General features: G+C 38.8%; 7 protein-coding genes and 2 pseudogenes across 9 annotated transcripts in view; 4 read left to right on the plus strand and 5 right to left on the minus strand.

Annotated features, from left to right (window-relative positions):
• Window positions 1–1,178: 1,178 nt before the first annotated feature.
• LOC140952179 (uncharacterized) lies at window positions 1,179–2,918 on the plus strand. The gene has a single exon (XM_073401601.1). The coding sequence runs from the start codon at window positions 1,539–1,541 to the stop codon at window positions 2,367–2,369; it is 831 nt and encodes a 276-aa protein (XP_073257702.1). The 5' UTR covers window positions 1,179–1,538; the 3' UTR covers window positions 2,370–2,918.
• Window positions 2,919–2,945: 27 nt separating this feature from the next.
• LOC140952180 (pre-rRNA 2'-O-ribose RNA methyltransferase FTSJ3-like) lies at window positions 2,946–39,823 on the minus strand. Its single transcript, XM_073401602.1, has 23 exons — window positions 39,699–39,823; window positions 39,408–39,513; window positions 38,707–38,753; window positions 36,154–36,233; window positions 35,787–35,886; window positions 35,117–35,187; window positions 34,822–34,944; window positions 34,594–34,701; window positions 34,071–34,193; window positions 33,160–33,260; window positions 32,818–32,883; window positions 32,679–32,715; window positions 32,137–32,195; window positions 31,409–31,544; window positions 30,992–31,200; window positions 30,348–30,423; window positions 30,120–30,213; window positions 7,577–7,819; window positions 6,247–6,349; window positions 5,340–5,517; window positions 4,622–4,716; window positions 3,954–4,024; window positions 2,946–3,241 (listed from the first exon to the last, which is right to left on the minus strand). Exons 1-23 carry the CDS (start codon window positions 39,763–39,765, stop codon window positions 3,108–3,110), a joined length of 2,427 nt encoding a protein of 808 aa, XP_073257703.1. The 5' UTR covers window positions 39,766–39,823; the 3' UTR covers window positions 2,946–3,107.
• Window positions 39,824–39,971: 148 nt separating this feature from the next.
• Window positions 39,972–67,628, plus strand: LOC140951400 (eukaryotic translation initiation factor 3 subunit C-like). Of its 2 annotated transcripts, XM_073400639.1 has the most exons (29): window positions 39,972–40,124; window positions 41,539–41,604; window positions 42,133–42,209; window positions 43,106–43,218; window positions 43,963–44,013; window positions 44,316–44,390; window positions 44,869–44,908; window positions 46,872–46,978; window positions 47,538–47,674; window positions 48,976–49,105; window positions 49,200–49,295; window positions 49,718–49,787; window positions 54,042–54,141; window positions 54,782–54,881; window positions 55,308–55,426; window positions 55,865–55,988; window positions 56,431–56,473; window positions 57,026–57,273; window positions 59,438–59,563; window positions 60,051–60,116; window positions 60,681–60,768; window positions 61,944–62,027; window positions 62,368–62,465; window positions 63,023–63,072; window positions 63,904–63,969; window positions 64,677–64,764; window positions 65,418–65,510; window positions 66,740–66,818; window positions 67,434–67,628. In XM_073400639.1, exons 1-29 carry the CDS (start codon window positions 40,021–40,023, stop codon window positions 67,586–67,588), a joined length of 2,793 nt encoding a protein of 930 aa, XP_073256740.1. In that variant the 5' UTR covers window positions 39,972–40,020; the 3' UTR covers window positions 67,589–67,628. The 2 variants fall into 2 exon arrangements, with proteins under 2 accessions (XP_073256740.1, XP_073256742.1); XM_073400641.1 differs by lacking the exon at window positions 63,904–63,969.
• A 1,855-nt stretch (window positions 67,629–69,483) lies between these two features.
• On the minus strand, window positions 69,484–74,320 carry LOC140953294 (uncharacterized; annotated as a pseudogene).
• Window positions 74,321–79,453: 5,133 nt separating this feature from the next.
• Window positions 79,454–90,996, minus strand: LOC140952409 (serine/threonine-protein kinase NLK-like). Its single transcript, XM_073401836.1, has 14 exons — window positions 90,672–90,996; window positions 90,463–90,592; window positions 90,230–90,285; window positions 87,176–87,282; window positions 85,858–85,943; window positions 84,214–84,276; window positions 83,965–84,028; window positions 83,358–83,440; window positions 82,995–83,102; window positions 81,705–81,791; window positions 81,338–81,461; window positions 80,838–80,912; window positions 80,649–80,739; window positions 79,454–79,592 (listed from the first exon to the last, which is right to left on the minus strand). The coding sequence occupies exons 1-14, from the start codon at window positions 90,824–90,826 to the stop codon at window positions 79,541–79,543; spliced, it is 1,281 nt and encodes a 426-aa protein (XP_073257937.1). The 5' UTR covers window positions 90,827–90,996; the 3' UTR covers window positions 79,454–79,540.
• Window positions 90,997–98,731: 7,735 nt separating this feature from the next.
• On the plus strand, window positions 98,732–108,870 carry LOC140952021 (L-gulonolactone oxidase-like). Its single transcript, XM_073401418.1, has 7 exons — window positions 98,732–98,812; window positions 102,481–102,731; window positions 103,199–103,551; window positions 104,234–104,607; window positions 104,978–105,265; window positions 106,747–106,999; window positions 107,956–108,870. Exons 2-7 carry the CDS (start codon window positions 102,491–102,493, stop codon window positions 108,223–108,225), a joined length of 1,779 nt encoding a protein of 592 aa, XP_073257519.1. The 5' UTR covers window positions 98,732–98,812; window positions 102,481–102,490; the 3' UTR covers window positions 108,226–108,870.
• A 2,890-nt stretch (window positions 108,871–111,760) lies between these two features.
• Window positions 111,761–116,302, plus strand: LOC140953295 (L-gulonolactone oxidase-like; annotated as a pseudogene).
• Window positions 116,303–117,465: 1,163 nt separating this feature from the next.
• Window positions 117,466–132,811, minus strand: LOC140951573 (uncharacterized). Of its 2 annotated transcripts, XM_073400852.1 has the most exons (14): window positions 132,600–132,811; window positions 132,232–132,326; window positions 131,882–131,955; window positions 129,373–129,465; window positions 128,937–129,159; window positions 128,079–128,226; window positions 126,972–127,094; window positions 126,043–126,093; window positions 124,814–125,022; window positions 123,570–123,651; window positions 122,359–122,768; window positions 121,832–122,075; window positions 119,650–121,410; window positions 117,466–118,589 (listed from the first exon to the last, which is right to left on the minus strand). In XM_073400852.1, the coding sequence occupies exons 1-14, from the start codon at window positions 132,661–132,663 to the stop codon at window positions 118,396–118,398; spliced, it is 3,771 nt and encodes a 1,256-aa protein (XP_073256953.1). In that variant the 5' UTR covers window positions 132,664–132,811; the 3' UTR covers window positions 117,466–118,395. The 2 variants fall into 2 exon arrangements, with proteins under 2 accessions (XP_073256953.1, XP_073256954.1); XM_073400853.1 differs by lacking the exon at window positions 126,972–127,094.
• Window positions 132,812–134,672: 1,861 nt separating this feature from the next.
• The window catches only part of LOC140951695 (malate dehydrogenase, mitochondrial-like), a 10,955-nt gene continuing 2,096 nt past the window's right edge, over window positions 134,673–143,531 (minus strand). Inside the window, exons 3-14 of the mRNA XM_073401007.1 lie at window positions 142,272–142,312; window positions 142,025–142,115; window positions 141,455–141,524; window positions 141,301–141,340; window positions 141,013–141,077; window positions 140,466–140,526; window positions 139,463–139,540; window positions 138,705–138,803; window positions 138,307–138,357; window positions 136,967–137,068; window positions 136,462–136,530; window positions 134,673–134,880 (exon numbers count right to left, since the gene is read on the minus strand). Of these exons, the coding sequence (XP_073257108.1) occupies window positions 134,821–134,880; window positions 136,462–136,530; window positions 136,967–137,068; window positions 138,307–138,357; window positions 138,705–138,803; window positions 139,463–139,540; window positions 140,466–140,526; window positions 141,013–141,077; window positions 141,301–141,340; window positions 141,455–141,524; window positions 142,025–142,115; window positions 142,272–142,312 (827 nt within the window). The 3' untranslated portion in view covers window positions 134,673–134,820. The remainder of the gene's footprint in view (window positions 134,881–136,461; window positions 136,531–136,966; window positions 137,069–138,306; window positions 138,358–138,704; window positions 138,804–139,462; window positions 139,541–140,465; window positions 140,527–141,012; window positions 141,078–141,300; window positions 141,341–141,454; window positions 141,525–142,024; window positions 142,116–142,271; window positions 142,313–143,531) is intronic.

A 143,531-nucleotide genomic window follows, 5' to 3' on the forward strand; every position in this document is an offset into this window, starting at 1 on the left:
TCAAGGAAAAAACAAAATTATTAATAGCATGAAAAGGAAAACTTTATTTCTTCTCTGTAACATTCGAGGTATAGCATCAAGCATAAAATACTAGAATAAGCCTAGTTTAAAAAAAATGTTCGTTTAGGCGGGCGTTTTCACACTCCAGTTTTAGATAATACAATTAAGCTACCCTATCTAAGGACTACACCAGGGACACAGAAACATAAGGGTCAAAAAAGATACCCTATTTAAGGACCGATAACCTCAAAAATCATGTGGTATTGCGCGACACGTACCTTTATAGCCCATATATAGGAGTACCCCCCCCCCCCCCCCGGGAGGTGGCTATGCGATTTACCGCCGAAATCGCGAGTACTTGAAATGCAAAATTTCACCCCGGCGTACATGAAGGGGTGGACGTTCGTACGGACGTACGGACGATTTTCTCAGAACTAAAATTTCTTGGATACATAGATAACCAAATTTTCTTACCTATGGTGCTCCGCTTCGCGCGCCCCAGAGCTCCGCTAAAAGCAAATAGATTCCATGTAGACAGCGTAGCAGGCGCAGGTTTTTTTAAGGCGGAGGAAGAAAAGACAACAGCGAGATAAAGTTGGCCTTCATACGCATAATTACACCTTATGTTTGATTAAGAGTTTTCAAGGGGCGTAGGAGTTACCGATTATGATTCATCAGGTCCGTTTCAAACGTGGCGCTACTTCCGTGTCGAACTCAAATGAATTTGACCCGGCAGTTGCACGGCAATAGCACTGCAGTGGTTTCAAACGTCGAATTTAATTCAGTCGCACCAAATTCAAAATAAAGAAAACGTCGCAGTCAGGCACAGGAGAGTCAAAACACTTAAAATATACATTTCATATTTTATGAATTGAGTTCGGCACGGCAATAGGGGGACGTTTGAAACTGAGCCGTGCCACTGCCGTGTAGCACGGCAGACCCTGTCGAATTTAATAACCGTGTCGAACTTAATGTAAGTTGCTGAACTAAATGGTTTCAAACGTCGTGCCACTGCCGTGCCAAATTCTATCAATTGAGTTCGACACGGCAGTGGCACGACGTTTGACACAGGTCTTAGTGGCATGAAAAGGCGGAAAAGAAAAAAGCATATTTTCTCGTCATTAATGTTTTTATTGTACAAGTTAAAATTCTATTTTAATAAAAAAAGTGAGGGCATCTTCACAATGTTAAAAAATGTTTCGACCTCCCTCTGTTTCAGAGCGTCGTTTTTCGTTAGGGATATCTGAGGTTGCTATTACATTTGTCTCGTTAATTGGTTACTTGTGGTCGAAAGATCGAAATTTTGATTCTCTCTAGTACCAATGGTAAAGTTATGGCTATAGCAGCTATGAGAATTTGGTAATAAATCAAGGCCATCGGTGCTTAGTTTTGGACACCTGTCTCACTTGACAATGTAACGATCAGATATTGTCGCGGTTAAGTGAAATTATCGCTGTTGGTGTTCTTAAAAGAATAATGATGGCTCATTGGTCATTGAAGCCGTTGTTTTTATTCCCCTATTTGCAGTAGTATTTCCAATGAGGACATTATTATGTTCTTGTTTTGTTAAGATTCAGGCCTTGAATTCAAGCGGAATTTATGAGAAGACGCTGGAAAGAGAACCGGTTATGGGCGAAAACATTCAGAGGTTGAAGTCGTGTATAACCGACTTTAGGAATAAAATCGAGTTTGCAGAGGAAAGAAGTCGAAGAGCTGAGAAGGTTTTGAAAGTGAAGGAACAGAGACGCGATATTCTTTTGGAAGACATGGCACTGATTCATGAAAAAGTGACGCTGAAAAAAGACAAGTTACAGAAAACTCACCTGCTTTTGGAGGGTAAACATCATCGACTAGAAAAGTTAGACGAAGTTCTGCGTAAAAAAACAGAAATCTGCAAAGAACTTACACGTAATGACACCCAAAATTTTCGAAAAACTCTGGAGATGGAGATTGCAATGAACAAAGCGCGCGCTAAAGCTATGGATTATGAAAATAAGACCATAGAACTGAAAACCCGAGCTAAGTTGTGTGAAAGAGAGATTCAAATGGCAAAAATCGCAGAGATGAAGGCGAAGCGTAAGACTGCCGACCTAACCAGCCGGCTCATCACTAGGAAAGGGCTTTTCGAAAGACTGAAAATCAAGGAGGAGCAGTTTCACAAACGTGAAGAAATTTTCGTCGATAAAATACACAATTTAGAAGAGAGTATTCAAGAAGCAACCACACAGGCCGAGGCTGCTGAAAGAAGAATAAGTCTACTGAAAACTAAAGTTTCACAACTTCGCCAAGAACTACTCCAGCAGAGGAGTAGACGCAAGAGAATATTCCGACTGAAGAATGAACTTGAACATCTGCCGCTGGAATATTGATTTAATGAAGTTAAAATATTCAGTTGCCTTCAGAAACTTTTTTTGGAACTTTGCGTCCCCTGGCTACAGTTTGAAAAACTATATTTTACCTGATCTCGCACGAGATTCATGCACTTGTAGAAAATGAAGACAACGTTTGCTCAACTTTCTCAACCTACTCCCAACGAAAAATATCTCCCCAAGTTCATTCTTAGTACCATTAGTAAAAACAACACTAAGTCTGGCTCTTCTATGAATATACTTAAAAAACGTACCCTTAATCAAAGGACAAGGCTTGTGTAAGACAATATTATCCAGAAAATAAACTGAAAGGTTAGCGCACGGGATTTTTATAACTGATAAAGAGATAAGTAAAACTACCAAAACTTTCCAACTTTATAAGGTCATTAATTGTTTTATTATAACCTTTGGTCAATCTTGACATAGACTATTTCAAGGTGTGTATCATTGTATTTATTTTCAAAATATAGCAAACGTTATAACTTTTAAAGTTTAGCGTAAAACTTTCGAACTTCGACCACCTTGTAGCTGCGCATGCTCCGGCCGCGCGTAGATTTACATTGTATTCATCATTAGAAAAAATACATCAGTCTCCTTAATCATACGATGAATTGCCAGTGTTTCTTGACCTTTTTGCCGAATGAAGAATTACTTTGGTCATCAAATTGTACTATTATACACATACTTGCAACATATGAATGAGGAAATAAATATCTAGAATTTTGTTATGGTTATGTATCATCTGCTTTTCTTTCCACTCCGTTTGTTTCTTTTATCTTTCGCCCTTTGGCTTCTTAAATCTTTCTTCATCCGTTGGTCAACAATCTTATAAGGGCCTTTCACTCCCGCGGGTCTCTTCATTCGTTTTGCAGCTGAACAAAGAAACAAAAAGCTTAGTTAAAGTTCAGATTTTATGTAAAGTTTTTACAGGTAACATTGCTGTTCTGCGTTCTGAATTTGCCACGTGGAAGTGTGGCCAGGAGTATCACACAAGTTCGTGCGTTAAAAATTCTTTCTTTTCGCGTTAAGTCGGTGTCGAAATTGTCAAGTAAATGTGGAGTCAAAAGTTGTCTTCATTTAGTTCGGCGCAACAAAGACGCTGCCCTTGTTTCAGTTACCCTAAGACCCACTTCGAAAAGATCAGTGTTCGTTTTTATTTTAGTACATGTTGCTGCTGATTGTTGAACGCAGTAAAACAAGCGTAAAGTGCACTAAAAAAACCAAGGGAGTTTTGTGTTATCTTTCCAATCAGGAGTACACTGTCCTGTGTTTACCGAAGGCATGCAAACACTTAGATCGTGTCACGATCCACAGCCCTCTTCCTATATCTCTTTCCCTCCCCTCCCCTAATAAAATAAAATTAAATAAAAAAGGAGCGTAGCGCGGGTAGAAAAGTTCAAGTCCAGTGCTTCGAAGGACAGATTTAACGATGGAGTTCGACCACAACACGGCTATATTTTTTGTGCTACCGGTACATAAAATAAGTCTAACAAACCAAACTACACTTAAAACTAAATAATGTCACCAAAAGTTGCAAACAAAATATAGCCGTTCATACTTAGGAAATAGAAAAAAACTTCTTACCCTGGCTTTTCTTGGCGACAACGTACTTTACTTCCTTGGGTTTGCCTTTTAGAGCAGCCTTTTTATACAAACTGAAAAGAGAACAGGATAAAACTACAATTACCTACAGGACCAGACAATGGTCCATTAAAATAGAGATAAAGGGCTCTATTGCTGGTTTACAGCTGTCTTCACGGTGACCATGTTGGTTGTCAAGAACACAAGCTATTCCCCCTACTGGAAACTCAAATCTTTTTTCAAAGAAAAAAAAGGTCTATTGTTCTGTCAACCAACATGAAAGCCATGTTACATGGTTGCGAACCAAGAATATAATGAGCTTTTTTCATTCATGCCAGGCCCGTTGCAACACGTTTGAAAGTGACAGGCCACGAAGGCCATCAGTGCTGGTGGCGTACTCATGCAGACGTTTTGCTAGAGGCCCACTCCTGTGGGGGGGGGGACATCGGCGGGTATCCTTCCTTCAAAATTAAGCCACACTCTTCTATTAAGTAAACTTTCCCAAACAATTTGGGGTAGCGGGCCACGAAAAATCTGATATCATAACGTCAATAGTCAAAAGAAATTTTCAACCATAAAATCTTATAACCTTAACTGTAGCTGGATGTTTGATCGTAATCTGCAGCAACTGAAAAGAGAAGGCTTATTATTTTTTTTATCTTAATACATACCTTCTTATTTGATTCATTTTTTCTTTTTCTGACACATCAACTGTATCGCAAATAGCCTCCGCTTTTTTACGTGCCTTTTCAAGTCGTTTCATCTCCTAACAAAAGAGGTTTATCGCAATAAGGTCAGTAACAAATCCCCAAAACCGCCATAATAAGCGGTTTCTTGCAAATAAGTGTATTTTGAGGGTTTGTGCTGCCGTGATGAACATAGTCAGTCAAGTAATCTACAACACGACTACTGACTCGTTCAGTCTCTTAACATTGCAGCTGTTGAATCGTCAATTAAGGATTACCTTTCCATTTATCACCCAACCAGGTGTAGTATTCCTAAAAATTTCCTCATAATTTATCTAGCTCATAATTGGTGGAAGGAGGTCCCCCTTCTATCTTCCTTGCTTCAACGCCCCAAGTTCCCACAACTTGAGCGTTTCTTTTATGGCACCGATAACTTTTTCGAACCCGTAAACACACTTTAAAATATGTTAAGCAGGTTTAGAGCCAGAAAACAAGAACTTGTTTCGTTTAATGATCTCATTATCAAAACAATCTGAATCATGTTAAATTCAAATTGTTGAAAGTATCATGCTCACAAAAGAGGCTTTTTGGTTCCAAAAAGTGGAGAGTTTCAAGAAACTGCCCCCTAGTCAGGTTTCCCGCACACTCGTTTTCGTGTCGCGCTGGACTTAGCCCGTTTCGTCACAAACGGTACCTTTTTTACCTTTCGTTTTTTCCTTGCTTTTGCTTCTGCGATCTTTTTCACTGGTCTGGCGTTTATTTCTTTCATTCTTGCTCTGTATTCCGCAACCATCTCTTTGGAAACCGGAAGCTGCCTCTGGTAATGTTTCGCTTCGTCTTCCACGAACCAATCGGGAAGATTTGCATCATTAAATGCCCATCTAAAGACAAAATAAGTCATTGGCAATTCGTAGTAATTCAGTAGCGGATCCAGGGGGAAGGTCGAGGGGAGGGGGGGGGGGTGTCCGGAACCCCGCCTCCCCCCTAACAAGCCTGTGGTTGTTTTTTACTACTTGTTTGACACTGAAATTCTTGCATCGACTACCCTGCGAGCAGAGCTTTCTCTCCTGCATGGCTTTTAGCGTTTACGAAGTCGTTCGCGCGACTGACAAGCGTCGCAAACGACTTCGTAAACGCTAAAAGCTATGCAAGAGACAAACCTGTGCTCTCAGGGTATGCATCGATAAGATCGCTTATCACACGATTCAACAGGTTGACTTTTTTTAATTGTTAAGACACGCGTTATATTTTGGAACAATTAAATTTCAGGCATATTCAAACGTAATTTTGGGAGGGTATCCTCTAATGGACTGCTCGTTTCAGCTCGCAAAGCCGTAATACCCGACCGGCGTTAACAGAAAAACAACTCGACCTATAACCTCGTTCTTTCAACCGATAAAAACTAGTCAGCTGGGAGACCGTAGTATGGGGGTTGAGTTAATTTGCCGTAAAAAACGGTTCAACAGTGCTTTCGAATTCAAAGACTAGTCCCCTTACCCCCCAATCAAAAAAAATTCCTAGATCCGCCCCTGTAATTCGTGGTTTGCGACCGACGATAGAAAATTTAGAGGATTCAAGTTTCCACTGTACTCTGTTATTAACTAAATCACCTGTGATAACCACTGTCGATGATATCCCTTTTGTTTTTTCGCGAAAAAGCTATCTTGTGTCCCAGTGCCAAAGTTTCAGGTGTCAAGTTCTTTAAATATTTACCTGTTAAACGAAACAAAATAAGTAAATGATCGCCACTTAATTTAAAGGCATTTCTGTCCTATATACGTAGGACACACACCCTTGATATTCAAACCAAAACCTGACCTGGTGGCTACCACTTATGTCCCGGATTGAACGCAGTCGCAAAAATTTGCTAGTAAATTGTTTCTGCAATATTGGCAAAAAAGATTTAATGGAAACTGCTGTCAGAAATGTCTAGAAGAAATAGCAAATATAGCAAGAATAACAAATTCAACAAGGATTGCAAGCTGTAGCAAAATGGTCCGCAAATGCTATCTTAAGAAGACTGAGCAACAAATATGGCAAGAATAACAAATTTAACAAAATTCTAGACTTAGAAAGAGAAAAGGCCTTCGCTGATTTCCTTGTTGGACAGTCACGCCCTCTCAACTTCTAGCGTTTTACGGGAAAATTACACCCATTCTCCAATGCTCAGAGATAGTTAGCCAGGAAGTGACAACAAAGGTTCTCTACCATTTACATGGGCAAACTGCTTGGTTCACGGTTTGGGTAAATGGTAAGCAAAATTCAGGACTGGTGAATTTCATTCTGGAATCGCGTTTACCATTTGTACAAATCAGTTCCATTCACGGCCACGAAAGCCTGAACGTGGTATCAAAGATGGCTTTGAAGAAACAGAACACGGATTTCCGTTTGGAACATTCCGACCAGGAAAACAGGACTACTTTTTCAGATGTTCTATTGCTTCCAGGAATTTTCCACTGATACGACCCTATAAATCATGTTCCATTTACTTTCCAACCGGATTTTCTGGCAACGGTTTCAACAACAAGTGATCAAATTCTCCAGTTACTCGAAATCTTCCGACATAGTGATTTTTGACGGTTTTAAGTTTCGCCGTTCCGGCTAGACAAACTGCCCTAGGATGATTTTCAACTGAAATGATTACCGTAATATTTCGCCCCATGTAAGGCAATCTAAGACAGTCTTGGATTCTGGAATCCACAGCCAGGTACTGAATTCCAGTCTTTGTCAGTGGAACTTGGATTCTGGATTCCAATTGTTAGTGGAATTCCGGATTCCTTGAGCTGTCTTCAGGATTCCAAAGTCCAGGATTTGGGATGCCACAAGAAAATTTTCCCTGATTCCGAATTCCACAAGCAAAAATTTCCCGGATTCCGGAATCCTAATTCCCTTACATGGGGTAAAACATTGTGGCTCATTTACTCAAAAAAATATACTTACTGTTGTCCTCTATTGGAACGACCTCAAAATCCTTTTGTTTGGTGTTTTGAGTTTCTTTTTTCTCTTGTTTTGCTTTATTTAGCGAGATTTCATCTTCACTATCCACAGTGCTATCGCTTTCTTCGCCACTGCTCTCTTCATCGTCTTTCCAGCGCAATTTTTTCGCATCTTTGGTTGTTTTATTGCTTCCTCCCCGTTTTGTTCCTCTTTGTTGATCAGCAGGAGTCGATTCCGATTTCCTTTCTGTGGCAAAACAATAATAAAAAAAAATAAACAAGTAAATATGTTGGGTAATGAGGAGAGGTTAAAGCCTTAGCACCTACTGGGCCCAGTTGTTTGAAAGACGATAAGCGCTAACCCGGGGTTAAATTTTAATCCGAGATTCTTTTTCTTTTGTTTAAAAGCATTTTCTCGGACAAGTTTCCCAATTCTTTTTAGAGCATCCAGTCACTAAAATGCAGACCTAAAGAATTAAACTGAATTTGCTTTTTAAGCATTTATTTCTGAATTCAAAATTCGCACTAACCCGGGTTATCTTAACCCAGCTTTGAACAACCTGGCCAGGAGGAAAACCTCTTGGAGCAAGTATGGGAGTCAACAACAAACTCAACACATATATGGTGTTGAAACACACTAAACTTTCACTGGGATAAAGCAATTTATACTACTACATGAGAAATTTCCGCAATTTGATTGGCTGAGAGCAGCGGTATTTCAGCTTAATTTGAAATACCTACATGTGAAAATTACAAACCTTTTGCGAGTAATAGTATAAACAAATAATAGCATAATTTGGGTAATAAGTTCATGATAACCGTCACGAATATAGAGACATTAAGTGACCACTAAGCCCACTATGAGAATGCTGATGTAATTGCTGTAGTTACTGTAGTTGGTGTAGTAGCTGTAGTCGGTGTAGTAGCAGTAGTTGGTGTAGTAGTCGTAGTTGGTGTAGTAACTGTAGTTGGTGTAGTAGCTGTAGTTGGTGTAGTTAGTGTAGTTGGTGTAGTAGCTGTAGTTGCTGTAGTTGGTGTAGTAGCTATAGTTGGTGTAGTAGCTGTAGTTGGTGTAGTAGCTGTAGTTGCTGTAGTTGGTGTAGTTGGTGTAGTTGGTGTAGTAGCTGTAGTTGCTGTAGTTAATGTAGTTGCTGTAGTTAGTGTAGTTGGTGTAGTAGCTGTAGTAGCTATAGTTGGTGAAGTTGCTGTAGTAGCTGTAGTAGCTGTAGTTGGAGTAGTAGCTGTAGTTGCTGTAGTTGGTGTAGTTGGTGTAGTAGCTGTAGTTAGTGTAGTTGCTGTAGTTAGTGTAGTTAGTGTAGTTGGTGTAGTAGCTGTAGTTGCTGTAGTAGCTGTAGTTGCTGTAGTTAATGTAGTTAGTATAGTTAGTGTAGTTGGTGTAGTTAGTGTAGTTGGTGTAGTAGCTGTAGTTGGTGTAGTAGCTGTAGTTGCTGTAGTTGGTGTAGTTGGTGTAGTAGCTGTAGTTAGTGTAGTAGCTGTAGTTGGTGTAGTTAGTGTAGTTGGTGTAGTAGCTGTAGTTGGTGTAGTAGCTGTAGTTGCTGTAGTTGGTGTAGTTGGTGTAGTTGGTGTAGTAGCTGTAGTTGCTGTAGTTAATGTAGTTGGTGTAGTTAGTGTAGTTGGTGTAGTTAGTGTAGTTGGTGTAGTAGGTGTAGTAGCTATAGTTGGTGTAGTAGCTATAGTTGGTGTAGTAGCTGTAGTTGGTGTAGTAGCTGTAGTTGGTGTAGTAGCTGTAGTTGGTGTAGTTGGTGTAGTTGGTGTAGTAGCTCTAGTCGGTGTAGTAGCAGTAGTTGGTGTAGTAGTCGTAGTTGGTGTAGTAACTGTAGTTGGTGTAGTAGCTGTAGTTGGTGTAGTTAGTGTAGTTGGTGTAGTAGCTGTAGTTGCTGTAGTTGGTGTAGTAGCTATAGTTGGTGTAGTAGCTGTAGTTGGTGTAGTAGCTGTAGTTACTGTAGTTGGTGTAGTTGGTGTAGTAGCTGTAGTTGCTGTAGTTAATGTAGTTGTGTAGTTAGTGTAGTTGGTGTAGTAGCTGTAGGAGCTATAGTTGGTGTAGTAGCTGTAGTAGGTGTAGTAGCTATAGTTGGAGTAGTAGCTGTAGTTGCTGTAGTTGGTGTAGTTGGTGTAGTAGCTGTAGTTAGTGTAGTTGCTGTAGTTAGTGTAGTTGGTGTAGTAGCTGTAGTTGCTGTAGTAGCTGTAGTTGCTGTAGTTAATGTAGTTGGTATAGTTAGTGTAGTTGGTGTAGTTAGTGTAGTTGGTGTAGTAGCTGTAGTTGGTGTAGTAGCTGTAGTTGCTGTAGTTGCTGTAGTTGGTGTAGTAGCTGTAGTTAGTGTAGTAGCTGTAGTTGGTGTAGTTAGTGTAGTTGGTGTAGTAGCTGTAGTTGGTGTAGTAGCTGTAGTTGGTGTAGTAGCTGTAGTTGGTGTAGTAGCTGTAGTTGCTGTAGTTGGTGTAGTTGGTGTAGTTGGTGTAGTAGCTGTAGTTGCTGTAGTTAATGTAGTTGGTGTAGTTAGTGTAGTTGGTGTAGTTAGTGTAGTTGGTGTAGTTAGTGTAGTTGGTGTAGTAGCTGTAGTAGCTATAGTTGGTGTAGTAGCTATAGTTGGTGTAGTAGCTGAAGTTGGTGTAGTAGCTGTAGTCGGTGTAGTAGCAGTAGTTGGTGTAGTAGTCGTAGTTGGTGTAGTAACTGTAGTTGGTGTAGTAGCTGTAGTTGGTGTAGTTAGTGTAGTTGGTGTAGTAGCTGTAGTTGCTGTAGTTGGTGTAGTAGCTATAGTTGGTGTAGTAGCTGTAGTTGGTGTAGTTAGTGTAGTTGGTGTAGTAGCTGTAGGTGCTGTAGTTGGTGTAGTAGCTATAGTTGGTGTAGTAGCTGTAGTTGGTGTAGTAGCTGTAGTTGCTGTAGTTGGTGTAGTTGGTGTAGTTGGTGTAGTAGCTGTAGTTGCTGTAGTTAATGTAGTTGCTGTAGTTAGTGTAGTTGGTGTAGTAGCTGTAGTAGCTATAGTTGGTGAAGTTGCTGTAGTAGCTGTAGTAGCTGTAGTTGGAGTAGTAGCTGTAGTTGCTGTAGTTGGTGTAGTTGGTGTAGTAGCTGTAGTTAGTGTAGTTGCTGTAGTTAGTGTAGTTAGTGTAGTTGGTGTAGTAGCTGTAGTTGCTGTAGTAGCTGTAGTTGCTGTAGTTAATGTAGTTAGTATAGTTAGTGTAGTTGGTGTAGTTAGTGTAGTTGGTGTAGTAGCTGTAGTTGGTGTAGTAGCTGTAGTTGCTGTAGTTGGTGTAGTTGGTGTAGTAGCTGTAGTTAGTGTAGTAGCTGTAGTTGGTGTAGTTAGTGTAGTTGGTGTAGTAGCTGTAGTTGCTGTAGTAGCTGTAGTTGCTGTAGTTGGTGTAGTTGGTGTAGTAGCTGTAGTTGCTGTAGTTAATGTAGTTGGTGTAGTTAGTGTAGTTGGTGTAGTTAGTGTAGTTGGTGTAGTAGGTGTAGTAGCTATAGTTGGTGTAGTAGCTATAGTTGGTGTAGTAGCTATAGTTGGTGTAGTAGCTGTAGTTGGTGTAGTAGCTGTAGTTGGTGTAGTAGCTGTAGTTGGTGTAGTTGGTGTAGTTGGTGTAGTAGCTCTAGTCGGTGTAGTAGCAGTAGTTGGTGTAGTAGTCGTAGTTGGTGTAGTAACTGTAGTTGGTGTAGTAGCTGTAGTTGGTGTAGTTAGTGTAGTTGGTGTAGTAGCTGTAGTTGCTGTAGTTGGTGTAGTAGCTATAGTTGGTGTAGTAGCTGTAGTTGGTGTAGTAGCTGTAGTTGCTGTAGTTGGTGTAGTTGGTGTAGTTGGTGTAGTAGCTGTAGTTGCTGTAGTTAATGTAGTTGTGTAGTTAGTGTAGTTGGTGTAGTAGCTGTAGGAGCTATAGTTGGTGTAGTAGCTGTAGTAGGTGTAGTAGCTATAGTTGGAGTAGTAGCTGTAGTTGCTGTAGTTGGTGTAGTTGGTGTAGTAGCTGTAGTTAGTGTAGTTGCTGTAGTTAGTGTAGTTGGTGTAGTAGCTGTAGTTGCTGTAGTAGCTGTAGTTGCTGTAGTTAATGTAGTTGGTATAGTTAGCGTAGTTGGTGTAGTTAGTGTAGTTGGTGTAGTAGCTGTAGTTGGTGTAGTAGCTGTAGTTGCTGTAGTTGCTGTAGTTGGTGTAGTAGCTGTAGTTAGTGTAGTAGCTGTAGTTGGTGTAGTTAGTGTAGTTGGTGTAGTAGCTGTAGTTGGTGTAGTAGCTGTAGTTGGTGTAGTAGCTGTAGTTGGTGTAGTAGCTGTAGTTGCTGTAGTTGGTGTAGTTGGTGTAGTTGGTGTAGTAGCTGTAGTTGCTGTAGTTAATGTAGTTGGTGTAGTTAGTGTAGTTGGTGTAGTTAGTGTAGTTGGTGTAGTTAGTGTAGTTGGTGTAGTAGCTGTAGTAGCTATAGTTGGTGTAGTAGCTATAGTTGGTGTAGTAGCTGTAGTTGGTGTAGTAGCTGTAGTTGGTGTAGTAGCTGTAGTTGCTGTAGTTGGTGTAGTTGGTGTAGTAGCTGTAGTTAGTGTAGTAGCTTTAGTTATTGTAGTTAGTGTAGTTGGTGTAGTAGCTGTAGTTGGTGTAGTAGCTGAGTTGCTGTAGTTAATGTAGTTGGTGTAGTTAGTGTAGTTAATGTAGTTGGTGTAGTTGCTGTAGTTGGTGTAGTTGCTGTAGTTAATGTAGTTGGTGTAGTTGGTGTAGTAGCCGTAGTTAGTGTAGTAGCTGTAGTTGGGGTAGTTAGTGTAGTTGGTGTAGTAGCTGTAGTTGGGGTAGTAGCTGTAGTTGCTGTAGTTAATGTAGTTGGTGTAGTTAGTGTAGTTGGTGTAGTTAGTGTAGTTGGTGTAGTAGCTGTAGTTGGTTTAGTAGCTGTAGTTGGTGTAGTAGCTGTAGTTCCTGTAGTTGGTGTAGTAGCTGTAGTTCCTGTAGTTGGTGTAGTTGGTGTAGTTGGTGTAGGTGGTGTAGTAGCTGTAGTTAGTGTAGTAGCTGTAGTTGGTGTAGTCAGTGTAGTTGGTGTAGTAGCTGTAGTTGGTGTAGTAGCTGTAGCTGGTGTAGTTGCTGTAGTAGCTGTAGTTGGTGTAGTTGGTGTAGTTGCTGTAGATGGTGTAGTTGCTGTAGTTGCTGTAGTTGGTGTAGTTAATGTAGTTGGTGTAGTTAATGTAGTTAATGTAGTTGGTGTAGTTGCTGTAGTTGGTGTAGTTGCTGTAGTTGGTGTAGTTGGTGTAGTTGCCGTAGTTGGTGTAGTAGCTGTAGTTGGTGTAGTAGCTGTAGTTTCTGTAGTTGCTGTAGTTGCTGTAGTCGGTGTAGTTGGTGTAGTTGTTGTAGTTAATGTAGTTGGTGTAGTTAGTGTAGTTGCTGTAGTTGCTGTAGTTTGTTTAGTAGCTGTAGTTGGTGTAGTTGCTGTAGTTGGTGTAGTTAGTGTAGTAGGTGTAGTAAGTGTAGTTGGTGTAGTATAATTAGTAATTTTTTTTCCTGCGGTATTTTCGCACATGTTTCATCACTCACACACAATCATAAAAGCTAATTGTGATGGGCTGTACCTGGTGTAAGACTTTATATAATGTCCTAAGCCTATTAGGGACTGGATGGAATTGTGCTTATGGGGAGGGGGGGAGCGGGGGGGTTGATCATTGATAGTCGGGGAGTAATGCAAAAGAAAGAGTCTCCAGAATGCAGATTTCCAGAGTTTGGCATCTCTGCTGTAGGTCGATGTAGTTTGGTGTAGTTTCGATGTAGTTACTTTTTTTAGTTGGTATAGTTGTAGGAATAGGATGACGAGATTGTAAAGTACATTCGATCACTTTTTTCCCCCTTTTTAAAGTTTTTTTTTACGTTCTCGCTAAAGAACGTAGTAGATTGACGACGGCCAACTAGTTTTCTCGCCAAAATGACACTTGTTTATGTACTTAGTAATTGGGAGGATCTCCAAAACGTTCTGGTGATTCTTGAAACTTATTCTCTCTAACGGGTAATTAATCTTATATAATGATGATATTTGATATAATTTCATTGAAATTATATGATGTCTTCACCTTTATTTCCTTTCTCTTAATATTTATGTAATTACGCTACACAACGTCTGACTGCATCTAGCACTTGAAATTTACGTATTATCTTCATTTTAGCGCCGTTTTCCCTATTTCCCTAAAATCTATGGTCATTAAACCTCAAATAGTGACCTCACCGTAAATACTTTAAAGCATTGTCATTATGTGAAAGTTTTGGTGAATCGAGAGTGCGATTTAGTATTCGTCTATTTTTGCCCGCATAAATAAAGAGCCCCTGGATCACATATATTAAATGACCATTGCGACTTACACGATTAACCCTTGTTTGTTACTTCATTGTTACATGTAAGTAAAGATTTGAAATAAAACTATCTTTTGTTGTTCTTGCTACTTTTGTGTTTGTTCATTTCCTTTTTTATTTCAATAATCGACCTCTGAGTTAATTTGTGTGCTGTAGAGCGGTTATAAAAATCAATACATGAGTTGTAGAGCTTTGCGACTTTTTCTGGTTTCTTTTTACAAGATTTGATTCCCAACGACAGTAGGCAAAATTCCAAAATCATAAGTTCCAACACAGAAAAACTGCTACGTGTGTAATCCGCGCCTTCCCTTTGTAAGGTAATGGGTTCATGATAACCGTCACGAATATAGAGGCATTAAGTGACCACTAAGCCCACTATGAGAATGTTGATGTAATTGCTGTAGTTACTGTAGTTGGTGTAGTAGCTGTAGTTGGTGTAGTAGCAGTAGTTGGTGTAGTAGTTGTAGTTGGTGTAGTAACTGTAGTTGGTGTAGTAGCTGTAGTTGGTGTAGTTAGTGTAGTTGGTGTAGTAGCTGTAGTTGGTGTAGTAGCTGTAGTTGGTGTAGTTGGTGTAGTTGGTGTAGTTGGTGTAGTTGCTGTAGTTGCTGTAGTTGGTGTAGTTGGTGTAGTAGCTGTAGTTAGTGTAGTAGCTGTAGTTGGTGTAGTTGGTGTAGTTAATGTAGTTGGTGTAGTTGGTCTAGTTGGTGTAGTAGCAGTAGTTGGTGTAGTAGCTGTAGTTGGTGTAGTTAGTGTAGTTGGTGTAGTACCTGTAGTTAGTGTAGTAGCTGTAGTTGATGTAGTTAGTGTAGTTGGTGTAGTACCTGTAGTTGCTGTAGTTAGTGTAGTAGCTATAGTTGGTGTAGTAACTGTAGTTAGTGTAGTAGGTGTAGTTAGTGTAGTTAGTGTAGTTGGTGTAGTAGCTGTAGTTGGTGTAGTAGCTGTAGTTGCTGTAGTTGGTGTAGTTGGTGTAGTTAATGTAGTTGGTGTAGTTGGTGTAGTAGCTGTAGTTAGTGTAGTAGCTGTAGTTGGTGTAGTTAGTGTAGTTGGTGTAGTAGCTGTAGTTGCTGTAGTTGGTGTAGTTAATGTAGTTGGTGTAGTTAGTGTAGTTGGTGTAGTAGCTGTAGTTGGTGTAGTTGGTGTAGTTGGTGTAGTTGGTGTAGTTGCTGTAGTTGCTGTAGTTGGTGTAGTTGGTGTAGTAGCTGTAGTTAGTGTAGTAGCTGTAGTTGGTGTAGTTGGTGTAGTTAATGTAGTTGGTGTAGTTGGTCTAGTTGGTGTAGTAGCAGTAGTTGGTGTAGTAGCTGTAGTTGGTGTAGTTAGTGTAGTTGGTGTAGTACCTGTAGTTAGTGTAGTAGCTGTAGTTGGTGTAGTTAGTGTAGTTGGTGTAGTACCTGTAGTTGCTGTAGTTAGTGTAGTAGCTATAGTTGGTGTAGTAGCTGTAGTTAGTGTAGTAGGTGTAGTTAGTGTAGTTAGTGTAGTTGGTGTAGTAGCTGTAGTTGGTGTAGTAGCTGTAGTTGCTGTAGTTGGTGTAGTTGGTGTAGTTAATGTAGTTGGTGTAGTTGGTGTAGTAGCTGTAGTTAGTGTAGTAGCTGTAGTTGGTGTAGTTAGTGTAGTTGGTGTAGTAGCTGTAGTTGCTGTAGTTGGTGTAGTTAATGTAGTTGGTGTAGTTGGTGTAGTAGCTGTAGTTAGTGTAGTAGCTGTAGTTGGTGTAGTTAGTGTAGTTGGTGTAGTAGCTGTAGTTGGTGTAGTAGCAGTAGTTGGTGTAGTAGCTGTAGTTGGTGTAGTTGGTGTAGTTGGTGTAGTAACTGTAGTTGGTGTAGTTAGTGTAGTTGGTGTAGTAGCTGTAGTTGGTGTAGTAGCAGTAGTTGGTGTAGTAGCTGTAGTTGCTGTAGTTGGTGTAGTTGGTGTAGTAGCTGTAGTTAGTGTAGTTGGTGTAGTTAGTGTAGTTGGTGTAGTAGCTGTAGTTGGTGTAGTTGGTGTAGTAACTGTAGTTGGTGTAGTAGCTGTAGTTGGTGTAGTTGGTGTAGTTGGTGTAGTAACTGTAGTTGGTGTAGTAGCTGTAGTTGGTGTAGTTAGTGTAGTTGGTGTAGTAGCTGTAGTTGGTGTAGTAGCAGTAGTTGGTGTAGTAGCTGTAGTTGCTGTAGTTGGTGTAGTTGGTGTAGTAGCTGTAGTTAGTGTAGTAGCTGTAGTTGGTGTAGTTAGTGTAGTTGGTGTAGTAGCTGTAGTTGGTGTAGTTGGTGTAGTTAATGTAGTTGGTGTAGTTGGTGTAGTTGGTGTAGTGGGTGTAGTTGGTGTAGTAGCTGTAGTTAGTGTAGTAGCTGTAGTTGGTGTAGTTAGTGTAGTTGGTGTAGTAGCTGTAGTTGCTGTAGTTGGTGTAGTTAATGTAGTTAGTGTAGTTGGTGTAGTTGGTGTAGTAGCTGTAGTTGGTGTAGTTGGTGTAGTTAATGTAGTTGGTGTAGTTGGTGTAGTTGGTGTAGTTGCTGTAGTTGGTGTAGTTGGTGTAGTAGCTGTAGTTGCTGTAGTTGGTGTAGTTAATGTAGTTAGTGTAGTTGGTGTAGTTGGTGTAGTAGCTGTAGTTGCTGTAGTTGGTGTAGTTGGTGTAGTAGCTGTAGTTAGTGTAGTAGCTGTAGTTGGTGTAGTTAGTGTAGTTGGTGTAGTAGCTGTAGTTGGTGTAGTAGCTGTAGTTGGTGTAGTTGGTGTAGTTAATGTAGTTGGTGTAGTTGGTGTAGTTGGTGTAGTTGCTGTAGTTGGTGTAGTTGGTGTAGTAGCTGTAGTTAGTGTAGTAGCTGTAGTTGGTGTAGTTAGTGTAGTTGCTGTAGTAGCTGTAGTTGGTGTAGTAGCAGTAGTTGGTGTAGTAGCTGTAGTTGCTGTAGTTGGTGTAGTTGGTGTAGTAGCTGTAGTTAGTGTAGTTGGTGTAGTTAGTGTAGTTGGTGTAGTAGCAGTAGTTGGTGTAGTTGGTGTAGTAGCTGTAGTTAGTGTAGTAGCTGTAGTTGGTGTAGTTAGTGTAGTTGGTGTAGTAGCTGTAGTTGCTGTAGTTGGTGTAGTTGGTGTAGTTGGTGTAGTAGCTGTAGTTAGTGTAGTAGGTGTAGTTGGTGTAGTTAGTGTAGTTGGTGTAGTAGCTGTAGTTTGTGTAGTAGCTGTAGTTGCTGTAGTTAATGTAGTTGGTGTAGTTAGTGTAGTTGCTGTAGTTGGTGTAGTTGCTGTAGTTGGTGTAGTAGCTGTAGTTGGTGTAGTTGCTGTAGTTGCTGTACTTAATGTAGTTGGTGTAGTTGGTGTAGTTGGTGTAATAGCTGTAGTTAGTGTAGTAGCTGTAGTTGGTGTAGTTAGTGTAGTTGGTGTAGTAGCTGTAGTTGGTGTAGTAGCTGTAGTTGGTGTAGTTGGTGTAGTTAATGTAGTTGGTGTAGTTGGTGTAGTTGGTGTAGTGGGTGTAGTAGCTGTAGTTGGAGTAGTTAGTGTAGTTGGTGTAGTAGCTGTAGTTGCTGTAGTTGGTGTAGTTAATGTAGTTGGTGTAGTTGGTGTAGTTGGTGTAGTAGCTGTAGTTAGTGTAGTAGCTATAGTTGGTGTAGTTAGTGTAGTTGGTGTAGTAGCTGTAGTTAGTGTAGTAGCTGTAGTTGCTGTGGTTGGTGTAGTTGCTGTAGTTGGTGTAGTAGCTGTAGTTAGTGTAGTAGGTGTAGTTGGTGTAGTTAGTGTAGTTGGTGTAGTAGCTGTAGTTGGTGTTGTAGCTGTAGTTGCTGTAGTTAATGTAGTTGGTGTAGTTAGTGTAGTTGCTGTAGTTGGTGTAGTTGCTGTAGTTGGTGTAGTAGCTGTAGTTGGTGTAGTTGCTGTAGTTGCTGTAGTTAATGTAGTTGGTGTAGTTGGTGTAGTAGCTGTAGTTAGTGTAGTAGCTGTAGTTTGTGTAGTTAGTGTAGTTGGTGTAGTAGCTGTAGTAGCTGTAGTTAATGTAGTTGGTGTAGTTAGTGTAGTTGCTGTAGTTGCTGTAGTAGCTGTAGTTGGTGTAGTTGCTGTAGTTAATTTAGTTGGTGTAGTTAGTGTAGTTGCTGTAGTTGCTGTAGTTGCTGTAGTAACTGTAGTTGGTGTAGTTGCTGTAGTTGCTGTAGTTGCTGTAGTTAATGTAGTTGGTGTAGTTGGTGTAGTAGCTGTAGTTGCTTTAGTAAATGTAGTTGGTGTAGTTAGTGTAGTTGGTGTAGTTAGTGTAGTTGGTGTAGTAGCTGTAGTTGGTGTAGTAGCTGTAGTTGCTGTAGTTAATGTAGTTGGTGTAGTTAGTGTAGTTGTTGTAGTTGCTGTAGTTGCTGTAGTTGGTGTAGTTGCTGTAGTTGCTGTAGTTGGTGTAGTTAATGTAGTTGGTGTAGTTGGTGTAGTAGCTGTAGTTAGTGTAGTAGCTGTAGTTGGTGTAGTTAGGTAGTTGGTGTAGTTAATGTAGTTGGTGTAGTTGCTGTAGTTGCTGTAGTTAATGTAGTTGGTGTAGTTGCTGTAGTTGCTGTAGTTGCTGTAGTTGCTGTAGTTGGTGTAGTTAATGTAATTGGTGTAGTTAGTGTAGTTGGTGTAGTTGGTGTAGTTGGTGTAGTTGGTGTAGTTGGTGTAGTTGGTGTAGTTGATGTAGTTGATGTAGTTGCTGTAGTTGCTGTAGTTGCTGTAGTTGGTGTAGTTGGTGTATAGTTAATGTAGTTGGTGTAGTTAGTGTAGTTGGCTGTAGTTGCTGTAGTTTGTTTAGTAGCTGTAGTTGGTGTAGTTGCTGTAGTTGGTGTAGTTAGTGTAGTTGGTGTAGTAAGTGTAGTTGGTGTAGTATAATTAGTAATTTTTTTTTCTGCGGTATTTTCGCACATGTTTCATCACTCACAAACAATCATAAAAGCTAATTGTGATGGTCTGTACCTCGTGTAAAACTTTATATAATGTGCTAAGCCTATTAGGGACTGGATGGAATTGTGCTTATGGGGAGGGGGGGGAGCGGGGGGGTTGATCATTGATAGTCGGGGAGTAATGCAAAAGAAAGAGTCTCCAGAATTCAGATTTCCAGAGTTTGGCATCTCTGCTGTAGTTCGATGTAGTTTGGTGTAGTTTCGATGTAGTTACTTTTTTTCAGTGAATTTTGAGGCCCATAACAGTGGGTGTAAGCTATAGAATTGTGCAAATCGAGGATGAGGGTTTTCCCGGATAAAAGTTCGAGATCTGCAGAATTGTTCATGTAATGCTTAAATAGACGAGCAGTAGTGTTTTATCAAGTTGAAAGTCACAAATCGAAGGCAATTAATTTTATTTCAACGGATTCAAAATCTTTCGGTGTTCTAGTTCTTGCACTGTAATATTTAGATTTGGGGTTATTTTGGTCTAAAAAAATGGACGTAAAGTTAAGCCTATCAAATATAAAGACATTATATTTTTCTTGATGAATTATCAACAAGCTTTAGAATCATACGAAATTTTGACATTGAATTAAATTTTTAAGTTCTAAACATTCGTTCAGTAAAGCCCCTTTTTACCGCTCGTAGACTTTCTGCAGCGAATGCCTGATGGGTGTTGTTATTTTTTATAAACGAAAACGCAATAGAGTGAGAAAAAAAATTCTGAAGTCTGGAACTATATGTATTTCTCTCTTTGTCTTACAACGCTAGCGTTAACTCCTTCAAAGGACGGAACTTGTGAACAGTCTTTGCCGGAAAAATCCAATTCAGGTACGATTGTTTACTTTTTAGTTTACATGGAGGGACACTGAATTTCGTGAAGCAAATCAGTTAATTTTTGGATTCTGAAAAATCTAAAGTGTATGGAACTAACTAAATCATTTGTAGGTACAGTAAATCCTAACTTACCTTATCATTATTATCATATCATCATCACTGTTAATATTACTTATATAATGTTGCAAATATTTTAAAATTGAGAATACTGAGGTAACGAACAATTTGGTCTTCATTTCTAGATGGGATAACGGTGACTAAAGAAATCCAAGAGTCAACTCAGAAGCGTAAGTCATTAAACTGAAACATTTCTTGTGTAAAAAAAAAAATTGGGAAAAGGAGAAGAAAATTCCAATAACTTCCATTGGCAGTGGCTATTTAATAAAAACAAGACAAATTTTTGCATTCCTTCAGTTTTTAAAGTCCTTACTTAATATTTGACTTTTTTGGACGAAAACATGACCGTATAGATATGTATAAAAAGCAAGCTGATCGTCTTTGTCAGAAAACATTTGTTTAGACTTTCATTTGGCAGTCTCATTTGTTTTTGCTGAGAAACAAATGTTTGTGGTGATGCAAACTGCTAACGGCGTGTAGCAACGTCTTCTCCCTCTGATTACATTTTTTTCTCCCTGATAGGTCTCTTTAATAATTTTAAGTGTTACGTAAGATAAAGAGAGCGTCTTAGTCGTTAATAATGTACTAGCAAAAAAACTAACGCCGAACAGGAAAATAATGTCTCGGTCATTTGGTCAGTTATCAACCATTCTAAAATAGCTTATTTCATTTTTATTTTTACCTTCAGTTGTGGATGACGAAGATGTAGTAGATGCCCGCCGCCCAGGAGATAATTTAGCTAATTCTCCTAAAGGTAATTTAGCAAGTGATATGATTGAGGCGTTTTCTTTTTTTTTCTTCCATCAGTGGTCAGGAACTATTTTCATTGACCGAGAATATATATCATATACATTTTTATATAAAACTTTCAATATTATTGAAAAAAACCAACCGACTGCTTTCCATTGTTATGTCAATGATGAAACTTTTAAAACTCACTTTGGTTTAAAATGTGAACAAGTCTTCGAAAATTGTTTGCCGACTTAGTTGCGTCTTATGATTCACAAAAAAGAAAGTCATGATGAATCCGTCAAACAACGACCGTGCGCCAAACTTAATTCGAAACCTTTAATCCCTTCAGTAAGATTGATTCAAACTCTCCTTTGCTCATAGATACGATTTTTGCTGATACTGCATCAAAAATGAAGGTAGTGGAAGGAGAGGTCAAAGAGCCAACACTATTTCGTACGTTTCAATTTTTCTTTTTTTTAAGATGACATTCTCATTTGTTATTCACGTAAATGTAAATTTAAGGCTCGCCTATAAACGCGCCTAGCAAGGTGCTAACCCTGATAATGGACTTCAACTGATAGTTTAATTTTAAGGGAATTTTCAAAAACAGCAAAAGGTCTACAACGTTTTGCTTCATCGCGACGGCTGTCAAGTATATCTACTGATTATAATACACAAAGCAATCTCAACCTGTCATTTATTTCAGGTGTGAAGAAGGATTTACACGCATGGAAAAGAAAACGTTCAATGGGAGGCTTCCCAAAAAGAGCAAAAACTGGCGTTTCAGGTAAATTATACATTGAACTGAATAGTTCTTGTACTTGAATTGCATAAATCACTCGAAAATATTTTAGTCATTGAAAAATAAACCCTCTCTTAAAATGAACTCTAGAATCTTAGGTATATTTTCAGTTTCAACTGTATGATCCTTTTTCACTGGAAGTCGGAACAAGTACCTAATAAAAAGCATAATAGAATCAGCAGAAAAAAGTATAACACATAACAGCGACTACAACAGGAATTTGATTTGTTTCGTGCCAAATTAAGAATGGGCAGACTTGATTAAAAAATGATAACGTGGTTGAAATAAATAAATCGACAGGGAGCAAAAGCAGGTTAATGTCGTATTGCTTGATCAGAAATTAATAAATAGACAATATAAATTGACCATGGATTTATTACCAGCTCGTACCTTATCTTTGCACTGGGGTCAATCTGTAGCTTATCAAATGCTTCTGATTTTTCCTCATTTAGGCAAGAAGTCTAAAAAGGCACGTCTACTATTTTCATACGACGACAATTGGTGAAGCGTGCAAGTGTTACAATTGTAATTCTTAATAGAACAAATATGGCTAACTTTGTGCCAACTTCAAAACCCTCGTGACAAGAGTAAAAAAAAAATGGAACTATGATGAAGAATATCTGTTTGCGAGGAAACCAGATACTGATGGTTCCTACTCGTGGCTAATATAGTTGTAATTAATTTGTATTTGTCATAAACGTATCACCACTTTGGTGATTAAGAGGCCAAAGAATATGTAGCAGCCCTGGGCCCCTTTAAAAACTGCAAACAAACGACGTGATTGGTATCATATAATAATTAATAACTTAGATTACGAAATAAGGCATGGTTGCAATTAAATAATTGTTGAATCAATGGTACAAAAACCTGTACCGTACACATACACAGATAGGCTTAAGTTCTATTTTTCAGTTAATTGTGAGCATATGCATATGTAAAGACTAGTTGCCTTAAATATATCGTTTACTAGTTTTGTTCTTGGAAAAAGGATTTATTACGGTTTCCCTCTAATTATGTACGGATATCTAGGAAAGAACAAGAAAACACTTTCGGGAAAAAATGCAATGTACAATCAGTTTATGATAGTTACATGTATGTATTTTCCTTTGAAATGGAAAATCAAAAACCAATATAGTCATAAAAATAAAACACGAATCAGTTAAATATAGCTTGTGGTGTCAAACTTTTTTCGTCATTTCTGGCATAAAGGGAAAATTAATTTTGAGGTCGCTACTTTTGGGGCTCGTTAATTTCCGGCAGTGGGGGTTTCCTAACATCTGTGAAATCTTAACGCAACTTTCTGGGGGTTGCTTCTTTGGGAGGCTCGTTACTTTCCGAAACTTTAAGGTAATATACCAATGAAGTGTTTATTGCTGCGATCATCTAACCAAAACAATGCAAAACAAATCTACGAAATAATTTTACCGGTTGAAAGCTTTATAAGAAAGTTAATCAATTATGATAATATTCAAAATAAGCGAGATAACAAAGAGACATTATTTCATTAAACAAACAAAAACAACAATAACAAAAATAAAAATCTGTATTAACCAGGCAAGAACAACCGAAGAACACCAAACAATTTTTTTTGGTGTTCACGTAAGTTACGATTTACGTATTTTTGGTTAATATCTGTCAAAATAAAATCTTGTATACCTACAAAAACTACAGGAACTATGACAAACTACACCAACTACACCAAAATACAGCAACTACACCGAAATACACCAACCACAACAACTACAACATGCCAACTACAGCAACTAACCCAAACTACAGTAACTACACCAACTACAGCTACCACACTAACTACTCCAACTACAGCAACTACAGCAACTACAGCAACTACACCAACTACAGCTACTACACCAACTACACTAACTACACCAACTACAGCTACTACACCAACTACACCAACTACACCAACTACAGCAACTACACTAACTACACCAACTACATTAACTACAGCAACTACAGCTACTACACCAACTACAGCTACTACACCAACTACACTAACTACACCAACTACAGCTACTACACTAACTACAGCTACTACACCAACTACACCAACTACAGCAACTACACCTGCTACACCAACTACAGCTACTACACCAACTACAGCTACTACACCAACTACAGCTACTACACCAACTATAGCTACTACACCAACTACACTAACTACACCAACTACAGCTACTACACCAACTACACCAACTACACCAACTACAGCAACTACACTAACTACACCAACTACATTAACTACAGCAACTACAGCTACTACACCAACTACAGCTACTACACCAACTACACTAACTACACCAACTACAGCTACTACACTAACTACAGCTACTACACCAACTACACCAACTACAGCAACTACACCTACTACACCAACTACAGCTACTACACCAACTACAGCTACTACACCAACTACAGCTACTACACCAACTATAGCTACTACACCGACTACAGCAACTACAGCTACTACACCAACTACACTAACTACACCAACTACAGCTACTACACTAACTACAGCTACTACAACAACTACACCAACTACACCAACTACATTAACTACACCAACTACAGCAACTACAGCAACTACAGCTACTACACCAACTACACTAACTACACCAACTATAGCTACTACACCAACTACACTAACTACACCAACTACAGCTACTACACCAACTACACCAACTACACCAACTACAGCAACTACACTAACTACACCAACTACATTAACTACAGCAACTACAGCTACTACACCAACTACAGCTACTACACCAACTACACTAACTACACCAACTACAGCTACTACACTAACTACAGCTACTACACCAACTACACCAACTACAGCAACTACACCTGCTACACCAACTACAGCTACTACACCAACTACAGCTACTACACCAACTACAGCTACTACACCAACTATAGCTACTACACCAACTACACTAACTACACCAACTACAGCTACTACACCAACTACACCAACTACACCAACTACAGCAACTACACTAACTACACCAACTACATTAACTACAGCAACTACAGCTACTACACCAACTACAGCTACTACACCAACTACACTAACTACACCAACTACAGCTACTACACTAACTACAGCTACTACACCAACTACACCAACTACAGCAACTACACCTACTACACCAACTACAGCTACTACACCAACTACAGCTACTACACCAACTACAGCTACTACACCAACTATAGCTACTACACCGACTACAGCAACTACAGCTACTACACCAACTACACTAACTACACCAACTACAGCTACTACACTAACTACAGCTACTACACCAACTACACCAACTACAGCAACTACACCTACTACACCAACTACAGCTACTACACTAACTACAGCTACTACACCAACTACAGCAACTACAGCTACTACACCAACTACAGCAACTACAGCTACTACACCAACTACACTAACTACACCAACTACAGCTACTACACCAACTACACCAACTACAGCAACTACACCAACTACAGCTACTACACCAACTACACCAACTACATCAACTACACTAACTACAGCAACTGCAGCAACTACAGCAACTACACCAACTACAGCTACTACACCAACTACAGCAACTACACCAACTACAGCAACTACACTAACTACATTAACTACATTAACTACAGCAACTACAGCCACTACACCAACTACAGCTACTACACCAACTACACTAACTACACCAACTACAGCTACTACACTAACTAGAGCTACTACACTAACTACAGCAACTACAGCTACTACACCAACTACACTAACTACACCAACTACAGCTACTACACTAACTACAGCTACTACACCAACTACACCAACTACATTAACTACACCAACTACAGCAACTACACCACTACACCAACTACAGCTACTACACCAACTACAGCTACTACACCAACTACACTAACTACACCAACTACAGCTACTACACCAACTACTGCTACTACACCAAGTAGACCAACTACACCAACTACATTAACTACACCAACTACAGCAACTACAGCTACTACACCAACTACACTAACTACACCAACTACAGCTACTACACTAACTACAGCTACTACACCAACTACACCCACTACACCAACTACACCAACTACACCAACTACATTAACTACACCAACTACATCAACTATAGCTACTACACCAACTACACTAACTACACCAACTACAGCTACTACACTAATTACAGCTACTACACCAACTACACCAACTACAGCAACTACAGCTACTACACCAACTACTGCTACTACACCAACTACAGCTACTACACCAACTACAGCTACTACACCAACTACACTAACTACACCAACTACAGCTACTACACCAACTACAGTTACTACACCAACTACAACTAATGCACTAACTACTGCTACTACACCAACTACAGCTACTACAACATTCTCATAGTGGGCTTAGTGGTCACTTAATATCTCTATATTCGTGACGGTTATCATGAACCCATTACCCTTTGTAATACAAATGGTTTTTCTGTTATTCTTTTAGTGAAAGATGTTTTAATAAACTTGCTTTTGTAGTTCTTTCTTTGCTTTGCTTTAGGTGAGTTTCTTCCGTTTCCACAGCTTTTGCATTTGCACTTATCCCCACATTTTATCCCCGCTTTCAAACATTTGCATCTACTTGAGTACTTTCTTTTTCTCCCAATACTTTGTTTTGGTACCTCGCAACAGTTTAAAGTATTTGCATTTTTGTTGTTGACACCACAACGGCACTTTATTCGGATTTCCCGCATTGTCCTACATTTTCCTACAAATTGGGGTCTTGAAAGTTCAATCAATGAATCATAATGACCACTTTCCTCTTGTGTAAATGCGAGATACAGCGGCACATTGGAAATAGCCTGAACTTGTAATAATAACTTAGATTACGAAATAAGGCATGGTTGCAATTAAATAATTGTTGAATCAATGGTACATCAGTAACATCTTTGATGATTAAACGTTATTACATCGAAGTCTTAAAAAGGAAGGTTTTTTAATTTGGTACTGCGCGCATCATGTATCTTAGCGTGTGTCACCATTCAAACAAATATTTGGTTTTTGAGCATTATGCAAAAAGAAAATTCATACACATATACATATATGAATACATTTTTTAAGTCGTTCGAATCTTGACCTCGACCGCTTCTCAGGTTTTTGAAAAGGTTAAAATCGCATCTGATGCTGCTGTTGCTCTCAGTGCGATAATATGGCGGGAACAAAAGATGAAGTCGGCCGCCACAGAGTAAGATCACGTGATTTAACTTCCAAGACCTATCACAACAATAGGTGAAAATACAGTACAGGAGAAGGAGTTACAGTGAGGTTCTTGGAATTAACAACTTATCCTATCATTGCCGTCAGACAGTTGCTAATTTCAGACAGCTAAAACCCTAACCGTACACATACACAGATAGGCTTAAGTTGTATTTTTCAGTTAATTGTGAGCATATGCATATGTAAAGACTAGTTGCCTTAAATATATCGTTTACTAGTTTTGTTCTTGGAAAAAGGATTTATTACGGTATCCCTCTAATTATGTACGGATATCTAGGAAAGAACAAGAAAACACTTTCGGGAAAAAATGCAATGTACAATCAGTTTATGATAGTTACATGTATGTATTTTCCTTTGAAATGGAAAATCAAAAACCAATATAGTCATAAAAATAAAACACGAATCAGTTAAATATAGCTTGTGGTGTCAAACTTTGTTCGTCATTTCTGGCATAAAGGGAAAATTAATTTTGAGGTCGCTACTTTTGGGGCTCGTTAATTTCCGGCAGTGGGGGTTTGCTAACACCTGTGAAATCTTAACGCAACTTTCTGGGGGTTGTTTCTTTGGGAGGCTCGTTACTTTCCGAAACTTTACGGTAATATACCAATGAAGTGTTTATTGCTGCGATCATCTAACCAAAACAATGCAAAACAAATCTACGAAATAATTTTACCGGTTGAAAGCTTTATAAGAAAGTTAATCAATTATGATAATATTCAAAATAAGCGAGATAACAAAGAGACATTATTTCATTAAACAAACAAAAACAACAATAACAAACATAAAAATCTGTATTAACCAGGCAAGAACAACCCAAGAACACCGAACAATTTTTTTTGGTGTTCACGTAAGTTACGATTTACGTATTTTTGGTTAATATCTGTCAGAATAAAATCTTGTATAACTACAAAAACTACAGGAACTGTGACAAACTACACCAACTACACCAAAATACAGCAACTACACCGAATTACACCAACCACAACAACTACAACATGCCAACTACAGCAACTCCCCCAAACTACAGTAACTACACCAACTAAAGCTACCACACTAACTACTCCAACTACAGCAACTACACCAACTACACCAACTACACTAACTACACCAACTACAGCAACTACAGCAACTACAGCAACTTCACCAACTAAAGCTACTACAGCAACTACAGCAACTACAGCAACTACACCAACTACACCAACTACACTAACTACAGCAACTACACCAACTATAGCTACAACACCAACTACAGCAACTACCGTAACTACACGAACTACACGAACTACACTAACTACACCAACTACACCAACTACAGCTACTACACCAGCTACAGCAACTACAGTAACTACAGCAACTACAGTAACTACATCAACTACAGCAACTACACTAACTACACCAACTACAGCAACTACACTAACTACACCAACTACAGCTACTACACTAACTACAGCAACTACAGCAACTACAGCTACTACACCAACTACAGCAACTACATCAACTACAGCAACTACAGCAACTACGCTAACTACACCAACAACAGCTACTACACCAACTACACTAACTACACTAACCACAGCTGCTACACTAACTACAGCTACTACAGCAACTACAGCAACTACAGCAACTACATCAACTACACCAACTACACTAACTACAGCAACTACGGCAACTACAGCAATTACATCAACTACACCAACTACACCAACTACACTAACTACAGCAACTACAGAAACTACACCTACTACACCAACTACACCAACTACAGCAACTACAGAAACTACAGCTACTACACCAACTACAGCAACTACACCAACTACACCAACTACAGCAACTACACCAACTACACCAACTACATTAACTACACCAACTACACTAACTACACCAACTACACCAACTACAGCAACTACAGCAACTACACTAACTACACCAACTACATTAACTACACCAACTACACCAACTACAGCAACTACATCAACTACAGCAACTACAGCAACTACGCTAACTACACCAACTACAGCTACTACACCAACTACACTAACTACACTCACTACAGCTGCTACACTAACTACAGCTACTTCAGCAACTACACTAACTACAGCAACTACAGAAACTACAGCTACTACACCAACTACACCAACTACACCAACTACACCAACTACAGCAACTACACCAACTACAGCTACTACACCAACTACACTAACTTCACCAACTACAGCTACTACACTAACTACAGCTACTACACCAACTACACCAACTACACCAACTACAGCAACTACAGCTACTACACCAACTACAGCTACTACACCAACTACACTAACTACACCAACTACACTAACTACACCAACTACATTAACTACAGCAACTACAGCTACTACACCAACTACACCAACTACACCAACTACACCAACTACAGCAACTACAGCTACTACACCAACTACAGCTACTACACCAACTACAGCTACTACACCAACTACAGCTACTACACCAACTACATCAACTACAGCAACTACAGCAACTACAACAACTACAGCAACTACACCAACTACAGCTACTAAACAAACTACATCAACTACACCAACTACAGCAACTACAGCAACTACACCAACTACACCAACTACAGCTGCTACACCAACTACACGTACTACACCAACTACAGCTACTACACTAACTACAACTACAGCAACTACAGCTACTACACCAACTACAGCTACTACACCAACTACACTAACTACACCAACTACACTAACTACACCAACTACATTAACTACAGCAACTACAGCTACTACACCAACTACACCAACTACAGCAACTACAGCTACTACACCAACTACAGCTACTACACCAACTACAGCTACTACACCAACTACACTAACTACACCAACTACACTAACTACACCAACTACGTTAACTACAGCAACTACAGCTACTACACCAACTACACCAACTACACCAACTACAGCAACTACAGCTACTACACCAACTACAGCTACTACACCAACTACAGCTACTACACCAACTATAGCTACTACACCAACTACAGCAACTACAGCTACTACACCAACTACACTAACTACACCAACTACAGCTACTACACCAACTACACTAACTACACCAACTACAGGTACTACACCAACTACAGTTACTACACCAACTACAGCTACTACACCAACTACAGTAACTACAGCAATTACATCAGCATTCTCATAGTGGGCTTAGTGGTCACTTAATGTCTCTATATTCGTGACGGTTATCATGAACCCATTACCATAATTTGTACGTGATATTTGGTATAAATACTACTCGTGATATTTCAAAATTCTCTCAAATTTCACTCGCCTAACGGCTCGTGAAATTACGTATAACAATTTCGAAATATCACCCGTGGTATTTATGCCAAATATCGCGTACAAATCATGCTATTACCTATACTAATATTTAGGCCCACATAAAGGATGAAGTCTATGCAAGATTCCTTTTCTCTGGCTAGCGACACAAGCGAAACGCCTTTTTTCTTAAGTCAGATGGTAACTTTTTTTCTACCGGTACTTCGTTTAGAAAGATTACAATGTACAGAAGAAAAAAACGGTAGTAACCAACCTAGAATGGTTCCTCCTTTCTTTTTGTATTCTTCTACCATCTGAGAAATCTCCAGGTCTTCATCCGCTTCGTCTTCTAAACCTTTGAACACATCCTGAAAAATACCGTATCATATGACTAGCGCTAAAAAGAAACTTCTTCTCGAGTTGGACCGCGGGGCACCCACACAATCCGTGGTTTTAGTTGCAATGGTTATAAAAACTAAGATACTGTAGAACAATAACTTACTTTTTCAAACCACATGTTTGCTTTGGTTGTGAGAGGAACCTCAGGTTCCAGATCTACCAAGAGTGGATTCTTCTCCCTGTCGATGAAAAAGAACTGACGATCACGTCAAGTTAAGGAGAGATCTTAATATAGGGATAACCTCATGATCCTCGTTCGGTGTCGTAATGGCTACCTGCAAAGAGTGCATGTACATATGCATGTCAATCTGTCTGCCTTCTACCAACTGCAACTTCATAACTTATTACGTTTTGTTTCAATGTTTTCTTCCAGCTTTTTACACGGCCATTAAGCTATAAATACTGCTGAGTTTAAGGAAGATCATTTTTCATTTCTGTAACTACAGTCTAACCTCTCCTTACGGACACCTCTATAATACGGACACCTCCCTATTACGGACAGTTCGTTTGGTCCCAGAAATGCCAAAAATCATACGTTCCCTACCTCTATAACATGGACACCTCTGTAAAGCGAACAATTGGTTCTGTCCCTTTGGTGTCCGTATCAAAGAGGTTTGACTGTATGTGACTGGGGTCACATGTAGTGCTTGAGTGGGTCAGATTAGTAGAGCTATATTCTGGTCTACCCTGGAACTACAAGGGCTTAAATACAGTGTATATATAATATAAGTGATCAGATAATAAAACCTTTGTTGGTTTTCACTGTTTGATTTTGTTCCAACTTCATCAAATTCGAATTCTTCATTGTCCTCACTGTCACCGTGGTTGCCAGGCTCTTCCTCGCTATTGTCATCTTCTTCTGAGCCAGACTGCATCTCCAATTCTTCACCGCTTTCTTCTTTATCATCTTCAAAGTACAGTTCATCAGTTTTTGCCTCATCCACGTTCTCAAGATGCTAGGAGATTGCAAAATTTTGCATGTAAGGAAATTTCTGTCATTCGAAAGTGACTACACGAAATAACACAAGGTAAAAAAAGCCCTTCAGTTTAGACAGTTGTGCCTTTTGGTAATGGTGTACATGACATTTGTTGTAAAACACGAGGAACATCACTGCGCATTTTGTTATTAAAGCACACATACATTGTTACTTTTGCAGTTAATACCTGTTTACTTTTGATATTTGCAAGAGAAAACACTTCCATATCAGTCTCCACTTCTCTTGTATCTCCTGGCAAAATCATTTTAAGTCTCATTTTCTCCTGCAATTTTTGCCTTTGTTGCTGAACTTTCCTCTTTTGTCTGGAAACAAGTAATACAAACGATTACGATATGACAAATTAAAATCTGGACAAGGCATAGCATCCACAAGGTTAAATTTACGTCAGGGTAAGGGAACTTGATGTTAATTATCACCAAGATTTGTTCAAGAAATAGTGATTATTTGGGAAGCTATATCAGATATCTCAAATATTGCTTAAAAAACACCGACTTGTTAAAGAGCATTTTTCAGTTCATAAATATCTATTGATATCCTGGAGGTTTGTGTGACTGATAAATAACTCACACTATTCTTTTGGTCCATCTCTTTACTGTCCAGAAACCTCAAACAATAGTTGCCTTAATCTTCTGCATTAATTTCTTCTTGAAAATACACTCCTCAGTGTTTGGATGTCAGTTCAGACACTTCTCCTTACAGTAAGGTGAACAGATTTCTTGTCTTTTCTCTTCTGGTTATTTTTCTTATTTTTATTTCCATCTTTTTCAAGGTCGCTCAAAATATGCTCTTAGAGACTGATATACCCATTTCTATACAAAACAATGTGTCAGAATTACTATTCACTTCCGCACAAAACACGAAACAAAAATTAACAAAATCTACATATGCTAGTACCTTTTAATAAGTGCGGCTTCTTCTTCTTTTAGCCCTTGAATGGTCTTCTCAAGACTTTCCTAAAAAGCAATGATAGTATTTGTTATTGTCAACATTCAAGGGAGACTGTTCAGGAAATGTTTGGAGCAATCTAAGGTCAAAGCCAAAGTATAATGGATTTTTTTTTCTAGTGAAAGCCTAACTTGATTCCAGTTAGGCACTAATTCAATCAGCTTAATAACTATAATTTGCTTTACAGTTTCATTTTATCATGATCACAATTGGACCTCCTTAAATCTCTCACAAAAAGGCCAATGTAAAACAAAACTCGCAAACATCCCAAATTTCTTGTTGTAAAGTCCTAAGAAATACATGTAAATAGAACCGTGCAAAAGTTCTGCCAAAGAAGTGGCACTGAAGGGTCAGCAACCAGTGTCCACAATACAGAGATGTCCACTAAGTAGGGGTAACATGAAATTTGTTATCTTTGGGACCAATGCAACTGTTTGTAATAAAAATTTGTCCATACAGAAGTGGTCCAGTGGTAATTCATTACATCTAACCTCCTCAGTCTCTTTGGATTCTTTAATGTCTTGGTTCCTGTTGATAAAGGTTAAGAGGGAAACAATAAGCAGATAACTTCACAAAATAAACCAGATACACATAAATATAAAGAATTTTCTTAGCAATTTGTCTACAAACCTGTCAGCCTTAGAGTCATCTCCAAAAAATTCTTTCTGCAAAGCTTTGTGCCAACTTAAAAGATTCCTGTATATGATTAAACAAGGTACAGTGTAAATGTTATACCTCTGATCTCTCTATTACATTACATTAAAATAACCAAACAAGTTTCACAATGTTTCAAACTGAGAACAGTACCAGTACCTGCAAGATAATACAGTGTATTCATTATGTAGTCAATTAAGTAGCTTGAGATGTCACATTTTTTATGAAAAAAAATAAATTACCTTTTATCCTTAAGCTCTCTTTGGACATTATATGTGCCAAAACTATTGAAATGCACAACAATTTTGTTAAACTCACTTTATATCTGATTTGCCTAGAACTTTTATGTCTTTGCAAGCTTCTTTGACCTCCACTGTTGTCAGATTGTGTTCTGTATACTTCTTGTCATCAAATATAATCTAAGGTTATGAAAATGAAGAAGCAAATTATCAAGACAAAAAAAATCTTACACCAGGTAAAAGACATAAGTAGATGGAATATGATTGTCTGAGTGAGTGTAGTACTGAATAGGACTGTTGTTGACTGTGACTGACATTTCGACTACTTGTGTGGTAGTCATCTTGAGAGCCAAAGGGATTGTATCACATGAGTTGATGGTTAATAAATATTAAGGTCTGGTTATTGACTTGATTGGCCTATTAAGTTGTGACATCATTGGCCATTTGTCAGTTAGGTCATGATGCTATTGACTAGAAATACAGTCAGCTAAAGGACACTTTCAACTAATGAGGAACAATTAAATCATACGTGGACACCTTCATCAAAGGAATACAAGTACCATCACCACTACCTGCACTATACAGGCAACTACAGTAAGGGAACGGATACCTTGTGTAAGGGTACTGTAATCACTGTGTACATATAACTAAACAGACACCTCTAGAAAAGTACACTGCTCATACCACCTTCAATAAAGGGTACCACCACCACTACCATTATCTCCTTAGTGAGGGGAGTACCTGCACTGTACACTAACCAGGCACCTTTAGCAAGGGAACATAAGTGCCACAGTTTATCAAAAAGATTGTGTTTCTGCTCTGGACATTGTCAAGAAAATTTTCTTCCTCAGAATAAAATATATATAAAAATAGCAATAAAGAAATAAAATATTTACATGCCAAGAGGTGTACATGCAAACATACATGTTACTACACCCATGACTGCTTGCAAAACTAATATTATTGTAAACACATGCACAAAAAACCTACCTCATTCACTGCACTCAGCACCTCTAAAGGATGCTGCGTTTGAAGAAACTCAGAAACTGTGGCTGATCTGAAGAGAGTGTAGTCACCTTCCTCATAACCCTCAGCACGTGCTTTTTTCTGTTTCTGAAAAATAATTTATAAATAAAAAAGAAATGAAACATTCACATGTAACAGTTCAAGTGAACGAATGTAAAATTAATACAACTTTTTCCCCCTTTTTCGAAAAAAATTTTTAAAGTTGGATTTTTTAATGGAAAATTTATAACAAACTTTTTTTTGAAAAAAAGTTTCTTTTGTACAGGTGGTTAGATATCAGCCTCATCCTGGTTTAATTTGTGGACTAAGACAAAAATGCAGAAAGACCAAAATAATTCAGCCAAGAAATATTTTATATACTTACAGTTTAAAATACATGTACTATAAAGTAAAATAGTTAAACTGAGCTAGAATACCAACACGTACAAGTTATGTAACTAAAGGGATGGGCAGTTTGGTACAACTGCATTGACAAATGTATATTTACTTCTACTTGCAAAATGCTGATTTTCTTCTTTCCTTCAGCTTCAACGTCTTTAAAGATGTGTCTTGGATCCAACAATTTCGGATCAATCTTGGCTGGAGCTATATAACCCTTTTAAAAATCAAAGCAATATATTGTAAGGGGGCTGACACCAACTTTACTGTGCTTTTCAAAAACATGCAAACACGCTGTTATCATTTTTCTTTTACAAATTTTGTTAAGGTACCATACCTGGCAAACAACAAAAATCTCCGCAGATTCTGATCTTGATGCTTGTGGCTTTGTAGAGTGGACTTTCTTGAACAGTTGCTGAAACACCCACAGCAGTGGCTGATAATCTTTAGATCGAAATACCTATTGACAGACCATACATGTACAGCTGAATGTTTTGTACCAGCAGTTATTTACACCTGAAACTGAGATTTAGGAAGGGTAATACTTGCCATCAGTGACTATTACAGTACTGTACACATGGACAAACTTAATGTAGCTTTAAATATTTGGTGATACATTTAAATTAGCTCACCTTGGTAATAAACCATCCCCCTTCTTGCAGGAAATCACAAGCCAACTTGAGAGCACTGAGGGTCAGTTGAGCTGGGTAAAATTACACCACAACACAAAACATTGTTACCACACACGTGTAAAAATTTGTCAGTTTTTATTCATACATTACAACCTACATATAATGTACATACATGTAGGACCATGTAGCCTCCCATACAGACATTTACGTTCTTAGGGCTTCGTCACATGTAGCCTCCCATACAGACATGTACGTTCTTAGGGCTTCATCACATGTTACTCCTGTGGGGGAGGAATGCATGACAAAGTCCTGGGGAGGGGGGTACTCCAGATTTCAAGTGATGGGGATGATCCCTGGACCATTTCTGAGCCTTAAAATTTCCAGATGCAATAATGTAATGCATTGAATATTAAAACAGCCGCCAAACAAGTTTGTTTGTACTTTATTTGTTCTCATCTAATCCTGTGCCCTGAGTCACCTATAGCTCAGTGGTGAGACTGTGCATGTCCAGTCAGTAACTGGGAGGTCATGGGTTTGATTCCTGCTATGAGGAGGGGGGGGGGGGGGGTGGATTACATGTTTATATTTCGAGTATTTCTTCATGAAATATATATGTACATGTACTTCAATTTTTTTTTTTTTAAAAAAAAATGCTTTTTAATAAACATACCTTGGGTGAAAGCATCTTGTATCCATGCCGAGCCAACATTTGGAGCACCATCATTAAGCACACAGTCTGCTTTCCAAGTATGAAGTTCTTTATTTATCAACTGGAAATGGAAAGAGACTTAATTAATTTCAAAGTATGTCAGTAAATAAGTTCAGAAATACTACTTGCTTGATAGATACAACATCATCTTCCCCTTTAATTACTCCTGCATTACTTTACTGCCTCCGACCAAAATCATTTACTGAAGTAGAAGAACATCAATTTTTATGGTAAGATCGCCCAAACTGCCATGATGGATTTGTATGGTACCAGCAGCTTACAATTACACAATAAAGTTAGATTTACAATATTATATGCATTTTAATACCTGTCTGCATCTGTCTGTTGTAATATCCTCTTGAAGAGTGATGACATTATGGATAGGTTTAATCGAAACCAAGTCAACACCTTTAAATGAATATAAAATCACATTTATAATTAGTTATAGAACAATAAATGCATAGTGCATAAAGAATCCTTTTTGTTTGTTTTGTTTAATAGTATATTTACTGTGAAAGGTTTGAACCCAGGAGTCATTTCAGAAGGTCGAGTTTGATCGTCCAGCTGAACGTAGTCCTGAATAGGACTGTTGTTGTTGACAGTGACTGACGTTTTGACAACCTGTGGGGTAGTCATCTTCAGAGTCAAAGTGAGTTGTATCACGTCAGTTGATGGTATTATACTCTGGTTATTGATCTGATTGGTCAATTATGTCGCGATGTTATTGGTCGTCTGTCAGTTAAGCCTTGATGTTATTGGCTATGAAGACTCGTAATCAGTGATTGGTGCGTTTCGATCCGTCATTGTCACAGTTAAACAGTCGTCTATTGTTAGCCAATTTGGTCATTTCTCCAGTTGTTCTCTCATAGTTAGTTTTGCTTGATCTCGTCAATAAGTCGTTTGTACGGTGCTGGTAACTGTTGGCTACGATTCAGTGGCGTTTGTTCTAAGTTAGTAAACCAGCTTTCTAAAGTAAGACATTGATAGTAGTCTGTAGAATACGTTATACATGTCGCAGAGTCCCAGTCAATTTGATGTTTCGTCTTTAAATGGTGCTCAGCAATGTGATTATTGACGTCACCATTCCTCGTTGCACATTTGTGTTCGGTCAGTCACGTGCTTAGGTTTCTGCCGGTTTCACCAATGTAAGAAGCCTGGCAGTCGCAGCATTTGATCTTGTATACTGCTCCCTGTCTGTCCTCCGGTTTGTCTTTGTCCTTGACATTAGTAAGCAGTCGCCGTAAAGTGGTTATCGGTTTGTGCCCAACACGTATATTGTAAGGTTGTAATATCCGTGCAATAGTTTCAGAGGTGCCTCTGATGTACGGTATAGTCCCTGTCGTAACAGGGCCTGAGTTGGTCTGAGAGTTGGAATCAGTGTTACTGTGAGTGTTCTGTCTAACAAAGTCCATGTTGTAATTGTTCTTACTAAAAACGTTGTTAAGATAATCAGTCTCGTCTTGTAGGCTGTTAGGTGAGTTGCAAACTAGTTGCACTCGTCTCGTCAGAGTCTGGATAGTAGTAGCCTTGTGAGAGGTCGGGTTGTACGAAGACTGGTCTAGTAATCGGTCGGTATGTGTCGGTTTTCTGTAAATAGTCATTTTTAGTTTGTTGTTGTCGCGAGTGACCAAGTAGTCTAGAAAAGGTATCTTACCATTTTCTTCGATCTCCTTGGTGAACTGTGTGTCCGCGTTCTGTCTGTTAAGGTGTTCGTGAAAATCGTCAATTCCGTCTTTGTGTACGGCGGTACATGTGTCGTCAACGTAACATAACCAAAGAGGTACAGTTCACGTGTAGGTAGCTAGGGCTTGTTCCTCGATGTTTTGCATGACAATTTCTGCTACAACAACAGAAACTGGAGAGCCCATAGCTGTACCGTGTAACTGTTTGTAGTGTTTGCCGTTGTATTGAAAGCACGTCGAAGTCAAACAGAGGCTGAGTAGGTCCATAATGTTGTCTGTAGGTAGTGGTAGTTCAACAGTAGAGTTCTTAATAGCGTTCTCAGTACAGTCTAGAGCCAGTTGAAGTGGAATACTGGTGAACAGCGATTTCACGTCAAAGGACACTAGTTTGTGGTCGTCCAGTATCTGTATAGAGTGTTTTCACATGACGTCACGGCAGCCATATTGGTGTCCCAAAACAATGAAACGGCGGCCATGTTGGTGTCCCAAACTAGTCCTGTGGGAGTTGAACTCCTTTCTTATGCAAACGCTTTCTTTTGTTCCAATAAATTTGCATAGATGCTGGCCACGTGAGTGAAAACACTCTATTGTCTTAATGGCGTCAATAAAGTTCTCAGTAGACTCCCCGCAGGCACCAAAAATACACTTTTTGGCCAGCATATCACTAGATACACGGAATGGATGATGCTCCTTTCAACTAACAAACCTCTAGCCTAGTATAATAAGAAATAACTTAACTTAATAACTTAACTCAATAACTTAAATTTTAAGTATATATATAGAAAAAGGTAGTATGACAATTAATTTCCTTGACCTTTAAGTAGTACAAGCAACTCAAAAAAAAGAAAAAGAGTTTTTCCAACAAAGGTCAAACCTTTGACCTTAGTCCTTATAGTCTACTATGACCTATTATGACCAGAAAATATTTAACTTCATTTAATCCAGCTCCACCCAAATTATAGCAATTAACATATCTGTAATGCAAACACTTGTCTCCATGTTGTTGAATTGACCATTTTCGATATATTTAAGTTCATACTTGGCTCCAAGGCTTGACGGAATAAAACAAAAGAAATGTTCATTTTTGAGTCTCAAGATGATTTTTTTTGTTTTATTCTCCCAAGCCTCGCAGCCAAGTATGAATTTCAATATATTGGAATTGGTCTATTAAGAGAGATTACTGCAGTTCAGCTGCTTACCTACTATTACACTTGACACAGGCATAAATTTTGAAGCAACTTGGAGCCTCAAGGAAAAAGTGGAAGAAAATCAGTAAAAACGTCATTTTATTTAACCAAAATTAATTATCTTTAATAAGACAATGATAAGACGAAGTGTCAAGATATCTATCAGCTGACAGTATTCAATAGGGAAAAAAATCAACAATCATCTGATAAAAACTGATGGCAAGCCTTCTAGTATTATTGCATGTGTTCTACTTGTATTCTACTGCAATTTTTAAATTTGCAATAGTTTTTTTTCAAATATATTTTTAAAACAGCACTGTCTGGTGATTTTATACCAATAAACAAGGACTTTTCACTTCTCACCATCTGTGAGCTGATGGATAGCCGTACCAAGATCATCAGGCCCTACATGCATGTAGTTGTTCAAAAGATTGATGGCGCTATCCACCGGATAAATCACTATCCAGTGGATCAGTATTAGGGAAACTAATCCAGTGAATAGCCTTATCCAGCTTTAAACAACTGGCGCCAGCTGATCAGGTGGTACAGTTGGGTGGAGAAATGGTGGTCAAAATATACTAGACTTCGTACAAACTGTACCTTTTTCACTAAAGCTATTGTAGCTATAGTGTTAATCAAATTTCCCTATGTATATTTAGAATATCGGGACGGTTAAAGAGTAAAATTTTGCCTTGAAGTTTTAAGCTTATTACCATCCTCCAGGTGCAGCACACAGGTCGATCAAACATCTTGAAGTCTGTAAGAAGTTAAATTTTCTATTCAACTGGATGAGCTTGAAAGCTGACCGAGAACGATAACCTGCATTAAAATCAAAAAGAAAATGTGAGGAATTTGGCTCAAATTCGAAATACACCTCAGCAATTTAAAATCTGAATATTAGTTTTGTGAATTCAACTTCTGAACATACATTTCGATTTCTGAACATAAACGAACTGATTTTAGATGTATGTATTGGCAATAGAACCAAAGATGACATCTAGTACCTGTTTCTTTGGCAAGATGGTAAAATTTATCCTTTCTTTGCTTTCCAACCTTGGTTTTTTTTCCCATGGTTTACGATGTTGTAACTTTCAATTCCACGATCCACGTGAGTTTGTTATACTTCATAGAGAAGGCTGGCACTAAGCACCGGTAGGTACATCATATATGATTCCTATACTGTACCGCGATCTCAATACACTATAGGAATGATATATGAGCTGTCTCTCTGCGCCAATCTTTTTCCGCTGGCCTTGTTACATCAAGGGCTCAACACGAGACACGTGGGCCGCCATTTCTTGAGGTCTTTCTTGTGACTGTGATAAAATGGCGGAGTCAAAGTTTTTCGCCGCCGGAAGCTCAGAGAGTGAGTCCTCGGCTAGTGAAGATGAACAGCCAGTGGTTCAAAAACCAGCGGCTATTATTACCAAGTAAGTGAAAGAGGAAATAAACAATAGCCTTAGAGGGGCCTTAGATATCATCGAGATCGAGACAATCCGACTGGCCTCGTACCATGGATCATTATTTATAAGCAAGTCTTTACTCTGAAGTGTTATAAACAGTTACGACTTCATTTGAAGACGCCACAGGTTATATCTTATTGGCGAGTAGAACATTTTGCGGCCTCTAAGTCTTTTTTGTAGTTTAAAAAGGCCAAGCTAGAACAACTTAAAGGGGTAAAGTCTGTCTACCATTCACAAACTTATAAATAAGCGACGTTTGATCCGGAAATTTAGACTAACATCACAGTCATCACACATGCTCCCATTATGTCAAAACTTCAGAATACCTGGTCACTGAATGTTTCCCAATAACTCCTGCTACTACTCTTACTGGCTCAGTCAATTTCAAGCGTGCCCATCCCCCCCCCCCCCCCCCCGGGCATAATGCAGGACAGAGGAGATCTTGAAATAACTATAGCAAAGATATTGGCATTATGTTAGATGAAATGAAGTATGGGATAGCATGAGTTCAAAATTTGGCAAAGTTCATCAGACGAACTACTCCAACCGCAGTAGCAGTACATTTATGTATTTAGTTAATTTCAAATTCACCGACTATGGGACTATGGACCACGGTAGCAGTAATTTACCCCGCTTAGTCAATTTCAAATTCACTGACGTGTCTACAGACTGTGGTCACAATAGGTTTACATACTTAGTCAATTTTAAATTCATCGACTACGGACTATATGGACCTCAGTAGCAGTACATTTGCACACCAATTTCCTTTTCACCCACTGCAGACCATGGTAGCAGTACATTAAACACAAACATTTATGGCTAGGTATTCTGAAGTTGCTCCCACATTATAACTGTAAATTTTGATGTGCAAATTCCTTTTCTACCAAAATAAAGTATATCATTCTATATGGTTAATAGAGTTCTAAAGTGATGATGTCATAAAAATTAAATTTGTGAAATTATGGGATTTGTCAAGATATTCTGAAAGAACAACGTCCAAGATGCCTACTTGCCAAAAATTAGCATTTCGGAGCAAATTGCCTCTGAGATATTAGCCCATTCATGCTCTGATGACTCCATACAAATCCTTCTAAATTTGACTTGGGTCTAAACTTCTTCTTCTTCTTCTCAGTCCCTGCCGCCATTCTTGATCAGTCTTATTGTCTGATTTTATCTCTAGCTGTAATTGGACACTCAAATAGTGTGGATCCAGTATTGCTTTTCTTAGAGAAAGTTGACTATGTTGCAGTTCTCAGTGGTTTTGGCTTGGAAATATAATGTATTAGTTTGTAAACCTTGCGTGCATACCTTTTAATAAACAGAGTAATGGTTTATGAAAGCTCAATAGGAATTGTAATTTTTGCTTTAACTCTTTTTCCAGGGCCTTTGTCTTCAGTGATGATGAAGAAGAGACCAAGAGGGTTGTAAGAAGCCAAAAGGATAAACGGTAACAGCCCATTCTTTTTTTTTAACATTTTTAACATTCATGGTTTAACTTAGGCCAGGTAAATTTATAAGAAATACATGAAAATAGTTTTGTTATAAATTATGTTGATGGAAGAAATGGTACTAGTGCCACAAAATAGTTATGACACCTCATGGGCGTGGTAAAGGAATATATTAGTATGACAGTGTAGGAAATGTGAGTAAGGGGCTTTTGAAAAAAATTGTCTGTAATAAATAAATAAATTCTCTTACTGACGGCATGAATAAAGTTACATTGTAATTCTTGATTGTAAAAAAAGGGTTTATTTTGTGTACAACACGTACATAATTATGTTCAAAATAAAATTTCTCTTCACCACTGTACACAGGTGTTGCTTTTTCATATTAGTTTTATTCTATTATTAATCCTTAGTTTGATTTATATTTTTTTTAATCATTAAAATGTTGTCAGAGTGCAGAGTGCAAATAATATGATTTATGTCATGACAGCTTAGCTTTTGTTAAGACTCGGATTGAAATTAAATTGCAGATTTGAAGAGTTAACTAACTCCATCAAACAGCTGAAGAATCATAAAAAAATAAAGGATATTTCTAAAGTCCTGACAGGTTTGTGTGACTTTTTTTTCCAGTATAAACAGTTGAAAAAATACCGTGAGTTTCATTCTTGAACTTGGAATTGAATACTACCTGTATGTGTAGTCTAAAACTCCACAAAAATAATAGCATTGAAGCTTTTGGGCTGTGGAGATGGAGCTCATGAAGTGCCCACCATCACTTGTTGTAATGTCACTGAATACTCATGAGTCACATGACCGTGAGATGCAGTTGAAAGCTTCAGAGTTGAACTGTCGAGACTAGAGTTAGTACTTAATGTACACTGTACATATACTGTTGTTGTTGTGATCTCTGTGTGAGATGCATGCATAAACCTAAATGTCATCATCTATCAACTTCCATTGTAATATTACTAGAGGGTTTATACATTATTTATATGAAAAGTCACCAAATAGATTGTATGTATAATAAAGCTTTCAGTATATTATGGTGCAAATCTTTTTGCCTTGAAAATTTCACAGTAGTTCTTTTGACCCCCACTCCCAGCCATGGGCAAGAATAATTTTTTCCACTTCGTTCACTTCCCAGTGAGTAGAAGAGCACACTTTCCATGGGTATAGACTCTGTCAGACTGCGATGGGATATTTGATCTGGTGATTTGCCACTTTTCATGCCTCCTTAACTGACAGTTGCCTCCTTCTGACAAGTGACACCATTTCACATGCTTTTTCCTGTAAACAAACAGCTAGCGTATTCACTGCTGTTTGAACACTAATTGACAAGGAAGAAATTAAGCTTGAGGCACATTTGTAATTAGTCTGAATTTATCATTTGAAGTACATTGTAAAAAGTTCAAAGAACCAAGATTTATCCAAAAATGTCATCTTTAGTGGTCATTCTATTACATTTATGGAAGTATTAATTATTTGTTCTTTTCTCTTTCAAAGAATTCGAGAATCTTGGAAAAGCATTTTCCAAAGCAAAAGCTGTGGTTGATAAGGAAGGTATTCCACAGTTTTATATTCGTGGTTTGGCCGAGCTGGAAGATTTTGTAAAAGAGGTAATGTAACAAAAAATGATGCCATTTAAACTTCCAAAGCTTAATAGCCCTTTCCCCTTTGTAAGGGTCATTCACAGGATCCATTTCTCACATGGTAAGAGCAGTGACTTTTGTGGCTTTACCAGAAAGGTTACAGCTGTACATATTTATTAGTGTTCATGATCAAATGTGGAAGACAGAATTAATTTTGAAGTTATCATTTTCAAGCAAAATTGACACAAAGTTACCCTAAATTTCAAAGCACATTCCTGTTGATTTTTGCCTTCAATTTGATGTTCAGGTGCTCTTACATGTAAATGACTATAGTAAAAATGAACAGGGAAAAAAAGCTCATGAACAAAAAACAGAAACAGAGATTCAGGGTTAGTGACAATAAGCCTTTGAACAACTAGGCCCAGAGTATAATTTTCTTGGTACATCTGTATGGGTTAATCATAATTTTAGGAACTTGGTATGAAGTACTGTACACCTCAACAACATTACAGTGGTTTAATCTCAAATCCCTGCAATCCCTAACTGTGACTTACGTGATTTTCAAGTTAAAATGTTAACATTGTTTATTTTGTATAAAAAAGTTTAAGGGTTGGTTTATTTGCAGCATGCATTGGCATGGCCATTGCATTGGCTTGTTGGAGGTTTTATTGTTTTATTAGTTTTAATTTTAAAAAAATTCTAACAACAACAATGTTATTAGTGTTTTCAGTTGGAATGAAAATTAGTATTTCGGTTTCATTTTTTCACCAGAACTGGGAGGATACTGAAGGTCGTAAGAAGCTGACCAAAATAAATGCCAGGGTGAGTATGTGCAGTACAACTTATACCTTCAGCTTGAAGATCAAGATTCTAACAAGCCTTTCATTTTTATGTAGTGGTTTTTAAATCGGCGGCTTTCTTATAGAATGAAATTGTACTGTTTTGCAACACTACCTTAAAGTTTTCCTCCCTACACCTTAATTTCTTTCTGCAAGAGGCTTTATTAAGATATGGCTGTGCCCTGACCATTCCTGCCCCAGTTCTTTTTAGTGGGAATATTGCTAAAACTATTTTTTGTACTTGATTGACTCGCTAAACATAACATGACTTGTCATCTGAAACAGGCTTTGGCTACGTTGAGACAGAAGTTGAGGAAATACAATAAGGATTTTGAAGGAGAAATCTTGAAGTATCGAGAGGTAAGCTTTGTAAATTATTGCCACTGTCCTATCCAATAGCAGCATTATTAATTTAGATAACCAACACATAAGCACAACGTTCTATCCATTTGCAATCTGACCTCACTTTTAGGCATATCACCCTTAGAAAGCTACCGTAAAATTCCAAAAATAAGCCCCTCCAAATATAAGCCCCCCAATCCGGTAACACAAAAACACTCCGTTAAATCGCCCTCCAACTAAAGCAAAAACGGTAAATTTACTTCCAACTATAAGGCTAGCCCAATCGATTTTGAAACGCAACTTTCCATCGGTAGATAAGCCCCTCCGAATATAAGCCACTTCAAAAATAAGCCCCTAAAAAAGGGCCTTTGAAAAAATATAAGCCTCAGGGCTTATTTTCGGAATTTTACGGTATGTTATGTACTGCACTGTATTGTATTAAGGTAAAATTCAATATTATTGTTGTCTGTGATTATACTTTTTTTTTTCATAACAGAATCCTGTAGCATCAGGGGAGTCAGACCAAGGAGAGTCAGGTGAGATTTTGGAGACATGTGAATGACATGATTTTAGTAAAATAATCAGTCATTTTATGGATGAATTACATCAATCAACAATAGATGACGTTGGGTGTACAGTAGATGCTCTAGTGGATTGTAAGAGATGAATATAATATATCCATGGCAACCAGTGAGCGGCAACCACCACCGTCACATTGACCAAATAGATCAGTGGATTATTAAACACAGTATAAACTTTAATACTTGAGTGGGGTGGGGGGGGAGGAATGGGGAAGTAAATAAGTAACTTAGATGCGAAACAGTTAATTGCAACTTGATCTGTAAAGTCCTCAAGCCCTTCAACTTACCTGGGCTTCCCCCACAGAATGAGAGCTGGTGCCAACATTGTTTTGAGTTTAACTTCGCCTTAATTACATTTAGCCTCATTTTATTCTCAGAAGAGTTTAAAAGCAGGTTATTCACAGAGAATTTCGTTGTATCATGCTGCACGTATTGCAAACTTCAAAGGGATTTTGGTTTTTTTTGTTCTGTCAATCATTGTAGTGAAGGCGGGACTAACGCAAATCACAATGTAATGTGCTCACCCAACCTGGCTGAGAATGACTCTAGACTGCTCAAGTATAGTGAAGGAAATCGTGATAGTGAGTGGATTTTTCGTCACAGGAAGGAGGCAGACGTTGCTTTATTATTGCAAATGACAAGAATAAGAAAGATCAGAAAAATCTGTGAAGCCAACTTAACTAGTCGATTATTGCCTGAAACAGGACGATCACAACCTTGAAACACAAAACAAACTTGAAACATGAAACAAACAAAACGGATCGAAATCTACCAAACACGAATCACAAACCAAGACCTTGAACTCATGCAAACAAACATGTGTTTCCTAAGAGGTCTGTTAAGATGATTGACGGAACAGAAAAACTGCAAATTCCTTTGAAGTTTGCAAAACGCACAACAGGATACAAAGAATTTCACTGCAATACTCTAACAGTCAATAGTTTTTCGTATTTACTTTTTTTAAAGTAAAGAATAAGAATAATATAGCAACTAGATAAAGAGCGAGTGTGTGCATTTTGTCACCATGTGTGAATTCCAATATTTAATCCTACGGATGATTCAAAAATATTCTTTACCACTAATGCAACTCAAATAACGCACAAAGGAAGTATGAACTGATGGAATAGCAAACACAAAATCTAGCCATGTCATTTCCATACATTTTTAGAATAACTGACCATATTAAATATCCTGTTTAACGTTTTTGAAAAGCCCTTAGAACAATCAGCATCAAATTCCTCCTTGTCATAACAACTCTTTATAAAACAGAGTGGTCACAAGAATAAAGTAGACGTTCATGAATTAAATCAATACTGTAACAACTCTTTACTGCTTGTGTACGAAATGTATTGAGGCATCATATGAGAATTTATACTTTTATTTTAAGGTTACGCATTAGTGCACGCACAAAAATGATTGAAATGTCCTTATGGACAGACATACATACAGACAGGCATACAGACGGACACACGGACGGACACTGTAGCAAGGACTCTGACATAGTGCTTTACCTGCTTAAAGCCAGGAAGCACAAAAAGTTTATGCTATATTGTGTGCCTTAAACACCAGTAGGTCTAACAGGAAAAGGCCGTTCAGAGTGCAAAAAAAGTCAGTTTTACAGCTTGCCATTCGGGAAAGCTGTAGCTAGCAAGCACTAGTCCACAAGTCATTTCAACTAGCCCCCAAACCCTTTTTGATTAGCAGGATTGACTACAATCCTTCTGTAATTTGAATTTCCCAAAAAACAGCACTTGCCTGTCAGGCAAGTTAAGAACAAAAATCACTCGCCCGATAGCAAAATCCACTAGCCCTGGGCTATTGGACACAACGTTCTTTGCACACTGCCTTTATTAAAGTGACTGTGTACTTGTTCAGACTTTGTCATAAGTTTTGATCTTAATTTTAATTACTCTTTTAGATGATGACAATGATGATGATGATGACGATGATGATCTTAGGAGATCCAGTGACCTGTCAAGAAAGAAGATTTCAACAGATAAAAGCAAAGCTCCTAAGCCAACTGATGTAAGTACTCGTACTCATAAGTAGTTATAAGTTTTTACATCTCAGCATGTCATACACAGCACCAAAAAATTATAGCCTGAACCACTGAAGGAACTAAACTTCTGGTTAGTCCATCTGCGAAACCGCACCAAAATCTGTGTTCTGGGACTCTACCTGTGTACCCAGATTTGAGTATGTTCCATGATTGGCCTGTTAAAAAACCTTTTGTTGATTTGCAAATCAGGTTGAAGAAAAAAATTCAAAATACATTTTTGGTAATTTGTTGAGTCTGTTGGGGCCCAGAACAAGGATGTGGGCACGTCTTCACAGATCACTAACCAGGATTAGATTAGGTCTGTGACACAGGCTACAAAAATGAGTACTACACTAGAAGTTCTCATTGATGTTGGGGAGAGAGTATGCTAGATTTGTCTCTTAACGGCTTTGGCAACCTTGCCTAACCTATAGATTCACTTTTTGTGATGTGTTGCCTACAGTTGTTCACTCTTCCTTCCTACTGCAGCTACAACAATATTGAAGAGGACTAGTCCACCCAATGTTATTATTGGAACTTTTTTAGGTTGCAGATGACGATGATGATGATGATGATGACAGTATTGACTGGGAGAGCAGCGATACTGAGTCATCTTCAAGTGACAGTGATATTGGTGGTGAAGGGGGTCCCCAGCAACTCAAAGCCTGGATGTTTCTTAAAAAGTAAGTCTGTCTCCTCTCTGAACATCAGCATTACTGTCAGTAAGTACTCTTTAGGAGATTTTTAACTACAATGGGTGACAAAATTAGTTGCGACACTTCGCCCTGAAGGGGCATTCTGACGCTTTACTGACTTCCAGAAGGAAAAGTAAAGGTTTTCCTCCCCCATCTCCTCCATGCAATGTTGTGCCGCTGTTCGAGCTACCTATAGAAAATAACAAACACCCTGACTTTGAAAGGAAGGAAGGGGGTAGGGGTGTGGATTCTTTTCTTCCCTGTAGTTACCCTATATGAGTACAATGTCTCAACAGTTTTGTCGCTAATTGTAGGTATTAGAGATAGGGTTAGGATGAGTGTAGGACTTGAATCTAATATTGGCTGTAGGCTGTAGCATACATGTAGACCCTGCAAGAGCATAACTTTGTCTTTCAGGGGGGATGTTAGTATGCAACAGAAATTCTGAAACAAATGTTGTTAATGTCAGAAATATTTTTCTTGGCAGTGATGTTTTGTTTGTTTCATACAATTTTGTGTGTTTGTGTGTTTTTTTCCTCCTACAAATGTCATGTTTTAGTAATTCAATTCCTCTTTTTGAATCCTGATTTTTTTGTCGTGTTTGTTTTTTTCTTATGGTTTCCCTGTTTAAAAAGCAAGACACCCATAATAGGGGTACATTGGTCTGCCAGCTTGCTTGACAATTTGTCATGCTGCACCAAAATTATCCTAGCCTACCACACAGATGTTCTTAGGGCTTCGTCAAGCATTCCTTGCTGATTGTGTGACAAGCCAAAAGAGGGTCTCCCAAGCAAAACTCCCAGCATGAATGTTGTTTTCATTCCAGGAAATGACCCGTCTGCTCCTGTCAAAAACAAAACGAGTGTACTGAGCGGATGGGCAACAAGACAACAATTTTCCTGTGGCGATTGTGGGAGGGCGTTGTTTTGCAGCTCCCTCACAGGCTAACTACATCATCGAATACTGTATAAAGATAGTCATTCCGAGAAGATATAGGGCCAATAGCTCCAGGCAATAAGTTTGTGTTTGTTTCAAACCGCTTTCCAAATCTGTCGGCAGAAGACCTGAAATGACCCGCCTATCCCTGCAAAAATTGCCCTATTGAAGTGGGAATGGGATGGGAGTTTTCTTTTCTGTTTTTAAGCCCCCTTGAATAAAAGCCCCTCCATAATAAACCCTTCTAAAGCTCCTTATGAAGAATAAATTCAGGGCTTATCAATGGCAGTTTTCAGTATAGCACTTAAAATGACCTACTTTTTGTTCTTATTTTTTACATTTTTTTGATAAAGGGAGAAAACCGGTGATGAAAAAGTGAGACAAAAGAAAAAAGTCAAAGAAAAAAAGACCACTAAAGTGAAAGTCAAGGATATCGCAGATGATGGTGGTGGCTGGACTGAAGTGAAAGGTTCATCTTCTACTGTAAGTAAAAAGACTTGCCCCTTTGCAGTGTCATTCTTAACATAGGTTCTCATTAAAGTTATACCTTTCTGTATTCAAATGATGCTTTAATTAGGAAAAAGCCAAGCAGCTCTTCTCAAAGGATACAGAAATTACCCATGAAGTTGTGCTGAAAAAACTACATGAGATTCTGGCTGCCAGGGGCAAAAAGGTTAGTGTTTTTTTTTTTCTTTTTGTTCCATTCCTTACCTCTTCCATTCTAGAAGCAATGTTAATTGAGATATTCCTACATGGATTAGACTGTCGTAAGTATTTTTAATAATGGTTGACGGATTGAGTGTTTTAATGCCCGAATAGCTTGGTTCCTAACAAGGATTGGCATCTCACTCTATTGATTGTCCTATAAGACCAAGCAGTGATGTTTCTTCATTATTTGCATACCCTTTCAACACCATCACATTGATGTTTGGCGTTGGCCATGATTGTTCTCTGGTATCCCAAGCCAATAATCATTGTTTATATTGTTTACCATTCCTTAATGATCTCAGAACTCTTCACACTGAAAAGCTTTACCTATTCTGCCTGTAAGTTATGAAGAGTGCATGTACCATTATTAAATTTGTTTTTTATCAGGGTACAGATCGTACAGACCAGATAGATTTCCTTAAGCAACTGAGGGTGATTTCAGACAATGCAAAGCTGGGTAGGTAGACTCTTGGCAGATGTGTTAGTTTCATTTAAGTTATCACTCTGCTAAAACAGCTTCTTTTCCACAAAGAAAGGATTAACCCTTGCACGAGTAACTCCTCAGTTCCTCTGGCATTCTGGCATTTTGTGAGCAGGGGCCTGTTTCTCAAAAGGCCCGGTAACTATGTTTTCTATTGTAGCATAGTTCTGTTAGTCAGGTCTCTTAAGGTCAGGATCGTTACAGAGTTGACAAAAGCACCAAACTTTGCACAGCGATAGCTTATTGTAGTCTCATGAATATTAGAGGGGGTGCCCAATGCAAATATGCCACTGAAGCGTGCTTAACAGGATTTAATTATTGTAAATTTCACCTACTGGGGTCCCTGTGGTGTTTTGATTGAAAATTGTTATTTAATACCTTAAATCACTCAGAATGCTCTTCTCATGTTGTGAACAACAATTTCACTCGAACATCTAGCATTCCCATTCATTATTAGCTTATTGATTGCATAATTAAGTTGATTATTACTGTGCCCTTAAAGCAAGTCCACAGTCCGCCCACATTTTCATAAGTCATTTCTAAGATGGCCTCGTCTTTGCTTCAAAACTTGCAAGTACTCAGCTTCTGGGGTTCTCTTCTCCTTTTCTATTGTATTTCAATTAAAGGAGGCCTTATTGTGTGGCTTAAGCCTTATTTATCAAGTATTACTTGTCATTACACGTCACTTTAAGCCAAAGAAAGCGTATGGCATAGCGATTCACAAACAAAATTTCAGAAAAAAGAAATTGTCAAAAAGTCTGTTGTATCACATATTATCAGGGATTTATGACAGCTGTTCTTGAAGAGCAAATAACGAAATGACGGAACCCAAAATAGTTCTTTCCTAGGGAGGTAATTAATTTTTCAGCTTAACATAGGCCTGGATGCCTTTCAGTCTCTCTTTATCTGCTGGACGCACGTGCATGTTTTGACAGAGAAGCAAGCATCGTGGCACAAGTCATATCATTTACAATTCCAGAAGTTTGTCTACGCTTTACAAAGCAAAAACAAACAAAAAAGAATCTGGTCTCATAAACGAAAAAAAGAAACAAATTAGCCCAAGCTTGAAAAAACAGCACAGTTTATTATGAAGCCTCTACATTTGGCACTGAAGCTTTCATGTCCAAAAATAATAACAGCTTATCAAGTCGCAAAAGTGAGACTCAAGTGGTACAAGATTGACTCAAATGATAAATGGTGAATGGTTTAACTGCTGAAACTGTAGAAAGGGAGCCGGGCTAACTTTTAGGGCCTGTTTACATGGAGGAGAGACACCCCAGGTAGGCATGGTAACCCACTTAGGTGGGGTAACCCGCCTGCCCATATAATCTCTCATTTTAATTTGATCACGTTTACATGATAGGTGGGGTGACCCTTCAAGGTGGGTAGCCCGGTCTACCACACCAGGAAACCCTCTCAGCTGAGGTCAAATTTTGCCATGTCAACGTTTCAAAGTGAGGTAACCCAGGCTAGTCGGGCTTGGATTCGTGATACATCAAATTCGCGCAAAATTCACTTTTGCGCTGGGTGGCTTCACATAATTATTAAAGGTAAAAATAGAAAGCCACAACACTGAAGGTTGCAGCAAAAGCAGCAAGTGAACGTAGACGTAGTTTGCCAGCAGTTTTTTGTTTCCTTGCTTAGTGACCATTCAATAATCTTGAGAAACTGCACCCCAGGATGGCGGGGTTGTAAGATTGCATGTAAAGGAGGGTTATTTTTTACCCCACCTAGGCAGGTTACCTCACCTACCTGGGGTCTCCCACCTTTGTCTTTGGAACCGTGAAACTGGTAATAAACGGTATACCTAACCCGGGACTAGCTGTGATACTACTTCAATCTTCAAGAACGTCAGCATGGCAGCCAAAGGAGCCATTATATCAGTGTAACACAAGTATTAGATTGCAGTTGTTTCATGCGTCTCGTTTTGTGACTTTTTTTGTGTTCGTTTTTGTTACCATCTCTAAATTTCAATCATGTTCAAAACACCTCTACTAACAAAATATTTCGTAAACCTCTTTAAAATGATATTCAGCAATAAAAGCAAGGTGTGACCAGGAGCCGATTTCAAGGCTCCTGGTGTGGCAACATAGGCATGAGTGAATGCAAAGTTTTGCGGTATTTAATCTGTCAGAGATCCGTTTGAGTGGTCGAAGTTGGGGCTGATGGGCTTCTTTATCATGACCACTCCATCATTATAAGGGACCAGGCCATAATTATTGTTGACCCTTGCCTTTTTTTGGTATTTTCTTTAATTTTCCACAGCATTATTTTGTGAAAAGTTGGTGACTGAATTGCTCTTGAGGAATTCATGATCGTAAGATTTCGTAACCACAAGGTATTCGCCTAATTGCATCAAACAAATTGCATTCATTTTCATAAATGATGCATCATTGGTTGGCTAAAAGAGGCCTTGTTCCTGTAAATTTCAGCTCTTCTGAAGTTAGTTTGTTTGTAAAATGTAACGCAAACTTTCCTTTTTTTGAAAGATCGTATAGACCTCTGGTGCAAGGACTCTGAACTGAATGAGCCGCTTACAGGTGTCTAGGCATGCAGGGACCTCATACACTTCTTTTTAAATGCAAATGTGTAAAAAATAAAGAGTGTTAAAAATTCCTGGAGAGGCATGTTTTACAACCTCATCCCCAGGGCTTAATAACAAGGTAGAAAAAGGTAAAGCGACCATATTTTACGTCAATAAGTCATGACAGTAATAATAACTGATAAGCTTGAGGTCGACGGTGTGCTCCTTTTACCCCCTCCCTCATTAATGTTCCGTTTTAAGGGTATTTAAAGCTAGTCAAAGCTACACAGAAAGGAGAGAAGTTGAAATAAGGATGTGTTGACACCGGGGATCGAACTCAGGACCTCGCTCACTGAAGGCTGCGCCTTAACCAACTGTGCTACCCTTGCTCCCCCTTTTTCCCCCTGAGGACAAGGTTGACATGTTTTAATCATTATCTCAAGGAAAGGGTTACCAACGAAGCGAATTATAATCTAATCTTAGCTGCACAATTACAAAGTGGGCACATTGTCAGTTACTGTTCATGAGGTCGTTCATGTGGCATGTTAAAATTTAACGATTCTGTCGTTTAGGATGTTATGCATTTGGGTTTTATGTTATTGTATGACATCTTTGAAAGCTGGCTTTGTGATGCGTTTAAATTGATATGTAATGATGTTATCACTGACAAGTCTTAGTAGAAATGCCGTGTCCAAACTCGACGAAATACCGATACCAAATTTTATGATTGGTCACGTTTTACTTAAAGCTGTATCCATCTCGCGAGTTTGCCACCTCAAGCATGTATGCACCAGAAATCAACTTTAGACATCGGGAGAAAACATGAGAAGACCTTTTATTGATCGGTAGACCGATTGAAAAGCCCGGTCATTACCATTAAGTCTAAAGTCTAACTTTTATTAACCTGTTTAGCTTACTATGGTTCGTGCTGCACATTGTATTAACCTGTATTAGACTGGAGAGTGAAATTGAATGGTACTGCAATACCGTGAACGATCTTATTTTACCGAATACCGTAAACGAAAAGGATGAAAAACCGCATACCGCAGGGCTAGATGATACCGCAATACCTCATATTAAAATCAAAATTACCGAAATACCGCTTGAAAAAAAGCTCAATACCACAATACCGTAAACCCGCATGTCCCCCTCCGCACAGTGAACAAGGCCACACTTACCATGTGGAGACTGGGCACTAGTCAGTATTATGTACATGTAAAACTATTTTGAATAGTGTAACAACAACTAAACATTACCAAATTAAAAACTTAAAAATTTGGAACAAATGTTTTTTAGCCAAATCAAACAAGAAGAGTACTTGCCACAGGGGACCCAATCTGCTATTATAGGTGAAAGTTAACCCCCCTTTTATCTGTAATTAGGACCATTTGTAACGGGCACCCCCTCCAGTATTAATCGGTAGGTGCTAAGGAAGCTCTGTGCCAAATTTGACACTTTTGTCACGTCTGTAACGATCCGGCCTATATTTTGTACCAAGAGACTTGACTATGTAGCTCACACACCAATCAATTTTCTTGGTTTTAAACTGATAGTTTCATTGTATTATTTTCAAAATTATTTAAACTTTGATCTTGAATACCAGCATGGCAAACATAGCACAGCTGTCCAGGCCCAAAAAGTTATAGGACTTCGATAAATGCACAACAAGAGAAGTCAGATTCATATTTTGGTGCTCATCTTTTTAGGTGCTGGCATGACAGTGAAACTGCTTTTCAATATCAATTCATCGATCTTTGACTACAATCCTAATGTGGCAACCTGTATGAAAGCAGAGATGTGGCAAGAGTGAGTAGAAGCAACTTTCCTTGGCTCCATTTGTCTTTCCTTGTACTCCTCTCACAGTAATCTGTTCATGTTGTCCTTCAGCAGCATAATTAAAAATATAAAACTGTTCTAGTGAGGCCTTAAACTGCTGTTTAGAAAAACTAGAATCCAAAATCCAAGAACGTCATCATCAGGGATGAGAAAATATTCAGCGTGCACTATGTATATGCAAAGAAGGTGTAGGGTGACATGTGTAAAAGATGTGATGTATGTTTGAAAGCTACAGAAATAAACTGTGAATGGAATACAACGTTCTAGTGAAGGAATTTCTCCAGACAAAGGACCTCTAGTTCCACCCCCCACCCCCCCCCCCCCCCCCCACCTATGATGTGTATTGTTCGTTACATCTATATTTGTACAGTGGTACAGTGGAACGTCAATTTGACCAGAGGACTGGGAAAATTTGGTCACAACAACATGGTTTTTAAATATCCAGGTTCCGTTTTCTTAAAGTTATTACTATTACTGGGGTAAGGAAATTCATTCATTACTCCAAGGCCTTCAATATGTAGAGGTTCATCATATCAAAGCTCCACTGTACCTGGGCATTATTTACCCTAGGCCAGTAGTATGATTATCAACTTGTCATCTTCTATTGCAGGTGTTTGAATCAAATTGAGGAATTGTTGGACATCCTGATTGAAAATCAAGATCAGTTGACTGTGGGTGAAAACATCTCCGAAGAATCTGAGAATGTTGAAGTAAGTTGAACAACTGTGTTACTGTAGTATTTAGGAGGAGCCATCTCTTAGATCAAAAAACACCCTCATATCTGGCACAACTGTGCAACCCACAAAAGCCACCACAAAAAAAGGGAAAAAAAAGAAACAGGCACGTGTCTCTCACACTGAAAATTTCAGAAGAAAAGAAACAAATGGAAAGGGAGGGGGAGAAGAAAAACTGGCTGAATGAAACCTTGTAGCAAAAATGCTACACAAAGAAAGCTCAAACCACCAGCGTCTTATGTCACATAAACTGCACTGTATCATCCACTTTTCTGTAGCACAATTTTCGGGATACCTACATGTGTATCTGTTCTTTGTTTGTTTGTTGTGCTTTGTATTGTTAAACTTGGACTGTTGCTAATAAGTTGTATATATTTTTTATTTTTGTCCTTTCAAAATTAGAATGCAGATCAACCAATCAAAGTGCGAGGGTGCCCTCTGGTCATTGTAGAACGTATGGATGATGAGTTTACAAAGATGCTTCAAGGCTGTGATTGCCATTCCACTGAATATGTCACAAGGTACGTACCATTGCTTGAAATATTTGGCAAAATATTGAGACGCTGCTCAATAATTGCTTATTATTTAAAAGAGGCTGGACAGAGCAAAAAGGAGAGCTCCCTCCCCTCATCCCAATTTTTGTGAAGAGGCCTCTTTGAAGAAGAGGTCTGAGTGTGTGTGTAAGGGGGAGGGGGGGGGGGGGGGGAAGGACCTAAATTGAATCATTCTGGACTGATGCTAGAGATGTGTTTGCTGTATGCAGGGATGTCACTGGCTGAAAAAGAGCTTACCATTGGCTCAAGTTGCTCTGGAAAACAGAAAGACATATGGGAATTTTTGAAGGTGCAGTTGAGTGAAATAGCCAGCTTGACTGATACTGATAGAAAAATGCCTTCTCAGTCTTTCCTTAGCTACATCCCTGTGTATGTATACATTTTTTTTCACTTTGATCGTGTTAGATTGAGAGATGAAGAAAAAGTTTGTGCTATCATTACTAAGTTACAAGGATACGTGGAGTTAAATGGCTCAAGATCCGAAATTTGCAGAGTGTATTTGCGACATATTGAGCATCTGTACTACAAGGTAAATAACAATGTGTTTAATAAATATCAAGACACCTTAATTTGTTAAAAAAAGACAATGATTACAGTGTTTGTTTTCAGGAAACACCAACAGCAAACAACTCTTGCATTTAATACATGTAGAGTAGTTTAGTTAAAATACAAAAACTTTCTACCTTCAACTTGTGTTATTTTTTCCATTCATCTCAATTTTTACTAAGTGGCAGAAGTAACATTTTAGTAAAAAGCCATAACTTACCAGAAGAAAAATAAGGTTACCTTGGAAGTTCAGTGTCAGACCCACCCCACCCATCAAGACAAATGGCAAGCTCAAACTTGAATCGTGGATTATCAATAGACAAAATTGATCCCTTTAGAGGGGCAAGTCAGTGGCTCTAACACCTTGTGAGTGAATGGACTCTGTTGAAAGAAACTGTTATGAATAATGATTGTTTTTGTTTGAGGTTGACTCTGATACAAAGGAAGAGAAAGAAAAAGAGTCTGCAGGTTAGTACCTATTGGTATTAATTCCAGTATTGTGATCATATAAGAGGTGATCTTTTCACAATATAGAGTATCACAGGGGCAAGAGCACTCACCTCCCAACAGTTTGGCCTGGGTTTGAATCCCAGAGGAAAGGCCTCAATGCGAGCATTAAGTTTGTTGGTGGAAATTGTTGACTCTCCAGGAAGTTTCTCTCTGGTCACTCTGGTTTTTGCTTCTTTAAAGCTAGCGTCTTCCTGATTTCAGTTTGGTTAGGAAAATGCTTGATGAAGAGCCAAACTATGACAAGGCATTTCCAAAGTTGATTCCTTGGGAATTTAAGAATTTGATACATGTAGCAAAAGCAGGTGTTGTAGTGATGTTCAAATTTTCCTCTATTCCCACAGTTTAGTGGATTGAAGTACTACCACCAACTTGCGTCTTGGCTTAGTCCTCTCTCATCATATATGTATAGTACAAAAGACTAGTTTACTGATATACCTTACTATTGTGCACCAGTGGAATGGTTGATTGATTGACTGATTCATTGATTTTCTTTCCTTTAAATGACATTAGATGATGAAGAAAAGTGTACAGAGAAAAGTGAACTTAAAGAAAAGCAAGAAAGTCAAAGGTCATCAGAAAAGGTTGATCAAATGTGCAAGTTCATATACTCACGTGATACATCTGACCGCATTCGAACCAGAGCCATGCTTTGCCATGTATATCATTATGCTTTACATGATCGCTGGTTTGAGGCACGTGATCTGATGCTGATGTCACATCTTCAGGAAACTATACAACATTCTGATATCCCAACACAGGTTTGCTTGGCATATTGTCTGTTTTCCTTATAATCATGTGGAAATGATAGAAATAGAATAGAAAGGCTTATCTTCTGCCACTACCTTCTACATGATCAGTGATAAGTGTTAATAGAGAAATGTACTGCAGTAATATTCTTGTGTAGGAAAATTGGCTATCCTAAAGGAATTGTAAGAAAGAATATGCAGTTAATCATAATGCCAGTTTGTAGATACACCCAATTGCAAAAATGTTGTCATAGAAAAATGAAAAAAGGAAAAAGCTAAATAGCAATTAATTAGGCTAAAAAGCCTAGTGAATTCTTTTGCAGCATCCGCACATGGACACTGTATTTACCTGTTAAAAATTGGTATTGTTTTGAAGCTGAAAAGTGATTTTTCAGTGGGGAAATGCAACATGTGTAAATGAATCCACGCTGAGAATGAGGCTTAATTAGCCTAATTAATTCCTATGAGGCTTTTTCCTTTTTTAATTTTTCTAAGACAACGTTATTACAATTAGGTGTATGTTTCTTGAGGCCAGTTATCTCACATCAACTAACAGTCAGTTGATTAATCCAAATGTAATTTTTTCAATGCAACCCGACAGTTTTTAACCCTTTCTTTAAAGCAAATCCACTGAGCTATCTGACCTAAAAGAGAGCTCTACATCTAAAACCCATTGTAAACTTTTAAGCATACCAGTTATAGAGTGTTTTCACGTGACGTCACCTCGGCCATATTGGTGTCCCAAAACAATGAAACGGCGGCCATGTTGGTGTCCCAAACCAATCCCAAACCAATCCTCTGGGAGTTAATTAGCCTTTCTGACGTCCTCATTAGCATGTGCAAAATACAAAAGAATTCTTACTTTCAAGCAAGGTCAGAAAGGCTAATTAGCGTACATATAAAAGAATAGGCCATTTCCGAGTTCCAAAAAAATCTCACTTTCAAAGTGAGGCTAAGTGCGAAGCCGTTGATTTGAAAATGATTTTTAATTATGATGCAAATAAAACTCATTTTCACAACAAAAGTTTCACACTTAGCATCGTTTTGAAAGTGAGATTTTTTGGAATTCGGAAATGGCCCATTTGTTAATAGGCTGCCATTATGAAAAAGGTCTATAAAGCCTTTTGTGCTTTTGTCTTTACCCTACTTGGCTTGAACAAACTACAATCAGGAATAGCTAACATTTTTACTGCTGCCCTTTTAATAAGGGTTTTACATTGTATTATAACAATGGATAAACTTTTTCTGAGGCAGAGGTATATGTCCACATGTTTCTAAAAAGCTCAGTTTGTGTAGTTCTGAGCTTAGTGTTATACATGTGGTAGATAAAGCAGCAGATCAAATGGCACTGGCTAATCTTGTGTTGAGGTTACTTAGTTGTCAAACTGTTGCATGTTTCAAGAGAGTTGGCCACAGATCTCTCACATATCTGTAGCCTTAGTAGAGAAGCATACATTACACTAGTATGTAATAAGCTCTGAAGCTCAAAGACTGAATCCGTTTGCATCTGAACCTTTTTGCTTGAAAAGAAACAGGGTTTGAGGCTATTCAAACCAGTTTTGGGAAGCATTTAGACCAAAAATAGCCAAATTGTCCTAAACTGCATGCAAATGAAGTTAAATTCAAGAGAAACAATAATTGTCTTCTTCCAGCTGCAAAAATGCTGCCATGTGGGTTTTAGCATGCCAGATACAAAAATTTAGCATTTTGAGAAAAAAACATAGAGCAAGCTTGATCAATGTCTTTGTTTGTTTGCTTTTTTTTCTGTCCATTCATTTCATTTCTCTTCCTAATCCCCACAACCTTTTTAACTAGGTTTCTTTCCTGTAGGAACAAATTTGGCAATAATTCCTTAGAACGTGGAATTGCCAATGGAATGTCCATTCAAATTCACCAGTCATTATTATGAATTTTTTGTTTTGACTGCATCTCTCAGTAAAATTTGGATTTGTTGTGAAATCTCTCTTTGTCCAGTTGTGCTTCAAAGTTGAAAGTCGATGACATCACAAGTGGTACAAGAACTATTCAAATTAAGTTACCGGTATTTTATTAAATGCTCAAACTAAGTGGCAGAAAAAATTATGGTGTGCCATTTTTTTTATGGGGCTGTGATATTTAATAATTGTTACTTTCAATAGAAACCTAAGTAATTCCAACTGCATTATTCTCTCATTAGATTCTGTACAACAGAACCATGGTTCAACTGGGCCTGTGTGCCTTTAGGCATGGCATGATCAAAGATGCCCACAATGCTTTGCACGATGTGCAGTCTAGTGGAAGAGCAAAGGAACTTCTCGCACAGGTATCTAGTTCAAGCCTTGTCTTTTGACCAGTAGAATGTCAATAACATTATTAGTAATCAGAACACAGTTAAGTGGTGGTTGACTTTCTTAGTGGTAATGGTAACGCTGCAGATGAGAGGACAATACTGTATTCACTTTGCATGATACTTTAATGTATGTAGTAAGCTTGATTGTCAACATACAAGGATGCCAGTACTGCTTGTCACTATGAGTCTATTGTGTAATGTGATTTACATTAACTGATTTTCTCCACACTCAAAAACTCTATCGTAGTGAACTTTGTCACTGCAGATTTTTGCTAAATTGGCCTTTTCTTTAAATAATGATGGTGACAAGGTCTTTTATGTCATGGACAATTATTAATCCAGATACACAGAAGAATGCAGTGTGGTAGGGTAAATTTATATTTAGGGTCTTTCATGAAGAAGAAAACCTGTCTTAATGGCATGAAAAATTGTACCAATGTACATTCCTTTTCCCTTTAAGGGTCTGATGCAGCAAAGGCAGTATGAAAGAACTCCAGAACAAGAAAAGATTGAGAAGAGAAGACAGGTATTTGAAACACCAAAAATTGTCTTTTATGTTCTCTTCTTTTGAAAATTATTTTTATATTAATATTGTTTAGTCACTCATCTTGTCAACAAAGTCCTTTATTTCATAAACGTTTTATACCAAAAACTAGCCTCCGTGCTTTTTGTTCATCCTTAAATTACGTTATCAGTGAAATCACTTTATTATGAATTGAGCAGCTCTCTGTGAATCAGCTTCAGGGCATGCATTATTTCAACTTATACAATATCTTTTCTTCCTGTGAGTTTGAGACCTGGCAAGAAGCAGTAACTCCATTCTGATGAAGTGAATTCCCCATAGGTTACAGTCAACTCTCCCTTAAAGGACACCTCTATAAGATGGACACCTCACTAAAATGGACACCGAGAGTTGGTCCCTGAATTTCTTTACTGCCTTTATTTGACTCTCTTTAAGACAGACACCTCTCTAATAAGTACACATATTGCCAGTCCCAAAGGTGTCAGTCTTATAGGAAGTTGGCTGTACTTGTACTTCAACACAGTCAAAAAGTTAAAGCTCAAATGATTTCTCTTTTCTCAATACCAGGTGCCATTCCACATGCACATAAACCTGGAGCTTCTGGAGTGTGTTTACTTGACTTCAGCAATGTTAATAGAAATCCCATGGATGGCTGGTAAGTCTGTAGCATAAGGATCCTGCTCAATTTTGGCTCGGCTATCAGCTACCTAGCCGGAATTTCATCCGATTACTTAGGGTCTTTATTACTCCCTCAGTAACGCCTGAATCGACCGGCCGTTGATGCCGTCCAGTGACGTCACTCATTACCCGAAAACTGGGTAGTGATTTTGATTGGTTGATTGTCTAAACATTCGCATAATTATGATTAACTATCAAAAAGTTTACCGGGATTGTTGCTTGATATTCAGCGGATGGCATCCCTGGCATTCTTTCTTGTAGTTCAAACATTTCAATAAGCTTTATCTTTATCTTAAATAGCAAAATTGCCCTTGTCTTGGAAACTGAAATGCTAAATTGAACTGCGAATGAAGAATCATTTCGGAGAGTCGGTAGGTTTTTCATTTAGAGCCGCTATGTGGTTTCGACGGCCGGTGATTTTGTTTACGTGAAGTTTTCTGAGATCAATGTTATAATTCGACCTTCTTGCTATTTTCACCGTCAAGTGTAATGATTCTGGTAGCTTTTCTTTCTTGTTTCCTTGTTTTTTTTCTTCGTTAAGGACCAAATAGCTTCTTTTCAATTAAAGCACATCTTTGTGTTTTTGAACTAAGTGTTCCGTGTGTGTGTTTATTTCATTGCGTGATTGCGACCGAGTTTGATTATAGAATTCAGTACAACCGGTTCAGAGTTGTACTGCATGCAGTTGATAGTTTGAACGTTAAACATGAATTACGATCGAAAAAAATAAAGCAGTTCTGTATCATGCAGACATTTCCAAACGATATTTATCGGTTTGCCACTTGAAAATCGTGTTTTACTTTTTGCATGAATTAAAGCAAAGGTCAAGGAGTAGTGATGTCACTGGACGGCATTAATGGCCGGTCGATTCAGACGTTACTAAGGGAGTAATAACGACTCGAAGTAATCGGATGAAATTCAGGCTATCAGCTGCCGACAAATTCCACCAAGCACTGTGGCCTAGCTGGGAATTGTTTTCACCTGTGCAAAGCACTCGTTCACAGTCAGTGCCATTGACCCAGTATTCACTTACTGTCCAATAATCAAAAGGGTGCTTGGACGTAAGACTGGGATTTGAGCACTCGGGCTTTAATTCAGTCACCTCTTGAAAAAATGTGACTCTACTTATTAACCGTCCTATTTTCTTTTTAGCTCATGCCTATGATTACAGACCTCGTATTTTCAGCAAGAGCTTCCACTACCAGTTACGGCAAAGTGAAAAGCAAACTCTAGTTGGTTAGTAAAATGATAATTTATCTATAGCTTGCATTTGTTTGTGAAAAAATAGAGTTGAGATGAAGTCACCTTGTGAAAAATAAGGTCATTATTTTTATTTTTACACCGTCTAGTTTATTTTATGCAAAATTTGAGGCCTGTTTTTGTTATTGGCTGATTTAGCAACAGAGCGGGAACGTCAGTTGACGACGGCGCGCGCAAATTAAACAACTGGCTTGACCAATGGCAGAGCGGCAAATTGGGCAGCGGAAGTCGTGTTTAGTCCTTTCCGCGCGCTTTCCCATCGTCAACTGACGTTCCCGTCCTGTTGCTAAATCAGCCTATTGTTTTGGTAATATAGGTCCTCCAGAGAGCATGCGTGAACACGTAGTAGCTGCATCCAAAGCTATGAAGAAAGGAGACTGGAAACAGTGCAGTGAATACATCTTAGCTGTTAAGGTAACTGAAGTAAACATGACACAAATATTCACAGACAGACAGACATGTAACATTATGTTTGTTGCAGAAAGCAACACTGTCGTGTGAAGTCTTGTCCACATGTCTGTTGTCTGTTTATAGGTAGCCATTATGACATCTGAAGGGGGATTTTGAAGTTATCGCTATAGTCTCTCCTTACAGATAACCCACCCAACCCAGGAAAGGTTGGCCACACCACCCGGATGTACATCCCCTACTCTTTTCAACCAGAGGTGTGGGTTTTTTTACATCCCACAAAAACCATATAAGTGAAAGTGCTTTGAGACAGGACCTACGGTTTTTCGTCCTTGTCCGAGAAGATTAGAAAGTCTAAGTGTTTGCAGATGTCATTAAAAAGGCAGCACTTTCTTGTCAGTTATTTAAAGACCCTGAGTGTTGGTCCAGCCGGGCTTTAAACCCCCAATTTCCTGCTCAGGAGACTAGGGCTTTCCCAGCTGAACTAGCCAGGCAGTGGTTAGGTAGACAGGCAGATTCTGGTTTTAAATTCTGTTACATGTGTTTTATTCTATCTCTGTCAGGTGTGGAAGTTATTCCGGAATACTGAACAAGTTCAAGAGATGTTAACAAGGTATTAAACACCTCCCCCGCTACTTCGTTTGTACCAAATAAGCTACATAACTTAGTTGCTGGAATATTTCCTTCCTCTCACTGCCTGTTGGCTGCATTTAGTGCTCTTTTAATCGGAGCCAGAATTGGTATGAAGCAGGGTTCGCAAATACGCCATATTTGGCGTATTTTACGCCAAAATTGTTCAGATGACTCCACTGAGGTTACGGAAGGAGTCACTTCGACTCGCTCCCTGTTTGTTACCGAAAATTTCTGGACTTCGACTCCAGAAATTTTCGGTAACAAACACAGTTTTTTCCTTATCTTTTTCGCAACAAATACGATTTACGTTAATTGTAAACGTTGTAAACCTTAATTAAATCATCAAAATTAAAGAATTATACTGCACGACAAAACAGGAAGAGGGTAAATTACGATCAAAGTTTACTCGATGACCGCCATCATGGATTTGAGCTTTCCAGGTCAGCGGACCGCCACAGCTACTTTGTGTATCCCTAACGATAGTGTATACATGCCATGACCACGTGCTGGAAAGTCTGAAAATGGCTTTTTTCGTTGTGATACTTGACTCCAAATATTCCAAAATGACTCCAAAATTTGTGAAGCAGAAGTCACAGTGACTCTGCTCATCAATAAAATTTGCAAACCCTGGTATGAAGTTACCGGTGTAACTCTTTGATATTTGGGTTCTAACAGAAGAGGAATCAGTGACTCAGAGACATGGAGGTTAAAAAGACCTAACCAACAGTTGGTTGGTTACGAAAAGCAGCAAACCTGTTTTATAGACTGTAGCAGCTCTTTAATCCCTTTTTTTTTAACTATTAAAATATAGGAAAATTCAAGAGGAAAGCCTGAGAACATACCTGTTCACCTACAACAGTGTCTATGATTCATTGAGGTAAATGCTTTATCTTAACTTTTTTGTCAATTCTACAGTATGTTGATGAAAAAGATATATTTTTTATTTATAAAAACAGACCTAATTGCTGACTTTGAAAAATAAAAGAAAAAATTTGTTCAAAAAATTCCCCCCCGCCACCTCCTTCTAGGGCCAGACTTGTTTAACACATGTATACGTGCCACACTTGAAGGTTGAAATGCCCTGACAAAAAAAGTGAGAAAAACATTCCTCCCGTATTATTGTAGACATACGAGAGGATTTGTACAAAACTCCACTTTTAATAAAGAAAACGACTCGACTCGATTACATTTTTGTGCTCGCACGAAATCACGTAATCATGTTTCCCAAAGTTCCACTACAGAATATTGGGCCATCTTGGTACTTCAGTGTGCCATTGAATTATACATTGAATGGTGAAGCACAACACAAGAGACGCAGTTAGGTTTCAATTGGAACGTAAATATAAAGTGGGCCTGTGTTCTTTAATATAAATGATGTCTGTTCTAGGTATAGTATGACTTTCCGTGGCTTTGGAGATCGTTGAATAGTTTCACCTTATCTTAAAAATGACTGTGTGATATGGGCTTTAAAACTGTATTTATCACTCAAACAGTTTTACATCTCTCATCAGTTATTGCATGTTAGGGAATTTACGTCTGACTTGCGTGTTAATTAAACCTTTTGTTGCTTTTATCATTTTGCAGTTTGTTTACATTGGCCGAGATGTTCGGTTTACCTCCTGCCGTTGTACACAGCACCATCAGCAAGATGATCATCAATGAGGAATTACAGGTTTGTATGGATTATTGCTTGCTTGGAAGGACATTGTTCTACCAAAACGTGTCTATGTATTTCTTGTATTATTGGTGACATTATCAAGTGCCGTGGTGTTACAGAATACTAAATGCTACTAGATATCTATTTTGGCAAGTACACCGTTGGAGCCGGAACAGAGTGTACATCTCAGAAATATTCAATAGTATAGACAGTCGCAGAAAATTACTGAAGACAGCAGCGACAATTTCGGGTGTCTGTTGTTAAGAGATAAAAGAGGCTCATCTGTACCACTGCACGAAAAATTTGATTTACACCACATTTACTCAGTGCAAATATGGTGCTAAAAAGTGCAAACTACACAAAGGGTAAAGAAGGTAAATATCTCCTTTGCCCTCGAATTTATAACCCCATGTAAGCTGGTATGCAATTGCGGTATTTACCATCTTTGCCTTTGATTTCCTACTCGCTTGCACTTTCTGTACCATATTTGCCCCGAGCAAATCTGTGTAAATCTATTTTTAGTGCAGTGTCCATTCTTTTGGTTGTACCGGTTGTTCCTCGTCACTTCCAAGATGGACCTTGAAACTTGTTCGTTATTATAATTATAATGATTGGTCACTCTTTTAAAGAGTGAATCGTTTATCAAGGGTTACACCTTCCTCTTGCAGGCCTCCTGGGATGAGCCAACACAAACAGTTATAATGCACAGAGGAGCGGAACCTTCTCTTCTCCAGAGTATGGCACTACAGCTAGCTGATAAGGTAACTAATTTACATTCTGTAAAGTGGAGTTACGGTCAAGTCTCCCGAAACCAGAGTTATCTCGCCCGAAATTTTTATCTTGCTAAACAGCATCCTATAACAACTTGGTCACGTTGTTTCACCTCGTCAAGGCTAAAAGAACAAGATATATATGCCTCATTTATCGCGCTTCTTTCGTCTCATCAAGGCTTAAAGATCGAGATATACTGCACACTTATCGCGCTTTTTTTAGTTTTTGAGGTCTGTGGTTACATTCACCGTTTTCACGTAGACTTAAGGGTCTGTTTACATGGAGTGGGGAACCCCGGTCTAGTGGGGTTAGTTTCTTTTGTTTCGCTCTGGGGACATAAAACAAGAGAAACCTACCCACTAGACCGGGGTCCCCCACTCCATGTAAACAGGGTCTTAAATGCATCTTGTTTACCCCCACAATTTTGTATAACCATTGTTACCAATTTCTCCTGGGTATTACAGCTGTCCCAAGAGAAATCGAAGACGATGGTTATGCAAAATTTTGGGGGACGAACAAGGTGCATTATGGTGTATGGGAAAATAGTGAATTGTATCATTTGTGTTTATTACTCAACAACGCTATTTAGGGATTTTAGGTAGTTACTTGGTGTTTGCGGACGAGTGCAATCACCAAATGACGTCATACAAAAGATTGAAAAGACAGTGAACAGTACCCACACCACAACACAAAAGCCAACCAGCAACAGATCCCACAACACCAACTTTGGGTTTTAAGCCCCGTGCAAACGGACGCAACGTTGTTGGCCAACAACTCCCAACATTTTTGGATGTTACATGTTGCGTCCGTTTGCACATTCTGTTGCATGTTGTTGAATGTTGTTGCGCAAAGTTTGAAACCGGTCAAACTATTCAGCCAACAACTCCCGTACCTGTACTCCTGTACCGTGATCGCCGAAGCGTGGCGCAACAATGTTGGATCCGTTTGCACAGCTCTTCCAACATTGTTGGGGCCACGCACGCTCATTACGCATGAGTTACAAAGACTTATAGGTTGTATCCTTCCCACGATGCACTGCAGGTCCCAACATTGTTGGGAGTTGTTGCATCCGTATGCACACCACTGCCAACACGTACGAAACAACTCCCAACATTGTTGGCGCAACAATGTTGGGAGTTGTTGCGTCCGTTTGCACTCAGCCTTACGCTGATTAAAGAAGGGTTCAGGGTGATTTGATACTTGGTTCCTTTTCATGTAGGTCAGCACACTGGTAGAAAACAATGAACGTATTTACGACACAAGGCACGGAGGATTTGTTCAATTCAAGGATAGGCAAGGTACGGACCTAATTAGGCTTGTCTTTGTACGGAAAATACTGGCTTTAAAACACATCTCTAGAAACCAACTTGCACACTATCTCGAATTCTGTTGCCTGATTGGCTAATGTACCCCATTATTCATTTCAGTAGCGAGGAGTGATCCGGCCTTTTAAGTAAAAACAAACAATGGCAAATTTCTTCAACAATTTATTTTTGCGATGTTTCTGATGATGAAGCGGATAAACTAATCAATAATGCTATCTCTAAAAATAACTAAAGCTGTTACAAACGACGGAATGAAAATTCTTAATGGTACAAAGTGCATATATTACTAATTTCTTTGTGAAAAACAAACAACGCTTTCGGGAGTTGAATTTGTGTAAACAAAGGCTTTTTTACATGCTTTCATCAAGACTTTGTGTAGAGTTGAAGGCAGTATGCTACTTAGTTTCCACTAAAACAATTAGGCTGCTCGCTCTCCTTTTCTACGAGTGAAATAGTCAACGAGGCGAGTACTTACTCAGAGGACTCAAGCTATTCGTCTGATTATTGTTAGATAGTTCTCGTTCCATTGTAAGCTTTGCTCCACTGAGATTTCATTTGCTAAAAAGAAATGTTAAATCTCCTCTTTAGGTCAAGGCAGGTATCGTCGTCAAAATCAGCAGCATTTTGACAGACAAGACAGGCCTGAAAAACAGGACAGAGGGGATCGGTACAATTGGCAAGAGAGATATGGACGGCAATATGACAGATCTTACCAGCAACAGCAATCACAAGCATCTTACTGATATAAAAACACCAGTCAATAAACCTTGGGAACTCCTGAAATATTTGTCTTAGACACGGCTGTGCTTTGCGATAACTGTAGGAAGCCTTAAGTATCACAATCTATAAATCTATGATGCCAAGCCTATAGATGGTTTTCACAGTGACGTCATCAAATTGTAATGTCAAAATAGCGAGGTTTTACGAATTCTTATTTACACCAGGTTGAAGATAAACAAAAAGTTAATCTTTGTGCAAGTTTTCAGTCCCATAGCATCTTTCATTTCGAAAATACAGCAATTTGAACTTCCGAGTTTTCACAGTGCGTGACACCAAAATAGGAATGCTGTCTCTTTGAAAAAAAGTCTCTCCTCTTGATTTTCAGCAGTATAACCATTTCAAGTATTAGAGGATATGTTTATGCGCACGTAGACTAGTTCTCGAGTGAAAAGAAGGAGCTTTTATGGAACAAGTGAACTCCAGATGTTTTTGTTGATTTTCGGCGGCCATATTGGTGCACCAAAACTGTGCACCAATATGGCGTCTCCATACAAAGCTTTACAAAGATGCGTGAAACGTTTCGGCAAATAACTCAGAAACTGTGGGCCAAAAAGACCTGAGACTCGGACAAATTGTTTAAATATTAGTCTTTTATAACATATCATTTTCTTGGCTTCTTTCACTGGACGGTTTTTAATTTATTTTTTTGTTGTGTGACAGTGAAAACGATCTATTGAGTATTTAGAAAAAGCGTTAGGGTCATCACACACCGTCACGCTCCTTGGTGGGAAGGAGTGTTGCGTGATGACCCTAATGACGGCTGCGAAGCTACATTGTAGAAGGAGACTATATGCTTGCCTGCGTGACAGTACCGAGGGAATGCTTGGTGTAACATCACACCCCTCTGGTATAAAGAATTTAGGTTTCCTGAGCAACACCGAGTTTGAGGGTACATTGGTCTGCCGGCTTGGGTGACAACCTGTCATACTCCGGCATGACTACATCCTAGCCTACACGCAGACGTTCTTAGCGCTTCGTCACGCGTTCCTTTCCGATTGAAAATATCACCGTTGCTATGGCTACATAATAAATCGCGCCTTTCGCAGGAAAAAACTGTTTCAGTGAAATCATTTGGTATTTCATTGGTGTCGCTGCGCTCACTCGTGAAATATTTTTCAACACCCGAAGAGAAATTTCGTATCTCCGCGTGGCCATGTAATATCCTCTATCATCTCGGGTTACTCTATCTATAAACCATGAAATTCGAATACAGTAAGTCCTCTATAAGCCCCCCTTTCAAATAAGCCCTCCCTGTGTAATACCTCCCCCCCCCCCACATTTTTCCAAGAGAAGAAGGTTTTTTTAAAGCCGTTCCTCTCTTTAAAGCCCCCCTCTCCTCCCTTCTTATTCTTCACTACCAAATAAATAAAAGATGGTTGATTCATATGGTTATGCTGAAGGTTCCGATTTGTTGTGATTCTCGGTTGCAAGATCTCTTACGTCATGTGATTGAGCATTTCCACTTTGCGCCCTAGTTTTTTATGGAGGTTGCAGTATGGTACCCCATATTAATAAATTTATTTAGTCCCCCCACCCACGCCCCGGGGGGACTTAATAATAATGGAACAGATCAGTTGTCATATTAGTATGTGTAATCAAATGGTGACGAGTGAAATTAGGGAATAATTTCACGCGCGTTTTGTCCAAATTCTTATAATTTATTGGACAAAACGCAAGTGAAATTATTCCCTAATTTCTCGAGTATACCATTTGATTACACATACTAATTTCCCTGCTAGCAGGAACAACGAAATCTTAACGTTATGGCTCAAACTTGGCAAAGTAGCGATAGATAGTGGCCTTGTCGCTTCCAAGAGCGCCATTATTAAAAGCAAAAATCTAATACTTATGTAAAGATTTTATTTGAACGGTCACAACTACAACTTTTACAATCTGTCCCTAAAAATAACAGTTCTGTAGTTGAACTATATAAACATCGCATTTTCTTTCTAGCATGACCCAGCAATCAACAAGCAACTCTGATCACTGTATGTCTTAACTTTAAACCAGTTAAATTAATCACAAGCCTAAGAAAAGTCAATGAAACCGTTTCTCTCAAATTGGTGAGATGCTTTGTCATCTGCAGTCGGTGCGAACTCAGTGAAGCTAGTTGCTGTACAACTTCAATACTTCAGTGTTTGAGCTGGCTGTGACTGCTTAAGCGAAGTCTTTAGATTATAAATTGAGGCAAACTGTTTAGTTAGCACTATAATCACAGTAATAGAAGCTACAAATTGAATTAAATGTCGCAAGTTAGAATTACAAAATTAATAAAAGAGGTAATGATTCACTGGTTGAGTAGCCAATCAGAGCGCGCGAAAAACACTATCCACTGTTTTAGTATATACTAAAATTAGTTATCTGTAATAACACCAAAGACTATTTCTTTCTCATGGGAGCCCGAGAAAGTAAATGTCAAATTTCCCAAGAATTGTGAAAACACAGGTAAACTTCAGCAAATTTCATGTGTAAGATGTCATTTTGTGAAATTTGACATTTGTTTTCTCGGGCTCTTGTAAGAAATTTACGAGAAAATCTTTGAAGAAATGCGAATGCCTTTTCAAAGTGACGTTTTGGCCACTGTCGCCGTCGCCGATGCTCGGAAAACGATGCCAAAAAAGCTCGCCCGCGCTCTGAGTTAGTGCTGCATCCAAATGCTTCACCCTTTCGGTGTCCCTTAATATTCTCTTATTACTAGAAAGGTTTAAACTGTTTAGTTTGCAGTTACTGTGAGATAGTGGTTCAGCCAAATGCTTTACACCTTCGTCGCTTATCCCATTGGAAGAAAGTTTAGTTTGCAGTTACTATGAGTTAGTGCTTCAGCCAAATGCTTTACACCTTCGTCGCTTATGCGGCTCTGAGAAAGGTTTAAACTGTTTAGTTTGCAGTTACTGTGAGTTAGTGCTTCAGCCAAATGCTTTACACCTTCGTCGCTTATGAAAAAATTGTAAGAAAGGTTTAAACTGTTTAGTTTGCAGTTACTGTGAGTTAGTGCTTCAGCCAAATGCTTTACACCTTCGTCGCTTATGCGGCTCTGAGAAAGGTTTAAACTGTTTAGTTTGCAGTTACTGTGAATTAGTGCTTCAGCCAAATGCTTTACACCTTCGTCGCTTATCTGATTGGGAGAAAGGTTTAAACTGTTTAGTTTGCAGTTACTGTGAATTAGTGCTTCAGCCAAACGCTTTACTCCTTCGTCGCTTATGAAACCAATGGAAGAAAGGTTTAAACTGTTTAGTTTGCAGTTACTGTGAGTTAGTGCTTCAGCCAAATGCTTTACACCTTCGTCACTTATGCTACCATTGGAAGAAAGGTTTAAACTGTTTAGTTTGCAGTTACTGTGAGTTAGTGCTTCAGCCAAATGCTTTACACCTTTTTGCTTATGCAATATCTATACTTGGAAGAAAGGTTTAAACTGTTTAGTTTGCAGTTACTTTGAGTTAGTGCTTCAGCCAAATGCTTTACACCTTCGTCGCTTATCCAATTGAAAGAAAGGTTTAAACTGTTTAGTTTGCAGTTACTGTGAGTGAGTGCTTCAGCCAAATGCTTTACACCTTCGTGGCCTATGATATTGGAAGAAAGGTTTAAACTGTTTAGTTTGCAGTTACTGTGAGTTAGTGCTTCAGCCAAATGCTTTGCACCTTCGTTGCCTATGATATTGAAAGAGAGGTTTAAACTGTTTAGTTTGCAGTTACTATGAGTGAGTGCTTCAGTCAAATGCCTCACACCTTCTTCTCTAATTTCATTATCATGAAGGTTCAATCTGCGAAGTTTGGCATCGTTACATTTTTTGTCACTAATTGCAAGCAGCGGCTGAATCTGTTTACAACCCAATGGCCCAAGATTGTTGTTGGTCAATTCTAGGCTTATTACGCTGTGACTATTAAGCAAATTTACTAATCCTAAACATTCAACAGGTCCGATTAGGCAGTTACTAAAATTTGCTGCATTAAAACCGATTTGGCGCAGCTTGGTTTGTAAAATTGGATCGTCCACATCAATCTCATAAAGGCACATACTTAAGGCCACAACAAGATTGCGATGCGTTCTCAGTGGCCAAAAGATGAGTGTACTGCGAACGTTCAAATCAAAAACTTCATCATCGTCAAACGCTGCTTTCCATTCCCATTCATTAAACCTTTCTGTTGATAAGGGAAGAGCGTCAACAAAAATGCGTGAAAGTGATTCCTCTCGCTTACCAAGCAGTCCAGCCAAAAACTGCAGAACTACATGCCATGCACCTTGTGTGATCCTATAGAGAACAAATTCTCGCAGTTCTTCTCCACTCATGGTGTCGGCGACATACTTGGCAGCAAGAAATTCCTGAATGGTCAGGTGCATAAAACAGAACTGAGCTTTAGCTTTTTCAAATGGACTATCTGCTGAAGCGCATAAATCAGGTAGACGATGGAGCAGGCCGCAATCCTCCAATCCTTCAACTTGTTTGGACTCAAAGATTAGTCTACCCTCTTTTATTCCTATGAAGGCGATTTCTCCCAGTCGATTGAACTCCGCTTTCACACCATCGGGCAGGTTCTCAAATTTCTCACGGATGAAGTCAGCTTGACCCTGGTATTGCTTATAATTGCGGGAGTGCTTGAAATAGAACATCTTAATGGCGATGCTGTAAATGTCAGTGAGTTTCGTGGGAAGAATCGTCGATACATTAGACTTCAGTGTCTGTAGGACGTGAAGCAAGCATGTGCATATTATAAAACAGTTTACAGGAACATAGCACAAGGAAAAAATGTTAAGATTGCTGCAGATGTGTTGCCAAATTGTTCTTCCGGTACCCTCTTCTTCATCTGCTGTGAATTTGTTAACATAGTCTTCAACTTGTTCTGATGTAAATCCAAGAATTTCAACTGTTCTCTCGAAGTCGAGATGTTTAACAAATGACACAGCAGTTGGTCTTGTAGTAGTTAAAACTGTGGCGCCCACTAAAAGTTTACCCGAGCCTATCTTGTTGTACAATGCAGGGAATGACATCTTCGCGGTAACATCGTTAGGTTGATAAGAGTCACTGCATTCAGCGATATTCATCTTAAATTTAAATTCGTCCACTCCATCGAAAATCAAAAGTACTTTGGTTGGGTTTTCGAGAACATATTTCCAGACAGCATCCTCATTCACATCCCGTGAATACTCTGAATCAGCCAGTAGTTGACGAAGGGTGAGCGGTTTCTTTATCGAGTTCATTCTCCTAAATTTAAGAAGAAAAACGGCTTTAAAGTTCAACTGGGAATTTTCTGTTTCTGTATCTGATGCCCAGTCCCGAAGAAGCTTAATGCAAAATAAACTTTTTCCAATCCCGGGACGACCGACAACGAGAACATTTTTATGGTGAGCATCAATAATATCCCACGGGTGAAATAATGGTGAATTCTCATTGGGTTTGGGATATACGTTTAATTGTTCCTGCCTGTCTTCAGGGAAGTCGTATTCAACTCTGCCTTCGTGAATAATCAGATTGGTGTAAATTTGGTCGATTTTTAAGTCTTTGGGTAGCGTATTTCCTTCACCTGGATTACGACGAAAGGGTGATTGAAGATCCCTGAGTCGCTCAGTTTCTCTTATGATATTGTCTTTCATGGCCTGGAACAGTGCTTGTTTCTGAAGCAGCGGTGCTTGATGCTGTTGCTGCGGTTCTTGTTGCTGATGCTGCGGTGATTGTTGCTGCGGCAGCGGTGATTGTTGCTGATGCTGCGGTGATGGTTGCTGATGCTGCGGTGATGGTTGCTGATGCTGCGGTGATGGTTGCTGATGCTGCGGTGATGGTTGCTGATGCTGCGGTGATGGTTGCTGATGCTGCGGTGATTGTTGCTGATGCTGCGGTGATTGTTGCTGATGCTGCGGTGATTGTTGCTGATGCTGCGGTGATGGTTGCTGATGCTGCGGTGATTGCTGCTGTAGCAGCGGTGATTCTTGGCATTGTTGTGAATGCCTTTGCTGCTCCGGTTGAACACTGGCGTGTGATCTAAGGTGAAAAGCGTAAAATGGAAAATCCTCCACTAACCTCCTTTTTTTCATTACACGTGTGAAGATATAGAAAATCTCCATTAACACAAGAAACGCAAAAATTCCATTCACAACGACCACGGCGTAAATCCAGAAGTTTTTGAACGTTGCTCTTTGATTGTGGCACTCGTAAGTTTGAGTCTGTGTGATATTCTCAGATCGCTGGTCTTTCTCCATTAAATCACAAGTGAAGTTAGAAGGAAAGTTTTGGGGATAAAATACCGTTTTTTGCAAGGAGATACAAAGAATTCCAAGCAGGAATCTAGCAACAAGCTGAAAACAATATGCTTTGAAGAGTTTCCTTGGCGGACTTCCTTGTCGGGGTTGAAGAGGCTGCTGTTGTTCTTCAAGTTCACTAATTCTCGACTTGACGTATTGGGAGTATATTCCACAAGCAATCATAGGGGTAAAGAAATTAAAAAGCACAAAAGCGTATACAGGAATACTAACTTTGTTGTATCGCTTTTGATATTGTTCGTAACACTTCCCCTGGATTAAATCTTGGTCATCTTTTGCATCACAGTGGAACCTCGGTTCGTTGTTTTCCATGTCCAAAAAGACACTTGATAAAACAACTCCAAGCACAAGCCAAAAAACATTTGCTGTAAAACTAAACTTGTTGACTGTTTTAGGCGCCAGAAGCTCTCTAAGGGATTCCATGATGTACTTTTGAGTTCAATTGAAACTGTCTGGGGCATTGGGATAAGGTGTGGCGGAAATAGATATAGTTTTACATTGGCAAACAATGGCAATTTGATCCGCAAAACTTACTGGAGTTGATGGCCTTATCAGCGAGTCGGCATATGAGGATCAGTTTTAATCTGTTTGAGTTTCTGAGTTAAGTGTCACTTTTCACCGCTGGAGACTTTGTGTACAAGTGTATTCTTTGTTTGTACTTTTTGTTAGGCAGTGAGTGCGAAATTTGTAGTTCCCGTTTATTTGCTGACTTTGTCGTTGTTTTATTTCATTGCAAAACGAACGGTTCGATTCACGTGATTAATGATCAAGAACGAGTGATCCGTAACTTATATTTTTGTCTCAAGGGTCAATCGTTGTAGCGACGTTTGAGCCAGAGTCTATGGTTGTCCTCTGGTCTAACCATTCAAATGAATCCTTTTCAAGTGTACTTTCATGTTTTTTCAAAGTAAATTTAGCATATGCGAATGTGTAAAACAATGTTTTTCTCTTCTTCTTCTTTTCTGTTTGGACCCTTGTCCTTTTTCTGTGACGCACTGGATTAGCCAGACGCAAAAGCAGAGGAGGGCAAAGGGATTAGAAGATCGGATTGCTTCATTTACCAGATGCCTAAAGTACACGTGATCCCAGTCGACTTTCAACATTCTCAAGGACTGACAATTGGACTTTTGATGGGACGGAGGGGGAGGGGGAGGGGGTGGGGGATTTTCCAGCAAATAAACTTATAATTAGACCAAAGTGTTACTAAAAAAAATTGATCCTAGCAGAAGACTTTTGAAAAAAATCTAGCCAAAACCATAACTCGCAGCTTGAAAGTCAAGTGGTCAAACGCCTTAGCGGATACCTCTAAAAAGGACACCTAGAAATGATCCTGTCTTTCGTGGGTCCTGTTTCTTGACTCCAAGCGGACACCGCTAAGATGTACCCTTCGTTCCACAAGTCCCAGCGGAGTCCATTTGAGGAAGAGTCGACCATCTAAAAATACAGAACCTCTATAACTCGAACTCGGAATTATCTCGAATTCCTCGAATTTATCTGAAATTTACCCCGGTAACTCGAATTCCCCGCTAACTCGAACTATTGTTCGTTTCCCTTCTGAGGAGGTGTTTACATGAGAAAACTCGCACCGGTGCGAGTTTCATACCGGGATGACTTTTTTATTTCGTATCGCGTTTACATTATGACTGGGTCATTTCATATCTCGTTATTTGAAGGTACACTTCATGTTGATAAACTACACGTAAGATTCAAAATCGCAAACATTACCGGCAGACCGATTTCACACCGAAACAGGTGGTCGTTTCGCGTTTACATGATACCGTTGCGAGATTTCGTTCCGGAGTGAAATTCTCGCCCCGGTACAAGAACCGGGGTGAACTCACGCCGGGGTGACTAGCGCCGGCATGACATTTTGTGGTGGTACCATGTAAACAAATATGGAGCCATGAGAGGGAACCGGAGTGAACTCGCTCCGGGGCGAAAGTCACCCCGGTGTCATGTAAACACCCCCCTGATTTCGAGTTACCGGTCGGAAAAAGAGCACACAACAATATTGAAAGGTATTGGGGGTAGTTCTGAGTTCACTGTTCTTCAACGAAGAGGCCATGTATAGTACGTATGTTTGGAGTACCAAAGGAGAAGCAAGGAAAGTATTTTCGACAGCTACAGTGTCAGGAACAGTGTACTGATCATATCTTATATTACCCTTCGGGATTGTTGCGTGCACATTTTTCCGACCCTTCTCGAAATAGCTGAAAAATGCAATGTAATGTTCAATATTTGTTGGAATTGGTCAAGGCGGCTAAGTTTCGGTCCATAAGAACGTAAAACCAAACGAGGCCAATATACAGCCATCTTCATGGAACAAACTTGATCAATAAAGGATCTTCGGTTTCTTGCGAGACCAACGACGGGTATCACGAGCTGCCGGCTCAGGTAGCAAATCAGAACACAAGAATCGTTTTATCTCGCCATTCATGGATTCAGCTGTATAAACTGAGCGATAGTAATGGGACATTTGTCAATCGACAAATGTTGAACTGCATGTTATTGATCCAGTGATGGGTAATGGGTTATTCTTGCAAGACTCTACCATGCAGAGATTTATACACTAAATTAACTCTTTATGTCAGATAATGATATCTTAGGACAGTTAAATAAAATTGATTATTTTATTCTTGTTGATTTCAGCGCAGCTTTTTTACAATTCATTTGACTGAAAAGTAACGACTCAATTGTGTCGTTGCACCATGCAAGCCTTGAAATTCAGCATGAAAAAGCTTTTTCCCAAAGCACAAATTGCATTATATATAAATATTAAATTTGCTTTAGAAAATAAATAAAGGATAAAAAAAAATTGCTCAAATTTCTTCCTTCAATCGTTTTCTAGTTTGCATGCTTTTATGTCAAATACCTTTAAAACTCCGAAAAAATAATATTGGCCTTTTCTGTTATTTAACTAGAACCAAATATCTTAAGATCGGTTGAGAGAAGTCGGGTAAACAATGCAGCCTTGATACGCCAAACAAACAAAGACACAAGTGTTTAAACTTTGACTTAGGCATGACGACACTATACTGGGTAGCTTTCCTTACGTGTCGGCACAAGAGAGAGTTATTTTGCTGGGACCAGCAGTAAACATGCCAGTGGAGAATCAAAGTTGCATTGTTACATAATAAGGCATTTTATTCTCATTACAGGCATAAGTAACCATGCGACAACTCTTGAAAAGAGAGAGAATAGATAAGCGAGTTTAAAAGGCTAAATTGTTTGAATCTAGAGACGCCTGACACATTAAGTATTTTCAATACTTGAGGGCAGGCCACTAAAATTAAAGCACAGAGGAGAAAAGGAAAGGAAAAAAGTTATGGACCTTAAAATATTATAGAATTTTTCCATAAGCCCTAATTATTTTAATTCCCTAAAATGACATCCATCTTGAAAAGAAAAAAATGTAGAACCTTAAGAGGCAGTAAGAAAATTGTATGGACTTAAAGAAAAAGTAATCAACGATTTTTTACTTTTCCTTTATTAGTACCAGCATAGGGCTACGAGAATTCTCCTTAATTTGAGTCATTCCCACAAGTGCTGTCAGTACAAAAGTATGAATGTTTCATGGTGTTACTGAGACTAATGTTGGTTCATGATTGATGATGTTATAGTGCAAGAACTGTTCGGGCTAGTGTGTGACATTATTTTGGGAATCACACCACTGAGGTCATCTGTAACACCAAGAAACTGTCAAAAAGCAGCAAGAGATTATAAGTCAGTCCACTACATAGTATTTTATGGACAAAACATGTCTTGGGAAAAAGGCATTAAAATAGTAAAAGCTCTGAGATTCTTTGCATAAAAACCCATTATTTCAACAGTTACCAAAAATGCAGTGTGGTAATCATCTAGAGTTCTTGAAATACTGGGAATTTACAAGCGATACTTCAGATGACATGATGACAGACTAACTTACTTTGGCCTCTTTGAACTCTGTGACCCATAAGGCCCTTAAAACCATTGAAGACACTAAGAAGAAGATCCTAAACTGTAAAAGCCACAAACTAAAGGCACAAGTAAGGTTTTTGCAACAGTGATTTCGTCACGTGAATTTCAAGTGCAAAAGTTACCAAGCAATGGCAGTTACGACGACAATAACATTGGGAATGGCACGAAGCAAGGATCATAAAATGAACAAAGTAATGCCACAAAGATTTCGATTCCTTTAAAGGCCTTCCAAAGAACAAACACTCAAGAGTTGGCAACCGAATATTCGCATAACACAAGTAAAAAAATCAAAGGTCCTTAGGCAATTGCCCATTGTAATGTTGTCGAGGCTGCGAGGACTTTAAATGACAGGAAACAGCAGTATTTTGGCATCAGAAAACAAGTTAAAAACTTAATTTGCTACGCCATCAGTCAACAGGCAAGTAAAAAAAAAAACTATGCTCGCCAAAAACTTGTAGCAAAAACGAGACTTCAAGACTATAATCACCAGGAGATTGGCTTAATAGTCTCTGAGACCCAAAATTTTCTACTACATCTCACTCTTTCAAGACATTTGCCATGCCTTAAAAAGTGACTTCAATTTGTTATTTTTAATTTGCGTAGCCTATATGCAAATATTCCTGGTCAGAAATAAACTAAATACAAATTACAATGGCCTCACATTTTCATAAGAAAATGAAAATCCCCAACCCATAAAAGGAAAAAAGATTGGTCAAAGAACATTCTTTGATTCTGAAACAAAAAAAATTCTGACAACTATTTACATCAATAATACTGTACAGCAAATTCTTTACAGCAATAAAGCAAAATATTTAGTTTTCTGGTTAGCAACACAAACAACACTTTGCATGAAAGAAGTACAGCAATACTGACCACTACTTGTTAAAAAGCATTGAAGTCAGAGAAAATAACTACTTGATTAATATTGCAAAGGAAAACGGTTTGATAAAACTCAACAACTTTTTTTCTTGTTTACAAAGTAAAAGGGACAAATACATGAATCTGTTACCATTTCAAGCTACAAGAGTGCACCACAACATGGTGTTAACAACAAGTAAAATAGATTTAATGGAATGATGCTAGACTACTTTGTTTTAAGAAATTCCCATTCACATCACACAAAGTGTTGTTGATGTTTACACCATTGATGGAAAAACATAACATTGGAGCACATTTTTGTTAATGATAAAAAACTACAACCTGATCAATTTATGAGGACAAAACTAAAATTAGTCAAATTGGTTCCTAACTTAAAGGTCTATTTTGAAACAAGTAGACGTCAACATTAAATCAAGATAGCTACTCCTAAATCACCAGCTCAAAATCCCGAAGTCTACTACTGCATCACTCATTTCTAGCTTTGGCCATCCCCTCTTCCCAAAAAGGTCATCCCCGGCATGAAAAAACAAATTAATAAATATTTTTATGTAAGTATCCTATAAAAATTTGGCAAACGTTGGAATTCTTGAAAAAAAAAAAAGCATTTTTTTGTTTCTTTTTTTAAATTTGAAAATGGATGGCGAACCTTAAGTACCCATTCTTCAAATATGTTTTATTCATCTTAAAATTATTTTATCTTACATTAACTGATGATTTGAGGGTTAAGGAAGCACAAAAATGCCTGGGATACACAAGGAAGGGGTGGGCAATGTATGAATTGACTGATGCATTGAATAAGACTACTAAAAAAGCACTGATGATAGATGTTACCACAACTGTGGGGAGCTGTGCTGATCTGGCTGAGGAGCAACACCAGAACTGAGAACAAAAGAACAAAACTTTATCAAAAATTGTTATTATCATTATTATAGATACACAAACATCCCCCAAATTGACTTAGAGCCATCTAAATAACATGCATTTTCAAATGAATAAATAACAGTAATATTCACTGAAGTGGAGGTGGCTAGTTGTGGCTATTTACTGAGCAGCAGTATCTTAGTATATACTGAAACAGTGAGATAATTGAGCACAAAAATGATGGTTTTTAACTAATTTACTGCTGTCAACGATTACAATTTTGGCACTCAAATGACCGAATGGCTACCACGTTTTCTTCCAAACACATAAAACTAATGTAGGCATTTGTCCAGCTATTGTGGAAGGAGTTATAAATTCTTTCTGTATTTGAAACCATACTGTAAAAAAACTATTAACGTTAGCTTTAAGCGTATTTATGAACATGTCAGCTAAATAAAGTAACATGACTTAATTTGCATTTGTAAACAAAAAACTATACTTTATACAAATAACAATACTTTAAACACAGGATACTCTGAATGTGGATACGAAGCTCTGGGGGTCTAAGTACATGTATTTCTTAAAGTTGGTTCTACCAAATAAATAAATAAATAAATAAATAAAATAAAAAAATGCACTTTATTTGAGTGTCAATGTATTTAGCACGAAAGCACTAATTGGTGACCGTTATCATTTTTACGTCTCCTACTCGAGACGGGACCCCCATTATACGTGGTCATCTGAGCCACGTGAAGGTCTACCTGTTTGTAGGGCAAAGGAAGTACCTTCATTTCTTAGTTACTTTAAGACCCTGAGTATTGGTCCAGCCCCAGGAATAGACCCCGCGACCTCCCACTCTGAAGTCAAACGCTCTGCCGACTGAGCTAACCCTGCCAACTCAGTTGATTGGGTCAAATGGCCACCATCATTAGGTGAATGATGAAAGGCTAAAACTCAAAGCAACAGCTTTTTAATCTGTTTATGGTGGTAATTTGACTCTATCAAATGAGTTGATAGACCCAATTAATTTTGTTGGATCCTGTTTGAGAGCATTAAGTTTTTTTCTAAGCTCACCTTTGAAAGCTTTTAAAAGAAGGAGAAGCTACATTGATGCATAAAGGAACTGAATTATGATGACGACTTGTTATAAACTTGTAAAGTGATTCTGTAATAAGAAAGAGAAACAAAGGCCAATTTAACAATCTTCTTTTAACAAATTTAAGAGAAAAAAAGACAAAGTCACAAAAAAATATTTTTACAAACCTTTTACGTGAGATACCATATAAAGATTTGTTTCATAGCTGTCATCAAATTTTGATGGACAAATGGGCTCAAAATCTGTATGAAAGGATGTATTATTTAGGAACTTGTTTTGAAAGAATTTTATTAATATAAAAAAGGAGCACACAAGCAAGCGAAATTATGGGGTTGGTTAACATATCCAGATTGAAAAAGACAAAAATATCCACTTGCTAAAAATTTGCCTCTAAGTGCAAATTGATGAGGAGATATAAGCACCATCATGCTCTGCTGACTCCACGTAAATCCTTCTAAAACAGGCCTGGACCGTAAACGTTACAATCCAATCTCCCCAACAATTTACATTAACAGACTGATTTCTGGCAAGGGGGTTTTTCCATCTTGCTCTTTCTGAATATGCTAACAAATCTCATAATTGAACAAATTTGAATTTTTGTGATGTCACCCTTCTTGACTCTATACTAAACTGTACCCATCGAATTGTTACTATAAGTCAAACTTACCAGAGACGTATTGTCTGCCGGCAGGTGTGGTATGACAACACTTGCACATGCAAGTGTGAAATCTTAATCTTCCTTCATCAAGGTAAGGGTGTGACAAAGCATCCGTACAAGATATTCTCTTTTTCTACAATGAAGATAAAACAAAATATTTTTTAACTTCTTCTGATGAATTATAAATAGCATTAAAGGAAACATTTAAACACACATAAAAATGTCATGACCCAACAATTACGCCAAGAGAGATTTTTAAGTAACACTTACAGTTTTACATGCAACATGCAGTACTTTAAGGCCTGTGGGTTGTACATTTGTATACCTCTGCATGTAAAAAATATTTTGTTTTGAATGTTGTGAATGTGAGACTTACAGGATCAAAAACAAGCATCCTACAGAGCAGATGAACAGCTTCATGGGTGGCTTGATTGGAAAGGTTGTACAGAGTGGCAAGAGCAGGCTGCAAGACAAAACAGGCCAATTAACATGTATAGGACAAAACCAACGGACACATGACATTACAATTCCCCACTCCACAAACTCTGAGGGGAATGGGTACAAGCTCTCAGCACAACGATTTCTGGGATTGTTTGGGTGGACAAGCATTTCTTATGATTGGTTTTGGTTCTGTACTTAGAACTATGCCGGCTTTTGACTCAAAAAAGCATATTCTCAACCAGCTACCGATTGACTTTTTAGTCCAAGTTTGATATCCTTCAATGACAACGCAATCGTAAGAAATTCTATCCTGAGAAATTTCACCCTTGAAGCTTTTAAAAGATACGCTGCCAACTTGAAGGGAATTGGCATATGATAACCTTTTAATTATAGAACCGTGCTTGACCTGTAGTCAAGCATATCATTCTGATTACAGCGCAACTTAGCCAATAAACTAAATGTTACTGATCAGTCATACTCCTTCTAAGCTGTGAAAGTTCATCGAAATCTTGCAAACTGCCCCATGGTAGAAGCTAAGGACTCGTAGCCTTTATTATAACTAATGCTTGTCCAACCAACTGATGATCCTAGAAATTTTTGCACCGAAAGCTTGTACCTTTTTTCCCTTATAGTTTCTGGAGTTGGGAATTTATTACTAAAACTGACTTGTCTTTGACTAATGGGAAAAAATCCAATTTCACTTCTCCATACAGGTGTTAAAACTATGACCTTTTGGTTTGCCCTAAAGATGCTCTATCACTAAGCAAACAGGAGACTTGTGGGAGCTACACCCACCAAACTAGGTTCATGTCACAGCCATACTGCAACTGCCTAGGAGTGGAATGTTGAATGTGCTAACACTCTGTATGTGCAATGATAGAAATAGTGGTGGTGCATTTTAATCCTGGTGAATATATGAGAAAAGATCATATAGGCAGCCCAGGAGGAAAAGTCTGAGTACTCCCAACAGATGTCGAACCTTTTGACCTTTTGGCTTCAAATCCAGATGTTCTACAACTGAGCTTCGATCAGGGAACTTATGGGAGTACATATGACTGACTAGTTATGCGGCAAGGAGTAATCCTGTGAGTGCTAATGTAGCTCATAGATAAAACCATTCTTCTTTGGTTAGAAAATAAATGGTGCAGTAATTTTCCACAACTTTTGGTTGGGAATAAAATGGAAGACACAATCAGATACACTCCCATAGGTTTACTAAACTTACTGCTTTATGTCCCTTCTGAAGAATATACTTGGTAGCTCCCTCACTGGCACCGGCACGGCAAAGATCATCAAGACTAGGTGTTCCCAACAGATCAATAATAAGGTTAAGCTGCAAATAAATCAGGAGATATGCAATATGAAAAGATTCATCAATCCATATGAAAATTGTCATAAAAATATATTCATGAAATACATGTAGTATTTTGAAAGGGATTTAAATCTTACAAAGTTGCTAATCAAATGAAAGATTGTTACAACAAAGGAAAGAATATAAAAAAGTAAATAAATATTAGGAGGGGAACTACATTGTACAGCTACTGAAGGTTAAAGTTGAGCACTTCATATATTAAAAACTATTATTTACCTGCTGAACTGGACTCTCAGCTTGGAAGAGAATCTTTCTACTCATGAGCTCGGCAAAGATACATCCCACTGACCATACATCCACTAAAAAACAAAATTAAATTAATTAGCGGGCAGTTTAAAGCGGGGTGCTTAAAATTTAAAAAATAATAATACCAGTAATTAATTTAAGTTACTTAGGGCCAGGTACTACAACCATCATTACGCTTTACTAAATTCTTTGTTTTCTCTTCAAGAGATTGGGAAATCTTCAAAGGAGGGACAAAAACACGGCTACAGGAATGTTACCTAAGAATAACTACATGTATAGCACATCCGATGTCTCTCAACCTATGAAATCCATGGTGCCCGATGAAGATTCTGTGCAAGGACAAAGATTTTCTTACTTGTGGCATAGCAAATACATGTACTTAAGCAATAGGAAAAAATAAAAAAAAATAAAAAATTGACAACATGATCTAGGCATTTTCTTGATTTTTGGCTTTGGGTGCTGTAAAGGAGCATACAGCACAAAGCTCTCATGTAAGTAAGAAGATAGGAGACTCCTTTATAAGCTAAATAAGCACTGTCTAAAGTTGGCACAACCTCATCCTTTCTGTTGAACATACCTTCTTGACCATAGTGTGTTGCTCCAGCAAGAAGTTCTGGAGCTCTGTAATACTGAGTAACAACCTGTAAAAAGCAGACCATCGATGCAACGAGACTTTTAGAACATGCACAGGAGAAAACTGGAAAATTAAAAATTTCAACCCCAAAAATTCACAAAAATCAGGGTTGCCATTAACAGCTGGGGACTTTGAATAAGTTCTGTACTCAATTTTGCATCAAAATTTCAACTGCAAATGTGTTCCATTTACCTCCTGTGTCATTACTGCACTCTCGTGAGGTTCTTCTAAACGTGCAAGACCAAAATCACAAATCTGAGAAAAAAAAAAATTTTCCCTTTGTTAGAAGAAAAAAATTATGTATTTTTACAGTAAACTAAGTTATTGTGATTATTGTTCGAATAATATATTAGATTTAGAACAAGGTATTAAAAATATTGTGCACGAAATCATAACTATTTTTCAAATCTTGTTTTTATGAGCTTCCAATCAGGAATGGAGCTTGAGGTCACAGATCATGTGCAAAATGTTCCTTAATAAGGATGTCCTAAGTTTTACAGAGAGAATAACTTCCTCTAGTGTGGATGAGACTAGGACTAGGACCTGTATAAATGTGTTTCATGGATGCCTTGACAAAATCAATTGCTGTCATAATCCTGGATGTACCTGTTTTTAATAAAAGAGACCCCTCTGGCAAGGCTCTGTGATGTTAGTATAGCATTTTCCAGATTAGGAGCTGGTTCCTCACCCACACAATCATATTGCAGGGGTTTCAGTAAGCAGTGATTTTGTTACAAATAGTTATGGTGAGTCCTGGGACTCATCTTGTGAAAAATCATGAGTCCCAGTTCAAAAACACGAGTACCTGGGTCTTAATGTAACCACACAGTTAATCTAAAGACAGACTCCCACACTCTGAATTACAGTTTACTGAAATTAAAATATATTCCTTATATTATCAACAGACTGAACAAAGACTAAAAGAAATATGCAAGAACAAGAACAGCCACAGAAATCACACAAATAGGATATTCTACAAAAACATCTTCAGATTGCTCGATCGATCTTTATGTCCTGTGGGATGCAGACCACAAATTATTTTGCGTCTTTGGGGATTTTTATGTGTCAGGGACGTAGCACGCAAAGGTAACAAAATCACTGAGAAAGCACTGATGGCTGATGGAATGCATTCGCTACTTTGCTCATAGAAGTCGGCTACTTTTTGTTAGAGAGAAGACGCAACTAGTTTAAATAGCATCGTAAACAAAACACGTCATAAAATTAAATCTGAATGAAAATGTAATTGATGATGTGTTTTCATCATGTAGACGATATATTTCAGTCAATTTTTCACAAGTTTCTTTAAAGGTTTACCCGGAATTTTTTTTACAAGCAAAGTAGGTAATTTAGTTTTCATCATTATTTTGTTCATTGGTTGTAGGAATTGATTAAATTGTGTGGCTGGAGGCGAATTTTAGGGCTTTAAAATTTCAAATTCTTCTTGGGAAGTATGCCGCCAGAACCCTCTTCCCCCTTCAAAGTTGATGCAGTCGGTTACTCTATCCAAACCTACTGGCTACTTCAATTTTTATTGGAACCCCTGATATTGAGTAAAAACATCCTTCAACTGGTAATATCCACATGATGACCACATAAAACTTCTAGAAATCCTTTCAGGGTTATCATTAAGTGCCAGCAACCAGCTAATTCAATGGCAACTTCAAATTTTGAGCCCCCTTAACTCTTTCAAGAAAAATGGGTTAGATGAGAGAGCGAGAGTCTCAAATTGCTTTCAGTGAACTTCCAAGCCAGCAGCTTTAATATTCTAGCTGTCTCCTTTAAGCTTAATGAGAACCCTGCTTTTTTTTAAAAAAACGGTAACTTTCTTGTACTCACTTTTAAAAGACAGTTACTGTTGACTAATAAATTGCCAGGTTTAATGTCTCTATGTAAAATTCCAGCAGAGTGAAGATACTTGAGTCCTGAATAATAACAAAAATAGGAATTTATTACATTGGCATGGTGTGATAAGACAGTTCACATTCACTGTTATACGTACAAGACCTGAAGGACCAGGGCTGTCAACTCCCCACATCTTCAAATATTGAAGAATTGATAGGGAAGGGATGATAGATGATGTCATAATGCACAGCACATGACATCATTTGTGCAAAAAATACTCTTTGATTTCAATCATGACAAATTTGCGATGACAGAAAGAGGCAAAAAAGATGTCGTTGGCATTGTAAAATTTGAGCGGCTAATTGGTTCACTTCTCACTGATCCAACAAAATTATTATACTACGATGACATACCTGAGTTTATGAGGAGACTTTTTGGTGTTAACATTAAACTCAAACAACACAAAATGGTTGAAATTTTATTGCCAAAAGTCGAGCCTACTGAAGAATTGGCAAACTCCAGCGATTATGGGGGAGATTTTGTATTCTAATCTGGTACCGGGAGATACAGTCCAAAATCTGGAGTCTCCTGGATGTTGACAGCACTGTGTAGGACTCTGTGTAAACCCTTCAGGCACTGATACTAAAATACAATTTATTTCTCTACACTCTCCTTCATAATTCTGTCAATACCAAAATAATATATTATATTACTCTTTTGGTATGGACAGAATTGTTTTTAAACACCCAGACTGTGTTGATGACATTTTTCTTCTACGTAGAATTCTACTATGTTGCATAATTTTTACATACCACAGGACGTAAATTCTACCTGCATGATTACAATAGAGACACTGTATGTGTCATACTTAAACATAAAAGTTGAATCTCGCTGAACTGTATTTTATTTATGTATGTAGAATTTATGTCAATGTGGACATAAAACTTATGCGACAGTGGAAGTCTACCCTTACATGTCTGTTTCATTCATTTGATCAGCAGCTATCCAAATTTCTTGAAACAATGGAAGAAAGATTTCCAGGAGAAAAGAGTTCAATGCCCAGAGGATTGGAATAAAAAATGCAGCCACCATTTTGTTTTGGTGCACCAACGTTGCTCCTGTAGCCTCATTGTGACCAAAGTATATTCTCATAACCATTAAGTCAAGTTAAGCAATGATATCAAAATGAGAAATAACTTCCTCATCACCTTTACGGTTCAGAGGCTTACTGTTTCTATTGCACCCTTCATGGTGATATACACAGAAACATGGTGAAACACACAGAAGATGGTGAAACAGACAGAACACTTACCTCTTAAAATTTGGTACAGAAAAACCTTAACATGATCTGAACTAAGAGGTTGAGGGGACACAATAATTTTGTGCAGGTCAGACTGCATTAATTCTGAAACTATATAACTGTTTAGAAGGTTAAGGTGAAAAAACCATGTGCAATTCAAACATATAAAATTTGTTATGGGATTAGGAGTAATAAATTCCGTATTTGAGGACTGGGCATATAATGAAAATTAAATGAAAAGATCTTAATGATATAATAATGTATAGTTAGAAACAATACTTTATAAATTTACCTTTAAAATAATATTGAAAATTCCAGTCATAAGACTACTAAGTATATTCTGAAACAGTCATTAAAATTTCCTTGAAAATTAAACAAAGAAGATGTGATGAGTTTGATAATTTTCATTGTGGATTTGGTGGCTTCTTGTCTGCATAAATTTATAAACTTAAACTAGCCTAATTAGCATCAAACTTTACACCTCAGAATCCATATATGACAATGATGTTACAAGTAAAATTATTTCTCTTCCTTTAGCATCCAAAGTTTCTTAAGAACATTCCAAGTATTAGTAATCATTGTCAATTTAAAAGTTTCTCAACCAAGTAACATTTTTTGCTGAACTGGAAGGGCTGAATCCTGAGAGTTGAACATCAAACATTTATCATCACTGTATACATTCAGCTTATGAAGGGCCAACAGGTGGTTTTGCACAGCCTGCCAGATTTCAGGCAGAAAATGATTTCCCGTGATACTCACACACATAAGTTTAGATATAAAATCATTCTTGGTATAATTTCAGAGAATTAGAATGTACAAGTTTAAAGTTTGTCGTCTCCAAGATCCTCAAAAACCCACCCCAACTTTCCTTAATTACTACCCGTTTAGTTTCAGGTTCTATCTCTAACTCGGTAGTGTCCATTTACAATATCACCCTAAACACAACTGGTTCCACATTTTGGTGGTGGAAAGAAACTTGTGAGATTTTCTCTGCAAGTATAACAGGAAATCTTTTCATAAAAATACAAACTCTTTTGGCTGACAACATACTGTTCCAAAAAGACATAAACTAAATTTTTGAGAGAAAAAAAAATTGGAAAACTTTGTTTTTAATAATTATGTTTTTCCTGGGATCTCAGTGAGACAACAATAATTAAGAATCACAAAAAGAAACTATATAATCCCATGAAAAGCTGAAAGTAACTTGCCAAGCTGAAATTTTTGAGAATGCAAATTACCACATACCCAGCAGGAACAAGTACTGCTTTATTCAAGTTTTTAAAAACTGTTTTCTCTCCCAAAACAGGATTCAAAGATTTAGCAATGACAATAGCATTATTGTTGATAAAGCCACAGTATCATTGGCACCAAGTAACTATACTCTCAGCAACAAGAATTTTTTCATGCCAGAAACAAAGCAGTCAGTTACATGTAATCACCTCTTGGTATGTGTAGTCAAGTGCAAACTTTGAAAAGGTGGGCTCTTACAATAAAACAAATGTTTCTTTTAAGTAGTGTCCTACACAGCCAGAGTTAAAACTGTTAATGTGAAAAATTAAATTCATACTCTTTATCAACATTTATTTTAACTCTGATTACTTTGGCTGATCGAAATACTTTTTTGAAAATGAATTTTAAGGAGCACAAAGGAAAAATAGCCTTTGTTCTAAAAAAGAGAAAAGATTTTTAAACACAATTGTTGCCATGGTAATATTGACAGCTACCCTTATAGCTGGAAGATATCTTTCATTCCATTCAAAGTGATAACAACACTGGCATTAAAATTTTTGTAAAATATTTTGTTAAATATAATATCCAGGAAGTCCAGTCTTGTTGCTTTCATTTTACAGATGTGAAATCGTTTTAACCGTGTATTTTTGATGAAGGAATTTACTAAAGACATTTTGTAATACCCTTTCAGTGATGCCTGTTTCAAATACAGCTTTAACATTTCTCCTGACAAACACAAGTTATCTTTCACTCTTTCGAGGATGAAAACTGAAAAAAAATCATTTTGAAAAAAATTGATAATACCATATCAAGTGAACGTATTGTTCCATAATTTAATAGCAAAGTATTTAGGAATTGATCGTCATACTCAAAACGTTAAAATCCATTTATAGAGCAACATATTCTGACATTAAAAGGATTTAAATTTGTATTCTGCTAAGAAAGATGGATAAATTTCTTGTAATTCGTTTGAACATAGTGTTGGGCTTAAAATAACTCTGATTTTCACAGGATTAAGAAATTGAGATGGCAAGTGAAATCCAATATGTAAAATAAGTCCTAATATATCCAGCCTTTTCGTTTCCAACATGCGAAGACAGGATATGGCATAAAGGAAATTGCCTTTTGCCATAATACCCTCAAAATACAGATCCGCTATTTCGGACCGGAACTTGACGTTACACAGAAAAGAAAGCCGAACCTTCCGACGAAGCGACTAAACTAGTTTCCGCTATTATCGACCTACAGTGTAAGAAATATTTTTGAAGAATCAAACAAGTCGCTTGTTCAAGAGAATCAGTTAATTTGAATTTGTCTCGAACGAAATTATAGCCAGGAGATAATAATTGGCACTAAAATGTAAGCGTCGGCAAACACAAAGCGCATATTGCTGAGCAACAGGTGGGAGTTGAAACAAGCCCGATCAGAAAGCTCTATTCAAAACCCCACAGCTTGGAAAAGTTCAAAATTTATGCCATACCCAAAACCACAAGTATTCACCTTTTCATTGTACACGTAAAATAAAACACCCTCTAGGAGGCCAAAACCTTTCTTTAATTTATTTCTTGACTGACTGATATTAATTCGTGGAGGAGGTTTTAATATTTAGAGCGAAGTTCAAGGTTTTGGGTTTAATTCCTGTTTTAAAGTGTCCTACAGAACGCAACTTCCTTCCATGGAAACTTCGTGAAACAGCAAATTTAAGCGACAGGAGGAATATAAATAGCCCCTCCTTAACAAAAACTCTGCCTCAAATTGATTGTTGTAAGTTTTATTTTTGTCACGCTACAAAGATAAATACACCTTACTTTCGATCTGCTTTCACACAAAGGATACATTTCTTGAAAGAAGTCTACATGGCCGGGATGAACAATGTCCAAAGCAGAAAGTACCTACGATAGAAAAATAATAATCAGTTCATATCAAGGGACAGCAAAAACTTCACTTGAATGAAACTAACAACACCGAAGAACGCCACCGGTCCTCTTTGAATAATTACGCTCGCCAAACCGGCATCTTAAGAATAATGGGGTCATAATAAGCCAAGAAAAATGAAAAACATGACTCACGTTATTATGTTTGAAGAAACACAACATCTTAAGCTCCCTGTAAGCCCTCTTCGAAGACGTAAGACTCTGAAAAACGTTGGGCATCTTCTTCAGAGCGACCCTCTTTCCATTTCGCGGATCTGTCACAGACCTGTGCATTGTACATGAAAATATTGTCAAAAGAAAGCTCAAAAAAGTAGCACAAAAGAAATTTCAACCTCGAGACTCACCACACTACGCCAAACGCTCCATAACCGATAGGTCTATCCGGCTGAGTTTCTTGCTGCGGTTGTAGAGGGTAATGTGACCCGTGGCAGCCCTTCGACGGCTGTTGGGAATGCGTCGAGGGGAACGCCATGAAACTCCGGCTCTTGCACACAGCCATTAAAGACGCGATGATTCTGCAACCCAAATCATTCTAGTTCCATGGTGTTGAGTTACGCCTCAGAAGCGTTGCATGTTCAGCAGCTGGCTGAAAGGGAAAAGGAGAATCACTTTTAGAGAAGGAGCGATTTCCTCTTGCATCCCTTCGCCGGGAACGTTGTTGTAGCGAGTGAAACTGCTGGACTTTCGAACGCACATGTGGCGGTGGCTCAGGGCATGTTCTGCGCACGCGTCACGGATAGCCTGCGGCGCAAGGAACTCTGGGTATGCATTACCTAAAACAAATTGTCACGAAACCCGCGACATCACGCGAACGAAGAGCGTTTCATAATGTTTACACAAATTAGTTAGTCGCACGGGAGGCTCGCAAAAGTGGGGTCAAAATAATTTCACACCCAAGTAAAAACAGGGCTAATGATTTCATGTTAACGTTGACTCGTTCTAATCACTTCTCTTTTATATCAGTATTTTGTCGTGTCGAAAAGAGTGCTGTGTTTCCGTGACCCCTCGAGGACTGCGTTCATGTACCGGTAAATGATATTTGAACTGTCAAGAAACCTTGGGGCGCTTGTGATAGTACGTGCGTTAATCGGCAACATCGCTTCAGCTGGTTATCACGCGACCTTTTTTGACTATCCGGCGTGTAAACTAAACCTTACTTTCACAAAAACGCTAAAAATCATACTGCACTTAACTTTAAACAGTTCTAAGAAAGAAAACAGGAATTAAACTCTAACTGACAAGAGAGAGGCCGTCTGTATATATCCAAAAAAGCCCGTCAAAACATGTTTATGAGACAGAGAATCTCCCGGAGAATCCGCCGCAAAAGTCAGCGAACATCTGCTAAACGTTCGTCAAAACTTTGAGAACAGGAATATACCATAACAGCGCTAGCAATTTCTTTCTGGCTTTCCGCAATACAATTGTTCACTGAGATACTAGTAAAATGTAATTTGGCGTCTACCTAAGCTCAAGTGATTGAACATGCTAGTCAGGTGTTTGTTTTTTATTTAGGGGTCAAGTCCTACGAACTTAACTAGCATGTGAAAGTTATCATCAATTTATTTTCCACGTGCCATTGAAGCTTTAGAACTGTTGTCCTGTCTCAGAGTCGCCGTTCAGACAGTTTGTGAAAAAATTTTTGAAACTGTTTGAGTTTGTAGAATTTGAAAAGTGAGAATTTGATATAGTTATATTAGTATTGAGAGATTGTAAATAAATTATCTCTGTTCAATCAACTTAGAAGGAAGAATCCTTAAAAAAAATTTACTATAGAATATTTGTCAGAGGATAGCGCCCCCAAAATGTCCTTACCTTATAAAAGTGAATATTTAGTCTCTCCGATCTTCAAATACTTTTTTTGCTGTGTGTAGCGTTCGTAGCTTTAGTTTATATTATCATACGGCGACCTTGACTGGCGATGACTTTGTTCTGGTCAGCACTAACGATTTTATACGTCCCATGAGTTAGCCGTCATACTTCTGATGTCACGAATTGTAAATTAACTCACTCATTACTTCCGAGGGCGGCACGAAAACTACATCCTTCACCGAACGGAATTTGTCGTTCTTCTTATTTGCAACGGGGGTACTTCGAGCACGTAAAATATTTTAGTCTTTACAGATAAATAACCAACATAGAGCTTAAACCACCGGGGTGTTCATGGCTCTCGGTTCTCTTAATAATCAATTATAGAAGAGACTTTTTGCCTAATTTTCTTTTCAAAGATATATATACCCATCTATTTCGTGATGACACTAACACACGTGCCTACGAGAGATGGCGTGATGTTATAAAACGGTTCATCTGCGACATTTAAATATAATATGTTTTCACTGTGTTTCAGAAAATTATGCGACAACTGTTGATTTTCACATCACAAAATGAATATTAAACTTCAGCAAGTACTTTTCGCACAATCTATGTTTTTTTTCAAAGATTAGTTAGTCGCGTGGCCTGGTTGTCTTACGGACGTTTTCGTGAGTGAGCTTTAATCGATGATTATCCCCGAATGGCGTCTCGTTAATGGCGCTGACGAGTCATTGGAAATGTCAGTCATTCCGTAAATTTACGGCCAGAACCGTAGACATTTTGTCGTCTATTCTTTGCATTGAAACTGATACCACTTGACGGCGGCATTTTCAAACATCAAATAGCCAAGTGTGGAAAGCTTTAATAGAAGTCTAATAGGTGATTTCTATGAAAAAAGGGTCCATATGTTGACCCTATTGTGTTCATACACGTTTTATAGTTCACATGAAAGTGATATTTCACTCGAAAAAAGGTAAGAAATTAACAGTTGCTGGCTGAGAGTGAAAGTCACTCAGCATGAAGAGTGAATTAGCCCTTTTAATGTGAAAAAATAAAATAAAACTATGAATAATAATAAGAATAATGAAAATAAAAGCTCCCTTACTTCTAAGTAAATACGAATGCAGTTGCACTGTTTCAATACAAATTTTGGGTCCATAGATTAAACCCGGTAAAAAGAGGTTTAAACTCTGAATAGTAGTCCTTAGCATAGGATAGCGCTTTCGTGTCAGTGTTGCTGTTTCTATGGTATAAGTTTACTATAAGGTAAATTTTTGTCATCCTCAGCGCAGCTAGGAAAATGCACTTACACTTAATGATAAAGAAATTAACTGCAAAAACCGTGGAGGAAGATCCTGCTCTCCAGAAAAGAGATTTCATCAGCTAAAATATTTAGAAAAAAACGAGAAGTCCAAAGACTGCTGCAAAGCTGGCCATAACCGGCACCCGGGGGGGGTATCAGAAAATATTTATACGGGGAGGGTCCGCCCCGAGGTCCAACCCCTTGCCCTTTTATATATCATTTTTTGCGAAAAAGGTACCGCTTTCGTATACCATTTATTGCCAAATAGTACCCCTGCCACATACCTTGTTTAGAACTTTGCATTCCTCTGCCATGTCTTTTAACCAGGAATCGATCACAAAAATAAAACGTTTTCTCGACTTTATAAAGCCATAAAAATCATCTGTTAGCCCTTCCACGGTCCCAAATGACAGATTTCCCTACTCTTTCGTATACTTCAACGAGTAAAATCCCTACCCTCCCATATACCTGAAGTCTGAAAAAGGTACCCCTTACTTGCGGAGCCTCCCCGTATAAGACATTAAAGAGAGTACCCCCCGGGAACCGACAACGTGTATTCAATCAATCAATCAATCAATCAACTTTATTTAAACACGGTAAATGGCTCAGCAAGCTGGTTTTCAGACATGCCGTGGGATAATTACAATTTATAAAAATTAAGATTAGTGATTAACTAACAATAATTGGCATAAGAATTGACAATTTTATCTGTTCCTCTCGACCTGCTTTTTTGGAACAACATTTCGGCTTTCCATACCAGCCTTCTTCAGGTTTACAGATCTTTTTCTGATTACAGATGTTAGCTTAAACCTATTACACGAGCTTACACGTGAGGAACTCTTTTCTTTTAGCGACTGTGAACGTAACCTCCGCTAGCAAACCAGTAATACTTGGTTGGTTTAATAAACTTTTACTTGCGATGGCGCATAAACATGGAGGTAAAGTGCCTGAATGTAACTACTCAGATCACCCCAGGTATCCGTGATCACGTTTGACCTCTGTTAAAAAAAGAACTAAAGGTTATCATTCGACGTGTACAGGAACTTAACCTTCAGATGAAAAACAACCAATTTGCATGCAGACATGAGAAACTGGTTCAAGCGTACCAAATGACGTAACTTTGAACAATATTATATTTAGCCATTTCAAAGTGCTTTACGACAACACGAATGCATCACTTGAAAAATTTCCTCTGAAAACCCACAAAATCCCATCTGTACGTTCAAGATAGACCGACCGTAAAATTCAGAACTAGTCAAATTTCGTTTTAGCTCGGACCAGACATTCTAAGTACCATGTGTGACGTCATATGCTCGAAATGTGGAACAACCTCACGCACGCAAGCGAACACGGGTCTTGTCCAATTCCTTTTCTGAGCCAGATTCCTCTTTTTTAGACAAACGACGAAAATTAAAAGAGACTGAAATATTCTACACAACTCAGAGGAATCTATTTCTAAACTGCCTCTATCAAGGTTGGCTACTTTTTCAGAACTAAAAGCAGTTTGGAAAATTTAGGCAAGAGTTGGATGTCGTGATGCGCTTTAACTAAAGCGTATATATATGTTTAAGCATGAGAGATGTGAAATCGCTAGCTAACTGTCACCCGTCTACATTAGCCATAGCGTAACTGTTAAACTGTTCTCCATTCGATTAAGACGCTGCAATTTTTCAGCTTAAAGGAGAATATAATGACCAGAATAAAATTTCTCCCGACAATGTTAGTACCTATACCAGATATATTCGATTTTGCTTGTTTGTTATAGAGCAAAACGAGATTACTGTGACGGAAAATTTCAGTGCTCATCAAAGTAAATATACATAACGTATAGCGTAATTTGACAGAATCTGGCTACTTGTGAGTTACCGTTTAGTATATTCATGACATACAGTACTTTGCGGTAAATTTTATTTTAAGCCGAAAAGAGTTGATTCGAATTCCTGCACTTAATATCATAATTGTTACCAAAATGACACAGTTTAGAATCGAAATTTGGCAACACCGGTTTTCGAATCCTTTTTTTTTTAATTCCAATTGAACGTCGACCTATTGGGGATAATGAATATTTCGTGCCAATTCGCGATGAGGCGTAGTTACGCTCGGCTCCTGCTCGGTTCACGGATCGACGTACATTGACAGAAGTGGCAGAAGTGGCAGCTAACAAAATCAACTTTTAAAAGACTGCATTGACCGAGGATTTTAGGGCGCTGGGCTTATAGTTCCGTGCCAAACCAAGCTGCATGATAATTTGTTTTGAGAAGATAAGCCAGTTTGTGAAGCTTAATGACAGGATCCCTACTTCCGAACAATTGAATATATTATCAAAACCAAGAGACTATTGTCAAAACGTAATCAGCACTCCCAAACAGATCCATGCACATAACCTCTGCAATTGATTTCACCTCACGCACTCCGCAACATTGTTATACAGTGATTAGTTTCATTTTCTTCTTCTCTATTCAGAGGTACTTGATTGCCTGGCATTTCTATTCGAAATACCTTTAAAAACATTTCACTTAAACGAAAAAATGTTTTTTGTAGTATAGTAATCGAACACGCTCTCAATTAGTAGGGACGAGCGATACGCAAAAGCTGTAAATAAAGGACAAAAAGTCAGATTGTTAAAAGCAATGTTGCAAAAGTGGAATTCAAACATTCAGTTTAATTATATTGTTGCGTGTAGTAAATTTACCTCAAAAATGCGGTTTGATGTAATCTTAAAATTGCGTGCGGGTGTTCCGGGTAGCTTTAATTTTTCGTCACACTTAATTGTTCCAGTCCAAAGCGATAAAAGCCTGAGGAAAGTTAAACAGTTATGAGGATGGCGGGAACTAAACCTGCAAAGCTGAGGACGAATAGTCTTCCTTCGGATGTTTCAATTAATGCATAGAGGTGTTCCTTATATTTGTCTCAGGAGCCACAGGGATTTGTCTGGAAACAAATCGGCTTTTTCGTTGCCTCTGCGCCTGACCTTATAAACACTCATGAACGCTCAAAATCACGGTCAACCTACCTCGTTCCCAAGGGTCTCCAGGGAGGACCCTGGAAACGGGATGAGAGCCTAATGGGCCTAATAGGTTCCTGGTTTTGTAAAATACAGAGGAATCTCTCGTAAGTGGACATACTCGGGACGCGAAAATGGTGTCCTTTACTGGAGCTGGCCGCTTACGGGAATGGCTAACGGATGCGGTCACTAGATCGAAGGTGCAAGTTAAATGGCGGTTAGAGCTGTCCGTGTATACGAGTGTCCGTTAAGAGCTAGAGTCCACTGTACTGTAAATCAAATTGCACCATAAAAAAGTACGAATGAAGGCCTTTTGAGGCCGGGTTTTGTTTGAATGATTACACACTACTTATTCATTTACAAGGGTCATATTTTACTAAAGGACCTTTTCGTCCTATTAACCGTAATTTGAAATACGAATCAATGCAGAAAAGCTGTTGCATTCCCAACCACGTCAGCAGGTCAGCCAGTTTAGTGTTTAATTTGTAATAGCTGTCGTGATTTCTAATAATTCTCTCGTAATAGTGTAATACCTGTCGCAATTAGTAAGCCGTCGTATTTTTGAATAGAAAAGGTGTCGTAATTTGTAACAACACTTCGTCGTAATTTGTAATAAGTAGCCTGGGACCAGGCTCCGCCGTGGGGGAAAAAAGGAAAAAAACGGGGTCAACTAGGAAAAATATCGGGGAACGAAGCGAGCCGAGCGGTTCCCTGGGGAGGGAAAAAGGGCGGCGCCAGCCTCTCTCCCCAGACTCTCTCGGCTCGCCTTGCTTGCCCAATTTTTTCACCATTTTCCCACAATGCGAAGCCTGGTCCGTCTCAGGCTAGTAATAAGCATAGCTGTCGTAATTTGTAATAATAAGCATTGTTTAAACCACTTTTCAATCACAAGGTTTGTTCTTCTTTGATAGTTTAATAAGGGGACAGTACTAGGTTGATCTCGGAAAGGACATCATGATGATTTCAGCTCTCTTTTGGGAACAACCTGCTAACTTTTTGAAATGAAAAGTTTGCATGAAAAACGAATAAGGTTAATCTGAGCGAGCTATGCAAGACTCCTGTAAGAAGTCTCAAATTTTAGTGCAAGTTTACAAAAATAAACAATCATAAGGTCTAGTATACCCTGGTGTGGTAGAAAACAGGTGATAAATAACTTTATATGCCAAAGTTAATGATAGTTATGGTAAAAATAGCAATAACGACGGCAAGAGGAAGAAAGAAATAAATCCTCAATTTGTCTTTTATGCTGTTTTACGTCGTACAGGGCGACCCTGATGGAAGGGTCAGAGGAAAAATTTGGGACCGACTCCCCTCCTTCTGTCGTTGTTTGTTCCTTACAATTGACATGTTCAGTGCAAACATTTAAACCGGGGGGGCTGTGGCGTTGCAGTGGGTGTGACTGCGAAATCCCTGCTGCAAAAGACTGAAAAAAACCATTAGAAAACATTGTTAAATTTAATTGTTGTTCAGTGGATAAGGCCTAAAAAGTAAGATACTAACTTTTACTACTAAAAATTGGACAGTTGTACACGATTTTATAGGAACTCATTTTCAAAGAGATCAAAATTTCTCGAAAGAAAATACTGAAACAACTGTAAACAAATAAACATTAATTCACCACAACTAAACAAATGCCAATTAATTAACTTCAATAGGACATGACAGATTTTTTAAAATTATAGTTAGCTTAATTCAAATCCGTTCCGACTGTAAGAAAACAAGTCTATTTTCTGCAACTCAACAATGTGCTAGTTCCCTCCAACCCCCCCCCCCGCCCCCCCTCCATATAAAATGTTAACAACGGTAAACCAACCATATCCACTCTTCTTCAACTTCGATTCAACCATGTATTGGAGCATGTTTTGCTTGTAGTTGAGTTTAGGCCTAGCCTAAGGCTTGGGCCCAGCCGGCGCCTACTGTAAATAATAAAACAGGTAAAACTGACTTTAAAAAATTGGAAATATTTTTAAAAGGCACATCTTCTAATTAAAGTTTCTTACAAATCACGACAAAGTTATTACAAGTAACGACAGCTATTTTATTACAAATTACAGCAGTTCTTACAAATTGCGACAGGTATTACAAATTACGACAAAATTGAAAATATCAATCATTGAACCGCCGTGTGACTGCTTTTGTCTTAATTCCCTCAACCTTGACACAAATATTGGTCTAGATATTATTTACATGCAAGAACGTAAGTCTGCCAAGCATAACATACATACTATTGACATATCGAATTGACACATCGATTAACATACCCGACGCTCGTAACATGAAAGGAAAGGGGTGTGTGAAGTATTAAAAAAGGGCAACTTGATCAAGCAATAACACTGAGGCAAGTGCTCCACAGCAACTGAGCGACAGGGGTAGGGCTTTTTTGTATATATTTTCTACGTATAAATTTTAAATGTTTAATTCACAGGTCCATCTAATGAAATGCACTCGGTGAATGAGGCAATTTCCAGTGGGACATTATACAGTTCGAACTGAATTGGAACTTTCGCTAACCCTACTTCTGTTTCAAGCTTTAAAAAGCTGCGGATTGTTTTTTTCCTGCTCACTTTTCTTTGCGCCGTCGAGGCTACTCTCTTACTACAAAAATTCAGAGCCATTCGGCCTTTGGAGGCTGTTCTGCTAAATTTCCTTGCCACTGAAAACACCTATTTCTGGCTATACAGTAAGTGGTTTTATCAGAAATGATTTAATGAGCACATAAACGGCAGATTTGATTGCAAATATTTTGCCTTTGTAGCATCTCGTATCGACTCTGGAAGAGTGCAAAGTATAATAATGGTACAACGAGATTAATAGTGCTATACTATGTATCATCGGTTAAATTAAAGCTTTAATATCCACCCCTATACGTGGCATACCCCGGTTATTTGACACATTTGCCGTGCCGGGGAGAAGGTAGCCTGCGAGGAAGGCGTTCAAGGGAAGGAGAAGGGAATTCGGGCGCGAGACCACGCAGGCTAGGGAGAGGGGAATTCGATAATCAGATCCCTCCTGGAGGGGCGGACATAAGGGGGATAGCTAGTCTAGCTAGGGAATAGCGCTGCGCGCAGTTACTAATTATAGACCCGCAACTCAGACAAACAAACTGAAATTGACATTAGCGAATTCCTCACTTTTGCCATTAAAATGCGAAAAATGTCAAAACTCAGACAAAAACTGCAAATTAGTCACTTTGACGTCATTCGCGCGCTACGCTATTTGAACCGTAGCCTCGATTTCGTGTGACAAGCACTGGTTGACTGGCTGCGAAGCAAAGGTCCGGGTAAGCTTTGCGTTTTACTTGATGGTATTTTTTAAAAAAAAATGTGTTTCTTTTGTACAATGATGATTAAGTTGTATTTACAACAAATACAATACGGATGATTCGTTTTTAAAATTAATAGAGGTAAACTTACTTTGAGTGTCTGCGTGTAATGTTTACCTGTTAAATTCAGCCACTCTGAACAAGAGTTTTGTTTATATTAAAAATGTCCACAATGCTTTTCTTAGCTTTCTTTCTACATGATGCCAATCATTTGCTGTATTTATGACATATTTGTTCGACAACTCTAGGTTTTTCCATCTATGTGGGGGTGAAACTTGAGCTACTTTCTAAAAACAATGGCGCGGCTCTCCCGTAGTGTTCATTGAAACCGGTCCGCAGACTTGGCTTCAAGAGCATTAGGAAGCTACTACATAGTTAAAAAAATAATATGGACACTTTTTATTTTCCCTGGGGATGGGGGTATTTGTTCAGCTAGAATTGACGTACGATTTGGCATTTGGACGGCTTTGTGGCCCGGGGAGGGGGAATTTGAACAACTATCTTCAAAAACTTCAAATGCCCTGGGTTATCCATGGGTGATGTTAAAGCTTCGACTTGACCGATACATTATTTAATATAATTTATTTGAGGTGGCATAAAGCAGTGTTGCGTCCTCGTACCGACCTTATTTGAGATTTTTCGTCGCTGTCCTGCTGAAACAAGCCTTTGGACATGCAACAGAGGGCATCTACCTCCGGGCCACGTTAGACGGAAAGCTTTTCAACATCTCCACACTAAACGCAAATTTCAAAGTCCAAATGAAATATCTGCGTAATCTCCTCTTTGCCGACGATGCAGCCGTCACCGCCCACTCAGCCGAGACCTTCAGCGGCTCATGAACCGTACGCGTTTCAGCAAGGCCCGCCAGGAGCCCATGGGCCCGCTAAGACTTTGGACTAACCATATAGTCTAAAAAAGACAAAACACAGGTCATGGCTCAGGACTTGGATTCACCTCACAGCATTACAATCTTGAAACACGAAGTGGAGGTTGTCCATGACTTCGAGTACCTTGGCTCGATCCTCTAAGACACTTCTTCTCTGGACTCCGAGCCAAACAGCAAAGCAAAGCAGCCACTGCCATTTCCAGCCTGACCAAGAGAGTATGGTCTAACAAGAAGCTGACGAAAGATAACAAGATCCAGATCTACAGAGCCTGTGTTTTGAGCATACTGTTGTACGGCACTGAGTCCTGGACTCTTCTCGTACGACAGGAGAGGAAGCTTAACACTTTCCACGTGCGCTGTCTCTGCCGCATGCTCAACATCACCTGGCAGGACAAAGTTCCAAACAACATAGTCCTGGTGCAAGCTGCAAGATTGGGCGACGGCCGGATCCCTGAAAGATCTCTTTTACTGAGAATAAGCTCTGGGAAAGCGCCCCACTGGCAGGCCTCAATGATTACGCTGTAAAGATGTCTGCAAGAGGGACCTGAAGGCCTTAAGCATTGACATCAACAAATGGGAAACCGTGGATTCGGAACGTTTTGCTTGGAGGCAGGCACTGCAGCAAGGCCTTTTCGAGTTTGAAGAGACACTTGCCGAACAGGCTGAGACAAAGAGATAAACGAGGAAAGCCTGGAACGAGGGAGACCTCATCTGCTCTCCACATCTGCTCACTGTGCGGAAGGGACTGTCATTCCCGAATTGGTCTTTCCAGCCACACAAGGCGCTCTTCGAGTACCATTAATCAGAGCGCGACACCATAGTCTTTCGAGACTAAAGCAAGCCAATGGACAATTAAAACAGTCACCAACACGACCTATTTGATCAGATCACGATTGAACCACACACAAGATCGATAATTCCAACAAATTAAACCTTAAATTCAAACAACCGCCGAACGTTGGGGTTTTGTTGGTTTGAAAACACATAAAAAGTTGGCATCAGATTAATCATAAAGCTATAATGTCACCCGGCCAGCAGAACCTTTCTTTCGCTTACTCGATTTTGACGCAATAGAGACAGACTCAGTCCATGAATCGAGTAAGATCGTTGTTGAGCATGCGTTGGATGTTACTTGGATACAGCTTCGAATCCGGACCTAATATCCGTACGCTTGGAACAGCAGGATCTTGAACATCGGTTTATCAATAAACGGAAGCTCGCACTCGAGAAACCAGTTTGACAAGAGAAAACAAGATTGACTAGTCCAGAAGTTCGGGCTGCGTTTACTTAAAAGGATTGACGCCATTCAGGCAGAGCCTCCTTTTTCCTTCGATGAAAAAGAAGGCAAAAGGAGGCTCTCCCCACATGGTGGGGAAATATATTCTGTAGCCAGGGCAGCACAGACGACCCGGGCTTTATTTTCTGCCCACGACGTATTACCCTTTACATACAAGAAAAGACAGATAAAATAAAGAAATGGTGAAACATGAAAAGACACAACAACATCCATACAAATATTACAATTATAATGTTTACAACGGCATTGAGATGACATGTCGAAAAGAAGGAGATATTTATTAAATTCTTTCAAGTAACAATGGTGTTGAACGGTCAACCTCGAATCCAATCCCTTTTTGGTCAGCGAGACGACACCATGCTGATGAAAGATTCCAGAAGACTCTGGCAACGAGATTGTTTCGCGTCATTCTTGTTCGTAGGGGCCACGATCCTTTTGGTCAGCGCCAATATATCTTTGGCGCTGAACAAAACAATCGCCGCCTCTGGGATCGAGAATGTTGCCAAAACTGTTCGCTTTTTGTTCTTTGCAGAATCAAAACCATGGGCAACAAAATTGATTGTTGTTACAACACGCGTTGGTCCTACCAATGTATCTTCCCTTGCATTCGTTTTTGCACATACACCGGGCGCCGAGTTTGGTACAACTACGACGGATCGGAGATGGTCCAGCCCCTCGTGCATCTCTACCACCCCAAAGCCACTAGCGTGAGCAGTTTGCCGGAAGCTTTTCACGGAATTGATGACGACGAAGATATTATGGATCAAATGGAGCAGTCCGGTGGTTTGTAGCCATAAACAAAAATTATAATAATTACGTCTAAACGAAAAATGACTGACTGGAGGAACGGGCAAGTTGGCGAATAAATGAAACAAGGAAAGCTCTTCAGCGTAGATTATAAGGGAGTGGTCAAGTGGAAGCCATCAAAGCCCTGAATTACGCCGAGTATCATTTTCTCTCCTTCTATCGCACCAGCAACCGAGGGTCACTATTAAGTTTATTAGGATTGTCACTATTTTCGTCACTCTTTAAATAAAGGTTGATCAATTGACCAGCCAAGGGCGATGTCGAGGTGTGCTGAGCCCTTTCACACAGCGCTTTAAATTAAGATTAAAACCCCATTTCCAAACCAACTCAGAATTTTCACTCACTCCCTTGCCAACGTCAGGACAATGTCAAACAGCAGTCGAACCACAGCGACAAGATAAAACTGTAAATGGTTAAGTTTTGTTGATATTTTGTTTACTCAGGCCTTGACGCCCCCGGTCAGATTGCCGCTGTATGCAAGTATGCGTCGGACCATGGCTGCACCATTCGTGCTGTTGGCACAGGCTCGTCATGGTCTCGTCTGACGCACACTAAAGACATACTTGTAGTCATGACAGATTTGAACAGGATACTGACAAAACCGGGGTCGTACAACGATAATGAGGAATGCGTTGACATCGAAGTCGAGGCGGGAAAGCTCGTTGTTGATTTTGTTGAGGAACTAGACAAGAAACATGACCGGGCGCTTAATATGATGGGGAATTACGCTGGCCAAACAGTGGGAGGTGTGGCGAACACTTCTACTCACGGATCAGGGATATTCAGTGGAACCTTGGTAAGGATATTCAGCTTGTAGATAGACAACGGATAGTCGGGAATAGGAGCTATCAGCATTAGTGCCTTTGGCTACACCCTCGCGCCAAGGGTTTTCCTCTCGGGAGAGAAAAGCTTCGACGGATTGTACAAACGGGAGCGCTGAACTTGTAATCCGCAGACCTTGATAAGTTTAAGTCCCGCCCTAATCACTAGCTGGATTAGTTCTCGGTAGTCCCCAGTTCAAATCTTCGATCAAGCTCGTAAATAGCCAACTGGTTTGGCTCCGGCTAGTCAGGATTTTTAACCCCGTTAAGTTTCATTTGAATTATTTGTTTCAAGCATTTGCTCGGCCCTACAAGCATTAGTGTTATAAGTACTGTCGAGGGCAAACAAAGGAGATTATTATCATTATAATTATTACAAACTCTGCTGAGAATATGTCTATGGCTTCCGAGATACAAGACACAAGTGTTTCAACGGTGACAGCGTTGTAGTCGAGTTTCTTCCCCACCCTTGTTCCCAAGGTCTCTTTCCCTGGAGAGAGAGTGGACGGGAAGAAGAGAGGCCCTAAAAATAAGGTTTTCACGGCCCGTGTCCAGTCCTCCCTCCCCCATCTTGCAAAGGCTAGCTCATGCCACATTTTGCCAGTAATTTCCAGCTATAAAGATAACAACAATCAACCTTATATGTCTCGTTTCTAGTCCACTTTAGTAGTGGGCCTTCATTTAATCATATCTGGCGGAATCCAAGTGAAGGTGCGTGGCGGAAACGAAACCATACAAGCCAGCAAAGAAAAGGTTGACAACGCCAAATATGGGGATGACCCAATCGAGATAAACAGTGATGACGTCCTGAAGGCCTGTGCAGTGGGACTTGGTTCTATGGGAATAGTTTACTCCATAACATACCGTTGTGTTCCCGTGTACAATCTGGAGGAAATCAGAACCTTGTATCAACAAACCTGGACTTCAATAGAAGATTTAGAGGTCCCTCAAATCTTTGCTGAAATGTATAGAAACCAAGAGGAAGGAGAATACTTCTCGTTTTTTGTAAATCCATACCCAATAGGACAAGGGTAAGTCACTGCTGTTATTCACCCGGGATTTACTCCTGGAAAATTTAGGTTGGTTGTGCGGCATGTTTCCTGGCATGCTTATCCAGTTTCAAACCAAAATATACGACTGCTGTCCCTACCCTATTCAAGGCCCAAATCGCCATTGCAAAAAGAAAAATGATTAAAAAAACATATCCGTTCGTAGAAACTTTTTACACAGAACACAACGCCTTACCCTTTTTCAAAAATCTGTACCCAATTTTAGACCAAAGAGGTCAAAAGCTGAATCCTATAGTGTGGCAATGATATATATCTAGCGTGTATAAGGGAGAACCCCTGGGGAGTAGCCTCAGGAGCGAATTTATTATCCTTTTGTCTTTTTTTCCCCTAGGATAAACAAGCAGATCCACATGGCCTACTTGAAAGCCAAGAGAACAGAGAGTTCGCCCACGTGTTCTGCTTGCTGCTCATGCTGTTGCAATTGTTGTGGAGGTAGAGGAATAGCTGATATAGGCTGCATGCAGACAGACTGCACGGCTTCTTGTCTCCAGGGGTGCGCCAATTGTTGCCCGACCTGCATTCCACGACTCACCAATTTTGGACTGTCCCAGTTCTCGCTCAAAAAGCCGTATGTGCAAAAGTGGTACAACGTGTTACAGTTCACGAAAGGCAATATTCAGTAAGTTACCCGCGTGGATACTCTATGGTCACGAGTCCAAACTTATTATATCCCATAAAATGTTATTTTTTAGATGTGATTGTATTAACAATGTCTCGCGTCGCAATTAAGGCTGGATATCTTGAAATTAGCATTTTCCTCTGTGTTTTTAATTTGCGTGATATGCTCGCCAGTCAATTTTCCTCCTCAAATAAACCGGACAACGAGAGCTGAGTATTGAGATCAGTAAATAAAAACACTTTTTAAATGCTAACACTTTTGTTTTAAATGTCTGACTAAATAGCAAATATTTGAATTAGTACCCACTACAGCCAGCTAGAGCCTCCGTTTGACTCAAAATTTTGCACGGATAATATCTGCAAATACGATGTAGTACAGTTGACTCCCGATAACTCGAACCCTCGCTAACTCGAACCTCGCGCTAACTCGAACCAAAATCGATTTCCTCCTGGATTTCTGTCATACATTTACTGTAAATCGAACCCTCGATAACTCGAAACAACTGCTAACTCGAAGTAATTTTTGTTTCCCCTCAGATCATTTCTATATAATTTTACCCTCGATAACTCGAACAATGTTTTGAGCCCTTAAAAAGTCGGGAAAAAAGTGTGTACTGCCTCCGAAACATTGAATTTTGAATTTCCCATTGACGTGTTGTAGGCATCTAGTCTACTAGTGGATCGATAGTGGAGGCTGATGTTGTTTGCCACAAATCTAACGTGAAATAGCTTTACGTCTCAAAAAATAAAATGCATGCTCTATTTAGGCATCGTTTTGTTACTTTACGTTCTGATTTATAATCTAACAGTATCTTTCAATTTTCACTCAACATTTTTACAATTAAATGTGATTAGAATACTCACTGTGCAGTAAAAACTGTTTTTTTCCTTACTCCCGGCTATTTTCTTCGAGCTCCCGATAACTCGAACTTTTTCCGATTTCCCTTGAAGGTTCGAGTTATCGGGAGTCGACTGTACATTGCCCAGCCAATAATACGTTATCTAATTAACTTGTGGGGTTTTGTAATAACGCAAAAACGCCGATAACGTTATAGCCTTTTAGTTTTACAAATGCGAAAGCAGGAAGACATAAAAAGGACAAATTAAATTAGTTATACGTAACTAGTAGTACAGCTTGTATGTTAAACGAGAGATCTATGTGTTAGAAGACTGCGGAGTATTGTATGTAAAAATTGTCCTCAGAAGCCTTTTTTAATTTCTCACGTACGGTTGTTCATCGTTATTTCTCGTTCTTACTTTTGCTGTTGTTGTTATTTCTAATTTACTTGATTTTGAGCGGTATAAAATATTCTATCTGAGTTCTCAGGCTTGCTTATTTGATGCCTCTATAAATCTACTTATAGATTTCAGCATTTCTCTTACTTTGAGAAAGCTTAATCCTTAAAGATGCAGGATTCTAACCCTAATTCTAATCGTATAATCTGCAAAGGGTATATCCCATCACAGCAGATATTCAAGTAGTTTTAAAAATCTTGTTCCTTCTTTTGTTTCAGCGTGCATGGCCACCGCGGAATGGTGTTTGCCTTTGAAGGACCTGAACAGTGCCTTGGGTACGGTCATACAGGTGGCTCAAGATTACGCACACAGGCACAATCAGTACTCTTTGCTACCTATATATGTGAGACTAGTGAAGACGGATGATCTGTTTTTGAGCCCGGCGAGCAAGTTTAGACCTGACGGAAGCCGTACCAGTGAAATTAACTGCTATATTGAGGTGAGAGCACAGGAAGGCCGTACACTTCACATGTGTAACCGCATAGAAACCGTACTGGATGATTAATAGTAGAGCGATGCACTGCTTCAGAAGTGATATTTTGAGCGATTTTAAGCGATCCAGCGTTTGTCATGACTACACATATCTCAAAAGTTCTCCTAGCACAGTCCAGTCTTTCATTACGGACATCTCTATAAGACGTACACCTCTCTAAAACGGACACCAGGGGTTGGTCCCTGCCGTTTTTCATACTTTTCTCAGTCTCTCTATACGACGGACATGCACCTCCCTAAAACGGACACCTGGAGTTGGTCCGTTCCGTCCTTTACTCCTTCCATGCAGTTAACTCTCTGAGGGAAGACGGACACTTCGTTCAAACAAACACTTAGTGTCGTTTATAATTGTGTCAGGATCCAATTATCTCCTGTCTTGTCCATTGTTGAGAGATTTTACTGTATTCGATCTATATTCTGATCGGCTGACGGTAGAGTTTGACAAAACGAAAAGGGTGGAATTCCCGTCGGGGCCGTGTATTTGGAACGTTACGATCGGGCGACGCGATGGCAGCGAAAACTTACGCGATGGACGCCTTTTGAGTTCTTCGTAAATATTTTCTCCGCATGGCTAGCCACTTAACGCAACTGGCATTTGCTATCTTTAAGTGGCTGCGCTCTCTTTTTTGCTAATTTTCAACCCGTAATTTTCGTCTCTGTGTATATACCGAGAGCACTTATAAAGATTGATTAATTCATTGAATCGAAGTAGCTTTGAAAGTGGATCCTGGGCGTATCTCCTCCTTAATTTGAATAACAGTTAACCATTGCAGGTAATTAGATTAAAAGTTGTTACACTATAAAGTTCAGACATCTTTCAAGACCCTCCACTCCCTCAAATAGCCTTGAAAAGAAAGAAGCCTCTGGTGGTTTAATAAAACTTTTACTGTGCACTCTATTTAGGTACCATTCCTCCCCGGAGCTTTCGGAACTGAAGAGTTTCAAGAGGTGGTGGAAAACAAACTCTTTAGAGAATTCAAGGCAAGACCACACTGGGGAAAGAATAACCGGCTTAACGAAATGAAGATACGCGCTCTCTACGACAAGGAGAAGTTGCTCAAGTGGATAAAAGTGTACAAGATGTTCAACAAGGGAGAGTGTTTTGACAATCAGTTTACCAACAAAATGGGTTTTAATTTGTTTCCTCATATCGACGAACAGCCAACTGCCTAGAGACAAACGTTTAACTTTCTTTCGCGTCTTTCGTAGGTATCGCTGATCTTTTTTCTGACAAGTGACTCCAGGGGACTAGGCAGTTGAACGTTTTTGTTGGGAACTAAGTCTGATCTGCTCATGCTAGTACTGTAGAGCAACTCTGCAGTATTTGAAGTTGTGGTGGTTAATATAGAAAATGTTAAATTGTAGAACTAAACTGTTTACAAGCGGGGTGAGATCCTGATTTTTTGTATGGATTTGCTTGTGATTCGAGAGTGTTTGCTAAAATGGGAGATAAGTAAGTAATGATGGCGCGAACATTTATTAAGTGAGGCTAGTTTTACTGAAGTAGTACACGACGTTAATCCTCAAAACGATTTGCTTTCTAACTCGAGAAACATGACAGCGTTTAACAAACAAATTCAAGTATGTAATCAAATGGTAATATGGCAAATACATTGTAAAGAAACAAAATAAATAATCTTGTTTGGAGAAACTCGCAACGTCGCTTTTCAACTTGTTTAGCAGCAATGAATGAAAAACAAGTTTACGTTTTTGTTGCCGTTTCAGCGTAGCTCATACGCTTTAACATAAAGTAGTTATAGCATGAATTTAAGTAATGATAATGAATATGATTTCTCTTCTTGTTTTACCGTTCTTTTCTTGCCAAAAAATGTAGATAGCATATGACTGGGTGAGTGAGAGAAGAACAAGACTATTCAATGGCTACAATCTTCTACTCGAATTTTGCACTCTGAACTTTTTGTTGGCTTAGGTAACTTGCTGGACTTGTTATCTCAATTTTGTTTATCTAAATGCTCATGATCTTATCTATAGAAACCAGTCTGGGTTCAGGAAGCTGCACAGCACAGAGACGGCGATCGCTTATATAGTTGATACTCTGTTATTTAATCTAGACAAAAACAAGATTAACGGTATGGTCTTTGTTGATTATAAGAAGGCCTTTGACATGGTTGATCATGCGACTTTGCTAAGCAAGCTCGAAGCCTACAATCTTGATAAAAACGCTTTACTCTGGTGCAAATCATATTTAACTGATCATACTCAATTGGTTTCATTCATAGGACAGTTATCGTCCTTTGGGACCCTAACAGCAGGTGTGCCACAGGGCTCCATGTTGGGACCCTTGCTTTTTGTTGTGTTATCAGTGATCTACCCTACCCTAACATGTCCATTCTCAGGGAGTGTAGCTAAATGTTGTGGGTCGTGGGTAGTGGGTAGTGGTCGTGGGTCGGGGGTAGTGGGTAGTGGTCGTGGGTCGTGGGTGTGGGTGTGGGTGTGGGTAAATGTCGTGGGTAAAAAAGAAAAGTCTTCCAAAAAAAATAAAAATTAAAAAATTGAAAAGCAAAAAGGTGGAAAATTCATGAAATGAAAATCTCCTCGTACCAGTCCCATTCCCCTTCCTCGCGGTCAGCAAAACAAATAAGCGAATCCTTTAACGGGCACTAAAGAGGCATATAGGTGAAAAATAAAAGAAACTCTGTACACTGTGTAAACCTGAGGCAGGCTATAGAAAAAGTGGAGACTGAACTGCTCTTTCTCAAAGATGTCAACAGTGACTGAAACGTCCTTTCAGTTTAAGGAATCGTTACAGCAAAGATTTTGTACACAAAACAGTACAAAACAAAACAAAAAACGAATCAAGAAAATTGTATTTCCGTACGGTAATAAAATTTACGCACACGGTCTCGCTTAACTTGAAAGGCTGGGAATGAAGGTGGTACCTTCTTATGGTAATAGAGCTAAAACTTCTTTAAGAAAGACTTAATCTATCCAAAAATATGAAATACCTCAAAATTGTCTTTTTTCCCTCCCCTTTGTCACGGTGATTGCATTCCATCATGTTAAAAAATCTCCGCTGATCATTGGAAATGCAGATCGAATAGAGATTAATAGTGAGCAGCTATTTCCATTCAGTGAGTTAGAGCTGTTCCTAGCCTGAATTTCATCCGATTACTTCGAGTCGTTATTACTCCCTCAGTAACGACGTTGTTGAGAGGAGAAAACGACTCGAAGCAATCGGATGAATTTCAGGCTTGAGCTGTCCCATACTTTCTGCAAATTGCAGGTATAATTTACTTTTGTAACGTTTATTTCGCGGCGATAGCTCAGGTATTGATAAATCTTCATTGGCAACATGTCTTTTATACAGTGATGTTGTGAAAAGGGAGTCAAGTCCCACGTAGCAAAGGAAATATCGGGAAGAGGACGAAGAAGTAGCCGTGACAAAAAGGCAATCAAGGAGTTAGAGATTTTCGTCTCATAAATATTTTACAACTTTTTTCTATTTGCTTCTTTTTTTCAATTAATTTACTTTATCTTTTTTTATTGTTATATTTTTTTTGACCCACGACATTTACCCATACCCACGACCCACGACCCACGACCCACACCCACGACCCACGACCTCTACCCACTACCCACGACCCACGACATTTAGCTACACTCATTCTCAGGTCGACATATCAGTTTGCTGAGTACACCGCTCTTCTGGCGGCTTCCGATTTTGCTTTTTTGCTTGATGCATATGTTGTGATTCAATTTTATCCTTGATTCAAATTTTATTTCCCTTTGTTTTTGGGCATGGTATTATTATTTGTAATGTATGATAATGAGTTTAAAACAATAAAGGGAAATAAAATTTAAACCAAGGATCACCCTCTGGAAACGAGTTTGATAGAGTGCTATTAATTTTTGATTTATGCAGCAGACACCAAACAATCACGCGATCAGATCATATGTCAAACACAAGATTCTTGGTCGATGATAACTGCTAGAAAATCATGAAACCTTGCAAGGTTTTCTCCTAACCATCGGTCGAAAGTCGAGACTGTAAAGACTGGTATATATCCTGAATCCAGTATAATCATTTTAATCTGCGTTTTCACTAGCTGTTTCGAAAACACCTGAAATTGAGGGTCATTTATGGTAGAGGGCACCACCGAAACTCACGTGAGTATCACCTCAGTATTGCACATACGAACAACAAGAAAAAAAATAATAATAAAGCAAGGCCCGGTTCAAACGTCGAATTTCACCTGTGCCGATCTTAACGCGGGAGTTAAATGCATGTGAAGTGCGACGTTTGAATCATTCGACTCCTTAAATTTGTAAATGCGACGTTTGCTGTATCTGCGACTGAAACTGTCGAAGATTCGAGCTGACTTTTTATTCAAACGTCGCATTTCACATGTGCCGAACTGAATGCATGAATTTTATTAAATTATTATTATATTACTGGGAATATTGAGAAATAACGGAGTTAAATTTAGCCTCACACGCAGGCGTTTTTAGGGGAGCTCGTTTTTCATCCCTCCGAAAGTTAAATGCGACGTTTGAATCAAATGCCTTATTTAACTATTCTAGTCGACTAAATAGGAATAACGTCGGCACATATGAAATTCGACTTTTAAACTGGGCCTAATAATTACATAATTGATGGTAGACCTTCTTTCTCGTACTTCCTGAATTCAGTAGTCAGCTCTTACAGAATTGTGATGCCCCAGTTCACGTTCTTTACAGGACCAAAACCATGGGCAACAGAATTGATTGTTGTTACAACTTGCGTTGGTCCTACCAATGTATCTTCCCATGCATTCGTTTTTGCACATACACCGGGCGTCGAGTCTGGTACAACTATGACGGATCGGAAATGGTCCAGCCCCTCGTACATCTATTCCTCCCCCAGACCACGCGCGTTAACAGTTTGCCGGAAGAACTTCACGGAATTAACGACGACAAAGATATGTATCAAGTAGAACATCATGGTGGTATGTAGCGATAAAAATATATTGATTAAATAAACAAAAAAATACTGAATGAAGGTGTGATGAGAGCCAATGCGTATATTGTTAAGTTGGTATTAATAGCATTACGATATGTGTCGATGTAAATATTTAAGTATGTAGGCTATGTAAGTTACTTCTTGTTTTATTAAAGTGTCTGGAGCACTCACTTTAATAAAACAAGAAATAACGTACTTAGCCGAGCATACTTCCCTCATGTAGCGGTCTCTCAAAAGTGTTTCAACAGGAACGAACGACTTAACGAGTAATTAAAACAAGAAAAGCTTTTCTTCGATATTCCGCTGCAGAGATAGCCTGCGAAAACATCTGTTTCTCCTCGCTCTTCGCCGCTGGGGACGTTTCGCGCGAAACGTCCCCAGCGACGAAGAGCGAGGAGAAACGGATGTTTTCGCAGGCTACTGCAGAGATTGTAAGCCCGGTGTTCACTATCGCATAAGCATAAGCATAAGCAGTCAGTGCAAACGAGGAAGGTATTGACGTCGAAGTCGAGGCTGGGAAGCTCGTTGTTGATTTCGTTGAGGAACTGGACAAGAAACATGGCCTGGCGCTTAATATGATGGGGAATTACGCTGGCCAAACAGTTGGAGGTGTGGCGAACACTTCCACTCACGGATCAGGGATTTTCAGTGGAATCATGGTAAGGTGTTTCAGCTCTTTGATAAGCAGTGAAAAATTGGGACGGGGTTTTAAACATTAGTGCCTGTGGCTGCTCCCTGCCGCAGCGGAATGGTTGGCGTCTCGGGAGACAAATGCTACCATGGATGGTCTCTTTCCTCCGCACGGGTTCCCGCAGGGCTTCCAAAAATATTAAGCGCGCGTGGGAGCCTCCCTTTGACACGAGGAAGGCTTTGCGGAGGACTGAGAGAGATAGATAGTATAAAATTGCAGGGCCCCACTGAAAACCACTAAGACGAGTGGGCTCCCTGAATAAATATTATTGTTATTATATTGATATAATTGGGCTGAAAATATCTCTGCGTCTTCCGAGATATGATGATCGTAAGTGTGCCTACAGTGACGGCATTCATAACTGCCCCAACTTCCTTGCCATGCAGGGTCTCTAGTCTGCTAGTTGGCCGAATGAGGACAGGAAAATTTCCGTGGAAAAAAGGTTGTAATTGCGCCTCCATTCCCCCAATACATACCACCACCACTTAAAGGCTAGCACACTGTCAGACGTCAGACTCAAATGTCTTTTTTCAGTCAACTTTAGTAGTGGGCCTTCATTTAATCATTTCTGGTGGAATCCAAGTGAAGGTGCGTGGCGGAAACGAAACCATACAAGACTGCCAAGAAAAGGTTGACAATGCCAAGTATGGAGATGACCCTATCCAGATAAACAGTGACGATGTACTGAAGGCCTGTGCAGTGGGACTTGGTTCTTTGGGGATAATTTACTCTATTACATACCGCTGTGTTCCCGTGTACAATCTCGAGGAGATCAGAACCGTGGTATATCTACCCTGGACTTCAATAGAGGATTTCGAGGTCCCTCAATCCTTTGCTGAAATGTATAGAAAACAAGAGGAAGGAGAATACTTCTCGTTTTTTGTAAATCCATACCCAATAGGACAAGGGTAAGTCACTGGTGTTATTAACTCGGGGATTACCTCTGGAAAATTTAATTGGGATGTGCGACATTTGTCCAATTTCGAACCAAAATATTAGGGCGTTTTCCTACCCTCTTTCAGGCAGGACTGACTGTTTTCAAGGGACGAAATGATACAAAATGTCCCATTTCTGGACCCTTTTCACACAGAGCACAAAACGTTACCCTATTTAAAAAATCTGATCCGAATTTCAGACCGAAGCGATAAAAAACCATAGCCTTTACGCCGCACTTACCTACGGTATAGACCTTAAAAAATGAGGCACCCTATGGGAAAATTAATTATCCTCTTGCCTTGTTTTTCTTCAGGATTAACAAGCAAATCCACATGGCCTACTTGAAAGCCAAGAGAACAGACAGGTCGCCTACGTGTTCTACTTGCTGCTCATGCCGTTGCAATTGTTGTGGAGGTAGAGGAATAACGGATATAGGCTGCATGCAGACAGACTGCACGGCTTCTTGTCTCCAGACATGCGCCGATTGCTGCCCGACCTACATTCCACGACTCACCAATTGCAGATTATTTAACAATTATTCCTCTCGCCCGAATTGGTTCTGAGTCAATAGCCCATGAGGCCGAAGGCCGAATGGCCTATTGACTCAGAGGCCATGAGGGCGAGAGAAATAATTATTTTAGTAAAATCCAACTAGTTGGTCAAAAATACCGAGAATAAAAAAAATTTAGCTAGTTGAAGCTGGACTTAATCCTTTTTTGCCACCAAAGAGCCCGCGCTTTTCGCACCGTCAAAGAAAAAATGGAAAAACACCAAAAACAGCAAACGAGTACTAGTGGGCTATGACATATAGCCTAGTAGTAGCTCAACCAATCAGAACGCAGCATTGGTAATAGACCACTAGTTGGATTCTACTTACTAGTGATATCCTCCAGGTGGTATATTTCCCCGTTTTTTAAATTGCTTGTTACGCTTGTAAATTTAGTTTCCTCCCCAAGTATATTGTAAACTGAGAACTGAGTATTGAACACGGACAAATTCATTATTTTTGTGTTTAGGGATAGAAACCACTTTAGCCAGCTACAGCCTCCGTTTAATTTGCTCAGTCAAAAATATGCACGGACAATATCCGCTAACAAATGTCCTCGTTTTTTTATGTACATACCGGCATGTATTTTCACATTGTTTCAACACTTCATCATCAATGAGTTTTAACAACACATCAAAGAAATGTTCGAGTATCTCAAGTATGTTTTCTTATTGAAGATCAAAGTAGGGTTAAAAATCCAAAAGAAAGAAAACAGACTAAAATAATTAGACAAGTCAATTAACTAGTAAGACATATATTTTAACCGATATACGTGGTAGTAGCCAGCAGACATTTGTATACGAAAATTGTCCTCAGAAACCTTTTAAAATTTCTAAAGTACGGATGTTCACCGTTTTTTCTCGTTGTTGTTGGTTTTGCAGGCTTGTTTTTTTGATGTCTCCATTAAACGCGTTCCTCGTGTTTAGCTACAGCATCATTTGACATGAAGAAACAGTATGTTTATATGCTTGTTCCTCCTTTTTTTAATAAGCGTGGCCACCGCGGAATGGTGTTTGCCCTTGAAGGACCTGAATAGTGCCCTGGGTACGGTTATAGAGTTGGCTCAAGATTACGCACACAGGCACATGCAGAACTCTTTGCTGCCTGTATATGTGAGATTAGTGAAGACCGATGATCTGTTTTTGAGCCCAGCTAGCATGTTTAGACCTGACGGAAGCAGTACCAATGAACATAACTGTTATATTGACGTGAGAGCACAGGAAGGCCATACAATATGTATGTTTAACTGCAAAATGACGTATCTAATCTGTGCTATTTCAGAAAGGATATTGTGAGCGATTTTAAGGGATTAGAGTTTGTCATGATCATGGGCTCATTGTAACGTTAGTAAAATCACAGTCAACTATCTTTCAGTGGACACCTCCCTAAAACCGACACCAAGATTTGGGTCCCTGTCGTTCCTTTGTCCTTTTCTCTGATTCTCTACAAGACAGATAGATCCCTTTCTTTGTTTTTGAGATAATTGAATGTATTCAAGCTATAGCAAATCCCACACTCTGATTGGCTGAAGGAAGAGACAGCAATGAAATGAAAAGGGGGGTTTCAGGACCGTGCTCCATTGTGGGTGGGTAGGGAGGAAACGAGGTGGCATTAAAAGTTGAGTTTGGACCTCACGCTGGCTTAATAGAGCCTTTTCACTGACGTGTCAAAAGGCTATGCAAATTTATTGGAACAAAAGAAAGTATTTACATGAGGAAAGGTACAACATTCAAAGGATTGGTTTGGGGCACCAACATGGCCGCCGTTTTGTTTTGGGACACGAATATGTCGGACGTGACGTCATGTAACAACACTCTAAAAACTCTTTTACTGTGCATCACTTTAGGTACCATTCCTCCCCGGAGCTTTCGGAACTGAAAAGATTCAAGAGGTGGTGGAAAACAAACTCTTTGAAAAATTCAAGGCAAGACCACACTGGGGAAAGAATAACCGGCTTAACGAAATGAAGATCCGCGCTCTCTACGACAATGAGAAGTTGCACAAGTGGCGAGACGTGTACAGAATGTTTAACAAGGGAGGACAGTTTGACAATCAGTTTACAAACAAAATGGGTTTTAATTTGTTTCATGCTTTCAACGAGCAGCCTACTGCCTAGAGACAAACGTTCAACTTCCTTTGGCAGCTTTCTTGGCTTAACGACAAGGGAATTTTAAAAAAGCAGTTGAATGTTTTTGTAGGGAACTTCGTCTCGTCTGCCCATGCTAGTGCTATAGTAGTAGTAGTGACTTCACATCTAGTATTCGAGGATGTGGTAGTCTAAGAAAGTGTGAAGTGTGAATTCTTTACAAGCCTAACCTAGCATGGCATTTTCTTGCATGTATTCCAGATTTGTTTAAAAAGGAGAAAATTAAGTTGATGGCGCGTAACTTAGTAAAGTAAGGCCAATTTAACTGAAGTACTGTAGAGTACCGCAAATGATCCCCAACAGCAAATGATCTTTAGACGGCAAATGATTCCCGAAACGGACCTTAAGTGATCCCGTGAAAAGTAGAGGAATGGATTGAATTTTAGGCATGGATGGTGAATGTGCTGAGAACTTGGACAACGCGTAGCTAAAGCAATGAATTGAATAAAACTGTAAATATCCGAACTGATTCTTTTGTGCAATTTTTTTTCTCCTTTCTTTCAAGCATTTGATGTTTCGTTGCTGTGAAAATTAAGGACAGGAAGGACGTTAAAAAGGAAACTTGTCTTCCATTTTAACGCCTAGGAATAGGGAAATAAGACCACTGTATTTATCACTGTGTAGAGGTTTCCGGTTTCGAAACATGTCGTGTCTGCTGCACGAGTTTACCACCCACAACAAGCAAACCTGTCTTGCAGTGTTTGTTGAAAAAAAGAACTACTCTCTGCAACAAGTTTTCGCAACTTGCAACAGCCTAATTTGTTTGGATCACTATACGTTTCCGGGAAACTGCCCACCTGCCCCTCCCCTAAGCCAAGGTATCAACACTTGCGTGGTAACACGCGCAACATCGCTTTTCAACTCGTTTAGCAGCAATGTGCAACACAAGGTGTACGCTTTTGTGCCCCGTTTCACTGTAGCTGAGTGTTGTAGCACAAAACAGTGATTGTGAATGTTTCTTCTTCTTCTTTGCCCGTTCTTGTCTTGCAAAACAATTTAGACAGCGTTTGATGGGTGAGTGAGAGATTATAATGGAACACAAATAGTCTCTCCAATCATCTAATCGAACAAGGCACTCGGAAATCTTTGTCTACGCATACCAATAAAATCGCACGAAAATAAAGTGACTTGAATGCCTGAACAAGCGATTTTGTTTATTCGTATTTCCTCTACAATAGAGAAGGTCGACCGAAAGAAAACAGTTATATTTCTTTTATTACAACCAAAACATTCCAAGATTGAGTCAGCTGACACCTCTCAGTTTATTTTGTGAGCTTACTTGCTCAGCTTTTCAATGTTGTTTTTTTGTAAAAATGATTCATTTACTACAAGAACACTTACCCAAATAGTCTTCTACCTTAATTTCTAACTCTGTTCCCACAAACCGACAATAGTAAGGCCATCAATAAAGGATCAAGCGAAAAAAAAAAGAGCTGACCACAATTAGTGACTCATGGGTAGGTTACGACCACGCCTGCGGAACTGGAAACAACGGAATATTAATTCTGAAATTTTAACGCTACATAATAAATCTCAAGAGGTATTAAAGTGGTTCTTCTCAAAATTTACAGTAGCCAAACTGCGGAAGCCTGCCGAATTTCTAAATAACAAACTCAGAAACTGAGCCCCCACTGCTAATAAGTACATGAATGTAAAGTGAAAACATCCGTCGCATTTATATACAAGAAATAACTTATAGTCAATAGCAGAGAACAGAGATTGATGCTATACAAATAAATAATCTGTTGTTTGATTGTGTAACAAAGCGGAACAAGACAGTCACGACAAAAAGCTAAGGACTATGCCCAACACATTTCATTAATAACACAGAAATGTTTTAAATTTCATGTACACAAGTGGACAAAACGTAGAACCACAGGACAAGTTATCAATTTCATGCTGAGAGAATATTCTACAGTTCGCACAAAACTTTAAGTGAGACATCGATACACCAGCTTCTCTTGTGTCTGGGTTTATCTTTTGAGTCCGCAATTTTACAAGTTTTTTGTTCTGGTTTGATACTACTGACATAAACATTAATGCGCTACGGTGCGCCCATACAGTCAATTCATAGCCGCGGCATGCTGTCGCTCAAGTTCTTCAACAGATAACACTTTCCTTGCCAAGTCAGGGGTAGCTGACCGCTGACCAGGTTGAACCTGCTGAAGGACGTCTTCTCCGAACCATTTGGACAGGACATTACCTCCTCCCGCTGGGGAATGACTTTGTGTGGGAAGATTCATAACTGGACTGTTACCTGAAAAAAGGAGTTCAATACATAAGGTAAAGTACACTTCCCAAGTTTAAGTCGCTATTGAAAACGACTACAAACTACACGTTGATAACGATAGTACATGTGACCCTGTAATGCTCCTGGCCGCGGTTGTTCAAACGTTGGATAGCGCAATCCACCGGATAAATCACTATCCAGCGGTAAGCGTAATTGATTTCCGTAATACTTATCCGCTGGATAGTGATTTATCCGTTGGATAGCGCTATCCAACGTTAGAACAACCGGGGCCTGATGCCAGCACGCTCATTTCAAAGGTTATAAGTACCTCGGAATGGGGTACTGAAATCGTGCGGGAAAATTTTACAACATTCACTAATATGGCTCTAGTCAATTGGAACGCAAAAAAAACGTACAAGAAATAGAACCTACACTCCTCTCTTCGTTGGATTGCGGTTTGAACCGTTTAAGTGATTTAAATGGGATTTTTAAGTCTCTGGAATGACATAACGCACGCAACGTCTTTACACAACGCCCTTCAGTCGTCCACGCTCGTAACACCGTTATGTAAGCTTTATCAAATTAATGAAAAGGCAACGGCACAGCAGTCAAGTAAAAAAAAACAAACTTTTTAAGAGGGTTGAGTCTGAGGACTGAGAGCGGACGCCTGAATCCCTAGGATAAACACTTTTCCCAAACGCATAATCCCTGACTCTGAGCATACCGGTACTTTACGCAATGGTCGAGCGAATTTAGAGCATTACGGTTAGTGTTAAATGCTGTAGGAACTTTCAGCTCACTGTCTTTAACCGGACAACGAGGGAATTAAATCCTTACAACCCCGTTTGACCCTTGCAGGACACTAGTTAATGTAAGAACTAAGGAAAAACACATAAATCAATTTTTATTTTACATGTGCTGACTACTTAGTCTCAATCTCGCTTATTTTAAAGGTCGAAGTTCCACCGACAAAGAACCCACTTCCATCATCACCGCAAAATAACCTCTTTCATCCCCACTTTCGTGACACAAGGAATGCTTTGTTTGTTTAACTCAGGCTATCATGAAAAGAACGAAAATAACTCACCTCGTCTACCTTGCTGCAGGCCAGACTGAGGGGGGATATGAGGGGAGGAGCGTGCACCCATCATGGCTGCCGCTGCCGCTGCTGCTGCAGGGTTTACGGCTGGGTAACCTGGTGAGGGGCGCCCCCCATACAACATAGCTGGATGGTGTCCTGACATCATAGGGTACCTCCCAGCTGACTGTGGAGGTATCTGCTGCATCCTCATGGCTAATGGGCTCATTCCTGGTGAGGGCACTGCCACCGGGGGCGACCCTGCGGAAGACATCATCCTCAAGTAGGCTGGGTGGATATGCGGTGGCATCATCCCAGGAAGCATAGCGGATCTAGGGGGCATTCCCATACCCGGCATGGGGGAGTTAAACGGGGTTTGCCCCGGATGTCCGTGCATCACTGGCATGCCAGACGGAGACATTCTTCCATTTAGTAAATGTGGGGATGGACGTGGACCATGAAATTGTCTTGGGGCCTGATGAATTGGTGTGGGCCTTGTCCCTCCTCCATGAATCCTATGTGATGGATGGTTAAGAGGCAAACCTTCGTGCCGAGTTGTCACTTCATCGCTGTTCATCCTCTGGACACTCATGTTGTTTGGACCGTTTTGAGACATAAGGTGAGCGCCTAATAAACTCTCACCCCTCTTTGCATCTTCAATGGAAGCTACACTGTCTGTAGAACCGTGTGCATGCTGCTCAAATGAATGAGTAAGTGGCCTTCCGTCATTGATGCCTACCACTTTTGTGATGCCACCTCGAACACTTTTAGAGGGGCTTTCAATGGAGCTGCCGCTTTGCCCGAATAGCCCCGCTAGAGGCTTATTGCCATCATCTCTTGTCATCATTCCTTTTGACATCAACTGCTGAGGTGACAACAAAGCTGTTTTGTCAACTAACGGATGCCTCTGAGGCGTGCAAGGCGCTGAATGAGGAAGCGTCTTTGCCGGTCTTGCGGGTGATCCCGCATTTTGGTTAAATAAATGCAGAGGGAATGCAGGGTCAGAGTTAACGCCACTTTTGAGGCTAGAAAACGGTATTTGGGGAGATCCTGGCAAAGGTTTGAAGGCAGTTGGCTTCTGCAACACGGGTGAACCATCCTGGGTCAAGAGGGCCTCATTTGACTTAATTGACCTGGGTGAGCCAAGAAGGTCTTGTTGCAGTGACGCCTGGTTTACCTCTTGGTGCCTTTGAAACAGCGCACCTTTAAAGGGATCTCCAGCAATTTCAGATTGTACAAGTGGCCTTGATCGAGGCGAATATCCAACTGGCAGCGTGCTGTCAGTTCCTGGAGCACTCAAATCGTTCCTGTTTACAGAGTTCTGTTCCTCTGGTATTATATACTTTTCCCTACAATGATCCGGGTCCAATGTTTTCGCCTCGCTCTTTGGCGTCTTTTGGTCCATGCGATCTTGGTGGATCTTTCTCATGACAGAGGTTGGCATAAAGGAGCGATCAATGATGCGTGGGCTGGCAGACTGAGAAGACACTGTCTTAGGATTCACTATTGTGTGGCCGCGCTGTTCAGGCGGGCCTCCCGGAGTAACATGTCTATCTTGCTGTCTCCTTACTGTTTGCGGATTAACCCTGGGTGGCACGCTAGTCGGCTGACGTCGCGTTTGATACACCGGTTTTACTTGATGTGGTACCATCTGCAAGTTAACCGCGCCAAACCCCAGGGGAGGACTCTGCCGCTGTTGAGCCAGCATGGCAAGAGGAGAGGGGGATCTACGGAGCATTGGAGATGAAAACAGTTCTTGGGGAGAGGCAACTAGAAAGAAAAATAAAAAGCAAATTGATCACCAAGGGGCGGATGGCTAAACACTCATTAGAAGTCATAAAATGTCAAAAGAAGTACTCTAAAACATTAAAGGCCATCTATTAGCTTGGTCAAATAACTTCATCACAACAGAACCAATTCGATTTATTACTCTGGGCCCAGTTGTTCGAAGGCCGATTAGCGCTAACCCGGGGTTAAATTTTTATCTGGGTTTCGTTTTCATTTGTTCAAAAGTATTTTTTCGGATAATTTTCTGTATAGAGCATCCAATCATCAAAATGTACACCAAATGAACTAAACTTAATTTGGTGTTAAGGCTTCAAATCTGGATTCGAATTCCGCACTAACCCTGGGTTATCTTAACCCAGCTCTAAACAACCCGGCCCAGGTGATAAAGCATTACAAGACTCACCAACAGAATTATTGATCTTGTGGAACATTTCAAGAGGAGAAGGGGGTCTGTTCATCTGTGGCACTACTTGGGGTGGCGACGGCGGTCTAGGGTCAGACAACGGTGCAGTCATGGTCATCATTTTAAGCAGCTCAGTAGGAGATGGAGATCTCCTCAAATCAACAAGTGGAGATGGAGAATGTCTGGGAGTCTTCCTCTTGGGAGATGGAGGTCTTGGAAGCAAACGGGCTGGCAGACCAGAGATCTTTGAGTTCAATAAAGAAAGAACTGAATTAGTGCAATGGTCTGGCCGTCTCTGTGATTTTGGACGACCATGCAGCTCTCAGAGGACCTCACAGGATTGGTTAAAAAGACAATGAACGACCAAATTGGAACAAAGACAATGGAACCTGGACCGAAAACAAAGGAGCTGCGACCCATAGGGGACCAATTAAATTAGAGGTTAATCTCGGCTTTAAAGTAAATTGCGGTTTGACCGCAATGAAAGACTTTCTTGTGTTGAGTATGGTAGAAGAAATCCTACTCACCGCGGGTTGAGGTTTCTCTGGGAGAGTCCCTGATGACTTCATCTTCTCAACAAGCATGTTAAATGCCACCATTTGCTCAGGTTTATTGGACGTTTCACCGCCTTTACTAATATTCTCCTTGTTGTGCTCAGCATCAATAATCTCCTTCTTCTTCAAAGAGCTTTTACTGTCTTTGTTGATATCAGCTTCGATATCCTCAGCTCGAACTGAGCCCATCACCTTGTTTGCATCCTTTTCCGATGACATGACTTCATCTAGCAGAGGCTGGACATTAACCTGAGATTTCTGAAGCATGGCTGCAAGGCTTTGAGATTCAATGCTGTCGTCTGCTAAAGGTGTAATGGGAGTGAACAGGTAGTTTGGCGCTGGTGACGGTGTACGAGGAGTGTTAGCACCGCCACTGGAGAGTCCTGGCAGACAGACAAACAATAAATAAAGTTTGTAAGGTTCACGGTCAAGTTGCCAGAAATTTTTAGTCAAGTCACCCGAAATGCTGAGTTATGTCGCCCGAAATGTTGTCATGCTCAACAACATCCTAACATCCCTATGAAACCTTTACCACGCTCGTTTCGTCTCCTCACAGATAAGGGACTAGATTTTCCCTTACTTCCAAATTTATTGCCAGAATTTAACTAACATGTAATTTGGACATAATAAAAGACAGAACTTTCTTCAACGTGAAGTCTGGTAATATCTTGAGGTCTCCTCCCCTGACGAAATGTAGTTGTAAACCTGGTGCACCAAACTGAAAAAATGGCAATTAAAAATGATGATGATCATGATGATGATGATGCTAGTCTGTTTGTTGGTCCAGCTGGGAAAAGTAGCTTTTTAATTAGCTTGAGTTGAACCATGACTCGTGTTTGCTGTGTTATTAAAACTTGCCTCTGTTTTAAGTGTTTATTTTTACGTTTTACATAATTTGCTGGCCAGGTCCTTGTGGCTCCTAGTGATTTGGGCTGATGAATTTTTTACTGACACAGCTCCTTAATAACCCTTTCACTCCTTGAGTGAATGATGGAGTCTTGTGCAGTGGTTCGAACTTAAAGTCTGTTGACAAAATCCTGTGGCGTGACCATGTAAATGAAATCATGTTGGCAGATCTTTGACTTTCAAATGGTACTATTTGATTTCGGAATTTTACAAAATGAAAATTTGAACTTTTTGTCAATTTTTTACGAATTGTGAAGGAGAAAGGGTTTAACATCAACCTGCACTTCCACTTCTGCTGCTGCTGTAGTTACTCCCTGGTTGACCAAAAAACTGACAGAATCTACTACTGGTTTGGTCTACCTGAAATCACATAGTACACAAAGACTGTCAAAATCAAATAAACGTCACAATTCAAACAATAAAAAAACAGTTTACATTTGAAGCCATCTGTGTACAAAAATAGCTGAAGTAAAATAACTATAAATAAATTACATTGAATAACAATTAGTGCTTTTCGTCGAAAATAACCCATCATTAATCAACACTGTGTAGTCCTAGAAATTATCCATACCCCCCTCCCAGGAAGGGCAATATAAATTTTGATGGGGGTTGGGGGGGGGCACTCCAAAAAGGAGGCAGTTTCATAGGGGATGGCGGATGGTTCTAGCGGTTTTTTTTTCTGATGGGTTTCAAGTAAGAATTGTTTTCAAGTAAGATATAGAAGACATGTTCTCCTTTAAACATCACTAAGTGTGTTTAGTTTGAATGCAGCTGCTTCTCTTAAGATGGGATCATTATAATGTAGTCTAAGGTAATGCCTCAGTATGTTTCCCAGAGACTGACCATTATTAGCTAAGAAAATAAGCAACGAAGCAAAATTGAAGAGGTCAAGCAATGAGACCGCTATTATACATACTATATTAATGTGAACAAAAATGTTTTTCTCAGTTGATGGCAGAAATATTTATCTTTAGCATTGAAGTATAATGAAACAGCATTTTTGATGGCAATATTTCTTAAGGGGTTACCACCCATGTGGGAAAATCATGGAAATTCCAGGGGGAGGGGTATGACAAGGACCCCCTAGAATGGAAATTATAGGGGGTGCAGGGTTTAAAAAAGTGCCCTCTGTGGAGGGTGGGACCATAGATATTTTCTGGAACTACACATTACAATAGTTCTCTTAAAAATAATAATGTATCACAGGAAGCCCTAATCACATGCCAAGGGATTCCCAAGAAAACATCATAATTATTATCCACCATGATGACCAGTGAAGAGAAGTAGATAAAAATATTCAACTTATCTATTATTATTTATTCCTGAAAATATTTTGCCAATTCTGATTGGGGCAAATCCCCCAGCTTATTCTTCGCAACCAGTTAGCATGGAATAATACAACAATTAAGAAATTACACTCGTATGCTGTGAAGAATTATGATGAACTATTCTTGACCTGCATAATTCTTCACATCATACTCAGCCTCCCTCGTTCAATAATTTAAATAGTTGAATAACTTACTCCACCAGTGAAAGGAATGAGACTGTCACTCATAAAGAAGTCATTAATGTCAAAAGGTTTGGTTGCCGGTTGCTTGCTGTCATCACAAGAAGCTGGACTAGCCTTTGTCTCTGTCCCTGTCTTATCTGTTGCACTGCCTTGAGATAGACTACCAGCTGTTTCACGTGATGATCTGTTTAATTCACCATTAACCGGGCAATTCTTCCCCACTGAAACAAAACAAATGCAAAAGTCAGATAGTTTGAATTTCTCTGATTTGCGAGTGGAAGCTGTTTTCTATTAGTCCATGAAAAATGATGTTACTTGTGCAATGGCTTCTGAACAGACAAGGTCTTATTGTTTTTTGGTTCCATAATTTACACAGGGTTTTCATTAATAATTCTTGTAGCAGAAGAAAGGTGTAACACTACAGGGGAATATTTTGAGAGAGGCTCCACGTCTGAGTAAAAAAATAGTCAGAGGCTACCAAACGTTAGCTGGAGAATTATGTGTAGTAAACAGAGAATTCTCTAGTCTCCAATATCTAATGAATGGCCTGTTTACAGTGTAACATCCCATTGTTTAATGTTATTACAACTGTTGCTTCTGTGAATGGAATTATATGTCTGTTTATTAATGTTTCTTTTGTAGTGTCTTACTTTGGTTCTTGTTAATTTGGAAAATATAAGGTTTTAATTAGCAATTTTTATTTTCTCTAGATATTGTTCTTAAATATTGGGGACTTTCTGAACATTTTTTGTAGAGCTTAACAGGAAACATCTTAGGAGTTTCCTTTCGACATGCTTCTTTAAAAACGTACCAACCTTTTAGCTTTTTCAAATCCAGAACAATGAAAACATGGAACACAGTCTAACAGATTAAGGGAATGCCAAGTACAGGAGTCTGCCTCATTTCATTTTTCACGCCCAAAGTATCTTCAACTTCCTGTGGCCTTAATTCTTTAAGTTATTGTAACATTAGATAGCTTCAAAACATTCAAGCAGCAATGCTACTCCATAAAGTCAACAGGGTTGTCACTAAGATTTCAAGTTGCTGGGTAAATACAACAAGTAGGCGGGGAATCAAACGGCTAGGGATTTCTTTGGGTTCTATTTTTCTTCTATTTTCCAATAAAAGTAGCCGGGGGCCACTCTCTTAGTAGCCGGGGAAACTCCCCGGCCCCTGGCTCTTAATGACAACCCTGGTCAATATTAAATAATTTGATATTATCTTTTTAATGCTTGTTTTACCTGACAAAATTGCTTTGATCTCTTCAGACGCAGATTTGCGTCTTTCTTGACCTAGATAAAGTATATTATATGATAATATAAAAGTTTCGTTCGTATAAAGAACAGTTTTCACTACAATATAATAATAGAGGAATACCATTACTTATGCTCTTATAGATAAATAACAAAACATTGAAGCAACATTTTACAGAGACAATAAAACCAATATGCCGATGGAATGTTCAGCTTATAATTTGCAACATTTTAAAATCTTTTCCCAAAATATCAAAGTACATTTGTTATGTGGGCAAATCAATGGAAAGTTTAGTCCACTACTTTCATAAAAATATTTCAAGTGAAAACTAGACTCTGGTTTTTTCTTTCATTTTTTTAGGCCAAAAATTTGACATATACTTTTGTTTTCTGTTTGTGGTAAGCAACCACCAGGCATATCACGTATGATTGTAAGAACTGCTTGAATGTCACAAAAGTTCAGTTTTTTGAAATAGCGCCAACCAAGGGTGCTGACAGATTTTAGCAGTTGACTTTTGGCTGTAATATGGTCTATGGGCAGAAAAGTGAATTGTTACATTGATGAGAAATGTTCTGTACAAAGTTTCCACAGTTCCAAGCGCTATATATCTGATGTGAAACATTGCCAGTTGCCATTTACCTAATTTGTAAGTAAATTAGTAATTAATTAACTATTATTTACCTAGTTGTAAGGATATAACTTTATGTAATTACGTTAATCAGTTCAGTTTTAGCATATTTTCCTGTTTTTTCCGTAGACAACAACTCAGAACTAAAAAGTCCTGAAGGCACTCCAACATAAAAAACAAAGAGTCTAGAAAGACTACATCTGTATTCAAGGGACAACCCCCCTATTTCATGGTTAGGATTCTTATCTCTTTAATTTCCAATAAGGTCTTTGTCCTCGACGCACTTACTTTTCTTATGATTTTCCAAGTCATCAAATCCCTTTAGTTCCATGGTTTCAAACTGACTTGACGGACCAAATGTGAACCACTCAGGTTCTTCATTAGCTTCCTCCTTGGTTGGCTTCTTTCTGACTGTTTGTGTGCAACAACAGAGCAAATATTTTAAATTAAAACTTATACTTCATACCACACTTGAAATCTGTTAGTGCAGTGTTTAAAGCAGGGCTTCTGATAGGTCGCGGAAAAAAAAGTCAAATTTTGCAGGATTTTTAGGGACAAAATCACGGAAAAATCACCCGATTTCGCAGGAATTTCGTGGGAATTTTTGGCAAAAACTTGGCCGGAAAGCAATCGGTAAAAAAACGATGGATTTTGTGGTTATTTTCAGGGCAAATTTCGCCAGAAATCGATCGGTTTTGCACTGATCAGACCAGTGTTTTTCATGTTTTTCTAACAGAGGTCATCATTTACTTTTTCAACAACAATATGCTCCAGTTTTTTGCAACTAATCTACTCCTGGTAGTTTCGGAAGGTTGTTTGCACCTTTCAGTGACGAAGTTTTGACAAGATTTGCGAGTTTACGGCAAGTAAATACCCCCAGTGGCTGAGACAAGTTTCAAAATTGCTGTACAGACATGTATTTGATAAGATTTCTACCGAATTTTGCGGTATTTTGCGTATTTTTGTGAATTTAACGAAATTTCGCGGCTCTGCAACCAAGCGAAATATCAGAAGCCCTGTTAAAGGGAGCTATTAAATTGTAAATTGCCTAAATGGCTGTTTCCTGACAGGTCAAGTAAGTTCAAACCGTTTGAGTTTAAGTTTTCAACGGTTGCATGCTTGAACCTTGAATTTTATTGGTTCCTTTGCATAAATACTTGAAAAGCTTTTGTTTCCAAGAAATGTTGTGACTGGATAGTCTTCTTCCAAGTGCCCCGGTTCGAGTAGTCACACCAATATATTATTATTCATAAAAGTTATGACCCCTATCAATACCAATACAAGACAACTGTGAATTATTCAAGGGAAGGGAACTCAAGACAAAGGGAAGTTGTGTAACTCAGAAGAAACAGAAGCTTTATTATTCTAGAAGAAATCTGAATGTTGCCTATTTACCTTGGATATTTCGTCCTCGCGCATTTTCTTCTCTACTTCTCTTTCTTTCCTTTTCTCTAAACCCCCTATCTTTATCTTTCCCATAACCTCTGTCTCTATCAGCTCTTTCATCTCCTTCTCTGTATTTTCCAGATGATTCATCTGAATCCTGAGAGAGGTGAAAACATGCTCAATAGTAAAATTATTATTGATATACTACTGCCAAGGAAGCTTATTGAGAGCCTTCGTATAGAGTTCAAGTGAAGTTTGTACAATGCAAACATCAAAATTAGTTCATGCACTTTGTAAGTTAAGTGAGTGGCAGAGTAAATAGGGATATCAATGCATTCTTACAAATGAGGAGGAGTGCTCAGGACAAAATAATTATAAAATATATAAACAAATAGAAATACAGTAGACTCCTGATAACTTGAACCCCTACTTAAACTTGAACCTTGCGTTAACACAAACCAAAATCGATTTCCCTAGCATTTCCTTCATAAGTTTACAGTCGAACCACACTTTATGGACACCAGATTCTTACCAACTTGATTAAAATAAAAGACAAATACAAAATAATGATGATATGATGATACTAATAATAAATCAAGGTTCTCATAAGGTTTCAAAGTAGACAGCTACAATGTAAAAGTAAGCGGCTTGGCAATCAAGTGCTGAAGACAATTTCAGGCTGTCACTACCTCACTTTACCCATTCCCCCAAAAGTAGATAGCCCAGATCTCAAAGTAACCAGTTTTTTTAGCTAGTTGCCTGCACTTAATCAGAACCCAGTTAATAAAAACAAAACCTTCACTGTCTAGCTCTACAAACTGAGGATAAACAAGCATACAGTGACAACAAATAACAGCAAAAATGCACCTTGTTTCTTTCTTGAAGAGGTGGACGTTCTTTATAATCTAATCTGCCCTTGCCCACCCGTCCAGTGAGCCTGCTTCTGCCCTCCCTCTCACGATCACTTGTTCTGCTCAGACCACTCTTTCCTCTCTCCTGTGGCAGAATTCTCTCAGGAGCACTCTGAGGAATGTGACAGCCTTGAACAAAGCTTTGACGTTGGGGACTCAGCACGATACCATCCTCAATCCTGAAGAGAACATAGATATACAAAAAAGATCACAAAATTGATTTTCCTACTCGGAATGACATACAAATCCTAAGCAATAATATTGAAATAATACTATATAAAAGCACACAAAAGTGTCAAAGTTGAGGAGAACAGGGGAGCGATTCATTTTTTTCCATAATAGTTTGATCTAGAGGCTGTAAGCAGGGAAGAAATAATTAACTATTCACTTACAGCAATTGTTTTTTTAGTTCATCTGCAGGGGATGCACATCTTTTTTCACTTGCAAAGGACTGGTGCCAAGCCTCAGGATCCCAAATACCATTTCTAATAAACAGTAGGAATACAATCGCATTAGAAAAATAAGGACATTATTATTAATACAGTCTCACAAGACCAATTCTAAATCTTTACTTTTCTCTGAGAGTGAGAGGGATAGAGCTAGATTTTGCTGTGTTGATGGATTTTTGCTATTTTAGCATTGTTCAGTACTGGAACTGCACACATATAAATTCAAACCAGCTTTCAACAAATAATTACAAGTCACCTGGTTTTCTGGGCTGGTTTGTTCAAAGCTAGGTTAAGATAACCCAGGATTAGTGCTAACTTTGATTTCAGATATGAAAGCTTAAAAAGCAACTTCAATTTAATTCCTTGTCTACATTTAGATGATTGGATGTTCTAAAAAGAACAAAGAAAATTATACAAGAAAAACGCCTTTGAACAACTGGGCCCTGTTAAGTAAAACAATAAGCATATTATTTTGGACTTAGCATACACAACCCTGAGACACCAATAAGCCACTTCTGAGTTCCAAAAATTCTCACTTTCAAAATGAAGCTAAATGCAAAACCTTTCATGCAAAAAAGAAAAGAGTTTTATTTGCATAAGAATATAAAATCATTTACATATTAATAGCTTTGTAATTAGCCTCACTTTGAAACAAAGACTTTGTGCAACATAAGACTGGTCTATTGCTGTAGAATACTGGTTTTAAAAGCAAGAGGTTGTGGGTTTGAACCCTGGATATACAGGTGAGTGATTACAGTTTGAACACTACTAATAACCAAAGATTATGCAGTGCCTTCAACTCAAAGGCGTATGGGCAATTTTTTGCCAGAGGGGGCGGTAAACCATTTGCCCCAAAAATTATTGCAAGTTGCCCAAGTTTTTACGAAACTCGGAGTTGTCATAGCAACAAAATAACACCATTGCTGATGCTATCTGCCATACACTGTTGAAAATTCCTTCACTCCGACACTAGCATAGGGTCTGAATGGTCATGTTGGCATTTCTACGAGTGGAGATGATTCTAGAAAGTTACGCAGAAGTTTTTTGGAAATAGCCCATACCAGCTAGTGCAGTGCAGTACAGTGTCCAACAATAAAAAGCTATAAATATATAAATCAACATATGATACCCTTCCCTAATAACCAGAAACTCATCACGTGGTATGCAACCACTGTCTTGTGTGAATGTAACTGGATTATTACGCCAACTTCAGGTTAAAATAGAAAATATTTATCTCTTCAAAATAACAAAATAACATGGAAATGTCTTTAAAAACTGGCTTTGCCCAAATTTTCTCTAGATACCCAAAAAATCTGAGTTGCCCAAAATTTGGGGGGGGGGGGGGGGGGGGCTGCAGCCCCCCTTGCTACCCCGGCCCTTATGCCTATGGTTCAACTGATCTTAATCCCAGACCCTTTCTCATCTCCTTTTGATGATGATGTCATGACCCAGTAAAATCTGTGGGGATTCCAGACTCCCGTCCTAAGTATCAAAAAGGGTTTGTACAGACTTTTTGATCCAAAATTCAAGACTTTTTCCAGACTTTTTACCAAAACATTTTACCAAATATAATTCTTATTGTCTAATATCATTATAGTGTACAACATGTATATTCAGACATGCTGGTCATAAGAAATTGAAAGGGAGAAGATTTGTCCAAATTTAATAATAAAATAATATTGAAAAACATTAAAAAAGTAATTGTTCATTTTTTTTTCATAGAGAGGTTCACGAGAACATAGTAGATTTCAATGAACACTTTGTATTATTTTTAATGCCCTTTAAATAGGTAAACAATTATTATTATAATCTTAACTATAACAAAATTGTCAAATCTGATTGGCTATCAACTGCCCTGATTTCAGCCTTAATTGGACAGTTTAATAGGACAGTACGTGTCATGCCTAAGTAATTGGACAGTACGTGCCATCACGTGCGCGCTTAAATGGCTTTTTTTTTCACTGCTAGCAAAACAAAATTTCGAATTTCTTGTGTTTTGATTTAAAAAATAGCCTATTATATCACAAATTTTGTTAAAGTTATGATTAATTGGTAACAGAACTTTGTGTCGTCCAATTCAGTCTGTAATCATACTCGTGATTAAACAAATCGGTCTCCCGCTACGCGGTCGTCCGATTTTGTTAATCACTCGTATGATTACAGACCGAATTGGACTCCACTCAGTCCTGTTACCATTACTTATTAACTATCATTATCAAAATTTGCATTGATTTATAGCAGGGAAAAAGATTCTCGTAAAAATCATGACAGTTTTTTGGGCAAATAACAATACAAAAAAGATCTGAATATACCACCAATCAAACAATCTAAATAAGCAAATTTAGAAAAAGAAATTTCCAGTACAGACAAAAATAATTCTTTTAACCGAGGGGCATCTTTCATTCTGGGAGTTAACATTTCGGCATGGTTTATAAAGATAAGTTTATCAAACCTGGCATGTTCATTAGAAAGAACACTGGGCCATAGTTTTGAGGCTGGAGATTCCCTTAAATTGAGTAATTCTTCCTATAAAAAAAATCAAACATCGCATCACAAATAAGCACAGTGATGAGGCTTATATCAACGTCGCTTGTGTATTGTACATGAAATGCACTCTTAGGCTTCGTATATTTCAAGGTTTCAGAATTATTTATCCTTCAATTAATGTAACAAAAAATAGAGCAATTTGTGAGGTTTTACACATATCTAGACTAATTTCTAGACTACAAGAGGGGATTTTAAGTTCAAAATTATAACCCTTAAAAATCTCCTAATTTCCTCGATCAGTACACAACTTGTCACCTTTGAGTACGTAACACGTGGCTTGTTTTTCACTTTTCCCTGCTCGTCCTTTTCCTTTGTCACTGCCAGGTCTTCGATAGTTTTGCTGGTTTTTCCTAGAATTAAGAAACCCCAAGTAAAATTTGACAATAAGTTAAACGTCTTTCTATTTATAGAAGCATAACCAGATACGACATATTCGCACTTCAAGAGGTGAAGTCGCAGTGTTTACAGTGTAGTTTTTTTTTCACAAACACAGAGAGAAGCCAACACTTTCGAGCCTTTGGCAAAATTAAATCACGGAAAGGAACAGTCCAAAAGTTTTGTTTCACAAAAGATTAACTCATTTATACTGTATCGAATTATGAACAATTTAAATAAACGCGTACCTTTACCCCACGACCCTTCTTTGGTAACGACATTATCCTCTGCTGACAATTCAGCAACCTCCATCTAGGAACTCAGATAAACGTTAGGACAGTAACTTCCTTGAGACGAAGTTAATCTGTTTGTGAATTTAACCTCAAAGAAAGGCTGTATCATTCCAAAAAGCTTAACAAATCTCAGTCCCTGTCATTCACCGTCAACGTCCATTTTGAACCAAAGGAAACTGCAACGAGCTGCGCTTGCGTACTAGTACCTCACTTTAACAGAAGAGCATTTCCGTTTCCTGAGGGGTGGAGAGAGATATTTGTTTTGCTATGTTACTTTTAATGTCCGTTCCCAAGTTGAGCGAGCAAACAGGTTATTAAGAGAAATGCTTTGTTATTATCTAGCGTTCCTGGAACAGGGTAGTTTTCTAGAGCCTTAGCTATCAGCAGGGTAGTACTTCGCATGTAGCCTCGTGGGTGTAGGGTCCCGATTTACACTTGCCACTTTGTTGGGATTCACAACTTTTCATTGTACTACATGTATGTTAATTCTGTCATGCTAGTAAACTTGTGAGGGTAATAGTTGTGCCCAATATGTATATTTTTTAATTTTTTCTTTTTTTTTGTAAGTAATCTCCCCAAACAATATTTTAGCTTGCACAGAAAGTGTTCGAAAGCGAATTTTAATTTTAAAAAGGGGAAGCAGTGGGCGCGCTGCCTGCGGCTCGCTCGGGAGTATGTACTTTTTACAGTTTGCAGTTTGCACTGAAGAAACCAGCTTATTTGGATTCCCCAGGGATAGAGAGCCAACGATTTTGAACAAAACATACAATGAAGATGATCATATCTTCATTTAGAAAAGATAAGAATTGTTTACCATTTCCAAAAAGGTTTCCGGAAAATCTTGCATTAGACTCCATTTTTTGTTTTGCGACACGCGTAGCAGGTGACGTTAGGGTTAACACACCCTGAAACTGAAGTAAAACGTTTACATCGTGAAACTTGAACTTGTGTCGCAAAACAGACGCGACACAAATGTCAAGAGAGGGCCTCAATTGGATTTGAATTATTCAGGGAGGTGAAATAGCTCGACTCATGTTTCGATTCCGAGACCAGTTGAGAATCTTACATCCTTCGTGAAAAGTAAAACTTTTACCTCGTCTCGTAAAACTTGTGTCGCAAACAAGACGCAAGACAAGTGGCAAAACAAGGGCTTTTAGTTTGAATGTCATTATGATTATTCACAAAGGGAGGTAAAATAGCTCAACTCATGTTTCGAAGCTGAGACTGTTGCATCCTTCATGGAGGTTTTGGGCGAAGCACGACATATGAGCATTAAAAGTCCTGTCCTGTTAGACCTTTCCAAATACTTTGTCTAAGACAGACTACAAGTAGAGGAACACGCGAAATTTTCGCTATTTCGCCTAAGAGTCGTTGTACCTTCTCGCTAGAAGCACTTTTTGTGTGATCACTCGCTCCTACATGTACACGAAAAATAACTTTAAGGTCGTTTCACCTATACGAGTCGTTTCGCACACGTCCTGTTCGCCAACGTCTTAAGTCGTTATTATTAAGTTTTAGGTCAATTCCTTTACTTCTTTCGCCTAATCAATGACTTCAAAAACGAGGTATGCACATGTGTATCGCACTTTTTCGAGTCATGGCTAAAAGAACGAGGTATATACTTGCTTAGTGTTTATTTCTTTTCGTAAGCGAAGCGACAGAGCGAGACGTTAGCGAAAAGACGCGTAGGCGAAACGGCCGGTCACAGAAAAATAGGAACGAGTCACCACCTGCATAGTTAGTAGCTATGCTTCTTATCTGCGTACGTCAAGGTGAATAGGGAGGAAAAATTGAAAGGTTGGATAGTATTCAGAAACTGAGGATCTATGCGTTCCATCGAAACTAAGTTTTGTGTACAAAGTTAACAGGTGACTGAGGTAAGTTGACAGCGCAGAGGGACTGAAAGCTGGACATTTAAAGCGATAGCACTTCGACTGAGACGAGACTGAACATTCTTCTTTGAAACTATATATGGTGACTAAAACAAATCAACTTAAACGCCAAAGTTAAATAACGAAACAGACCAAATGAACGTACAGAAACACTTGTTTTAAAAGTAACTCTGAGTTTGCACATTCCTTCGGTAAATCGAACTAGCACTGATTTACATGGTACTATTGAAATAAGCTAAAATAGCTGTAGCCAGTCGAACATCACGCTGTGCAGAACACGTCATTCACTTTCCTAAAACAAACTCTTCACCCTTCTTGATGTTCTTCTTCAGCTCAGGTATCAACTGCAAATCAGAGAAAGAGAAATGTCGCGTGAATATGATGCATGATCTGATTTTAGATCCATATACAGTCATTCCTCTCCATGTGCGACCACCTCTCGTAAGCTAAACACTTCCCACCAACATTTTCCTAGTCAAAAGCCTGTAGTTTGAACCTCTCATAAACGACCACCTATAGCAAGCCACCACGATCACTTTTTGGATTGAAGATTTGATAATTTCCCGCACGTTTTAACCTGTAGTGGGCGACCATTTGACGAATGGTCTGCATGATATAAATGTTCTTCAACTACCTCTTCATGGACAACTCTACAAGCCGGACAAATGCCTAAAACGGAAACCTACAGTTGGTCCCTCCCTTTCCTTTGTCCATTCCTTTGACTTTATACAAAATGGACAACTCTCTCAGACGGTCCCAAACCTGTCTGGCTTAAAGAAAGTTCATAACACAGACGCCTCTTAATTTCGTACAGTAGTTCCGGTACCAAACTTCACACAATCCCTACCTCCACAAGATGGCCACCTCTATACACAAAAGGGATGACCACTGGGTGACATGAAGCCTGCCTACTTTCTCTTGTATTATTCAATTTTTATACATAGCCATTTTTTCCACAAATTCTTTAACAACATACATTTCCTTTCTCACATTGTTACTGGAAAAATGATCACTCCCAAATGTTTACTATACTCCCAACTTACAAAAATCAATAACATTTTCAAGTTTGCAAGTGTTAATTGTTAGCACTGTTATATGACCAAAAACGAAAGTGCAAAAAGCAAAAGGAATACTAAAAGTGAAGGGCTTAAATAAAGGGTTTTCATATAAAGAGTTCATGTGAAGAGGTTAGAGCTGTTTAAGGTCAATTCTGTACTAAAGTCATTACTGCTCCTGTTGAGTTATGAGGAAAATAACATCAAACAAATTTCATAAGAGAGCACTATTTATTATATAAACACCAATGAAATACCGCGTGAGCTTTCGCGCGAAAACTTCATATCTTCACATGTGAAAATAACATGTTATCTTCACATGTGAAAATATCACCGTTGCTATGGCTACATAATAAATCGCGCCTTTTGCAGGAAAAAACTGTTTCATTGAAATGGTTTGGTATTTCATTGGTGTCTATATAATAAATAGAACATTACATGGCCGCTTGGAGATACAAAATTTCTCTTCTCGTGTTGAAAATATTTCACTCGTTCGCTGTGCTCACTCGTGAAATATTTTTCAACACTCGAAGAGAAATTTCGTATCTCCGCGCGGCCATGTAATATCCTCTATATCTATAATAATTTTTTGGTGATTTTTGCAGGCATAGCATTAAAACTTGAAAAAGTTAGCCAGCTTTTTCAAGTCTCAATCTATGTCCATCCTTGCCATCCGTTTCTACAGGTGACAGGAAACAGTTTCAGTGCCTAAATATAGCCTTAAATAACAAAACTGGACCATTAGTTTTGGAATTCATTTGACCTGAAGAAGACCTGAAGTTTCAGCATTTTGAAAGATAGCATATCGCGTCACATAGCCCCTTTAAAATATCCAAGTGAAAACCACTCTGACAATCAGCTTCCACGTACCTCTTCCAGCTTTTTTTCTTCATAGGCAGAAAGTTTTCCATAACCGAGGGCATTCTTTACACCATTTGGCTATTTGAAAGCAGATACAAAAAGAATATCAGATATTATAACAAAATCGGATAGTTAAAGAAAGTAATTCTAGATAATGCTATCAATCCTGAGTGCCTATTATATCAATCTAACTGATCAAATCATAACTCCCTGTTCACCGCATAATGGTAAAATTATTCAGTGAAAAAAGACAAAACAAAACAAAACAGAGCAAAATATAGGCCAGGATAAAAAAATCAGAAACCTACAAAGAGAAAGCCATCTGTTGTTTCTGTACGTCTCTCCCTAAGAGGGTAGCAACCTGATCCACTTATTCCACCCCCTCCCACTCCCACTTGTTTCTGTAGCCCTGTCCCCTAAGATGCCCACCCCGCCCCCTCCCACTCCCTAAAGAAAAAGGATGGAAACAGAATGCAATTAAAAACAGCAATCATGTAAAGGCCCAATCACCTACCCCAAGCTCTACAGGTTGTGCAAAGTAACCAGTGCCACAGACATCTGACTGGACAAATGCACACTCAGTAACTCCTTGCTTGCCATTCAAAGCATCAAGGACCTGAATATTGCAGATAATTCCATTTTTTAACTTTGTAATAACTTAAGTCTTGACTTATAATTACTATACTCAATAACTGAGTTCCACAACGGAAGAAAACAAAAATGATAAATTAATATCAAAATGATCAGGAAATAAAATTATAATCACTGGTGTTTGCGGTTCAACTCTATTATCAGTGAGGAAGAAACTAGTGAAAGGGGAGAGATTGCCATGATAGCCTGTGAACGGGCTCCCAAGAGGAGTGGGGCAAAAAAGAAAATCAGCAAGAGAAGTGAGCCGAGCATGGAATGGGGAAGAAAAAAGGCCGGGGAGCCTGTAGAATTTGTTTTGATGCTGCCCATGGTCAGGTCACTGACTGTTGACAAGTGAGTGATGAATAATAACAACGTGTGTATGAACGTCATTGAAGCCGATGCATTCGAGCAAAAAAATATTATTCGAGAGGAGGTATAATTACCATATTGACATGTTAATGACATATGTGTTACAGTTATTGCAAGTGGGAGGATAGGCCGCATCAAAACAAAGTCTACAAGCTACTCCTTCTTTTTTCTCCTGCAGGCCCTGCTCAGCTTGCTTAGCTCAACAATTTCTTTTTTTCCCCACTCCACTTGGGAGCTTATTAGCAGGCTATTACCATGGTGGTGATTGGCTGTGATTAATTTTGCAGTCATTATTCTCAGAAGAAAGAAGTTGCTTTCCTTTGCTTAGATAATTTCTATGTGTTTATATTGTGTGTTGTTTACTTTTCTTTCATCCACTGTTGTCAACAATGATCAAGAACACCACAAGAAAGGGGAAGTGGTGTTTTGACTTGCATGTGAATTGGATGAAAGTGAAGGAGGGTTGCACTGTGTCTCAGTCTCAGTCTTTTGTCCTGAGTTATCTGGGGTCCAGAAACAGGACAAGTGAGACGGCTGGAGATACAACAGGTTGAGTCTGTTAAATTGTACCCTTCTTGCTCCACAGCACCAGTAGCATGCTGGTGGTTGCATTTGGCTCACACGGAGCTCATTCACCCTTTCACAGGTTTTGTTTTTTCTCCTGCTGGGTGACATGTCACCCTCCTCACTAGCATAGTGCTGATGGAAGACCACTATGTCTTGTTCATGTGGCAGGTGATACTGTGTTACAGTACATGTATCATCAGTAGCAGAGTCCAACCCCTGGGAAACCTAGACATGCTAACTAATGTTAAAATAGCTCATAACTTGTAATTTACAAACTTTACTTACAGAGTTAACAAACTTTGTCCCAGCATATGCCATTGAGAGTGTTGCAGATCCCTAAAGTAACAGTTGACAGTCATGAATTAGTGCTACACTATGACATTGTCATTCTGAATGATATGCATTAATGTAAATCAACATCATTGCATTACTTAAATAGCCTATTAATGCAGCCACCTCTCCTTGCTCGTCGCTGCTAGGGATGTTTCACAGAAGAGATGTCTGCATTAACAGCCAATAAATCAATGTTTACATAATTAATCAGCATTCAAAGATTGTTATTATTTATGGATAAATAATATTGTTCTTTACATGAAATGTAACAATATTATTTATTCATAAACCTTTATTGTGCTACACGAAACAAAAAAAGGAAACAGATTGAAGAAAAACAATCATCTTACAGATCCTGCTTTGGCATTCACTACTTCCGTCCCAGCATTCTGGATTCTGTCAGTGAGCTTGTCAACTTCCTCATCAGTAAATGACACACTAGGAGATGTCTTGAAAACAAAATCATAACAGATTCAAATGCAATTTATTTTATCCATCAATAAAAATAATACTCCTGAGTCTTCTGAGTCCATTGTTTTTTAATTGTAGCAAAAATTGGTGCAACATCTAGATTCTGTAAATCTGTGGCAAACAATAGAGGAAAAGTTTATCTTTGAAAATGTGTTGTGAGAGAAGCTGGAAATACTAAGATGTTGTAAGGTTCGCCTCTGAAAATCCCTGACTGAAAACAAAGTACTGTATGCTTAGTACAGTGTAGGTTGGTGTAATGGGTGTAACCTATATCAAAATTAATGTGATGTCAGTTTTACTAGTAAAAGCTAACGCTATGAATTACAATAACTGTATTTTCTACACAAAAATAATATTCTACAGTAGGGATTTCAGTACAAGCCATTTCCGGCAGAATGTCACTGTTTAAAGGCTCCTCTACTGCTGTATATTAAAGCCTTCTGAGCGTTAATAGAAGATTAATTTATGAACTAAAGAGAAAAAAGACAACCATTATTAATAAGACCTATTCTTTGATGTCCATTACAATGCTGAAAATTACAGTTTGGGTTTCTTTTTTCCAGTTTCTTAAAAATTACTGAGCCAAGTTACTAAGACTTAATACATGTATGACTGGAGCACAAGCTAAATACATTACCTGGGATAAAAGAGGCAGAATTGTGATACCAGAATGACCACCGATAACAGGTACTTTAACATCTTCCACGTTAAGCCCCTAGAACATAGAAATACAGGCAATGACATCACCAGTGACCTGTGTCACTGGTTGGAGAGAATAACATTAACATTCTCAAACAATCTGTTATTCCACAAAAAAATCTGTACCCCTCTCTTGAAAGATTGCAGCTTTGGAGATAATTAAAGTGCGTGCTTTGTCAGTACTCAACCCCTCAGAGGAGGCCATTTCCAAGCTGCTCTTAGAGCCTCTTTTGCGAAAAAATGGTCCTCTGAGAGGGAGGACACAAGCTGACTGGCGATGAATAGTCTGCACTCCAGTAACCATAAAAAAGAGGGAAAAAGAAATCTATTTAAAAAAATTTGGACGATGCCGGGTTTTGAACCCAGTACCGCTACCCTGAACACTAACGCCGTGTACTATGGGGACATATTTTCCAAAGGGAAAATTAAAATTATTTAATAGTTTGTTTTACTCAGTGTACCTTGTTTTTTCACTACATTTGTTTTCTATTGGCTGTATTTTATATCTTTCTAATTGTTTGGCTTAAGAAAAAAAAAAGAAGAAAAAAGGAATTCTATTTTATTCTCGTCAAAAAGGGCTATGGCAGGTATCACACCCGGTACTTTCTGGTCCAAAGGTTATGCATTAACGCTGTCTGCTACAAGAACAATATATATGACATTACCATCATTCATTCATTCGTTCATTCATGCCGACGATAGCATAGAGCATTACCAGAAAGCTAAACAAGTATTACTGTTAAATTCTTTTCCTTGCCTGTTTCTTTATTCTTATTTATGTATTACTCCTTTTTGACATAAGACGTTTTTCACTTGGCCTTACACTGAAAGGTGGGGGGGGGGGGGGGGGGGGGAATGTTCAAGACCAATACTTTTAAATGATAATGATATTAGGATATTGGTTTTATTGACTCCAAAGTAATCCATTGTTCAATATTAACCTTAGTTTCTGCAACAAATGTGTGTGCCCTGACAACATCCAAAGTGGTGACACCAAGAATTCTAGGAAGAAATAAAAGAATAAAAACTTAATGAATGCATTGTAAAATTTATATGGCAAACTGCAATCCCCAGTGCCTCCTCGATCTATGTAATGTGGCTTTTTCCATCTTTTTTATATCAGGATCATTCTTGCAGTTATGTACGCACAAAATACACGTACCACTACATGATGAAAAGTATCCACAGAATTAACAACAATTAAATCAATTCCCTCCCACTCCATCTCCATGGCAAGCCTTGGTTGTTCATACAATGGATACCACTGTCCACCAGATAAATCACTACACAGTGGATAGGTAAATTAGGGAAACCAATATGGTATTACGCACTGGATAGAATATTCACTATTATTTTGAACAACTGGGGCCAGAAGAAGGAGTAACTGCAAGTAGTCAAATACAGTGTAGTTAAGAACTTGGACAAACAATATTGGAAACTGGCTATCACTACAGCACTGATATGCAACAAAAGAGGTGCTGAAGGTACCTGGCTGGATCAAAAACTCCTGCTTTCTTATATACTTCACAGGCAATTGGAACAGTAGAATTAACCTGCAAAAATGTTCAAAAATGCACACATTAATTCAGATTGTTTACACATGTTTATACCACTTTAGAACAGTTACTTATAAAAGCCTTGAAACCCTAATTCATGAACAATACTATAAATTAATGTAGGGCTAGGAGACAAAAGAAAATTGATAATCGACCTACGTTGAAACAACAAATTTAACATGAATTCAATATTAATTTTGACCTACAACATAATACTTACAGGATTAGAAATGATACAAATTATGGCTTTTGGGCAAAACCTAAAAGAAAAAAGAGCATCGATATAAATCTGGCAACCTGCTCACTAAGACTAAAATCTTACGATGAAAAAAAAAATCCAGACTGAAGGAAATAATAAATTAAGAAATTCTTACTGTGCACAAGCTTCAGTGAGGGTCTGTACAATAGAGGCGTTTGTATTAAACAGATCATCCCGCGTCATTCCTGATGAAGCAACAGCCACAAACAAAAGTCGATCATTAAAAACAGCAAAAACCAGAAATTCATATTATTATTTTACTCAGCTACAATCTTTCATCTATATGCTGCAATTTTTTCAAGTTAAGATATTTAAGGGTGGGGACTGTCTATTAGAAAGATTACCTACCTTCAGTGGAAACAAGACATATTGACACGAAAAATAATGTCAAATCCCTTACAATGTTTCCCATTTTTTGCCTTACATCGAAACTTAGTGACAGCCTTTGCTGCTTCCTTCATGAAAACTGGGTTTCAAAGTAAGAACAGCCAGGTTATTTATACTAACTTCAATCAGTTTTCATACCTTACAATTTTATTGTAGTATAGCGACCACTTGCTGCAACAATTCAGCTTACAGATCATAACATTTTAGCCCTTTTAACCTTGCTAATATTTTTTTTCAATATTATCAGGACTATCTATCCCAATACTGACAGAACCAGATAATTGAGGTTTCACTGTACCTGGCTTTCTTGGAACACCAGCAGGTATAACAACAGCAGCACAGCCTTCTAGAGCCCCTTTCAAATCATCAGGTCCTTGGTGGCTTGTTACCTAATATATTCAAACAAAATAAATAAACTCCAAATACTGTACCGAACTTGGTCCTGTCTAAGGAATCGAACCAGCGACCTCCCATTCCACAGTCAAGTGCTCTACCGACTGAACTAATTCTGCTACAGTACTCAGTGTACTCACTTAATTACTTACTTTAGCAGGTGTGCAGATGTGGCTAATGTCAGCTACAACACCTACAATGAATAAAACAAAACCACATGTAAATTAAAAATTGATGTAAAGAGAGGAAATGTCACTATATGTTGCTATCCAACATCTCAAGCTTCAGAAATTGCTTGCATTTTGAATCCTCTCACCCACAACTAGAAAGTAGAACTCTCCCAGGGCTTGGGAAAAAAAAACCCTCATATCTAACACTTCCTTTGAACGTGCAGCTCTCTCATTTTCCTTGCCTGAGGGAACTACTTACTTGTTTTAGTTAACGATTTAGTTAGAGGATGACTTGCCTGAACCCTCGCCCATTAGGCAAGAAAACCTTTTCATACTCAAGGGCGGATCTAAGGGGAAGTTGCAGGGGGAGCAACTCCCCACCCCCCACCCCCCCTTGAGAAGACCTGCAGCTTTCTATTACAACTGGTATTCTGTATTAAAATTTGTTTACATCACCAGTCAGTTATGCTATTCCTTAAGTGGTGCAACCCCCTCTAAGAAAAATCCTGGATCCGCCCCTGTACTGGACTACTGGATGGGACTTTTTTCAAGCCCTGTCACCTCTATCCCCTGAACCCCTCTTAATAACATGGCTAACGATGACAATTTTGGTAAGATCAATTCTAGGCAGACACCACTTCAAAAGCATTCAAATTCTGACATTTCATGTGCTGGCATTTCTTTGTCATCATTATAGTGGGTTTCGCTTATTAAGGTAAAGGTAATGTCAAAAATCACCAACTATCCATCATGGTTGAGCCTAAACTGCTTTTTGTGTACAAACAAAATCACCAAGGAATAAAATTGCTGCTTCTCTTCCCTCCTTCCTTCACTAGGCGCAAGTTCATAGTGAGGTTGTCGTACAGATGTAAGCCACTATGAAATAATCTATCCATTCTTAGAAATCCAGGAGCAGCTACCGTAACTGGCATAAAAATATATGGGTAACATTGAAAAAAATTACAGATGAAAACAAAAAGAAAATAAATTCCTGGTCAATAAAAAGCAAGGAATTCAGATGATTCTGGAACCATATCAGTGAGAGCAAGTAGCCAGGGGCTTTATTACTCTTCTAGTAAATTTTCCCTCAATGATCAGGATACTACCCATAGTTTGAATAACTTTTGCAGTAACAGCAATGAATTGAGAAATGACGTAATCAACATGTCACAGCCATGGGACAAAGAAAAAAATCTGAATCTCTAACAGGAATTGAACCTATGACCTTCCCCACACTGGTCT

Source organism: Porites lutea, chromosome 11 (genome assembly GCF_958299795.1).
Source record: "Porites lutea chromosome 11, jaPorLute2.1, whole genome shotgun sequence".
NCBI lineage: Eukaryota > Metazoa > Cnidaria > Anthozoa > Scleractinia > Poritidae > Porites > Porites lutea.

Coding starts and splice junctions, on each gene's coding strand:
- LOC140952179 (XM_073401601.1), top strand. CDS start 1,539: ATGAGGACATTATTATGTTCTTGTTTTGTTAAGATTCAGGCCTTGAAT.
- LOC140952021 (XM_073401418.1), top strand. CDS start 102,491: ATGGGCAACAAAATTGATTGTTGTTACAACACGCGTTGGTCCTACCAA. Junction 103,552..104,233: donor GGATATTCAGTGGAACCTTG/GTAAGGATATTC, acceptor TCTCGTTTCTAG/TCCACTTTAGTAGTGGGCCT. Junction 107,000..107,955: donor AAATTAACTGCTATATTGAG/GTGAGAGCACAG, acceptor CACTCTATTTAG/GTACCATTCCTCCCCGGAGC.
- LOC140951573 (XM_073400852.1), bottom strand. CDS start 132,663: ATGGAGGTTGCTGAATTGTCAGCAGAGGATAATGTCGTTACCAAAGAA. Junction 131,956..132,231: donor CACGTGTTACGTACTCAAAG/GTGACAAGTTGT, acceptor TTTTTTTTATAG/GAAGAATTACTCAATTTAAG. Junction 122,076..122,358: donor CAGAGAAACCTCAACCCGCG/GTGAGTAGGATT, acceptor TTGAACTCAAAG/ATCTCTGGTCTGCCAGCCCG.
- LOC140952180 (XM_073401602.1), bottom strand. CDS start 39,765: ATGGGAAAAAAAACCAAGGTTGGAAAGCAAAGAAAGGATAAATTTTAC. Junction 35,887..36,153: donor CAACAGACAGATGCAGACAG/GTATTAAAATGC, acceptor TTCCATTTCCAG/TTGATAAATAAAGAACTTCA. Junction 5,518..6,246: donor ATCGACAGTGGTTATCACAG/GTGATTTAGTTA, acceptor TTTTGTCTTTAG/ATGGGCATTTAATGATGCAA.
- LOC140951400 (XM_073400639.1), top strand. CDS start 40,021: ATGGCGGAGTCAAAGTTTTTCGCCGCCGGAAGCTCAGAGAGTGAGTCC. Junction 54,142..54,781: donor AAAGCAGAGATGTGGCAAGA/GTGAGTAGAAGC, acceptor CTTCTATTGCAG/GTGTTTGAATCAAATTGAGG. Junction 56,474..57,025: donor GAAAGAAAAAGAGTCTGCAG/GTTAGTACCTAT, acceptor AAATGACATTAG/ATGATGAAGAAAAGTGTACA.
- LOC140952409 (XM_073401836.1), bottom strand. CDS start 90,826: ATGGCTGTGTGCAAGAGCCGGAGTTTCATGGCGTTCCCCTCGACGCAT. Junction 90,286..90,462: donor GTTTCTTCAAACATAATAAC/GTGAGTCATGTT, acceptor TTTCTATCGTAG/GTACTTTCTGCTTTGGACAT. Junction 80,740..80,837: donor TATGGTATCTCACGTAAAAG/GTTTGTAAAAAT, acceptor TTCTTATTACAG/AATCACTTTACAAGTTTATA.